This window comes from Hirundo rustica, chromosome 12, assembly GCF_015227805.2.
Source record: "Hirundo rustica isolate bHirRus1 chromosome 12, bHirRus1.pri.v3, whole genome shotgun sequence".
Lineage (NCBI taxonomy): Eukaryota > Metazoa > Chordata > Aves > Passeriformes > Hirundinidae > Hirundo > Hirundo rustica.
Window position 1 is genome coordinate 8849392 of NC_053461.1, and position 124731 is coordinate 8974122.

General features: G+C 51.9%; 6 protein-coding genes and 1 pseudogene across 9 annotated transcripts in view; 5 read left to right on the forward strand and 2 right to left on the reverse strand.

Moving 5' to 3' along the window:
* LOC120758189 (cytochrome b-c1 complex subunit 1, mitochondrial) overlaps positions 1–7343 on the forward strand; it is an 8917-nt gene extending 1574 nt beyond the window's left edge. Inside the window, exons 4-13 of the mRNA XM_040076158.2 lie at positions 656–785; positions 1541–1739; positions 2319–2398; positions 2545–2660; positions 3058–3201; positions 3911–4071; positions 5056–5141; positions 5591–5679; positions 6230–6305; positions 7124–7343. Of these exons, the coding sequence (XP_039932092.1) occupies positions 656–785; positions 1541–1739; positions 2319–2398; positions 2545–2660; positions 3058–3201; positions 3911–4071; positions 5056–5141; positions 5591–5679; positions 6230–6305; positions 7124–7188 (1146 nt within the window). The 3' untranslated portion in view covers positions 7189–7343. The remainder of the gene's footprint in view (positions 1–655; positions 786–1540; positions 1740–2318; positions 2399–2544; positions 2661–3057; positions 3202–3910; positions 4072–5055; positions 5142–5590; positions 5680–6229; positions 6306–7123) is intronic.
* Positions 7344–20180: 12837 nt separating this feature from the next.
* On the forward strand, positions 20181–49927 carry COL7A1 (collagen type VII alpha 1 chain). The gene is given in 106 exon segments (XM_058422259.1): positions 20181–20238; positions 20880–20970; positions 21079–21259; positions 21337–21496; positions 21590–21683; positions 21767–21925; positions 22126–22289; positions 22388–22517; positions 22616–22738; positions 23257–23408; positions 24126–24195; positions 24423–24464; positions 24636–24752; positions 24827–24976; positions 25181–25309; positions 25398–25544; positions 25903–26046; positions 26130–26255; positions 26331–26380; positions 26382–26478; positions 26560–26618; positions 26620–26689; positions 26772–26918; positions 27086–27205; positions 27290–27436; positions 27756–27851; positions 27943–28086; positions 28158–28315; positions 28420–28461; positions 28612–28630; positions 29035–29099; positions 30131–30199; positions 30711–30737; positions 31443–31478; positions 31615–31659; positions 33141–33214; positions 33349–33384; positions 33505–33514; positions 33614–33685; positions 33854–33898; positions 33991–34017; positions 34099–34140; positions 34751–34822; positions 34987–35022; positions 35123–35158; positions 35245–35262; positions 35264–35300; positions 35303–35325; positions 35505–35540; positions 35769–35840; positions 36052–36096; positions 36281–36316; positions 36474–36509; positions 36619–36723; positions 36876–36911; positions 37091–37126; positions 37292–37339; positions 37459–37494; positions 37669–37802; positions 37944–38190; positions 38268–38303; positions 38483–38527; positions 38695–38766; positions 38901–38945; positions 39097–39159; positions 39250–39294; positions 39586–39621; positions 39898–39933; positions 40118–40162; positions 40401–40433; positions 40592–40654; positions 40743–40778; positions 40886–40966; positions 41066–41134; positions 41227–41262; positions 41359–41400; positions 41558–41602; positions 41751–41795; positions 41919–41954; positions 42079–42138; positions 42278–42403; positions 42539–42610; positions 42830–42865; positions 43119–43178; positions 43346–43390; positions 43463–43498; positions 43615–43650; positions 43743–43799; positions 44030–44101; positions 44363–44434; positions 44522–44557; positions 44640–44720; positions 44805–44858; positions 45077–45130; positions 45207–45269; positions 45371–45433; positions 45720–45836; positions 46194–46271; positions 46351–46404; positions 46606–46654; positions 46733–46780; positions 47199–47288; positions 47635–47718; positions 47810–47929; positions 48605–48784; positions 48927–49927. Coding segments are annotated over 105 exon segments (7758 nt in total). The 5' UTR covers positions 20181–20238; positions 20880–20888; the 3' UTR covers positions 48977–49927.
* A 4511-nt stretch (positions 49928–54438) lies between these two features.
* Positions 54439–73958, forward strand: COPG1 (COPI coat complex subunit gamma 1). The gene is made up of 25 exons (XM_040076422.2): positions 54439–54628; positions 57485–57537; positions 58315–58395; positions 58493–58564; positions 59354–59433; positions 60294–60369; positions 60523–60615; positions 60948–61034; positions 61176–61333; positions 61930–62063; positions 62635–62702; positions 63437–63625; positions 64079–64174; positions 65547–65790; positions 66148–66223; positions 66521–66624; positions 66731–66856; positions 67274–67350; positions 67702–67842; positions 68703–68705; positions 69295–69466; positions 70415–70512; positions 71822–71960; positions 72905–73003; positions 73586–73958. Exons 1-25 carry the CDS (start codon positions 54592–54594, stop codon positions 73714–73716), a joined length of 2634 nt encoding a protein of 877 aa, XP_039932356.1. The 5' UTR covers positions 54439–54591; the 3' UTR covers positions 73717–73958.
* A 119-nt stretch (positions 73959–74077) lies between these two features.
* On the forward strand, positions 74078–84268 carry HMCES (5-hydroxymethylcytosine binding, ES cell specific). The gene is given in 8 exon segments (XM_040076421.2): positions 74078–74270; positions 76004–76075; positions 76078–76125; positions 76127–76159; positions 76496–76615; positions 77187–77347; positions 77807–77999; positions 79170–84268. Coding segments are annotated over 8 exon segments (1017 nt in total). The 5' UTR covers positions 74078–74087; the 3' UTR covers positions 79377–84268.
* Positions 81963–82439, forward strand: LOC120758322 (histone H2A type 2-B-like; annotated as a pseudogene).
* Positions 84269–87369: 3101 nt separating the features above from the next.
* Positions 87370–88927, reverse strand: LOC120758252 (histone H1.10). Its single transcript, XM_040076312.2, is given in 3 exon segments — positions 87370–88460; positions 88462–88553; positions 88556–88927. Coding segments are annotated over 3 exon segments (639 nt in total). The 5' UTR covers positions 88719–88927; the 3' UTR covers positions 87370–88076.
* Positions 88928–97049: 8122 nt separating this feature from the next.
* RAB7A (RAB7A, member RAS oncogene family) lies at positions 97050–119088 on the reverse strand. 4 transcript variants are annotated; one of them, XM_040075941.2, is made up of 6 exons: positions 118990–119088; positions 101405–101465; positions 100173–100299; positions 99170–99388; positions 98531–98659; positions 97050–98393 (listed from the first exon to the last, which is right to left on the reverse strand). In XM_040075941.2, the coding sequence occupies exons 2-6, from the start codon at positions 101455–101457 to the stop codon at positions 98298–98300; spliced, it is 624 nt and encodes a 207-aa protein (XP_039931875.1). In that variant the 5' UTR covers positions 101458–101465; positions 118990–119088; the 3' UTR covers positions 97050–98297. The 4 variants fall into 4 exon arrangements, with proteins under 4 accessions (XP_039931875.1, XP_039931874.1, XP_039931877.1 ...); XM_040075940.2 differs by lacking the exon at positions 118990–119088 and adding an exon at positions 117724–117842; XM_040075943.2 differs by lacking the exon at positions 118990–119088 and adding an exon at positions 106908–106929.
* Between the last annotated feature and the right edge of the window lie 5643 nt (positions 119089–124731).

Consider the following 124731-nt stretch of genomic DNA (forward strand, 5'->3'; position numbering starts at 1 on the left):
TGTAGCCATTTATTGTTCCTTGCTTTTTTTACTAGTCCAGCAAAGTCCAGAGGCTACAATTCTTGCTTTTCAAATTGTGTAGGTGTCTGCTGAACAGGGCAGAAGACATCTAAGCATGGGACTTGCTGACTCAAGTTCAGCCTGTGTCTTCATAGGCAACTGCAGCATCTGGCTAGCTCCTTAAGAGATGGGCCCTGTATTAGAAGTAGTCTGCTGCTTCTGTTTGTCTTCTTCTGTATATCACTGCTTGAATAGCTAGAAACCTGCTTATTTTTGCTTTGGGCTTGTTCTTGGTTTACTTCCAGGGATGTGCTGTACAAACAGTTGTCTCAGCATAGGTTGTTTCCTTCCCTGCTGAGTTTTTGTTGGTTAGTGGTGATGACAGCCTTTGTTTTTTCAGGTTTTTATTGTGTTTCAAAAAACACAAACTTTCTTGAAAGTTTGTGTTGGTCTTTCAAAATATGCCTCAGCCATCCCTTATCTAGAGGAAATAAGCCAAGTATTAAATCTCTAGCCGTGTGCACCTGCCTTTGGCTTTTATGAATCACATGACAGATTTTTCTCTTTAGGTCTTTATTGTAATTTTCATTGCTTTCATTCTGACCTAAAGGGACGTTTGTTCATTTCATAATTGAGTTTATCTGGTTTCCTCTAGGGCACAAAGAAGCGTCCTGGCTCAGCCTTTGAGAAGGAAGTGGAGAGTCTGGGTGCTCACCTCAATGGGTATACCTCCCGCGAGCAAACTGCCTTCTACATAAAAGCCTTGTCCAAGGACATGCCCAAAGGTAGGATGGCCAGGGGCAAAGTCTGGGAGGTTAAGTAAGTGTGTGTGCTTCTGTTTCTCACCGCCAAGCATCTTTTCTACCAACAGACCAGGAACTGAAGTTGAAGCTGAGCGGTAAATTCGAGGTTCTGGTTGATAGTTGAAGGGAGCAGTGCAGTGATGTGGTGTTTCAAGGCTGTATGTTCGTGTGTCCCTAAACCAAAAGTTCTGGTTATGTCAGGCTGCACTGCATTGCCAGGAGGGAAGATGGGAGAGATTCACTAGTTTGTGGTTGTTTTATGGAGCTTAGCAACTGAAGTTAATGACAGCTGCTGTGTGAGGAGCCCTCAGTGCAGCTCCTGCAAGTGCTCCTTGTGCTCTCTACTGCCACATGCTGCCTTCTCTAGGTCAGTTTTGGGCAGAGGCAATGATTTGAGCAGAGGCCTTACTGTAGACATGAGCTGTGCAATATGCATCACAAACTCTCTGTAAGGATTCAGTGTATATCTGGAAGGGTACCTGCTTCTGACATACTTCACCTTCTGCAGATGTTGCCTGCACTTTGCTGACAGAGGTGCTTGGCAAACTGATTTGGAGACTTCTTGCTAAACCAGTGTTATTTGTTCTTGTCAGTTGCTTTGGGAATGGGTAGCACTCCCCTCTGTTATGTCACATGCTCTCTCCCAGCAAGATTTATGCTCTCTCCTGTGTGTCTCCTTTCAGCAGCACTGGGTAGCAGTCAGGCAGTGGGATGCTAACATAGGAATTGTGTTGCAGTTGTAGAGCTTCTGAGTGACATTGTGCAGAACTGTGCGCTGGAGGATTCTCAGATCGAGAAGGAGCGTGGCATCATCCTTCAGGAGTTGAAGGAAATGGACAGCAACTTGACACATGTCACCTTTGATTACCTTCATGCCACTGCTTACCAGGGGACTGCACTGGCCCACACTGTTGAAGGAACCACAGAGAACATCAAGTGAGCAACAGGCTGGATGTGTTGCACAGCCTAGGGGTGCAGTCCGTTGGGTGCATGACTGCTGCTTCCTGGGCGTGATGACTGCACAGGAGTGTACATGGAGGTGATCTGAGCCCATAGACTTCTCCTTGTGCTCTTATTGTGTTTTCCCCATTGGCGCTGGTAGAAGTGTAATGCTGCACACATTCCTTAGAACCAACTCATGCAAGCCCTTCCTGAGGCTGGAAGGAACAGGTTGAACCTTCTTCCATACTTCTTAGTTTGTTAGAAAAATTAGAGAGCTAGGAGTGCTTATTAGTGCTTATTGTGTTAGCTCAGTGACTGGGTTCAGTACTCTCCAGTCTGTATTGAAGTCTATCTTTAACTCTCCATCTTGGCTGCTGGTTCCTGTTCTTTGTGTTCCAGAATTAGAGCACAGGGCAGACACAGTACACAGTGCAGTCTTGCTTCTAAAAAGCATTGTTACCCCACAACAAAGACAATCACTGCTGTCTCTGCACTGTGGAATTGCTTCTCCTAAGCTTCTCATTCCTCCAGAGCTGGAGATGCTGATGTTCCTGGTCTCTATGCTCTTTCCAGGAGGCTGACTCGAGCAGATCTGGCTTCATATATTGATACTCACTTCAAGGCACCACGTATGGTCCTGGCAGCTGCTGGAGGTAAGTTCTAGATCTTTGTAATCCTGGGAAGCCTTGGTATTTTCAAGTGTGTGATCAGACTTGTCTCACATCACTAATGTAAAATCAGATAATTTTGTAAATTAGTCTGTTTTAAAACTGGAAATCTCTCTCTTTATCATTGCCAGGTATTTCTCACAGAGAACTGGTAGATGCAGCTAAGCAGCACTTCACTGGGGCGCCTTTTACATACAAGGGGGATTCTGTGCCTGCCCTCGCACGCTGTCGTTTCACAGGGAGTGAGGTAAAGATGTTCTGGTCCCCATCAAAACAAGCAGCTGTTGCCCATCTGTGGAATGAATGTGAAACCAGTTAGAGCTGCTTCTTAGTGGAAAAGTTGTTTCTATGTTTCAGAGAAGCTGATGATGTACCATCTTGGTAGTGCTCCCATGTTTTGTTCTTGGGGCTTATTGCTATGTGTGCGGTTTTAGATGGGACCCAAATCCATTAGGAGTGTGAGGCTCTTGCTCCTATGATCTGCTACAAAACTCACATCAGAACAGCTAGTTTGTGCTCAGTTCTGCCTGGGATTCTTTCATTTCACTGGAATAACATCAGGTTTGTCAGCCTGGTGTTGCAGCAGGCTGCAGACAGATCACAGTGTTGATGCAGTTCTCCCCCACTCCTTGATGATTTTCCAGATCCGTGCCAGAGATGATGCTCTGCCCCTTGCCCATATTGCTCTTGCTGTGGAGGGGCCAGGATGGGCTGATCCAGACAACGTGGTCCTCAATGTGGCTAATGCTATCATAGGGCGCTATGACCGCACTTTTGGAGGTGGGAAGGTAAGAGTCTTGGGAGTGCAACAGGGAGAACCTGGAGCCTTTTCATGTGAAGTGTTATGGAGAGCCTAGGTGGATGTGCTTTAGGGGCGGCTGTTGTGGTTAACTTCCAACAGTGAAGGGGTTAGGAGCCCGGAAAGTAGAAGTGTAATCAAGGCTAATTCAAGACAGTTCTTGAGAGGTGATGCTGGCAAATGAACTGAACCTTCTATGGAAGAGGTGTAGCTGGTGAATTCTCAGCAGCTTATTCCCACCCTCACAACTAACCACTCAGTGGGGGTGGTGATGGAAGCAGGACAGAATACTCTCATGATAGAAGCTTATCTTACCACTGCGGAACAAATGGAACTCAGTATTGCATCCATTATCGTCTGAAATCTGTCTGGCCTATATATCTGTGCTAATCCCTGCTGCTGGGAGACTTTGTCTTTCCCATTTTTTCCCACTCCTATGGTGTTGTATATACCAGCTTTTCATCTGCAGCTGGAAAAGGAAATGGTTCTGCTGGATAGACTCCGAGGCCATTGTGTGTGGTTTTTCCAGCAGTGCTTCTTGTCTGTTGACCACATGAAGGCTCTAAAGTAAGCTCTCCTTCAGCAAAGTGTTCTGCTCTGTCTCATCTATGATCTTCATGAAAACAGCTCAGTGGGAAAGAATTTGAACTGTGAGGAAGCTGAAAGTGAAAAGGCTGACAGCATCTCCTTGTTTACAGAATCAGTCTAGCAGGCTGGCTGCGCTTGCTGTGGAGCATAATCTCTGCCACAGTTTCGAGCCATTCAACACCTCCTACTCTGACACTGGCCTCTTCGGTTTCCATTTTGTTTCTGACCCTCTGTCCATAGATGATATGATGTTTTGTGCTCAGAGGGAGTGGTAAGTACAACTTCGGCACAAGTTGCTGTTCAAGATCTGAGCCTCTTGTGGGAGATTGAGCTACTGGGGGAGCATGTTAAATATTCAGAGTAGTGTCTCTTTATGAACTTCTTGGTAACTTGGATTCTGGTTAAGTGATCCTGTAAGTGGTTTCTCTAAATCTCTAAGGGTGTGGCTTTTGAGGAACTGTTTTAATCTCTTAGAGATCCTCAGGTGTTTTGTTTATGCTTTCAAGTATTAGCACCGAGGTTTTGGGGGTTTTTATATACAAGTGAGATCATTCCTTAGACAAAGCTTTCCTCAGTGCCCAAGAGACTTACCTCCATTGTCTTGTTAAGCCTGAGCAAAGCTAGCAGAGTTCCTGCTGGTCAGGCTCTTTTGATTGATGCTGCTGCTGCAATCATGCCAGTGTTTGGGAGCCTTCTGGCTGTCCATCTTATTGTGTCCATGAACCAGTAATGGTTCAAGGCTACATCTGAGCTACAAGCCATTCTGTGTGGAGCAGGTTGAGCTTGAGCCTTGCCCCAGAGATGTGGCCATTGGCAGGAGTTGAAGGGGTGTGGCAGCTGGAGTCCAAACAGACTGTGGAGCTGTCTTGTTCTTTCAGTGTCAGTTTCCATAGCACCTTGCCATGCATGGGAATGGTTGACACGCCTTCCTTCTCCTATGATAGGGCAATGCACAGCGTGTGCTGCTGGGCCTGCTGGGCAAGCCAGAGCCAGCACCAGGGCTGCTGAACTTCTGAGTGTAACTCAGCGTGTATCCTGCTGGCTGAATCCCCTGTCTGTGTGCTGGAGCTCTTGCCTCCTGCTGCTCAGTGCTCCCCAGTTCTTAGCTGCTCTGTGGATGAATGTCAGCCTTCAAGACAAGTGGTGTTGATAACAGCTTATTTTTGAGGAAGCTGGGGAAAGGGAGGAATTCACTTTCTGTCTGAGCAGACAGACATCTTAAAGAGCTTTTGTGGTCTTTCCATGTCTTCTCCAGGATGCGTTTGTGCACTAGTACCACAGAGTCAGAGGTGACAAGAGCCAAGAACTATCTCCGAAATGCCATGGTGGCTCAGCTGGATGGTATGTTCTGGTTTATGGATTCATCACTCTGCAGCTTTTAGAGGGTTTCTGCTTGGGGTTCTCCTGGGGAACAGGACCTGTGTTAGAGATTGCAGTTCTGCTGGCAGGCACTGGGCAAAACTTCCTTTTCCTGCTCCACACTCTTCCTGCCATGTTGTGAAAGCAGCTGACCCCAGCCTGTTGTGCTCCCAGGAGTGACATACTGCCTGGTGACCTAATAATTGAGACCCTCAAATTGGTCTGCCTTGGCTGTAACACTTTGGAGATGAGTAAAGCTATCTGCATATTGTGTAGCTCCTGCTGGAGCTGCATAGAGAGAATTAGGGCTGCGTTTCATTAGTGGATGATAAATGCTTAGAGTTTCTACTTTGTGCTTTGGCTGATGATCAGGCTGTGCAATTTTGGAAGGCTCCTTGGTGCACTGACCATGCAATATTTTCAACATCCAGGTACCACACGAGTGTGTGAGAACATTGGAAGCCATCTCTTGCACTACGGACGCTGTATACCTCTGGAGGAGTTGGATGCCAGGATTTCTGTAGGTATCCATTTGTTTTGGCTGGGATACCTGAGTATGTTGGTGTCAGCATTGTCTGGCCTTAGTCTGCTGCAGTAACACATGGCTTACTTAACTGTTAATCAGACTGCCTGGAGTCCAGGTGGTTATCCTGCTGACACTGATGTCAGAATCTCTGGCTTAAACACAGCATATCCTGTGTCCCTGTGACTGGAGTCAGTCCATCCCAGAAAGAGGGCATACAGTTGCGTTAAGTGGCACAACCTGAAATTCCTGCAACAGTTTTCTGAGTGGTGTCCCACACCTAGTTTGTGTAGTTTCTGCAGCCACTCTATCCCTTAGAAAGCTTCCGATTTTGGCCTTGTCTTCTGTACCCATGGGAACATGCACTGTGTAGGGCCATTAGCCATCCATGCAGGCAGAGCTGGGCAGTTGGTGCAGATTGCCCCAAGGGTCTGATTGTATCTTTTAATGATCTTTGATATGTAATGGCAAACGGTCAGTAACTTGAAACTTTGAGAAGTGTAGATCTGCTGGCAGAGTCATTAATTGCATGTTTGATCTTTATTAGGCCGTTGATGCAAGAATGGTGAGAGATGTCTGCAGTAAATACATTTATGACAAATGCCCAGCAATTGCAGCAGTTGGTGAGTAGTAGGTGACAATCAGTACCTGCTTAAAAAAACAAGGCGGGGCAGAGAGCTGAGAGGAAATGAGTTGCAGACAGTCCTCATGTGTCTGTCCTGACTCCTTAAGCCACTCTGGTTCTTTAGTGGTATCATCCTGCCTCTGCATGAGGTGTGCCAAGGCACATTTGCCACAAGATCAGACTTGCAGGTGATGGAGATGTAGTGCTAGTGAGCTGCTGGCTGTCCTCCCACCTCTGCCTGCTGTGGAGCTATGACTAAGACTGGGAGTCCTGTAGCTGGGTGCGGGCCGAGCATGTCTGCCAGGTGTCCTTACCCTGGGGTCAGGTGGTTTATGTAAGGGAAGTGAAGGGACCTGATTGTCCTGTGCTGCTCTGGCATGTCTGTCTGGCCAAGGACAAATTCCTCTTGGAAAACCTGCCTAAGCAGCTCAGCTCTGCTGCCTCCTTCCTGTGTATTGAGAATTCCCCTCCTCCTTGCAGCTGTTTCCTCTGGCCTTCAAAGTGGAACAGCTTGGAAAAGGGAGACAGTGTTTGAGCAGGAAGTTGAAATGTTGAAATTACTTGGTGGTTCCCTGTATTTGGTGGGTAGCTGTACTGAGCATTGTGGAGCAGTGTGAGAAAACACCTTACTCTGTCAGGAGCTGGTATCTGCTAGTTTTCCTGATGCAGGTTTGAGCTGTAGTTGCCTGATTTTGTGCAGAGCTGCTATGGATTGCAAGCACAGGCTGATCTGCTACCATCTGTTTTAAAGACCATGAGAATTGGCACAGGGCTTTTCAGCTGTATCTCCAAGTGACTTTACTCCTGTTCACTCAGGTCCCATTGAACAGCTCTTGGATTACAACCGCATCCGCAGTGCCATGTACTGGATCCGTCTCTAGGGTATGTTGCCTGCAGGTTGGAAATAAAGAAGCTGTGGACTATGGCATGTTCCCTCTGGCACTGAATGTCTTGAGCACCACAGGCAAACTGAGTCCACTCAAAGTAGCTGTCTTCTCTGTGTTAAATGTATAAAAATAAATACATCCTATGTGAAGTTGGTTCTGCTGGTAGTCAACTGTGTGTTCCTGGGTGGTGTGTGTAGACAATGTTAATCTTGGCAAACTGGGAAGATACGGTGTGAGGAGCTGGAGCTGTTGATAGGCAAACATCTTTCCAGAGGGGCTATGTTATCATAACCCATATGTTTCTATATGGAGGTGTGGTACCTTTCATCTTAAGATTCCTGGTTATCTGTAATCCAACTCAATAATGACCAGAAGATTATTGTGTAGTGGTTGTTGGTCTACACATTCTTCTTTAACTCTCCTGCAGTCAGGCTCACCTGTGCAATAACTGAGAAGCTTCTGACGGGCCTATACCCATAAGATAATCTCTAGGTCTGAGTAATTGGAAGAGGTACCCAGCCCTTTCTGCCTTTTTGGTGTTAAACTGGTTGTTGCTCCCTTGTCTTGCCTCCGGACGTTGGAACATGGAACAGAAAGTTGAGCAAGGGGGATGGAGAAAAGTTTCCCACCAGGTGGTACTAGCCTGTCACAGCTACCCTTGGAAGTTGCAAGGTATTCCTGTTTGATTTTTCTCTTTGCAGTAAATGTCTCTGAAGTTCTCATTTAATTTCCAGGTTCTGCCCTGACAAGGGAGATTTAAAAATAGTGTAAAAGTTTCTTAGAGTTAGTCACTACACTTGAGACTAATCCAGTGTACTAAATCATTTGTGCTGAATCTGGATTCTTGATCAGAGAGTCAGTGTGTCTGAACCCATTGCATATACTAGGCAAGTTTGAAACTGTTAAATGCTCTTGATGCAATTTGGGTTTAACTATGGTCACAAGTTCTAGCTTGTTACATGTGCACTGAGGGCTGAAAAACTGTACAAACTCACTTATGTCTCCAGCCTTGTGGAACCAGTAAATGATTCTGTCTTGGTTTTTTGACTGCAATCAGACTGTAATCCACTTTTTCTTACACTGCTATATATTTTCCCCTCCTGTTTGATTTTCTAAAGTGTTATGCAGTTAGTGAGAAATACAAGGAAAGATATCCTTCCTTAGCATTTTCTTCTTTGGAGGTATCTCTTTGGGAATGTCTGTTTTCCTTGAGTAATTAATTCCTCAGGCTTTTCTCTGCTAGTTTATTCTAGGAACACATTCAAACCCCTCAGCAACAGATGCTTTCCAGGTTGCTCTGTTTTTCTGCAAAAGCAACTGGCTGTGCTGAGCCTTGCTCCCAGCACTTCAGCAAGGACCAGCTCCTGACCAAAGGTTGCAGCTCTGCTAGGCTGCCTGGCTTAGGCAGCCTGAAATGGATTTTGTAGATGCTTTTTCCATGTAGAACTCCGAGTATTTGGGCTGATCAAGACTAGGAGCCATGCCCTGGTGAGTGGCACTGGCTGCAGAGGACTGTTGGGTACCTGTTAGGAGTCAAGGCTGAGCTGTGTCCAGGGTGTTGGTACTTTCAGGCTGAAATTGTGGTGGCATTCTGTCTTGTAGTGCCTGTTGTGTTTGTGTGCTGTGGTGGTCCATGCTCCAGAAACATGAGCATGTCACCAGCTCCAAGGGTTGAGAGGTTTGGTGTAATGTTTTTTTCCTTGGTAAACAACAACTGGGGATGTAAAAAGTGGGGAGGGGAAGCCCATTCAGGAGTCAAGTGTTTCTGCTTGGCACAGACCCCCATGCTTTGAGCCTTATCAGGGGCTTGGGTAGTAAAACCTGGAATTGGCGCAGAGTCATTAATCATTTGGCAGCCAAATGCTTTGATAGTGGAGGAGCTGAAGCTCTAATCTCATTGGCTGGTCTCTTGCTGGTTGAGCTGTATGAGGGTGTTTCTGTTCCTCCACCAGAGTAGCCTCTGTCCAAGGGAATCCAGACTGGGAAATGTCTGGCATGACAAAGTGTCTTATCAGCTTTTCCTGAACCTTGAAAAAGAGATCTTTTGCTGGACTCCCCTCTCACCTCTCACCTCTCCCCCTCTCCCCTCCCTGCAGTTTCTACTGCCCAGTGAACTGCCCAATGAAGGACAGTGCCAGAGGAGGGAGTTGGAACAATCCCTAGAAGCATCACAAGTTCACTGTAACAGTAGATGGCCTGAGTGACCTAATAAATCTGTTTCCTGGCTCCATGGACAATGTGGGATTGTTCAGTAGGGCTCTTTGGCCAGTTTAGTTTTCAATGGCTTAAGTGTTTTATTTTGCTACTTGGAAGGTTACTTGGGATCCCATTAGTCTGTGCTGATAAATTTAGCCTGGTATATGGATCGGCCTTTGCTCCCTTCCCCTTCTGCATGGTCTTACCCTTCCCAGATTAAGTCCCCTCTTTCAAGCTATTGTGATTGCTTTTACTCCATGACACCTTCGCATTCATCTGTTGGCTGGTAAAGGAGAGGATTTTTACATTTACTGTGCATTGCTGTGTGCGCCCTGTGCAAGGCTCTGCAGTTTGCTGCACAGCACTTCAGTGGCTTGTCTGCACTACACAGAGCTATTCCAGGAATGTAAACTCGAGCAGTGAAAATGGGGAGCACTCAACTAGAGCCCTGTGCTGAATGCTCCATGTTGTCCTGGTCTCTGCAGGGAGAGCTGCTGGTACCCCCAGTACAGTGCTGCAGGGCCCGGCAGATGTACAGGGTGGATCTGCCTGTGGAGCAGGCAGCCCCTTTGATATGTGAGATGTTTGTGATTCGGGTGCTTGCCAAGAGAGGGGCTGAAGCAGCCAATTGTCGGAGTTGCCTCACCTGAACTAATTACCCACCCTGGAAAGTACAGTTGATACTCATGATGGGTGCTGAGCCAAGCCTGTACTGGGGGAGCAGGGAGCTGCAGGAAGGCTTTCACTGAAATGAGAGGCTTGGAGCTGTGCCACTCTTAGGTGCCAGAGAGCTTTTGGGAGGAGAGCCCACAGCCCTCTGGGCCAGCTTCTCTACCTGCTGTCCTGCCAAGGCTGGTGGAAAATGGCAGTGGGAACCATAGGTGAGGGGTGTTTCGAAGACAGGGCAGCAGTGCAGCTCAGTGGTGTGTTGTGTTGCTGGAGCCTTGCTCTGCTCAGACCCTGGTACAGGGATTGACTGAGGTGTTGGCATGGCTGTGACCAGGAACTTTCTGCCCACTCTAGCCCCCCTGTATCATGTGGTTTGCTCAGGAAAGGGACGGGTTCTCCCTGAAGGGATGAAGTGACACTGAGTGGAGCTACAGGATTGCCAGGCTGAGGGAGGTACCTGGTGCTTGGTAGTCCTGACCAGGACTCCTGCTCTTCACTTTGCCCTTCTGTGCACTGCTGAGTCTACACCAGGAGAGAGGAACTGTGAGCAGTGCTGTCTGGACGCATATCCAGCAATCCTGTTTCCTCTTTGGAAAAGGAAATGCCTAATGTAAAGCTTTAGTATATTCATTGCATGGAAAAGCAGTGAACAAAAGGCCCATCCAGGCCTGACTGCCAGCAACAGCCATCCTCGGCTGCTGTAAGGCACGAGGCACGGTGGCAGGACCTGTCTTTGTCTGCAGTGGTGTGCCTGGAAGGGGTGAGTTGGAGCCCTGAACACTCTCATTAAAAGCTGCTTTACCCCACACACCATCCAAAGAGGTTGGGAGTTCTCACTTTTCCATGCAAGTCTCTACTTTCCTGTCCTTTCCCTTTTCCTTCCTTGGGGCTGTGAAGTTTTTAGTGGGGCTGCCAGGCTGAGGTTTGGCTTTGTTGCCCATTCAGACCATCACTGGGGATGCCCAGAAAAGCCCTTTGAAGTGTGGGGTGTGGAGAAGGATCTGCCCAGGAATGGAAAATGGAGCTGCTGGGATGGCAACCTGAGGAGGTCCCAGCCCTGATCTGTGAGAGCAAGAGGGAGTTTTTTCTGTACAAAGAGGTGTCAATAGTACCTGTGCTGGATCACCTGCCAGGTGCCCTGGAGACACTGCTCCTGCTCAGTGTCCCACCATCCATTGCTGAGCTTCTGCCATGATCTGGGGTTTAAATTTAAGGCTTCGTATCCTGCTTTAGTGCAAGAGCTGCACGGCAGAGACAGCATGAGAACAGCGAAGGAAGCTGGATTAAATGCCTGAAGCAAGATTTGAGCGAGGCTTAAGATACTGAAACAGGAGCCTGAATATCTGAGTGCTGTTCGTGGTTCCACCAAGAGCCTGCAGTGTGACATCAAGCATTCAGCTTTCCAGGGCACTGTGTCAGGTTGGGTCCTGACACCAGGTGCAATGCACAGAAATAAAACTGCTCCTCGTGCACTGCCCTCAGCACACAGTGACTCAGGTCTGCAAAGCATTTAGGTAAAGCAGCCCCAGTACTCTGCATGCAATGCATGTGACTTTTATTCAGAGTAAGCGCTTGGATAATGCTATAAAGGGAATGTACTGCTTATCTTTGATTTATTATATTTAGGGAAGAATGAGTTGACTCTTCTGGAGGGGATTTTTTTCCTTCCTCATTTGAATGTTTAATCTAGGGAGCTATAGTGATGTTGCTTCAAGATTTAGCAGTGGATGTATTTCAGCTTCCGGAGGGTGCACTCTGAGTTTCTCGGAATGCACTGTAGAGCTTGGCATTGTACAGATTCCTGTGTACCAAACCCATGACCCCCAATTCAGGTCAAGTCACTCTTGTGCAAAGCTTGAAGTGATCGAGAAACAGGTTCAGTGCTACCCATGAAACATTGAGGTTGGGAATTACAGGTAGGAATAATGGCCCACGCTCTGGGGTTTCTCACAGCAGGCTTGGTGAGGAGTGGCTCTAGGAACTGGAGCAGCATGTGTCTGTTGCAAGTTCCTGCCTCTGCTCCCCTGGCACAAAGGTTGCCCTGGAGTATCAAGAGGCTGTCAGGAGGAGAAGATAGCAGGTGAGTGTGCTTGAGTCTTAGACATCCCAAGTCCATGTGGCAGTTCTGCTTTTTCCATCCCTTCCCCCAGTGGCGAGGTTGGAGGTCCCTGCTGTGCCGAGCTGCTGTCCACTCTGGTTCTGTGGCTTCCCCTGCTTTGTTTACTGCTGTTCCAGATGTGCAGCACTTGGCAGGAGCCCCTATGACGTGGGAACACAAGTATCTCCTGTTTCTGCCTCACGCGCAGCAGTGACTCACAGGTGACCTTGCCCCAGCTCTCCTGAGGGGGATGGAGGATGAGGTTCTCATGGTTCAAGGTGAATCCTGAAGGTGGTGAGGGGCCCGAGACAGGATGCTGTGCTCTTCCCTTCTTGGTGGCAACACAGAAGGGCGCAGAGGTGCTGGTGATGTGGTTTCTGCAAGGACCTGGAGCTCTTGAGAGCCCCTAATTGTCACTGATTGGGGGTGCACTATGTGGATGCAGATCATACCCCCATTCCCATTGGGCCCCCCACCTGTGCTGCGCAGCCTTCCCCCTGGGGCTCCACAGCATCCTGCCCCACAGCTGGGGGGTCTTTGTGTGGGATGTACACGTCCACCCGCCTCATGCCATGCTAGTGACGCACCCTCCTGCTTGACAGAGATGTGAAATCATCCTGGGGAGGTCTAGGGAGGGAGGAGTTCCCATGGTGACAGACAGCGATTCACCCGACGGGGCAGGGCAAGTACTTTGTCCTGTTTATTCCTTTCTTCTGGAGTCGGGCACCCAGCCAAAGAGCTGAAGGAGCAATGGCGTAGCCTCGCAGGGGAGAGACAAGTCTGGTCTCGTGAACTGCATTAATCCCTCTGGAGCAGTTTTCCCTGCAGCCTGGCTGATGCCCCACACGTAGGGGTGAGCCTGACCATTCCTGCAGCGTTGATTCCTTGGGTGCTGGTTCCCTGTAGTTTCCTCACCATCCTAACAGACCTTGATAACCAGACCTTAATCTTCCTTCCCATGGATCGTCGGCCATGTATGAAACATCCAGGGCAGTATCCTGCAGCTGCTGGGGATCCAACACTGTTAGCCAACACACCCCTGGTATGGGAAAAGGTGGGTAAAAGCTTTGTGCTATCCACATGCTTTTATCAATGCCCAAGGCCTGCAAAAGCTCCTTACCCAGAGGCTGCAGCATGGTCCAAACTCTATAGTGGTAAGAGCCGCTTCCTGAGCCGCTGTCTGTCCTGGGCAAGGCCCCTGCCATGCCTGGGTGTGAACTGTGCCATCCCCTCCCTGGCAGAGCACGTGCCTGCAGGTCGTTGCTGGGCTGCATGTCTCCCACCAGCTCTCTCCAGCAGTGGGTGATGCTCCGCACAGCTCTGCAGGGCTCCCCTTGCACAAGGAGCATCCAAATCCCAGGAAGAGTGGGATAGGGGCTCTTTCATGAGGCCTGCCAGAAATTTATATAGAGCTGCATGTAGTTTTTAGGTGGTTTGGTGCAGGTTATGAAACATGAATAGAGGCAGAGAGGAAGCATTGGGCAACCACCCTGTCCTCCCAGCCATCAGGCCTGCATCCCAGATGCAGAAGTAGGGAAGTGAGAGCAGGATCAGGCAAAAGACGAGTGAGAGAGAGAGGCAGTCTTTCCCTTTTACAGGGGCTGTGAGAAATCTGGATTTGGAGAGATGAAGTGGGCAGACTCCTTCTTGTGTGGCTCCAGAGCATGAGTCTTGTCACTTGTGAGCACAAGCTGGCATGCTGCTCTGCCAGGGCCGGTGGTACCATTGCCTGTGGGCTGTCAGCAGGAGGGACTGAGCACAAGGCAGTGACCCATGTCTTGGGAAGGCAGTGTCAGTCCACTGTGAGCTGTGGTGCAGCAGCAGGGTCCTAGGACAGTAGTCCAGCATGTACATCCTTGGGGGTTGGGATAGAGGCCCCTGAGGACTGGCTCCTTGGAGTAACGAGGAATAGCCAAAGTATTCTTCTTGGCAACGCTCCTCCCCTGAGAATACAGCTATCCTGAGCCCCTGCAGCCAGGGAGCCTCTGTTGTTGCCAGTTGAAAGGAGGAACATACATACTCAGCCCCCTCAAGCTGTGCAAAGTCCCTACAAGGAGCAGCCTCTTGCAGCACAGCTGGCAGCATCCCTGGAACAGCTCCAGCTTCCTAGGGCTGCATGCTGCCTCTCTTCCTTTCCTCCCCACTGCTTGGCAGTTGCTGTGAGCCCCTGTCACCATTCTACTTTTCTCCAACACCCCATACCATGCTGCTGCCTTCTCCTGCAGGTCCTCCAGGGTCCATGGGGGCTCCCATGTTTGAGTTAGCCTGCAACTGGCCTTTTGTCCTTGGATGCTGTGCTGGAAGCTGGGCAACTGCTGTTTCCCAGAAAAGCTCAACATCAGGTAGCAGAGCAGATTCCTTGTGCAGGGAAGGTGGTGCTGCCTTGCCCAACTACTCCTGTACCATCTTCTCCCAGCATGGGTTGGGAAGGATGGAAGGGGCAGCCATGGCTTCATGGTGCTTGTCCCACTCTTATGGGGAGTGGAAGTGCTGCAAGGGTTTGGGATCTGATGGGTAGCTTGTCCCCATAGGCACAGCTGTGTTGCTCCTGCAAGTGCCCTGGTCTGGGCTCTGTCCTGGCCTCCAGCAGACACCCCTGCTTAGCTGCTCCTGTGTGCCCCTCCACTCTCCTGAAGCCATGGTGCCCCTAGAAGCCAAATTTGGGGCAGAGCACCTTGCAAGGCCAGGAGCAGCCCCTGCTGTGATGGCCTCCCAGCACCTAGCAGGGCCTGAGCTGTCCCATCTGCCACACACCTTCTTGGAGGGATGCTGGTGAGGTCTTGAGGTGGCCAGAGGCGTGGTACCTTGGTGTTTACAGGTAAGATGATTTCTTTGCTTTCCCCGGCACTGCAGGGAAGCACCAGTGACCTGGCCTTGCCCCGAGCAGCTATCCCAGGGCCGGCCACAGGAACGCCACCCTTAGCCTCTGCATCTCTCTCCTGGCCCGAGGCGCTGGGCTGCCGACAATACTGGTCCCTGGGGAGCCTCACAGAGGTGCAGGGTTAGGCAGGCAGACTGGGCAGCACTGGTGGGTGCAGGATGGCATGGGCTGGCTCAGCTGCCCAGCGTGTTGAGTCATGCTCTGCGCACCTCGACCCAGCCCGCACACACCCTAAGTGTGTGCAACGTGGGCTGGCAGCTCTCCTTCGGCTTCCCTTCATCTCCTTCCTGCAGGCATCCAAGAAGAAACCACTCCCTCTGCTCTTCCAGTCCCTGCTCTTATGTTGCAATGGCTTTCTGGGTTCTCCCTTCATGCACCCCAAGCCCAGCTGTGCCCCAGGCACTGCCAGCGATTGCCTGCTGCTGCCTGCAAACCCTGCAGCCACAGCTGGGCTGGGAGCACTTCAATCCTTGTAACCCCAAGGCAGGGAATTTTTATCTGCCCCTACAAAGAAGCAGGAGTTTCCTTTCCATAGCTGCATGTGCTGGGCTCATTGGGGCATAAGCACCCCATGGGACTTTCAGCTTGAGGAAAAGCAGCACTGGCCCCATGCAGAGAGGCTGGGGGAGTTTTGGTGCACCTGGTCCCTGCATTTCTACCATCTCATACATGCCCATTCTCAAGGGCAAGGCAGGTTGATTTTACTGAGCCTGGACCCATCTGCAAGTGGGAACTGCAGGACCAGGAAGGAAGAGGAGCAGCTCGTCCCTCAGTCAGTTGAGAATCTGGATTCCTGCAGAAGAGCCAGGCTGTGTGTGTGGCCATCTGCAGCATGGGACACTTCAGCCCCAACTTGCATTCTGCTTACGCCTTCCCCCTGCCTCTCCCTGGGTTCCTGACACCCAGCCACTGTGCAGCCTCTCTGTGTATCCCCAGCATCACCCAAAGCCCAGCCACAGGATGCAGCAGAGGGCAGCTTTTTAACTAGGGACCCTAGAGCCCCATTCACTGCTGCTGGCTCCTTATCCTGCTTCCATCATCCCTGTTGTCACCTTCCCTTTCTGGCATGCTGGCTCCATGCCCTTGCAAAGCACTGCCAGCCCTTGGCAGAGCCCTGGTGGTGCCTGGCTCTCCTCTCACCTGCTGTCCCTAAGAAGCACCCTGGCCTCTGAAGTCATGCTGACTGGGGCTACCTTCTCCCGCATTACTTGGCCAAGGGGAGGGTCACATCCCCATGGTGTCACTGTTCCCTCCTGAGCCCATTTTGCATGGCCAGTGGGGCCTGGCCACAGTCCAGCACAGGCTCATGCAATACTGATGTGTGGCTGTGCTGGCACCAGCCTCCAAACACAATAGTTTACGCACAGGAAAATCTTTCCATCCCTCCACAGCAGTTGTGGGAGAGCTGGGGCATGCATCCACCCCATGGAGAGCCCTGGTGTGGGGGCACAGCAGGCTCAGCCTGACCCTAAGCTTGGCTGCAGTAGGACCACTTGCCTCCATCATCCTCCAGTCACCAGACTGCTGCTGCCTCCACCACAGCTAAGGTCCCCCACAACCAGGAACATCCCCTTCACTTCGGACAGCCTAAGAGGTGCTGGGCAGAGAGGGCAGCTTGTTGGTCATGACTTGATCCTGATGTCATACTTTGATTCCTTTTGCCACAGGGATGTGGCCTTGGCCAGCATCAGGATAGAGGGTGCTCTAAGCTGTCCCCTCTGGCACAGAGGATGTGGGGGGCTACTGTCTCTTTCCCTTGTGAAGTGCAGCCTGGAGGGCTGGCATGGCTTCTTCCCGCCCCAGACCCATCAGGGTAGGTCAGCAGGCAGTAAGGGCTGACCATTTCCCACCCTGGTCTATTTTGTGGTCTCTTGGGTTGCTGGGTTGTCTCATGGGGTGGCACAAGCATTCCCCAAGGCTGCACTTTGAGTGTCACCCTATCCCTCTGGGCTCTTCCTGAGCTGACTGGTGATAGTGGCCAGAGGTCATGCGGCTTCTTTCCTGCGGTGCTGGGCTGGGTGCCACATGGTGGAGCTGGTGCTGGAAGACATTCCTGCAGTGTGTCCCAGCTGGCCCCCGTGGCAGACAAGGTTTCCCCTCCAGGCTCTGGCCAGCTCCTCCACTCCTCACCCGCCTCGGCAGCAGCCCCCTTCTGCTCCCCTCCCCAGTGTAAAAGTGCTGGGAGAGGTGGCTTCTCCCTCTCAGCACCCCCAGAGCTGTCGCATGCATCCCCACTGGCTGGGGATACATATGTTGTGCTGAAGTGAGGAGTGCTGCAGGACTGCAGTAGGGCCGGAAAACTAAAATCCAGTAAGGGTTGTGCTGAATCCCAGCCCATGTCAGATCAACACCAGAGGCAGTGGGTGGAGAGGGTGGGCAGATGATGGAGGCAACATCCAAGCCCCACAGCACCATGAGTGCAGCAGCCTCTCTCTGTATCTCACCATGATGCATGACTCATCCCATCCCAGAGAGCTGAAACCTTACATGGGGCTGAAGATTTTCTTGTTTTCCACTAAGGCAGCAGTGAGACCTCATGCCCAGCAAACATGAGCACGGAGAAGCTCACGTCCTGTGCACACTCTCAAACCAGGGGTCTCCCTTCCACAGGGGTGGCATGACCCCTGTGAGGCTCAGAGTTAGTGCTTGCCTGGGCAGTGCCCTGCAGAGACCAGGGTTGTTGGGGCCCTGTGGAGGTGTCCTGGAATGTCTTATGATCTGGACAGCTGTTGAGCGTCATTTGGAAACGAGGTTGGCATGCACAGGCGAGGAGCTGGGGTCAGGGTAAGCCCTACAAATTTTGAACAGTGTCAGTGTAGAGGAATCAGCATGCTCTGGGGCTGAGCCAGGTGTGAGATGGGGAACCCCAAGTCTGGGCTGTGGGAATGACTAGTGGCTGGGCTGCCAGCCTTCCAGGCTTTGGGAAGGGTTTACAGCATTTCAGGATGTCTGCGGAGGGACTGGCGTGCAGCGGTGCAGGGCTGCCCATGAGTCACTCACACCTGGTGCTCTCCATCTGCAGAGGCAGGACCATCCCGCGCCGGGGGCCGCAGATTCCTTCTCTGGTCCTGGTATGCGGAGGGAAGCTGGGAAACACTGCAGAGGCGGAAACACTCTGGCTTTGGGGATCCAGCACCCCTGGCTGCCCCACTTCAGTGCACACGTAAGGGGAATACTGCTGGCAAGATGGTCAATATGCTGCTGGGCTCTCCGTGAACGATTTGGGGACCACCCCAAACCTGTGCCTGCCCGAGTCCTGGGGGCTGTGGTGGTGGGCAGAGCCCCTGGCATGGCTGTGAAATGTCCCTGCCCTGGTGCCGCTGCCTACGGTGCCCGCTGGGCGATGCTTGCCACAGCGCTGCCCCCATTCGCCGTTGTGACCCCGCCAGCCGCCCTGTGCCCTGTCGCCGGCACCGTGCCGTGGTGGCTGCTCCACCAGCCCCGGGCCCAGGGCCAGCCACAGAGCCCTTGGCAGGCCCCTCCGCTCCCTCTTCAACGAAGCCCCTTGTCTAATTGGGACAGGCCACCCTGTCTTCATTAAACGAGCTCTGGCGCGAGGAGGGTTTAGGGATGGTCCTGACCTGAGGATACTGGACACACAGCCAGACCCAGAGGGCTGGGGCAGGCCAGGGGGAAACCTGTGGCCACGGCAAACTTCAGAACCTGCTCACCAGGTTTGGAGGCCGGGGCTGGGGTCTGAGGAGAGGAAGGCTAATGAAGAGGAGGGGATGTACTGCTTACTGTGCCTTTAAGAAGAGCGAGGGCATCGACACTCCTCCCCTGCATGGGAGAGTTGCCTGAAGCCGACCCTGTACTATCCTTCCTCGGTGGCCGGTGGCCCTGCCGCAGGCCCCCAGCTGTGAGGCGGCCCTGGGCCCTAGAGATCCCCACTATTGCTCCCCTTGCTGCCCACAAGAAGATGCCTCTGGACCCGTCCATTGCCCTGCCAGGAGCTGGAGGCAGCTCCTGGGCCAGTGGCCAGGATGGCACAGGTACATGGGGTGCCAGGGACTGGGGAATGCAGGCTGACCAAGGGGACAGAGGATAGGTGGCATGGCATGCGTGGCAGGTTTCTTGAGCCAGGGTCAACCCCAGGTGAGCACAGGCACCAGTGGGGAGGATGATGTGCCCCAAGGAGCAGTGTGGTCCCACAGGTGCCCTGGGGATGAGGAGCACTCAGAGGGTCAAGGGTGCACTCTGGGCAGAGGAGAAGCCTCAGGGGACTGTTTGACCAATCACAGAATGGACAGGAAGTGAGACCAGGGCAACGCAAGTTCCCTGTCTGTCTTGCTGGGCATCTTCTCCCTTTCGCCTCCTCCCAGCAACTGCAGCCACATCACCAGCAGCCTTCCAGCAAGTTTCTCCAGCTCTGGGGTAGGTCTCAGCCACAAGTCTGCTGTAAGATGGTGTTTTGAGCCAGGCAGGATGATGTTCCCACAGCTGAATCCAGTGCTGTACTAGAACCATGGGTGCTAGGACCCCACATGATGGGTACCCCCGAGCCATGTGTGCAGGAAAGGCCTGCTGTCCTGCAACCTCATGGGAGCTGCACTGGCATGGGGAGCAGCCCTTCACCACCAGTGTTCTTCCCAGGGCTAGTGCTCAGAGCCATGCTTTAACCCAGATGGTGCCAGGGGCTCAAGTCCCTGTGGCAGCTCCATCCAGCTCTGCCTGGGGCCAGGGCCCAGATCTTGAGGAACACATTCCCCTGAGATGGATGCAAATGGGTGGAAGCGTGGCCAGCTCCTGGCTGGGAAGTGCCAGAGCTCCTCACCTTCCTGGAAGATGCAGGTGCTGGAGGGAAAACTGCCTTGAGCCTTACTGGAGCCCATTCAGACCCTCACGGAGTGGCAAACCCAGCAGCAATCCTTCCCGGGAGTCCAGCCCTCTCCTGCTTCATTCCCATTCCGGAGCCGCTGAGCGTCGTGCAGCCGCGGGGCAGCCCCGGGTGACGCTCGAGCGGGAAGAGCCTGAGGAGCTGCTTTCTTTCCTTCCTCCCCTCTCAGGGGAGCGGGTGGGAAAAGCCCTTTGGGAGGCCGGGCTGGGCGGGGGCCGCGCCGCTCCGCTCCCTCCGGGACCGTGCTCCGGGCCGCCCTCCATAAAGGGGCGGGAGCGGCGGGGGCCGGTGCGCGCCGGCACCGCCTGCTCTCGGCACGGAGCGGCTTGGAGCGGTGCGAGACGGAGCGGTCCCTCTGGGGCGGTGGGTGAGCGTGGAGCTGTGGCGGGGGTCCCACCGCGAATGGGAAGCGCTGCCGGGCAGGACCGAGCCTCCGCGCGGGCACCTGTGGGCACTCGCCCACCCTCCCGCGGCGGGGCTTGCACCGCCTGGGCCGGGCTATGCTTGGGCTGGGACCCAGCGTACCCATCGTGGGGGCATCGGGCCAGGTGCCCTTCGCCGCCGCGTGCGTGGAAGCGTCGGGGCGGGGGGGCTGGCAAGCAGGGCTGCCCGCTCTGGCTCCCCGCTGCCCCGGAGCACCTTTCGGGGGCGGGAGGAGCCCCTGGGACGGGGGGCCAGGTGCAGCAGCGGCCGGGGTGCGCCGCTGCCGATGCCGTGGCATGGGGCAGGCGTGGGGTGGCCGAGGCAGAACCCGGGCTGTCGCTCCCCGTATCCCCTGCACCGTGGACAGCCCCACCGGCTGTTCACGGGCCAGCTGCTGCCCGCCTGCCCCGGCCCGAAGCAGGACTCTCCCTGCACCGTGGGGTGCCTGGGAGGGTACTGGCACCTTGCCCTCTCAACGCTGCCAGGTGTTCTGGCACGGGTGGTGCTGGAAACTTCCCGAACTGCTGTCCCTAAGGCTTGGGACTGGTGTGAGACTGTAGTGGCAGCATCCTGTCCTGCAGGCTTCCACGATGAGGAGCCAACTCCTGCTTCTGTCTGTGCTCCCGGTGCTCCTGGGTCCACCAGCTGCCATGGCACAGAAGAGGATCCAAGGTGGGTGCTGAGCACTCGGTGCACATGGTGGGTGGGACAATAAGAGGGCTTCAGTACCAGTGTGCCACAGTACCAGTCTGTCCCCTGAGTGCTGTTACTGCTCCGCAGCAGTGTGTGAGGATGTGCTGGAGGCTGACATCGTGTTCCTGGTGGATGGCTCATCCAGCATCGGAAGGAACAACTTCCGTGCTGTCCGTACCTTCATGGACAAGCTGGTGGGGGCCTTTGTGCAGGCAATGGGTGAGAAGGCAGTGCGCTTTGCCATGGTGCAGTACAGTGATGACCCACGGTGAGCCCAAGGGAGGGGGCATGTGAGGTGCAGGGTGGCAGGGCTGGGAAGTGACAGTGTCCTCCTGCACTCCCCAGGGTAGAGTTCCCATTCTCCCGGCATACTGATGGCACAAGTGTCCGGAGGGCCATACAGCAGCTGAGTTACAAGGGTGGCAACACCCGTACCGGTGCTGGCTTCCGCTACATTGCTGACAACTTCTTTGGCCCCACACAGCGCCAACCTGGTGTCCCCCAGGTATGTGCAGAGCAGTGGCCCTGGCAACATGGGGTGAAGTGTCAGGTCCGTGGGCCCCATGCTGGATCTCACAGTTCTTTCTTGGCTTTGCAGATCTGCATTCTCATTACGGATGGCAAGTCCCAGGATGATGCCGAGGGGCCAGCAGCGAAGCTGAAGAACCAGGGCATCAAGGTCTTTGCTGTGGGTGAGTGAGGCTTCTGCACTACATGAAAGAGTCTTCTGCTTGGTTCAGGTTCCTCCCTCACCCATCATCTCCCTTTGTCCCAGGTATTAAGAATGCTGACCACAAGGAGCTGATCCGTGTGGCCTCAATGCCTACAGATGCCTTCTTCTTCTACATTGGTGATTTCAAGCTGCTGGACACGCTGGTGCCACTGATGACACACAGGGTGTGCACAAGTGCTGGGGGCACCCTGCGCCTGCTGGGTATGGGCCCCCATCCTCTCCCCTGAGGGGCACAGGTGCTGACATTGCTGGGTGCCAGACAGTGCACCCTTGGCATCCATCCCACCCCCAAAATAACCTCCTGGCTATCCCATCCCATTGGGCACACATCTGCTGCCCCAGCAAGATCTCTCCTCTGCTTCATGCACTGTGGTGCCAACAGCCGCTGTACTACCCCACAGATGGGCCAGGCCACACTGGCCCCTCCAACCTGGAGATCCCGGAGCAGAGCCTCAACCATCTACGGATCCGCTGGAGGGCAGCCAGTGGTCCCATCACTGGCTATCGGGTGCAGTACGTGCCACTGACAGGGCTAGGGCAGCCGATCATGGCAGAGAGGCAGGAGGTGAGTGCCCCCACCTGACTGCTCAGAGTTCCTGGGGGTTCCTGGTGCCTCCATGTGTGACCTGGGGAAGATGCGGGGGTGACATTGTTCCTGCCCAGGTGAGCGTGGGGCCACAGGAGACAAGCACTGTGCTATGGGGACTGCATGTTGGGACAGAGTACCTGGTCACTGTCACCGCCCAGTACACCAACAGCATCGGCGAGTCAGTGTCTGGCCGAGCAAGAACCCGTGAGTGTCCATGTCTATAAGGACAGGGGTGAGTGTTGGCATTGGGTGCCCACAGCACATGTGGCTGGGGACTCATCTCTGCCTCTGCATGCCTCCAGAAAGCCATGCTGGCTCAACAGTGGATTTTCACGTGGTGGAGACAGGACCAACCTTTCTGCGGTTGGCCTGGCGGCCTGGCCCTGAGCCCCCCCAGGGCTACAGCCTCAGCTATGCTGTGCAAGGTGAGGGGATGTCCCTGCGAGGGTTGGTGCTGCCTCAGTACCCTGCCTTTGTGCAGTCTCCTGGGCAGAGGGAGGTGTGGATGAGAGTTAATGTCCAGTGTGCTGTGGGTGTGTACGCACCCACCTTCTCCGGCATGTGTGCCCTGAGTGTGGGGGGTGTGTGTGTGCAGAGGCATAGACGCAGCCTGTGTATTCCTACACCCGGAGGCTTCATGCGCAAGGCTCAGTGTGTGTGCTTGGGTGTGCACAATGGCTGGGCGCCTGGCCTGTGCTCCCATGGCTGCTCCACATGGGGGCCAGGCAGCAGACCCCTCTCCCAGCCAGGGACCCGGCTGGAGCCACACACATGGCAGCCCCACCCTGGCCTCAGGCACTCCAGGGAGTGCCCCTGCCCTGGCCCAGGTCCCAGCCACCTGGCGCTGACTGGCATCCTTAGGGCAGGGTGCAGGCCCACAGACACCTCTTCCCTGCTGGGTCTAGTGTGTGCCATGTCCTTGTGCCCCTCCACATCCCTACAGGAGAACCTCAAAGGGAGAAGAGCCTGACGGGCCAGTGCACAGTCAGCCACACTCAGCAACCTGCAAGCCTGACACTGAGTATGTGGGTGATGCTCCGGCCCCGTTTATGCCACAGCAGCCCACTGTCCCTGCCACCCTCACCACTCGGACACGTAAGTACTGGGCCCAGCCTTGGGCCCAGCCAGGGTTAGGAGTGGGTTCCCAGCACAGGGATGCCCCCTCCAATCACTGTGCCCCATTGGGATGAGGCTGCCTGGCCCACTGCTGCCTGTGGGGGTGGAATGGGGATGCAGCCCCAGAAGTTGCTCCCAGGACAGGATGCAGCACTGTGTGCTCCCAATTTCCTTTGCAGCCTTCCGGGAGTGTTTTCACCAGAGCTTTCCTCCCATGACGTAAAAAATGTTGACTGAAAAAATGCAGGGTTTGAGTACAGTGCTCTGTGGGAGTAAAGTGTAGTTTCCACCAGGGCAGAGGCTGTTGGAAAGAATCTCTGGGTAGGAGAGGGGGTGAGGCCCCAGGGCAACATGTTTGCAAGCATCAGATTTTGGCAAACTAATTCCTTCAGCTGCCCAAGGCAGTCTTAACTCGCAGAAAGTATTTAAGACATTAAGAGGAGTACATTTGAGCTCCATTTTGCATGAGTTTGGTGCACTGAAGGAGCTGTCTGAGTGTGGGCTGCACTCCATGAGCTCAATGTGGTTAGCATCCATGAGCAGGGGCAAGGGCTTCCTGGAGACAGTGGTTTGCAGGTGAAGGTGCTTCCCACTGCCCCCTGCCCCATCCTCGTGTGGGAGATGGACAGTCACCTCACTTCCACAGGGCACCTGGTGGGCGTGCAGCACTTGACTGCCCACAACGTCTCATCACAGAGCATGCTGCTGGCCTGGCACTCTGTTGATGGTGCTACTGGCTACCGGCTCTCCTGGGCAACCCGCACAGGTAGGTGTCTCTCCCAGAGCTTGTGGCCTTTCTGCTTGTGGCCCCTGTGAGGAAGGACAGGAGGAAGCTGGTGGCACCTGCTACCTGAAACTCCCCAAAGGACTGCTGCACTGGCTCCACAGGGCAGGACAGGAACAGGGTGACCTGGATGCCAGGCAGATGTCACATGCATTGGTAGGGCTGCAGCCCAACACTGACTATGTGGTGACAGTGGCCCCACTCTTCAGGCAGCTGGAGGGCCCCCACAGCCACTGTGTGGCAGAGGACAGGTAGGTGTTGGGTAGAGGTGATGCCATCCTGCTGCCTGTGCATGGGAGGAGGCAGGGACCAGCTCTCAAAGCCCCTATCCTTGCCATGTGCAGGGACCGGACACATGGGCTGGGTGGGCTGGCAGCAGAGTGGCCACAAGGTACCCCTGGCCCATGGTGTCCCTCTTGCAGAGGCAGGTACAGACCAGACGCTGCAGACCAATATCCTGGGCCCCACATCCATCCGGGTGCTCTGGACCCGTGCCCGTGATGCTCATGGCTACCGTCTGGAGTGGAAGAGCGCCACAGGTGGGCTCAGGGTGCCTGTTGTCCCTGTGGGCCCTCCATGCCAGCAGCTGGCTGTGATCCTTCCTTTCCTGCAGGACCAGAGCCCTACAGAACGGTGTCTCTCCCCAGCAGCACCAATACTTACCAGCTAATGGGGCTGAAGCCAGGCACTAAGTACCGCATCACCCTCTACACACTCTATGATAGTGGGGAGGTGGCCACCCCTGTCACCACCTTTCAGACAAGTGAGTGCTGCTGTGGATCCCCTGAGTCATCCCCCACTGTTCCAAGCCTTGGCATGAATGGATTGTCCCACTGGGCATTGCTCAGCCTGAGGAATACCTTGGCCATGAGACCCCTTAGCTGTCTGGTCACAGCCCAGGATGAATATGGAGGCCATGCTGACCAGGCTGTGCCACTCCAGCTGTGCCTCACATGTCCCCTTACAGGCATGGAGGCACCTGTGGCTGCTGTGTCAGACCTGCGGCTTGTTGAGGAATCGGGCAGGCGGGTACAGCTGAGCTGGACTGGTATCCCTGGTGCAACAGAGTACAAAGTGATTGTCCGCAACAACCAGGGTGAGTCTGTGGGCCGGGGCACAGGTGGCACCTGGGGGGGATCCTGACCAGCTGACACTGAGTGACTGCACTGCCCTGCTCTTGGCAGATGGCACGGAGAGGACAAGGCACATCCCAGGCAGCCAGACGGGCCTGGAGCTTGGTGACCTCCAGGAGGGTATCACCTACCTGGTGCGTGTCTCGGCACTAGCAGGCAGTCAGGAGGGCAATGCTGCTATGCTCACCATCCGCCTCAGTAAGTCCACCTCAGGGTTTGGTGCCAGAAGTTCTGGTACTGTGTGTTCCCACTTTGGCATGCATCTGTCCTCTATCCCACTGCAACCCCTTGGGGTGGCAGCTTGGCTGTGGGGTCCCTTTGGACTCCCCAAGGTGATGCTGTGGTGCTGTGGGGTGGTGCAGAGTATCCAGAGGTGGGCAGCATTTCGGAGCTGCAGGTGATGGAGGCTGGTCCCAGCCAGCTGCGGGTCACCTGGCGAGGACTACCAGGTGCTGGGGCTACCTGCTGACATGGCAAGGCAGTGATGGTGAGTGTATGGACCATGGGATGCTGTGGCAGCAGTGCTGGAGCCCTTCCTATCCCAGACATCTCTTAGGGCTGAAGAAATCACGCCTCCTCCCTGCTGACCCCACCTCTTTCACCATCGAGGGCTGCACACCAACACTGTCTACACTGTTGGTGTCTCAGCCATTGTGGATGGCCGTGAGGGCAGCCCTGTCACTAGCCACGGGACGGATAGGTGAGGTAAACCCCTTCCTGACAGTGCTGTCTGGTGCTGTTTGCTGTGAACCTGGGTGACAGTGGCCCTCTTGGTTGTCACAGTGCCGGAGCAGGTGGGGAAGGTGACCCAGCTGGAGGTGCAGGCATCCAGGAGCAATGTTGCCCGTGTCACTTGGGTCGGTGTGCCGGAAGCTACTGCCTACAATGTGGTGTGGAGCCGCAGGGATGGTACTGTGGAACAGGGATGGGGGCAGGCCATGAGGGCAGAAGGGTGGGGGGTCTGATGCCACAGTCCCTTGGCAGGGAGTTCAGAGAATAGCCAGCAAGTTCCTGGCCACATCAACTCCTTTGAACATCCCCAATCTGGAGGGAGGCGTCTCCTACACTGTGAAGGTGACAGCACTAATTGGCAACCGGGAAGGCAATCCTGTCTCTGTTGTCGTCACAACCCGTGAGTGCTTGGGAAGGAGGCATCACCCCAGGGTGGCACTGAGCACTCCTGCCACTAACGCCTGCCCCCTCTGCTCCACAGCAGAGACAGTCCCCCTACACCCTGTCAGTGGCTTCCAGGTGACCGAGGCCTCAGAGCACCACCCTGCGCCTGACCTGGCTGCCAGTGGCTGGCAGCACCGGATACCGCCTGTTCTGGCGCCTGGCTGAAGGTAAGCACAGCTGGCTGGCACTCCTGCATCCCTGCCCATCCCCCACCTGCACCCCCTCACCCTCTCTGCCCCTGCCAGGGAGGGCCCCAGCATAGCCAGCAGCTCCCAGCCACCTTCAGCAGATCTTATGATCTGTCGGGACTGGAACCAGGCCGGCGCTACCATATCAGCATCACCAGCCTGTCTGGCAGCCGAGAGAGTGAGCCAGCCACCATCACTGCCATCACCAGTAAGGAACTGCCTGGGGCCAAGGCAGCATGAGCCCCCTGACACATGGCTTGAGCCCAGAGGGGGACCTAAGGACTGGACTGTCCCAGCATTGGGCTTGGGAGGGTGCGGGTTGGGGGCTGCCCACCCATCCAGGAAGCTGGGACACCCTTTCCTCCCCCTTGGTAGCTGCCCCAAGCCACATCACCAGCCTGCGGGTGACAGAGGTGCAGAGAGATTCGTTGACTCTTGCCTGGACCCCAGTCCATGGTGCCTCGGCTATGTCCTCTCCTGGAGCCCTCCCGGAGGGTGAGACGAGTGAGTGGCCCGAGGATAGCAGGCAGCATCCCTGCACAGGCTTGCTAATCCCTCTGACTGTCCCCTGTGTGGCAGCTGGTGGGGAGAAGGAGCGGACGTTGCCCAGCACTGTCAGCTCCCAGCAGGTCTCTGGGCTGCGCCTGGGCCAGCACTACACCTTCACCCTCCGCCCACTCCTGGGGAGTGCACCAGGTGCCGAGGTGTTTGTCAGTGAGCGCACAGGTACTGTGGGGTCACTGCAGGAATGGGCTGTGTTTGTTTCCACTCTGGTGGTGGCTTCATCCCTTCCTGGTCTGCAGTCTGCAGGGATGCCCTTGGGTGACGTGGTCTTTTCTAGTACATGGCACCCCGCAACAGCTCCTCTAGTGCCAGTGCTGTCCGCACCCTACTCTCCAACACTGTGTCTGCCCTGGGGCGCCTGGGCCCTGAGGGCACACAGGTAGGCTGCTGCCACAGCGCTGGGTGTGCGCAAGGGGGGATGGGTGGACCAATTTTCCCACTGCTCCCCTGCACCCTTGCAGGTGGCCCTGGCCACATACAGCTACCGCAGCCTACCCTGGCTTGCTCCTGAACCGCTCCAGTGACCTGCCAACTGTGCTGGAACAGATCCGTACCATGCGCTATGAGGAGCCCAGCGGCAATGCCATCGGGTGAGGGGCAGCACTAGGAGCTGGGGCAGTGGTTTCCACGATCCTGCTGACTGTCCCTTCTTCCTTCTCCCACTCTAGGGGCAGCCATCACCTTTGCCAGGACCTACCTGCTGAGTCCTGGTGCAGGGCGCCGTCCTGGGGTACCAGCAGTGCTGGTGGTTCTGGCTGACACCCCTTCTGGGGATGATGCCATCACTGTGGCCAGGGATGTCAAGGCTGGGGGTGAGGATGAATGGGGTCTCATCAGGGTGCGCAAGGACTTCTGTGGGATGCTGAGGGTGCTCTTGGCTCAGGGGTCCAGGTGCTGGCAGTGGGCATGGAGGGGGCAGACCGGGAGCAGCTCCGGCGCATGGTCACCACTGAGGACCAACGGTACATCTACCATGGCAGCAACCTGGCAGAGCTGGAGGGAGAGCTCATTGATGACCTCTGCACCATCATCTCCACCATGGTAAGGGCTTATAGTGCCTTGGGGGGTGTGGAGGGGGAGCAGCCCCATGTAAGCCAGGGGGTCTCCTTTCCCTGGGTTCACACAAGCTTGTCTTTTCTTGCCAGCCAGTGCTGAAGCCAAAGCCCTGCACTGTGCAGTGCCCCAAGGTGAGCTTCGAAGCTTTGCTATGCTGTGCTGTGCTGTGCCACAGGCACTCAGCATGGGTCAGGGACCCCTAGCTGCCGACAGCAGAAGCCCAGCTGGGGAGTTAAGTACAAGGGTGCCAGCCCCTAACCCTTCCATCTGTCCCCTTGCAGGGCGAGAAAGGAGACCGCGGTGAGGGCAGTGAGTGCTTTGGTGACATCCCGCCCACCAGCTGGTGGCTCTGGGGGGTTTGCATCTCCCAAACCATGCTAACATCAGCTCACAGGGGATGCTCACTACTGGCTTTGTCTCTGCAGGGGCTGCAAGGACGTATGGGACCACCAGGTCTCCCTGGTCAGCCGGTAATAACCTGATGGAGGGGGGCATAAGAGGGCCTTGGAGAGGGCAGTGTCATGGTCCCCATGTCCTCATGTTCCCTTGTCCCTTTGTCCTGCCAGTGGGTGGATGTGGGGCAAGGACATGTCCAGCCCTTGCTACAGGGGGTAGACAGGCAACACTTCTCGACCACCACCTGCCATCCAGGCTGTCCTTTCCACTTTGTCTCCAGGGTCACCATGGGCTTACTGGCCCTCCAGGACCACCAGGGCCACAGGGTCCATCAGGAGAGAGTGCCAAGAGTCTGGGCAAGAAGGGGGACAGGGTGAGTACCTCTGGCCCCTCACCTAGGCACGCCAGGATCCCTGGACACAGTGACCTGGTTCCATGGAGCCTCTCACTTGCCCCTGTCCCTTCGGTCTCTACACCTGTGCTGGAGGGGAAATCTCGCTGAAAAACCCCAGTCCATCTCCACACTGCATCCTCACCACCCCAGCTCAGCACACAGGGGAAAGGCACCCTGAAACCCAGCTCTGCCTTGGGGCTACCCTGAGCTCCCAGTGCTGGGACCAGCACTGCCTAGAGTGCTGAAGAGGTCTGGCAGTGCTGGGGTACACCAGATGCTGGCATGATACTCCTCTGTCCTACAGGGATTTCCTGGAGCCAATGGGATGCCAGGAAGCCCTGGGCGCCCTGGGAATCCTGGATCACCTGGGCAGCCAGTGAGTAAGGGTGTCTCTTGCTTGACTGCTACACAATGGGCTCTTCCCATCACCTTGCCTGCTCCCTGAGCCAGCCTCTGCTTCCCTGTTCCCTATGCTGGGGGAGTCTCACCTGCTGGCAGGGTCATTGCTGTCTCATGTGTGTGTATCTCAGGCAAAGTATACTGTCTACCCTTGCTTTGGCTGGCCATGCCATGCCATGTCATGCCACCTCATTCCATCTCATGCCATCCTCACTTCCCTAGCTGGTAGGGACATATTCACCTCCTGAGCTGTTGTTTTCTAGGGCATCCCTGGTCCTCGAGGGCATCCTGTGAGTATGGCCCCAGCCCTCACCAACCCTTCTCACATGCAGCATCCCCTCTCATTCTCATCTTTCCATCCCAGGGGACACGGGGACCCATGGGACTTACTGGCCCAAAGGGAGAGAAAGGTGAACCGGTAGGTGATGGACAGGGAGCTGACCCACAGGGGTCCCTGGGGAGCACTGGGGACCCTGGTGGGCACATCTTTCTGCCTGGCATCTCCTGGCCCCAGGGTCTCCCAATCTCCCTGTCAGACTCCTGGCCTTGTGGCACTGTGGCCACAACAGGACACGTGTAGTCACTGATTTTTCATCCTCCTCCTCATGCAGGGAGAGCCCAGGGTGATCACAGATAGAGAACAGGGACTACCAGGCCAGAAAGGGGAGCCAGGTGTACCGGTAGGTGTGGGAATACAAATGGGAAGGGGTCTCTGCCAGCACCCCAGCCCAAGCCACAGCCTCAGCTGATGGAGTACCTCTGTCCTCCAGGGCAATCCCGGCTTACCTGGGATCCCTGGCCCACGGGGACCCTTGGTGATCCAGGTTCGCCTGGTCCCCTTGGACCCATGGGGCTACCAGGACCTCCAGGAGAGTTTGTGAAGGTACATCCCTCCGATGCTGCATGGGAATGGCTGGGGGATGTGTGGGGGAGCAGCCAGCTCCTTGGAGCTGCTCCCCCATAGACTCTTCCTGTCCCTGCTAATGGGTTGTGTCCTCCACCAGCTGTGCCTGCACACATATGCACATGCCTGAGCTGTTGCTGGCACTGGGCAGTGTGGAGAGAGGCACATGGCATGCACATACCCTAATGCCACTGATGATGGGCTCTAACCAGCATGTTCCTCTTCTATTCAAAGAGGGCATGGGAACAGCCCAGAACTGCCCTTATTTGCTTTTTTTGCTCTTGCAGGGAGAAAAGGGTGACCAAGGGGAAAGGGTGAGTTGCTGTGCATTTCCCTGACTCCTCTGCCCTACTGGATGGAGGTCCCTTGAGTGTCCAAGGGCACTGCAGCCCCTCAAGGTGCTAGGGAGGATTGAGCCCTCAGGGCAACCACACAGGAGCTGACCCTTCTCTCTGCAGGGCCCTCCTGGATTCATTGATGGGACAGTACCTCGAGGGAATCCTGGACCCCCCAGTGAGTCGAGCCCCTGGGCCAAGAGGATTACCAGAGGGGGATCAGGGCTGCAATGGCTATGTGTGCCCAGGGCTGAGTTGCATCCCCAGGGGCTGAGATTTTCTCTCTTGCAGGGCCTACCTGGGGACCCTGGCCTCGGGGACCTGCTGGGCCCCCTGGCCTGAAGGGAGAGAAGGTAAGAAGGTGGCAAGAATGCTCCCCACTGGAGCTGGACCTCACACCATTCTCCAGTGGGAATTCCCGTCTCATGGGCATTCCCATGTCATGAACATGGCTATTGCCTTTCCAAATCCCTAGGGTGATGGCATAGAAGGTTTCCCAGGGTCACCTGGCCGCCCTGGGGACCCAGGAGACAGGGTGAGTTTCCTGAGAGAAGGTAAGGCAGGCAGGAGCTGGCCATGCCAAGAGCCAGTCCCCAAGGGAACACTTGAGGGCTCCTGCTTTGGACATCCTGGGCATTTGCCTTGTCACACCAAAGGTGACAACATCTTCATTCTCCTTTGCAGGGTCCTCAGGGACTGCCGGGGGAGCAGGGCAGGAAGGTGAGTGGTGCGTGGACTGAAGGGACACTCTTACCATGCCTTTGGCAGGGCGAAAAGGGTTCTGGGTTCTGTACCAGGACCCAGGATGTCCCCTAAAGGTACTGATGCCCCTGACCCTGTGTTTCTCTTATACAAGGGGGACCGTGGGGCACCAGGCGAGCTGGGAGAGACGGGCAAGAAGGTGAGATGGTATCAAAGCAGACCAGCATTGGCTGGTCCTGGTGTCCCTGATACTTGGTGGTGGCTGTGCTTGGGGATTGCTGTCACAACCCAGTGGTCTTGGATGGGATTCAGGACTGAATTGTGAATAGCTCTGGTGCAGTGTGTGGGGTGGGGGCAGTGTGATGAAGAGGGAGGAAGGCTCCCTGAAACCCTCCTCTGCTTTGCTCTGCAGGGAGAGCGTGGTGTGCCAGGCCCAGAGGGTGAGAAGGTAGGTGCGCTGGGGCAACTGGCACGGTGGAGTGATGCCTACTCTGCCCTGGAGCAGCCACCCTGTCAAGGGTGCAGGATACCCACACACCTTCCTCTTCCTCCTCTCCTGCAGGGTGAGATGGGAGCCCCAGGGCTCCCAGGGCCATCAGGCAGAGAGGTGAGTCAGGGTAGTAGGTGTGGTGGTGTGGAGCCAGGAGCTGCCGTGCCCTGGGTGCATGTTCCCAGGTACTGCCAATCCCCTGAGGTCTCTAATCTTGTCATAGGGAACTCCAGGACCGGCAGGCCCCCGGGGGGAGAAGGTGAGGGCAAAGTGGGGTCCCAGTGGGGTGGCAGGGGTCTGTTGGGGAAGGGGCTGGCAGTGACACCTGTCTCTCTCCAGGGCGATCCAGGACCACCTGGCAAGCCAGTGAGTGATGCTGCCCAGCAGGTCCACCTCTGCCTGCCCCAGCCCCAAGAACAGGGAGCCATGGGCAGTGCCCAGCATGGTCTCCTCTGCTTCCCCTCCAGGCTCCCAGTGTGGCTGGTGTTGGAGAGAAGGTAACCCTGGCCCAGCTGTGCCCTCCACCCTCTGGGCATGGCTGTGGGCTGGGGAAGGGGATTGCACAGTTGGGCTTATCCTGGTCCCAGGCCTGGTTGTCCACAGCTGTCGTGGGGAAAAAAATGGGTGGTTTGGGGTGCTGATATTTTCTGCTTCAGGGTGACAGAGGTTTCCCAGGACCAGAAGGACCTCCTGGCCCCAAGGGTGACACACGGAGATAAAGGTGCCCGTGTGAGAGTACTGCCTTGAGGATAGCAAGCACAAGGCACATAGCACAGCCCTCCCCCAGATTCATGGTGCCTGTGCTGTTGCTTCATGCTATGTCCTTTCATATCTAGGGTCCCCTCCCTGGCCTGAGCATCCCAGGGCCAGCTGGACCCAAAGGCGAGCAGGGAGATCGGGGTGAGTCAGGGTGCACCCTGATGGCACCAGCTCATGGGCCTGGTCCCTCCCTGTCAAGGGGTCACTGAGGTTCCCAGTGGACATGTGCTCTTCCTCTCTACACAACTAGGGTATTGTTGGCCTCACAGGCAGGAGTGGTCCAAAGGTAATGTCACTGCCCTTCCATTCATCTGTCCATCCATCTGCCTGTCTGTCCAGCTCTAGAGGGGGCTCTTTCTGCAGGCTGTGCCCCCTTCTCTCCCCAGCTGCCCAGATTCTGCCCTGACTGTTTGTCCCCTTTTCTTGTCTAGGGTGACCCAGGAGAGCCTGGGGAGAAGGGGGGAGCCAGGCCGAGCAGGCACTCCTGGGCAGATCGGAATGCGAGGCAAGGAGGTAGTGTGGGACAAGGGGCCATGAGGCACTGTGGCCCTCAGAGAGGGGGGGCTGGCAGGGAGCAGGGGGATGCTGGTTGACTTGCACTTTTCTCTCCTGGCCGGTGCTCACTGATTTGTGCTGCAGGGAGAGCGAGGAGAGAAAGGTGATGAAGGCACCCCGGTAAGTGAGGGTCCCCAAGACTACTGCCCTTCTTCCCACTGCCCCTGTTCCTACTACCCCCCACTCTTCCCCTCTTTCCCCACAGGGCGAAGCAGGTCCTGCCTGGCAAACCTGAGACAGGGGTCCCCGGGTTAAGTGCAGAGCTTCTGGGCACTTGGGGCACGAGAGAGGCCCATAGCCTCGGTGGTGCCTCCTGCTAATGTACATCTTCCCTGTTGCCTCCACCCAGGGCCTTCCTGGCTACCGTGGCCCCCCCGGAGAGAAGGGTGACTTGGGGGACCCAGGACCTGGAGGCAGGAATGTGAGCACCCCTTTGTATCTACCCATTGCTCCATGGACACCCACCAGCCCTCACACCTCATTGCCCCCACACCCACCCTTACCCCAGGGTACCCTCCATCCAACAGGACCCACATCCTACAGGTCCCCCCATTCCCTCCCCTTCTCACTCCATCCCTCTTTCCTGCAGGGCAGCCCTGGAGCACCAGGGAGCAAGGGTGATCGTGGGGACCCGGTGAGTGATGACAGGCCCCCACCATCAAGCCAGCAGTGCCCTCCCTGGGGCTGCACCAGCTCCCATAATCTGCTTCCTTCACCCTTTTTTCAGGGCCTCCTGGACCCCCAGGACGAACTGTAAGTTCTGCCTGCTTCTTTTTCCTGCCCATGGCTGGTCTCCAGCCCCATGTGCTCGAACAGCTCCTCTCTGCCCCACAGGTCGATGTTGGGCTCGGAGGAGTGGGAGGAAAGGGTGAGAAGGTAATGAATGAGTCCTTGGGTTGCTGGTGGTGGGATACCCTCTGCTGTCCTCTGGGCTCTGCCTGGCCACTGGGATCATTGCTCATCAAGCCCTCCCTGCCCAAAACAGCCTCTGCCATGTGCAGCTGATGTGCACCACTACTGAGAGGCACATGGTACTTGGGGGCATATGGGCTGACACTCATGCCCCGTGATGGGAGGAGGCCTTGTCAAAGGAACTGGTGTGCTCCTGGCTCCCCAGCCCCACACGGGTCCTGTGGCAGCACCCAGCACTCTGGGAGTTCTGCTTTTACAACCCAGCTTAGGCTCAGGACAGTTTTGGCCACAGGTTGTGCTCTGTGCTGGGTGGCATTGTGGTTCCCAACTGTGGCTGAGCTAGCTCCTGGCTCAGCAGTGCTGCTTGGTGCCTTTCTTCTGCAATCACACTCTGGCCCCCACTCCCCCAGTAAGAGCTGCATTGAGCCCAGCCACCTCTTTTTCAGCCTGTGCCTCCTATTTTGAGACCTTTCCTCTCATCCCACCCCTAAACCACACAGCACCAGCACTGTGTACTCTGGTGCAGGCTTGGTCCAGCACAGTACCCCCTGACCACTGTACCCTTCCCTGGCAGGGGGACCCAGGCAAGAATGGTGCGAAGGGTGCCCGGGGTGATGCCGGCTCACCTGGAGTGCCTGGAGAGAGGGTAGGTGCTGGGTCCCCTGGTGTGGAAAGGCACTGGGACAGCATGATGGGTGATGTTCTGCAGGAGAGCTGGGGGGTTCTGGTGTGCAGGGACTGCCTGCTGAGCACCCAGGATCCCCTCCTTTCCCCCCATGCCCTACTGCTGAGCATGTCTCTTTCTTGCAGGGTGTGGAGGGCCCCCGTGGCCCCCCTGGCACACAGGTAAGTGTCCCCTTTCCCATGGCGGTCTGAACGGGGGACCCATGCCCTGTGTATCTCCTGTTAATGGGAGACGGTGCTCACTTCTCTTCTGGCCCCATAGGGTGACCCTGGGGACCGAGGCCTGCCAGGAGAGAAGGTGAGGGGACTGGGGGCTGAGGGTTGTCCCCACAGCACTCCCATCCCACCCCAAAGCTCCAATTGTCTTGCCCTGCTCTCTTACAGGGGGACCGTGGCCCACCAGGGGTTGGATGGCCGCAATGGCCTGGAAGGCAAACCTGGGCCCCAGGGCCTGCTGGGCTGCGGGTTGAGTGTGGTCCAAGGTGGGGGGAATGTCTGTGCCTGGGTGCCAACCGGTAGGAGATGTGGGATAGAGGGATGATGGTGTGGGAGCAGCTGTCCCCCTGGATGCTCCAGGCTGTGGATGCTCTGGAGGGGGGGCCTTTAGTAGGATGGGAATGTCCTCACCTCCTCGTTGTCTGCAGGGGGATGCAGGAAAGCAAGGAGATCCTGGCCGGGATGTAAGTACCTCTGGAGAGGGCAGATTTAGGTTGTGTTCCTGCTGGTGCCATCAAACTTGCAAGGGACCAGTGTCCTGTCCCATGCTTCTTGATCCAGGGCAGTGCAGCAAGACCCTCCCCTGTCCCCAGAAGAGTGCTACTGCCAGTCACACTTCCTGCTCCCAGAGCTGGCTGTGGCAGATGGGTGCCCTGCTGCCTTGTGCTCACACCATCTCCCTTTCCCTACAGGGACTGCCTGGGCGGCATGGGGAGCAGGGACCACCTGGCCCGATGGGTCCCCTGGGACCACCCGGTGTGCCTGTAAGTGCCAGCTACCCTGCACCCTAGGGACACATCCTGTCCCATGCCCGCTGTGGATCCCAGCTGGATCTATCTGGCGGGGCTTGCCCTGTGCCCAGCTCCCCCTTCCATGCATCTTGATGCTCCAGTGCCGCCCAGGAACCCCTGGCTTTGGTGCCCCTGGCTGGTGGAGAGCCTGGGGGGCTCCCTCACTGCCTTTTTTTCCGCCCAGGGCAAACCCGGTGAGGATGGCAAACCTGGCCTGAACGGCAAGAATGTGAGTAGGGAGAAACAGGGCTTGACTTTGGGGCTCTCCCAGGATGCTGAGGGATAGTGAGCCCTGTAAAACATAAGGCAAGAGGAGGATGTGGCAAAGAATCCCCATGCTCTGGGCCGGCCTCTGGTTTGTACCCATGTTGAGATGGTTGAGTGGGGCACTGACAGGCAGCCTTTGTTCCCAGGGAGAAGATGGGACACCAGGAGAGGATGGGAGAAAGGTAAGGAGATGATCCACAGGTAGTTCCTGTGTGGTCCTTGCATGGCCCCCATGTGATCTCCACAAGCCCAGTATCTCCACCCTGCCTGGACCAGGAGAACCATTTTGGGGCATGTGGATGGGGCAGCATCCCTCCAACACCTTTCTCTCCTGATTAGGGAGACAAAGGTGATACAGGACTACCTGGGAGAGAGGTGAGTACTCCCCAAAGAGGAGTGTGTGATGTGGGGGTGCTGGGTACACGGCCCCATCAGGGGCAGACCTGGGTCCCAGATTCTGGGAGTAATGATGCTCTCTCGGCAGGGCCACAGTGGTGCCAAGGGTGAGCAGGGGGACAGAGGTGTGCCAGGCCCACTCGGCCCCCCTGGCCTCCCTGGTGTCCCAGGGCAGGTTGGCCCCCCAGGCCAGGTATGTAGTTCTCGACCCCATGGTGCCACTCAGCCCTAGACCCTGGAATCCAGACTGCTCTGAGGCAGGCAGGACCCCCATCCATGGCTCCCTCAGGGCACTGCCCTTTGTCCATGGGGGCTGGGTGCTATTGTCACTTCATTGTCTTCTAGGGCTCCCCAGGCCTCCGTGGGATGGCTGGACCAAAGGTAAGTGTGCACCTGCCTCCCAGTCCCCCAAGGCAAAGGTCGGGGGAAGGGACCACATGACAGAGGGAGTAAGTCCATGGCAGGAGTTCCCACCCCAAAGATGACAGGGCTGGACCCTAGTGCTGCAGTTGGTGCTGGGCAGCCTGACTGCTCCCCTTGATCCATTTGCTGTATTTCAGGGGGACCCAGGGGAGCCTGGACTGCGAGGGGAGCCGGTGAGTGCCCAGCACTGAGCCTGGCAAACTGCAAGCACCTCAATCACAGCCACAGCCACAGCCCACGCAGCACCAAAGTGTTAACTCTGAAACCTACTAAGGGTGAGCACTGCTCTTGCTGCACCTCTGTACATCTTCTGATTCCCTCTTTTACTGTAAACCTAGGGGCAACCTGGCAACCCTGGAGCACGTGGAGACCCTGGGACTACAGTGGTGAGTCCCTACCCTGACTTCCTGTGCTGGGACAGCAGCATCAGCCCTGGGGGACAGAGAACCGTCCACAGCCTCTATGATGGGAGCCTACTTTGTTTTTAATGTCTTTTTTATTGCAGAACATTGAACGTAGCCTGGAAGCGCTTGGCATCAAGGTATGTATTTCCTGACTTTCAGGCTGGGGCTTTTACTGCCACATGGCAGCAAGAAGAGAGCATGGGAGGTGGTGGGGAGATCTGAGCAATTTAGGATGGGTTAGCAGGACTGTGGGGTGCTGCTGCAGCTGGGTTCCACTTATGCCTGACTGGTGGCTCTCTCCTCCCTCCCAGGTTTCATCCCTGAAGGAGCTCACGGGTGCCTATGATGGGAGCTCAGACTCGTTTCTGCTGGTGTCTGAGCGGCTGCGGGGCCAGAAGGGCAGTCGGGGGGGATCCAGGAGAAAGGGGGCCCCCAGGCCGAGAGGGTGAGTGGAGCCAGGCTCGATGCCAAGCACCAACACTCTGCCCCACTCCTGCTTTCTGGGCTGGCTGCGGCTTCATGCAGCCGACTTGGCCCTGGGATGCTCAGGGAGGGTTCACAGCCCCCTCAGGGCTGGCTCTGGCAGTGCAGCTTATGTTTTGCAGGGCTCCTTAGGCTTCCCTGGCGAGCGAGGACCCAAAGGTGACAAGGGCGACCCAGGTACCCCTGGCCCCCAGGGCCCCATGGGCCGGGCCATGGGTGAGCGGGGTCCCGAGGGCCCGCCTGGGCAGCCAGGAGAGCCTGGCAAGCCAGGCATTCCAGGGGTGCCGGGCCGGGCTGGGGAGCTGGGGGAATCCGGGAGGTCCGGCGAGAAAGGTGAGTGTGTTGTGGAGGTGTGAGGTGAAGTCTGGGGGACCTAGTCTAGGGTCCTGGGGATAGCTCCATGACAGCCACCATGGTGTTTTCACAGGGTGACCGCGGTGAGAAGGGTGACCGAGGTGAGCAGGTGAGCTGGGATAGAGACATGGTGCCTTCCATCCCCTCTTGTGTTGTGCCCCTCTTGAGGGGATGCAGGACTCTCTGTGGGGCAGGCAGATGCCCTGTGGAGGCCAGGAGTTGCTGTATTGGGAAGGCTCTGCTTTCCCATGCCCTTTGACGCTCAGCCTATTTCTCTACCCTTCTCAGGGAAGGGATGGCTTGCCTGGACCCCCAGGGCCCCCAGGGCCCAAGGTAGGTGGTGGCTGTCGCTGGGGACCATCATCAAGGTGCCAGCCTGCCCCTTTGGGGGTGAATGGCCACATCCAGTCCCTTGGCAGAGGGGCCTGGGGAGGGCTTTGCCCCTAGGGGTCCTTCCTGAGGTCCTCTGGGTGCTGGCCGTGACTGTGCTATGCCCACAGGTGGACGTGGTGGAGGGCAGCCTGATGGGACTCCCAGGCGAACGTGGCCCCTTTGGACCCAAAGGATCGAAGGTGTGTGGCTGGTCTGAAAGGAGAAGGGCAGCTGAGACAACCAAGCTGGGGAAACATCAAGAGCTGGGGCTGAGGATGGTGGTGGGGCAGAGGGGTGGCAAGGGCTGATGGCATCTCTCTTCTCCTCAACACAGGGTGAGCCAGGAGCTGAGGGTGAGCGGGGACCCAAAGGAGATAAGGTCTGAGGTTATAAGTCTCCAATGTCAAAAGGGAGCAAAGCCCTGGGTGAGGGCACTGCTGGGCACACCCCTCTTTGGGTGTCAGCAGGCCCTGGGAGGTCATGGGAAGGTCCCTGCCTATTCTGTGACCCTGTGCCTGTCCCTACTGCAGGGTGAAGCTGGCTTGAGGGGTGACCGAGGGGAGCCTGGTGAGAAGGGCAGGGATGGTGCCCAGGTGAGTACCACACTGTTCTCCTGCCTGATGCTGACCCCAGACCCCTGCCTGCCAACTGACCCACATTCCTGTCTCCGTCCTTTGCTCCAGGGTCTCCCGGGTGAGAGAGGACTGGCAGGCCCTGAGGGGAAGCCGGTGAGTGACATGGTGGAGAGATGCAGGGTGGGATTGGGGGAGGTCCTGTGGTCTCACACCAGCCACCACCAGCACCAGCAGGAGCATTTATGCCTCATTCACCTCCTTCTACCCCATAATCCCATGGAGAGCCTGCAGAGCTTTAAGGGCCCTCTCCCTATTTCTACCCCTCCTAAGTGTCCTAGCTGGGTACCACACACTGGGAATGGGGAACATCCTTGGGGGGAGGCAGGGCTGTGTGGAGGTGGTGGGTTTCTGTTTGTCCACTGACTCTGATGTGGTTCTTTGTAGGGCTTGCCAGGCTTTCCTGGCGTGCTGGGACGCCCGGTAGGTGTCTGTGTGTCCCCCAGTGTCCCTCTGCCCCACCACATCAGCACACAGCTGGGGGCTCCTGGCTGTGAATACTTGGTGAAGCCATGGGTGTCACCCTGCTGGGGCTGGGTCCTTGTCCCCCTGCATCTTAGCAGGGCCTGTCCAGGCTTTTCTTACTTGGTGTTTAGAAGAGCCACTGGCACTGTCTGGATCTGCTTTCCCTGGGGACACCCCCTGCTCCCACTGGGGAAAACCCACTTCTGCAGTGATCCCATTTCTTCCTCCCTTCAGGGCAATCAGGGAGACCCAGGACCCCCAGGACCTCAGGTAAGGGGCCACCTTGCACCATGTACAGGGGAGTGTCATGCAAGAGCAATGTCAGCCAGGGTGGGCATTCCCCAAGGGAGCGAAGGTGGGGTGGCAGTGCTGGGACTGAGTGGTCCTGCTGCCCCCTCCCTGTCCTGTGCCACCAGCAAGCACCATCCCAATAATTTCCCCTTGTCCCCTGCAGGGCAGCACTGGCCCACCAGGGACCCAGGGCCCAGCTGGTGCCAAGGTAAGGCAGCAGCATTAGCATCTGCATCGGCATTGCCATGTCCAGCCTGGCAGAGGGAAAATGGTGCATTGCCAGATTTAAGGACTGGAGGGAGGACCACATTTCAGGAAGTTTTGGGCTGGAGGGAGGGACATTTGGGCTGGACTCCCTCCTGGATCCAGGTATGAAGATCTGCCTGTGACCAAAGTAGCTGGTTGGTTGGGGTGGTCAGGCTGATGCAGGCTGATGTTCTTCACAGGGTGATCCAGGGGAACCTGGCTCCAGCATCCGTGTGAGTACTCATACCCTCCCTGCCAGTACCCACCTGGCTGCCCCAAACCATCCAGCCTCCCCAAAATCAGCCAGTCCCACCCCAACACACCTTCTCACAGGGGCAGCCAAAGTTCTGGCTGTGCCATCCCCTCTCTGATGTGGCTGTTTCCATTGTAGGGCTTGCCTGGCCCCCAGGGCAACATGGGCCTGCCAGGACCCCTTGGCCCCCCTGGCCCAGGGGTAGGTATTTGCAACACCCTAAAATGGCCCTTTGGCTGCTCCTTGTGCCTGGGATGCTGCTTGATTTCTGCTCATGTCTCTGTTGCAGGGCCCACCGGGTGTCCCTGGGCTGCCGGGACAAGTGGTGAGTGTCTTGCCCCCCAGAACTAGCAGCCATCAGTGTGGGTGCTTGGGGCTGTCTGAGGGGACTGTAGGACCCCCACACCCCACCCCTACTCTTACTGCCTGCAGGGGGAGAGCGGGAAGCCGGGTGTGCCAGGCAGGGATGGTGTGCCAGGGAAGGACGGTCAGGCAGGAATGCCTGGGAAGATGGTACGTTGATGCTTACCCTGCCCCATCCCAGGGGGACCCCCACTCAGCACAGCCTGCGTTGTTTGCAGCTAAGGCTAAGGGCTGTACCACTTGTGCCAGGGCTTACCGGGACCTTTGGGGCCTGCTGGTCCCAAGGGAGAGCGAGGGGATGCTGGAGCTCCAGGGCAGGTGAGTGCAGAGCTGCCTTGTCCAGTGTTCCTGGCCAGGATGAGGGGGATGGTGCAGCCCTGCTCATCTGCCCACTCTGTCCTCTGCCCCAGGCCATTGCTGGCCCCCCTGGAGCCAAGGGAGAGAAGGTAAGGAGCCAGGGTGTGAGGGCTGGGGTGGGCAAGGGTCTTCTGGACACTGGCATCCACAGTGGACACATCTGAGCACCTGTGTGTCCCCTGCAGGGTGAGCCGGTGCTGCTGGAGGGTGTGCTGCTGGGAAAGCCTGTAAGTCATCCCGTAAACCTTGACATTCCCACTGCCCTCATCTCCCCTCATTAACCTTTCCCTACCATTAACCTCATCTTATCCCATCACCCTTGACTTCTGAGCGGCAAGCCAGCCCTGTGGTTGCCCTCTCCCCTAACACTGCGGGTCCTGACAGGGCTCCAAGGGTGACCGAGGCTTGCCAGGCCCCAAGGGTGAGAAGGTAAGTGTTGCCCTGGGGATAGGTTGGGTGGGGGTTTTGTGGTCCCTAGTTCCCTTGCTGTTTGGCCACAGTGTGGGGATTCAGCTGCAGCTGCTTCCCCAGTTCATAATCCCAACACATCTGCTTTTTCCTTATTTTTCCCTGCCAGGGGGAGCCAGGAAGGTTTGGAGAGCCAGGAGATCCTGGGGAAGATGTGAGTAGGAGGCATATGGGGGTGGTGAGTGGATACTGGGGACAGTGGATGCTGGTGGGGGCTGGGATCTATGCCCCTGCCCCCTACCGCCCAGGTCTTCGTGGGGGCTTGGTGTCTTCACAGGGAGCCAAGGGATCCTCTGGAGCCAAAGGGGAGAAGGTACGTGTCCCCTGCCCCTGGGGGGATCCCTCACCCTGGGGGATGCTCTGGATTGCATGGTGACCCTGGCACCCCTGTGCCCACCAGCCAGGTGATGTGCCCCATACTCTCTGCCACCTTGCAGGGATCACTGGGTGTCGGTGCACGGGGACCACCAGGACAGGATGGGCCTCCAGGTTTGAAGGTAACTCCTGTCCCTATGTCACCCTGGCTCTGATCATGTTCCTAATGTCCCAGTGATGCTCTAGCTTGGATGGCTGAGGGAAAAACACACTCCTGAGGAGATGTTTTTGTGGGCCTCATCTTTTACTTCCCTACTTCAGGGTGATACTGGCTTGCCAGGATTACCAGGACCCCCAGGCTTAGCAGGGATTGCTGGGATGCCAGGACAGCCAGGCCTGAGAGGGGACAATGGACCACCTGGCCCTCCAGGTCCCCCAGGAGAGAGGGTAAAGCCTACAACCAGAACGTGGCATCACTGGTCCTGGAAACCCTGGACCCTTGTGCAGTGTCATTGACATCCCTGCAAGCCTCATTGCTTCCCAGCCACAGCCCCTGGGCATTCCCTGCTTTTTCTCTGCCAGGGTTTGATCGGCTTTCCAGGCAGGGATGGCACTACTGGACCACCGGGACCTGTAGGGCCCCCAGGGCCAGCTGTGAGTATGGTGCCACAATATTCCTGGGGCTGTAGGCTCTGCCCTGCCTTCCCCGCTGTCTCAGACAGCCTGACAGGGACCCAGCCGGCACCTCCCTGGCCGCTGAGGCAGGGTGTTGCTGCAGTGTCCAGTACCGAAGTGGGACTCTCAGTGATGTTTTGCAGGGTGTCTGGCATTGCTTTCCTCCCGTGGCTTGCTCACCTTTCTGCTTTCTTTTAGGGTATACAAGGGGCCCCTGGCCTGAAGGGTGACAAGGTAGGACCAGGGGTAGCCCTATAACATGAGAGGTGGGAGGCTGCTTCTCTTGTGGAGTGTCCCTGCAGCCACGTCACCCCTGAGGGTGCTGAGCCTACTCTGGATGGTGGCACATGGGAGCCTCCAATGTGCCAGGCACCCAGAGAAGTGGTGGGAACTGTGGGGTGTCCCCTAGCAAGGGAGAGTATCTGGCAGGACTGGGAGGAGCTGTGAGCAGTGAGGATGGGGATGAGTTCTTGCCTTCCTCTGGCAGGGCGCTCTTGGGGCAGGGCTGCCAGGAGCTAGAGGTGAACGTGGTGACCCAGGACCACGGGTAGGTACTGCCACAGTGCCCACCATGTCCCCACAACTAGGGACAGGCAGGCTCATGGTGCCAGCCCTGACAGGTCTCTGAGCCAGAGCTGCAGCTGTCCCTGGGGTGGGGTGATGCTGAGGTGCCCCCAAACTAAACCCCCATCTCACATCCCTTCCTTCTTACAGGGTGAAGATGGGCGCCCAGGGCCAGAAGGAGATCGTGGGCCAGCAGTAAGTGCCCCCCTTCCTCAGCTGCACCTGATCCAGGCCTCTTCCTGACCATACCTCTCTTCTCCCACACAGGGCTTGCCTGGGAGCCGAGGGGAGCGTGGGGACAAGGTAAGGGACTCTGTGGGCTGAAGAACTAGGGGAAGAATGATACACCTCCAGGTATTGGGGTGCCCAGGGAGGTGCTCCCTGCTGTGCATCTTTGCAGCATCTCACCTTCCTCACAGGGAGACCTTGGGGCCCCAGGACCCAAAGGAGACAAGGTGAGCCCTTGGAGCAGGGGGCAATGGGAAGGCAGGCAGCAGCCCTGGCCCCCCTTCTCACCCTCACCTCTCTCTCTGCTTTGCACATACAGGGTGATACTGTGGTTGTGGAGGGGCCAGCTGGAGCACGGGGCAGCAAGGGCGAGCCGGTAAGAGCTGTCCCTATCCTCCCTCTCCCCATCCTTCCTGTCCCTCTGGGAAGGGCTGGAGGAGCTTTTCCCTGATGAGGGACCCTCCCTTGCAGAGCATATTATCCCCTCTCCTTCAGCCACCCTACAGCCCCCCACATTCCTGCCCCCTCGGGAGTCTGTCCTTCCCACCCTGATGTGCGTCTGAGCACCTCATTCCCTGACCCCTCCCTGTGTTTCCTCCTTTGCAGGGAGAGCGTGGCCTGAAGGGCACAGAAGGGGACAAAGGGAACAAGGGGGAGCAAGGCATGCTCGGAGAGAAGGTACAGGGCTGAAGGGAACTTGTGCAGGGGTGGGACCTGCTGGGTTGGGGATCATGGAGGGCTGTTGGCAGGGCAATGGGCAGAGGAAGCAGGGCATGATAGCATCCCTGTGCCCTGTGTGCTGGTGCTAGTAGGCACCAGGGACATGGTGCAAGAGGAGCTGCCATACTTGGCCTTGGAGGTGATCATGGCTGTGCTGTGGCCATGCAGTGGCTAGAGCTCTCCCTCCAGCCCTGTGCTGATCTGGGTTTCTGCTTGCAGGGCATAAGGGGTGAACAAGGAGAGAAGGGGTCCATGGGCTTCCCTGGGGCACGCGGCCCTAGCGGGCAGAAGGTATGAAACTGGGCAGCCCCTCTGCTGGCGAGTGCTGGTGGCATCATCCCCCTCACCTGCCCTGACTGATGCCTTTGCCTTCCCCAGGGAGAGGCTGGAGCACCAGGAGAGCCTGGTGAGCCAGTGAGTAGTTGTATCTTTGTGCCTCTGCAACCCCACTGCAGGGAAGGAGCAGAGCCTTGTCATGCTGTGTGGTCTCTCACAGGGTCAGCCTGGCCGTGATGGGATCCCTGGGGCCCGGGGAGAGAAGGGGGACATGGGACCCCTGGGCATGCGTGGCCTCAAGGTGGGTTGGCTTCTCTGGCTGCCAGTGTTCTCCTGGCCAGGACTAGTGCTGGCTTGGCATGTCTCTGACCTCCCATCCTTGCAGGGTGACCGGGGCATGAAAGGTGCCTGTGGCCTCAATGGGGGCAAGGGCGAGAAGGTAAGTGGGTGCCTGTAGGGTGCTGCAGGAGCCTGGATGTTGCCTGGAGGCTATAGCCCTTTGGATCCCCTCCATCAGCCAGAGAGAGTGGGGAAATGGCTGAGGCCAGACCTTGACCCCATGACAGGGTCATGGGGTCCCCTCCTCTGCCTGTGGCTCTGGGGTGAGCACTGAGGGGTGAAGGACTGACTGCCCTTTCTCTCTCCTGCCTGCTGTAGGGAGAGCCAGGGATCCCAGGGCGCTCAGGACTGTCAGGGAGGAAAGGCGAGCCGGTAAGCACCACACTGACACCAGGATGGGACAGGAACACATGGCTGGTGGCTGATGGACATCTGCTCTGTCCCCCAGGGAGATCTGGGTCTGTCAGGACCACCAGGCATTCCTGGAAAGGAAGGGCTTATGGGACCCAAGGTAGGTTAGAGCACTGCTCTAAAAGCTGTGCTGGCATTTCATCCTCTTGCTGCCTGCCCCGGACTGTCCGTCCCCTGCTGCCTATCCCTTCCTCTTTCCAGGGTGACCGAGGATTTGATGGGCAACAGGGAGCCAAAGGAGACCAGGGGGAGAAAGGAGACCGGGTGAGCAGGCTGGAAATGGATGGGGTGCATTGCACCACATTGCTTGTACCAGGATACAGCCTTGGTTGGAAGTGTACCAGAGCCTGATGCTCCCAGAAGAGTCATTCAGCACTGCTCTAAATTATGTCACTAAACAATGAATGACAACAATTCCCTGCTCTTCATTAGAAGGCACCAGTGCTGGTTCTTCAGGGATGCCCAGCTGTGGGGTCAAAGGATGTCCATGGCATCTGCTCTGATGCTGGGGACTCTGACACCCCTGGCCTCACCCTTTGCTCTCCTTCAGGGTGCCCCGGGTGTTATGGGTGGCCCTGGTCCCCGGGGCAGTGATGGTGCTCCTGGCCCACCTGGGCCCTCAGGGAGCATTGGCCCACGAGGTCCTGAGGGCATGCAGGGCCAGAAGGTAAGTCCTCACCACAGGTGACTGGTCCCCCTGTGGGGCTCTGAGGATGGGAGGACCCAGTCCCCTTAGTGGGTGAGGGGTGGGTGGCATCTGGAGTCATGTCCCAACTCTGTCCTTACCTGCCAGCTCACTGGCTTTGGGTTCCTCCCTTGTTTCCCCCTGCCCAGGGGATGGAGTCTGAGGGGAGGAGTCTGGAACCCTGCTTGTCCTTGACTTGAGCTGGACCCATTCCAAACCCACCTGCACTGGCATGCCTGGTGTGCAGGCATAGGGAAAGCAGCATATCCATGGTGCTGGGGAGAGCAGAGAGAGACTCCAGCACCCACCAGACAGATCCTGAACACATGTCCTTTGCAGGGGGAGAGAGGCCCCCCTGGACAGTCAATGCCAGGTGCACGTGGTGTGCCTGGCATCCCCGGTGAGAGAGGAGAGCAGGTAAGTGTGCAGGTGCCTGGCCCTACCTGGATGAGCTCCAGCCAGGGCTACCTTCTCACCTCCTTTCTGCTGTCCCCAGGGCAGTCCTGGCACCCATGGGCTCCGTGGGGAGAAGGGGGAGCCAGGCATGACGGTAAGGAGCCGTAAGGGAGCCAGCATAGGCTTGTGGTACTCTGGTCACTGGGCTGGGAAGGCATGCGGGATCTGTAACACTGCCACTGATACAGAGCCTGCTCTCATCTCTGGGCTCTGCTAGACCCTGGAAAAGGGTTTTTCATCCTCTTTAATTGCACTATCCCCTATTACTACCTTTGCCCCTTTGTGTGCTTGGCAGGAGGAGGAGATCCGTGGCTTTGTCAGGCAGGAGATGAGCCAACACTGTGGTGAGCATCCCCCACTGCTGTCCTGGGGCTGGGAGTCTGGACCTGCTGCCCCTGACCTCCACCCTGTCTCTCCCACAGCCTGTGGTGGTGACTTTCCACACTACCAGGATTCACGTGATCACTCAGGTTGCAGCTCTTCTTTCCTATCCCCCTGCCCCATATGTGTGGCACCAAAGGGGCCCTGGCACCCAGGTGTGCCACTGGTTTTGGGGAGCTGGAGGTGGTTGGCACCCTCCACAACCCCTTCAGTCAGGGTAGAACCCTGCACAGGGAGAAAGGATGGTGTGTGGCAGAAGTGATGGTACAACAAGGATCCTCAGGGGCAGCTGGCTCGGGGCGGTGCCAATGGGGTCTGGGTGCTGCAAGAGTCTATCTAGCTGAAGGGATCACAGGAACTGCACCCCATCTGTTCTTGGATGTCAGAACTGGGGCAGGGATCTTGCAGGGATTAGCAGTGCTGGAGGGAATGTTAGGCTGGAGGAGTGGGATTGGAGGGATGGAGGCAAGGGGTGAGCTGGGATGAGGTGGATACTTTCTCTCCAAGGAGGCTGGGGGGCTCAGGCCAGGAGCAGCTTCCACTCTGCCCAGGGAGTCGGAAGAATCGTCCGCCAAGAGAGAGAGCATGACCAAACAGGTGATGGAGAGTCTCGAAGACCTATGAGATCTGGTGACATGGGCATATGTGCCTCCCTGTGCCCTCCCCTGTCCCTGTCCTGCTGGGCTCCAAGTGGGTGCTGTCTCTCTGGGCTTCCCCAGCCCGTCCCTACTCTAGAAGTCCCCATGGCAGCCCTGGTCTGTGGTGCAGAGAGAGGAGCGGGTATCTCCAGGTCCACCATCCCTGTCCATGTACCCCATCAAGCTGTAACAGGGTTGGGACAGTGCTGGACTGGCCCAAAAAGGGGTGGCTTTCCCTTGGGAAATAAGGGGAAAGTACCCCAGACTCCTTTGTCTCTTCCCTGATGCCTGTGTCCCCTTGACAGGGTCCTTCTCCCCTCAGCCGTTCCCTCCTGGCAGCACTCACATAGTCCCTGTGCTCAAGCTGTCACACACTGAGGAGGATGAGGGTGTGTCATCCCTGTGCTTTTAGTACTTGCTTCCCTTTTTGTGTGCTCCATGTGTGTAGTGAGGACTGCTTATGCGTGATGCTTCTCCCAGGCCAGGACAGGCAGATCATGCTCGACAATGATGACCTGGAGTATGACAGCATGGATGGAGAGGAGGAGGATTATGATGCAGTCCCAGAGGTGGACAGCCTGGAGCAGCCCACAGTGGATGGTGAGCTTCCCTGCACTCACCTGGCACTGAGAACTAAGCTACTGGGGAAAACCATGGAGGTGCCCCAGTTTTTGCTGGGGTGATGTCTTCACATCCAGACAGGCAGTGGTCCCTGTGCCATCTGTCTGGGGGGATTTGGAATTTCCTGCCCCTCTCGCTGGTATTTGGGAGGGCTGCACCTTCTCTATCACTCTGCTGCCCACACCATGCAGCTTGTGCTCTATCCCCCTCACTGAATCCATCACCAGCAGTGATGGGTGGTGTGCTGGGCTGGTGGGACCTGCTGCCCTGGCAGGTTTCCTGGGCTCTGGTCATGAGCCACAGGATGGATCCCAAAGGCCCCAGGAGATCAGGGAAGCCCTGATGGCAGCAGCCTTTGGAGAGTTCCTCTATAACCCTTTCAAAGGGTGCTGTGGCCATCATGTCCCTACGCCACCTACCTCCCAACTCTTCGCTGGGAGCTGTCCTGGGAGACAGCTTGCCCAGAGTGGTGTCTCCTGCCCTCAACTCCAGCGCCTGGGCAGAACACAGAGATGTCTCCTCCAGCCAAACCCTTCTCATGCTCAGCCTTCCCCTTCTGGGGTTTCCCGTCCTCTGCCAAGTGGGTCTGGCAACCTCCATCACCAGTGTGTTGCCAGCCCCTGCCTGCCCTCACCAGCAGCATTTGCCCCACAGCTGAGCCCTGCAGGCTGCCGCTGGATGAGGGGGACTGCCAGCGCTACACCCTGCGGTGGTACTACAACCAAAGAGTCACCGAGTGCCGGCCCTTTGTCTATAGTGGTTGCCAGGGCAACCTCAACCGATTCGACAGCAAGGAGGAGTGTGAGCTGCACTGTAGGCGGCACCCAGGGGCAGGTAGGCAGAACTTGGCACAGCTACTGGCACTAGCAGGTCCAGCAGCATCTCCACCTTGTGCCATAGGCTCAGCAATGCGGAGCTGGGGGGACAGTGCTGGTCCCCTACCTCAGCTCTGACAGCTCCTTGCTTCTCTCCACAGATTCCCATGGCAGTGCCGGCAGCAAGGTGGGAGGGCAGCCAAAGATGTAGGTGCAGGCAGTGTATTGGCAGGCAGGGCTGCCTGGAAGTAGGGCCCAGCTGCCACCCTGGCCAGGGCTGGGTTGCCCATGGTGGCAGTGCCCATGTACCCACTAGCCCCAGCAGGAACCTGGTGCTATTTCTAACCTGTCTTTATGCTGCTCATGGGTTTTCATTTCATATCAATATATTGTCATTAAGGTGAAATTTATATCACATGGGAAACTGCCTCCCACCAAGGCTCTGAAACCCCCTTTCCCACTGGGCTGTTCTCAGTTTGATTTTTAAATTATTTGTTGCCAACAGAATGGTTCTTAGCCCTATTCCCTCTCTCTGGAAGCAGAGCTGGGACTTGGCACAGTTGGGCTCCCTACCATCCCATAATACCCTTGTACCCTTTCCTGCCCCACACAGACCCCCAAACACCTTCTCTTGCTCCCCACTCTCTGCTGGGAGAGCTGCCCACATCCTTGTGCCTCCCTGCACAACATCTGTCACCCCCACCCTGCAATAAGCTTCATCTGAATAAATTTCACCTTAACCTCAACTACGGCCCAGTTCCCCTTTTGTGGCTGCTGTGGTTTGGCAATGACCTGTGGGGAGACTGGAGGCTTTTGCCATGTGCTACCCTCCAGATCACATGCCTGCCAGCAGCACACATGTCTTTAATCCGGGGGATCTCACCTGCATCCCCAGCTTGTCAGGGAAACCCTGAGGATGGTGCTATGTTAGAAGAGGTTCCTGCTTGCCCATGCTTCTCTCAAAGGCTTTTTGAAAGTGAGGTTGGCTGCCAGGGTCACAGCCCCTGCTTGCCCCCATCCCCAAGGCTGAGTAGAGACATGCCCTTCACTGCCCCAGAGCCCCAGGTGCAGCTGGGTGAGCTTTGTGGCCCCCACACTTACTGCTGTTCTCTCTGTATATCTATATACACCAAAAGTATATGTGTACCAATGCAGTGTATTAAAGCTGTGCTCACATGGAGATGTCCTACTTCTTGGCACATTGCTGGAGATGTCTGTGAGTTTGGGGACAGCTCTTGACTCAGACATGCTCCCTGTCCACCCCAGCTGGGCTGCCCTTTCCAGCTGCCCACTGCTGGAAGTGCTGGCTGGGGTTCCTCACCCCTTCCACGGAGCCCAGTACCCCATCCCTGTGCCCAGCACGTGCCCAGCTGATGCAAGCCAGGCCATGACCCCCTGTCCAGGCCCTGACATGTCAACACATGAGTCTGTGGTGCTGCATGATGTACTGTGTGAATCAGTGCTGTCAGCTAATTTTGGCTACTGGGTGTGAGTTCCTGGCTGTCCCTGGGAGAAGGAACAGAGTTGGCATTATTTCCATTCCCTGCCATCCTGGGGAGGCAGGGACACAGTCCCCTGGTGACTCAGTCACCCACTGATCAGACTACAGAGGTGGGCAGACCCCCAGTGGTCTGGACCCTGGGCACCCCGACTCCTGGCCCTGGCCCTGGCCAGCCTGTGGGGCTGAGCACCTACAACTCACCTCATGCAGGTGCCCAAGAGCCTTGGGATGCTCCCACAGTCCCTAAGGGGGGAATTTTGGAGCAAAACCCTTACATACAAGGCTCCTTATATATGGGGCTCCCGCAGCAATGCCTATAGGCTACTACCCACCTTGGGCGGCTGGCAGAGGGGCCAGGCTGGACTGATACAGGTGCCTGCACACCAGTGGTGTCCCAGCTGGAATGCATTAAGGTGAACTGCAAGCCACTGGTGTCCTGCAAACCAGTGGCCAAAGCAGCGCTTGGGTTTGGCACAGCAGTGAGGTGACATGTCTCTAGATATGTCCTCCTTGTGGCCAGAGAGTCTGTCAGGATACAGTTCCAAACTGTTACCGAGAGCTGTCTGGGGGTCTTTTGAGGCACAATGCCCAGAGGGTTGCCCATAATCCCTGGCTGGCAGCAATATGCGTGCTCTCTCCCTTCCTTAAGTGATTACCAAGCCTGACAGGAGCAGGGAAGCCTAATTAGACAGAGAAAAAATATGCAAGTAAAACATGAAACAATTACAACTGAGCTGTCCCAGGTTCCCAGAATCCCCTCCAAATGCAGCTGGTGGAGCTGCAAGGGGCACACACCCACCACATCCCGGGATGACCTCATCTGCTGTTAGGCAAAATGTATTAAAAACATTTCCACACACCACACCCCCCCATCCCCTTCCCCCATCACCATCAGCCCCTCTGCAGGTCAGAGGTGGAGCTGGGACAGGATAAGAGCCAGGGCTTGGCAGGGAGCAGAGCAAATCCCCAGCTTGTGGTCCCTGCACCCTGGGAGCACTGCCAGAAAATCAAGGAGATGAGGAACTGCTGCAAATGGTGAGACTGTGCCCTCAGTGGTGCTTTTCAGGGGCTTTTAGCTGGGAAATAGTTTGCAGAGAGTTAGATGCTTTTCATTCCTCACTTTGCAGCAAGTTAACCACCTCTGGCTGCCTACTCTGGTATTTTCCAAAGGATTTCACCCTGCTGGGTGGCTGATTTTGGGGAGAGGATTTGTGCAGCAGTGTCCCTGCACCTGCTCTGTCCCCCACCCTACATCCCCACACACTGACCTCCATCCTGTAGCACAGCATCCTGCAATCCCTGGAGCCCTCCCTGTGACCAGGGTGAGGGATGGGTGGAGAAAGTTGCTAAGGCTTGACACAACTCAGGACATGTGGTCAATCTCCTACCCTTGTCACCCCCTGCAATCAATATGCTGTGTATTTTAGTCCAAGTGGCTTGTGTCCCTCCTTGGTGGATGGCTTTTGCCCCAAAGAGCCCAGCAACACAGTGGGGAATAGCATCTGACAGGGAAGGTGTGGGAGAAAGAAAGCCTCACAGCCCACCCAGCCCTGAAACCCAGGCATTTCCCTGGCCAAAGGGCAGGAATGGGTTGGGGAGCAGCCACAGTACCCTGGTAGCCACCCTCCTGAGCAGGATTGTCTCCTTCCCTGGGTGACAAAGGGCTGAAGGGTGTGAAATTGAGGGCACAGCTAGCATCTGACCAGAGGCTGTGTGAAAGGACAAGGACACCCAGGGGATTTGCTTTCCATGTCCCCTTCAGCCTCCCCAAAACTCCCCACCTTGTTCAAGAGGGTTAAAATCATGGTGGAATAATGAAGGGTTCCTGAAAGGAGGGTGAAGCCCCACCAGCTGGTGCAGGGAGTGGAGGTGACGCCCTGGTGCGGACGTGTCCTGCCTGAGGGGCTATGAGGCCATGACAGGGTGATGGGGGTGACGCTCAGCGCCAGCCACGTGCTCCCCACAGGCACTCCCGGCGATGCTGTGAGGCAGGATGCTGCTCACCTTCCTGTTGGTCCGCGGGGCACCAACAAGAGCCTGGAAGGGACCGAGCCATGAGTGGCTCCTGCCAGCTCCCCCAGCTGTGGATGGAGGGAAGCTGATGAGGCAGGAAACCACCAGCAATAACAAGATGCTGCCATGCCTCTCCAAAATGAGGAGGGCTGACAATGGCTCTGGGGCAGGGTCTCATCTGGACAAAGTCATCCTGCCATTGCTAGAGGGATCAGAAAGACAAGCACTGCTATGGCCGATGAGCCCAACCACCAAGAGAGCTGCTCCCAGGAAAAAGGGGAGGAATGTGTCCCTGTCTCTCAATACTCACTTACTGAAAATCCTACTCGACCTGGCCAGAGAGAAGGAACCGCAGGCCAAGTAAGCTGCCAATTCCAAGCTGATGTCCTGCATCGGGTGCAGGAGATAAACTGTCCTGGCTGGGATATAGCAGGGCTGGAGAGGGCAGCGGGACTGCTAGGGCACAGGAAGAGGAAAGCGTGGAGCAGCATCGGTGTGTCTGCAGGGAACTGTGGACATGGCACCTCATTTACCCTGTTCCCAGTGCTCATGGCACAAGCAGAAGCCATGGGAGGATTTGGTTTAATAACTATCACCTCAGCACCACTGGAGAAGATACAGTGTTTACCTCAGCCTGTGCTTGAGCGCAGCTGGTCCCAGCCCCAAGCACTACAGGGATTTCTATGCTCAGCTTTGCTCCCTGCTCATCCACCACCAAGATGTCTCCAAAGGGGCTGCAGCCAGCCAGGTAGCTTTTCCTGGGTGCTTCTTCTCTCTGAGTGACTGAAGCACACAAAATCCTCCACAAAGCTTGACCAAGCCTCAAAGCCAGAGTTTTCAGTGAGTGAGCACAATAAAACGTGGCATCAAATACAACTTGTGCTTTTTACCTGTTCTGTACCCCTTTACACTCCCATTTTGTGTTCCCTTTCCCCAGAGATGCTGTGAGGGCATGTGCTCAGCCAGGGCCAGCACGAGAGGTCATTAAATTCCAAATGAGGGATGTCAGACCTTGCTCCAACAGTGGAGCCAGCCCCTGGCCCAGAGAGCCCGCAGCAGCTCTGGGCCAACAGGGAAATCGTGTTGTGCCACTGGAGCTGCCGCTTTCAGCATAGCTGGGAGATAAGAGCAGTGCAGAGCAGAGTTTGGCCACCCCGTGCAAAGTACAGGGTGGTGCAAGTAAAGCAGAGGCCGGGGAGGCCTGCAGGAGGGCCGCTGCAGCTGGTGGGGGACATGGCCATGCTCTTTGAAGAGTACCTGCTGCAGGGTGAGTGAGCCCTTTCACTGTGGAACGGGCACTGGCCTTGGGAAAGGGGCAGAAGCAACTGGAGTGTCCATGCATTCCATGGGAGGGACAGATTTCAGGAAGGAATGTGCCAGCAGATGGTGGGTTGGGGTGAGGTGGGAAGGTGGGTAAAAGGTCCTTTTACATTCCTGCCTGACCTGAGGCTCAGGTGATGCCCAGGTAGTGCCTGGCCCCTTGAGATACCCCCCTGCACCTAGTGGGTGTGTGCTGTGGGGCTGAGCCTGGAGTTTGTGGTCCAGGGTAGAGACAGGGTGCCAGTAGTAGTGGGGGACAGGGGTCATAGGAAGACCTGCCAGTGCTGGTGCATCCGAGTGGGACACCCCAGGGCAGGCCGCCTGAGTGACAACTGTCAAGCCCTCCGAAGGAGGTTCTCCCCTGTCACCCCTAATTGTTCCTGGGATGCTGAGCGTGCCAGGATCTCCTCCTTTCCATGTCCTGCCCCAGTGTCTCATCTGTCCTCCCCGAGTCCCAGTGTGCCCCCATGCTTCAGCCCCCTCTGGCCCTAGTGTCCCCTTATCTCCCCAGGGCTCTTCCCCTGCACAACTCAGGGATCCCAGTGCCACCCCATATCACCAGTGTTTCCCCTGGTACCAGTGTCTCCTGCCCCAGGCCCTTTGCTCTCCCCAGCCCCAGTGTACCGAGTGTTCCAAAGTCCTCTCCAGACCCTGTGTCCCCACGGCTGCCCCTGCCCCAGAGTTTCTCCAGCGCAGACTCCAACCTCAGACCCCCGGCCAGTCCCGCCCCCGCCCCTCCACCAATCAGACCGCGCCATTGCCGATTTGCTCCGCCCCCTCCCTGTCAGTCACGGCTCCGCGCCGCGCCCCGGACACGTCCGGGGTTGGCTCCGCGCCTGCGCAGTGCGTCGGCCGCAGTGACAGGCTGGCAGGAAGGGGCGGGGTTGGTGCTGGGACCGGGACCGGGACTCAGACCCGGATTGGAACCGGGATCTAGGCTGGGTCTGCCACTGCCACGGGACGGCTGCAGCGACGGGCTGCTCGGTAACACCATGCTGAAGAAGTTCGACAAGAAGGACGAAGAGTCGGGTGAGGGGAGGCCGGGGGCGCTTCGAGGGTAGAGACCCTTAAGTGGATACCGAGGGGATTGGTGAGGGGGGGACCCCTTCGTGGCTACGGAGAGAGCTGAGAGGGAACATCCCCCCTCCTGTGGAAATGAGGAGGGTACCCCCAAGGGAGCTGGGTGGAGAGGCTCAGTGCTAGCTTGGCAGAGGGGGCTTGCTGGTGTGCACAGAAGGCAGTGGGAAGCACTGTGGGAGCACTATGGAAGCACTATAGAGGGACTGTGGGAGCACTAGAGCAGTCTGCTACCTCCTTCCCAAAGCTGCAGCCAGAGGCTAAACTGGTTGCATCGGCGCAGCACACCGAGGTTACCTGCCACATCACCAGGTGCAGAGCCTGAGGCTAAATATTGACTATATTAGCCCTGTTCACAGTTCCCCAGCTCTTGAATCAGGTGCTATAGCCAGGTAGAATCCAATTCATAGTTTCTGGCCCCACAATCCCTGCTACTTTCAAAGGATCAGAAAATCTGAGAGCGTCACAGAAACATGAAGTGATTGCCTGACTTTTCAAAACTTTAGGCCAGTTAGTAAGGAAGAGGTTGATATTTTATGTAGTTTGTAATTTAGGTGGAAGCGATGCATCATAAGACAGTATTTCCTTTTATGGTTTAGCTTTGTGGTATCTTTTTCATCTTCCTATGAAGCTTTCTACATAGCTTGGTCTGCATAACAAATCAATGTGTCCTGAAGCAAATTGATACAGCTTACATCTTGGTGATCATTCTGTGTGACTCTGCTTGCTTTTTATCTTAATGTGCATTAAACACTTTGCCCTTGTTTCTCTTTTCCAATGCCTCCAGTGATGTCTTGATAAGCAGAGAAGTTAGTGAGGCAGCTGTTAGAGGGGAATTGCTCTTGGCTTTCATTTTGGAGGCTGTTTTTCATTTGTACCTGCCACACCCATCAAGGTACTGACATTACCTATGGCTAGGGCTGGCAGGAGATGCAAGTATCCAGTTAACTGGCTTCTGTGTCTTTGCTTTCCATGAATGGTTTAGCTAGCCTTGGATGACCTTCTCCTGCTCCCTTTGACATGCTGTTTTAGCCACAAAATTATGTTTCTCTACAAATCAGAATAATTTGTTATTGGTTATGCAATATTAGGAACATTATGAACGCACAACCTCTGCTCTACCTGCATCTTTCTCCCTCTCTATGGAAGAAAACTGATGCAGGGTGCTGTGAGGACTGAGACCTCATGTACAATGTATTTCAAGATCCTTATCACTGTGAAAGATAAGGAGAAGATGCTGTGTTGTTCATGCCTTATTTAAGGATTGTAGACATGTTGGACTATGGAAATGGTGGGCTACTGGGTAGGTTTTTTGGAACACATTTGCATACTTATACTAGAACTGGTTCATACTCATACTAGAGACATTTTTGCTCTTTCCCCTTGTTTTGTTCTACCTCTTCGACCTCACATAAGTGTTCTTTTCAGCTACCTGCTACCTTTGCAAACTTCTCCTGAGCCAAGGAAGACATTTTATGAACCAGGAAGGAGACAGAATACAGATGTGTTTGCTTTTGTATGTAAGGCTTACTCTAGAAGGGGCTCTTGGGCACCAGCCTAGGATGCTTCAAGCTTGGGTGAGGTCAGATTTTGGCCCAGGAGGTGTTCTCCCTAGTGGACCAGGCTTTGGAAGAAACACTGGAACAACCCTGAAAAAGGCTGCATTTTGTCCCATGACTAGGCTGAACATAGGTTCTAATTAAAAACTGCTTATCTAGTATGTTTGGATGGATAGATATATAGATAGATAACTAGCAGCTTTTGAAAAGCTACATTTCACAAATGCTTGGGAGGCAATCTAATAGAGACCATGCAGAATGAGAATGCTTTTCCCTCTGATTATTTCATCTTTAATTGCTGGGGGTTTTAATTATTTAGTATAATTTACTTTGTTAAGTGGAACAATGAAAGTTACTTTGTATCCAGCCTATCTAGTCTTCTGTCTTGTTCCATTAATTAGTGTTAGAACCAAAAATACTTTACTAGTGGATTCTTGACTGGTTTATATGGGAGGGATAAAACACTCCTGACCCACCACTCTGGCAAGCAATACCTCTTTCTGTCTAAGCTTTTGTTTCTAGGCCTGTCCTGTTGATGCTCTAACTGCCAGCAAGCTCACAGCCCAGGCGTGGAGCACAGTTATTTTACAGCTGATTGGTCTACCTCAGCTCACAGTCAGTTACTTCTGGAGGGGACGGTGAATTGAAGAATGTCCTGTCTGCACTGTCTTCCCTGACTGCCATGAAGACATCCAATTAATATTATTTCAAAGAGGGTGCTCTGATTGCTTGGTGTTCATGAAAAAATCACCCCAGAATACTGTCACCCTGTTTTTTCTGAGTTTTCTTAAAGCCTTCTGATTGTTCATAAGATGGAGTCAGTCTCTTTAGCTTCTGTACAATATTAGGAGCAGTTTTCGCTTTTCTAACACATATGTAACATAAACAAACCCTTTGTTTTTCATTCCCTGTCCTTTGTTTGCATATTTCTAACCTGAAAACAATTGTAACTGACAGTTGGTCTGCCATTCAGCTGGGAGGTGATAACTCCAGAAGGCAATCTACAACCAGACCCACAAATGTATAAAAAGTAAGAAATAAACAGGCAGAGGGGCTCTCGGCCTTGGCTCGGCCTTGGGCTCTCTCTCTGAGGAACATCTCTGACCTGCAAATCTTTTGTCTCCATGTGATTCCTTTGCATGTTGCGATCACAAAATACTCAGACTGTTTTTATAGTATGGGCATGGTTAAAAAGTTGTTTTCCTATGGCACTATCCTTGGAGAGAATTTTACTCTCTTTGTTTTGCAGGTGGGAGTTCCAACCCGTTCCAACACCTGGAGAAGAGTGCAGTCTTGCAAGAGGTAAATCTTCAGACCATCTCCTCTACTCAATGTACCCCACTGGACAGAGTCTCTCCCTCTCTTGAGTAGGTCACTGGAGAACTTCAGCAAGGAAAGGAGAGTTTCTTAGTCCTGCTTGGAAAGAAATGGGCAACAGCTCTTATTTTATTATTGGACAGATGAAGGGAGAAAGTTGAAATGGTCTTTGTAACAAATTAAGGACTGTGAACTATAGATAATAATAAAGAATAAAATTACCTAGGAAAGCTCACCCCAAACCAGTGGGATTGGGAAATTGGCCTTGGATATCCCAAATCGCTTGTGGATGACAAAATTAATGAGAGGGGTGTGAGTGGTTATTAAATAATTTTATTAATTTTCTCGGAAGAAATTACATTATTTTCAAGAGCAGGTGAACATCTCAATCCCCAGTTCCTGTTGTTTCAGCGTTCTCTGTTTGCTTGTGAGGTTGGGAGTGGTATTGGCTGCTGTATCTTCAGCGTGCTCAAGTTTGTCTGTCAGAAAAGTGGTGTTTTAGCTAGCATAGAATGCAGACCTTTGTGGGTGAAAGTGTAATGAGAATTTAGCCTTTAAATCTTTATTGCTCTTGGATTTATAATCCCGGGCTACAAAACCAGCTGTTTAAAGGGGTCCATGTTTAACAGGAATTAAAGGGAAATCTGATCCAAAGTCATTAAGTATTTTGCCATACCTCTGTCACAATGTGTTGTTGGGACGGGCAGGACAATGTTTGCAAAGGGTTGTCAGTGTCAGTCCTTGTCTGTGCTTTGTTTCCAGGCTCGAGTGTTTAATGAGACTCCCATAAACCCACGAAAATGTGCTCATATCCTCACCAAGGTCCTGTATCTCATAAATCAGGTAAGAGAGAGAAAATATACATCTATACAGACATGTGCATCAGGCCCAAAGCGGGTTGTAATAACTGGGATTTCCTTTCTTCTTTCTGAATGACTAGGGGGAGCACCTGGGTGTCATGGAAGCTACTGAATCCTTCTTTGCTATGACCAAGCTGTTTCAGTCCAATGATGTAAGTCTGCCTTTTGTTTTTGCCTGGTGGGACAAGTTGTCCCTTGAGATACACATTTTTATACAATCAGCTTTTCTGCCCCATCTGAAGCTACCTGATCTGAATGCAAAGGGTAGGGTGAAAGTTTAGAAATGGTGATCAGCTTACTAGCCCTTCCCAGATCTTGTAGCGGCTTAACTGAAGTATGCACTTCTCTTGAGGCAGAGATTCCTCTCTCTAAATCTCCATTTAACTCATGAGATTGTGATAGGTAGGTGGATTTTACTGTGCTTTATGCCCAGCATTAAATTATCCTGCTGAGAGTCAACAGTTGTGTGTTTCGAGGAGCCTGGGAGTTAGTGCCTACCCACAGCAATAGCGCTGTCATTATTTGTCCCCCAAACTGCAAGGTATTAAAATCATGAGACCAGTGTAGAAATCCCCTGACTCAGGAATATAAATTGTTTGCTTTCTTGCTTTTGAAGCAACACAAGGCTTTCAACCAACAAACCAGGAAATCGTTTCAAGGCTTTCTCCTTGTTCATGTGAAGGACAAGTGGAAGATGAAACTGTAGATACAGCTAAATCTGGTATCTCTATGGCCTCACCCTAAGACTGAGGGATTTAGAAGAGGACAAGGTGTTTTGATAATCAGTATGGATTTTGTACATCTTTTTTCACTAAGGGAGTGAGGCACTCTAAAGGTATCATGTTTTTGTGATCTTCAAGATAAAATTATGTAAGTAAGGAAAACTGAGATCCCTTCCTATCTGGGATCATCTCAGCTGATGTTGCTTATTTCCTTGCCAGCCAACTCTTCGCAGGATGTGTTACCTCACTATCAAAGAGATGTCTTCTATTGCAGAAGATGTGATCATTGTTACTAGCAGGTTAGTTATTTCACTTTTCTTGCTGTAATATTGACATGCCCTTCAGTAGTGTCTGTCCAGCTTCTTGAAGATAATTATAGTCCCTAAGCAGGGTGATGACAGGGAATGCCCTTGGTGAGGAAAAAGTTTTCCTTTAGAAAAGACCATTAAAATACACACATTGAACTCATAGTGATGTATGCACAATGTGCTGTGTCCCCATATCCCATACCCATGGATGTTTGGAGTGTCTCTTGGTTACATGATATGTAGCACTGCTGTTTTTTTCCCCTTTTGCAAAGGCTTTTTCATTAAACTCATGTCTGAATACCTTGAAGTATTTTGAAGAATTCTGGCATAAATTTCAAGGCTTTCAACAGGTAGGATTTACTTCTCCAGTAGCAGCACAGAATACGACTTCACTAGGGAACAAAGTTCCCTCTCTGAGTCATTCCTGACCTGCTGATCATCCCAGTGAAATGGGGAGTCAGTAGCCTGACAGTACAGGGTGTGTAAAGGGCTGAGGTGGAAGCCAGTCTCAAGTCCTGCAATATGATGAACTCCCGGCCCTTCACAGATGGTCTCACACTGACCAGGAGCCTAGGAAAAGGGCAGGAACGAGTGTAGGAAGGACAGATGCCTCAGGTGTATATGTGCTGCAGCCTCACTTGGTGAACAGGAGCCCATGCAATTTGTTGATGGGCTTGGGACCTGAGTACTGATCTTTTCTTCCTGCCTTCCCACCCCACTGGGATTTGCCTGAGACCGGCAGCTGCCTGCTTGGTGTTCAGCCATGATGCTGGCTGCCTGCTGCTCTGTGTGCAGTGTGTGTGCACTTGAGAGCCGCTGGCTCAGGAGTTGAGAGCTTCCTGTTTTTCCAGCTTAACCAAAGACATGACTGGGAAGGATGACAATTACCGAGGCCCTGCTGTGAGAGCACTCTGTCAGATCACTGATGTAAGTGCTGCTTTTCCCATGGAGCAGCTCTATGCCCTTCACTCTTTCCTACTTTCCCCACCCCACTTTCTACTCTGCTTTTCATGCCTTTGCATCCCCTTTCACTCTCCAAACAGCTTTCCTATATCAGCTATTGTTTCCCTCTCCCTGCAGAGTACCATGTTGCAGGCCATTGAGCGCTATATGAAGCAAGCGATTGTTGACAAAGTGCCAAGTGTGTCCAGCTCTGCTCTTGTGTCTTCCTTGGTATGTACTCCCTGCAGCACAGGCCTGAGGGACAGTCAAGCAGGGAAGCAGACATCTGTGGTGGGACTGGACATCTTGGGAGTTTCAGGACTTTGTTGCTATTCCTGTCTTTGTGAACTGAGGGACTAGCGCTGACTCTGCTAGAGATCATCAACCGCCTGAGGCTGCAGCTGTCATAGCCAGGTCTCTGCATGATGATCCCTTGTTCTTCTATAAGTTGCTGCTGCCAGCACACTCATGGGGAAGGCTCGTTGCTTCTTAATATAAGCTGAAATTCCCAAAGCTTCCTCCATCCTTATCTCATGGCTTTTTGTGGTTTCATCTCCTTCCAGCACTTGCTGAAGACCAGTTATGATCTAGTAAAGCGCTGGGTGAATGAGGCTCAGGAGGCAGCTTCCAGTGACAATATCATGGTGCAGGTAGGACACCCACCTCCTCCAGGGGAATAGCCAGTAGCAGCTGGGGATGGAGCAAATTGCTGGAGCTCAGCCAGGCACCTCTGCGTGACAAAAGGGAAAAGAACCCACTGTGGGTTTGTGACAGTCTCTTTCTCTGCACAGTATCATGCTCTGGGCCTCCTGTACCATGTGCGGAAGAACGACCGACTGGCAGTCAACAAGATGCTCAGCAAATTCACACACCATGGCCTCAAGTCCCCATTTGCCCATTGCATGATGATCCGAATAGCCAGCAAGCTGCTGGAAGAGGAGGCTGGCAGGTGAGCGGGCTCCTTTGCCCTGCTGAAAGCATTTCCTGGTCCTGCTTCCATCTCCTCTTGCAGGCTGACTTGCTATCTCATTATTTCTGTCTTTGAAGAGCAGCATGCAGCTTCTACCCTCTTATTGTTGGATAAAAGCAGAGAAAATACAGGATGTCTTCATGGTTGTTTTGAGATGACATCTGTCATCTTGCTTGCACATCAACTACTATCTTTTTTCTCTGGACTGTTTTGCATAGTTGTTCTTTGTTCTACTTCATTTTCTATGTCTTCTGTAATTGTTTATCCAGCATGTATGCAGTGTGGCTTCCTGGTGGATAAGAGTTGTGTGTACAGTCATTTCTTACTGTGTCAGAGTTGAGAGAGATTCCCTTTAGCCTGTAAGGCAGAGGGTGTCATCTCAGAAGGGAGCGTGACTTTCAAGCATGATGGAAGTACAGTATAATTACCACTGCAAAATCTGGGGACAAAGTGGGTTTATGGCTGCTTTTACCTTTCCATGAGCAGTGGGACCTGGCCATTTCTGCTACTGAATTCTTAATTTCTATTAGTACCTTTGCTTTAATTCAATCTTGTGGGGGTTTTTTGTCTCTTAGCCGTGATAGCCCTCTGTTTGATTTCATTGAGAGCTGCCTAAGAAACAAGCATGAGATGGTGGTGTATGAAGCTGCATCTGCCATCGTTAACCTGTCCAACTGCACTGCCAAGGAGTTGGCTCCAGCTGTCTCAGGTAAGCGTGGTGCTCCATGGCCATGGTGAGGGAATGACGAGCCTCCAGTGATGACACCTGCCCCAAGAAACAAGGGCCTTGTGTAGTGTCAGGCTTGTTATGCTGCTCTATCATGTGTTGCTTTATGCCACTGCTGGGAGCCTGTGGTGTGTGTGAATAGTAGCTTTGTTCTTGTAAAGGTATTTCCTGGTGTGTTCAAGTGTGGGGTGCTTCATGGGTCAGTTCTGGGAAAGGAGCAGGGCTGGCATAAAATGGAGAACAGCAATTTAAATTAATTTAATAGGAAGGATGACAAGGTGATGAATTTGGCTTTCACAAGGAGCAGAGGATAGCAGCACTGTGGAAGAAGAGCGAGGTAGGTAAGAATTAGTTGTCAGCATGGATGTGACAAAGGCAAAGGGAACAAGAAGAAGGGAGGAAAATCTTAAAGGTACAGTTATTTCTTAAGCATTTTTCTAGCTACATCATGTTTGCAACTGTCTCTTCACTGAAGCTCTTGCTTTAGGTATGAAATGCTTCTCAATAATAGAGTGCCTAAACATCTGCCTTTGTTGTTTTTCCCACCTTGCAGTTCTGCAGCTGTTCTGCAGCTCCTCAAAAGCAGCACTAAGATACGCAGCTGTCCGTACCCTCAACAAGGTAGGAGTCAGTCTCTTGGGAGCTCCAATAGTGTCTCATGCAGGGAGGTGCAGACTTCAGAAGAAGGAGGCGGTCAAATTATGTGATGAGTTTGTGTGAATAACCTCTGTCTTGTGCTACAGGCTTACATTTCATTGCTTTCTGTCTGGAATAAAATCTCAAAGAGCACTCTACAGAAAGAAAAAAACTGATAATTTTCACTGGTCTCTTAGAATGTCACTGGTCTTAGTGTTACTGCTTTCCCTTCTGAACTTCCCATGGTGAGGGAGCTCCTTGTAAAACAGGGATCAAATCTTGATGATGCTTCTTGCCTGCTTCTGTGGTAGTCTTTGCTCCAGCTTTTCCCCTCTCCTTATATAAACTCTGTGAAAGAAAAAGAGAGAATGGCAGTGTCTGGTAACTGCTGTGCCCATGGAGCAGTTTTGCACAGCTAGTCTGAGTGAATTTTTGTTGGGAGTTCATAGCTTTATTTTCTCACTATATAGAGGAAAATCAGAGAGTTAAAAATAATAAAAGATTGTTTATTACTACTGCTTCTCTTCCAGCAAGGGGTGCAATTTCTGCAGGAAACAACAGCTTGTTACCTTAACTCCAGATTAGCTGTTTGTCTGTGATATCCCTCATATGCAGTCTATACCACTTATTTCTGTGGGAAGGAGTGAGTTTTGCTGGGTTTTGCCAGCTGGGACTTCTGCATCTGTTGAAGGATTTTCATTCTTCCTTCACTGCTGCAGGTGGCCATGAAGCACCCATCTGCTGTGACTGCCTGTAACCTGGACCTGGAGAACCTTGTGACAGACTCCAACCGCAGCATAGCCACCCTGGCCATCACCACACTGCTGAAAACTGGCAGTGAGAGCAGCATTGACCGGCTCATGAAGCAGATCTCCTCTTTCATGTCAGAAATTTCAGATGAGTTCAAAGTAAGGAAGTGAGAGGAGGAGGGACACCCAGATTCCTGAAGAAGCCTCATGGTCTTTGTGCACGTTTGTGTGTGTGCTCTAAATCTGCATGGAGCTGCTTCCAGAAGCAGCAGAATATTTGCAGGGAAGAGAAAGTATTTGAGGCTGACTGCCTCAGTCCTACATCTCCAAAGTCACATGCTCTTTTCTGGGGAGATGCCTTCTGAGAATCAAATCTCGTTCTTCTTTCCAGTGGCTGTGGGCTTTCTTTAGGGGCTGGCCAATGCATAAAGATGTATCTCCTCCAATTCTTGTACCTCCTGGATTGTACCTCTTGCAACTACATTTGTTGAATAAATAAAGACAAAACCATGATTTCCAGGCTAGGAAGGCCAGCACAGAATTGATACAATTGAGCTATTTTTTCTGCATGGTGAAACAGAACTGTTTTTTACTTGCCTGCTTTTCCTGTAGGTGGTAGTGGTGCAGGCCATCAACACTCTGTGTCAGAAGTACCCTCGCAAACATGCTGTCCTCATGAACTTCCTTTTTGCTATGCTTCGGGAGGAGGTAAGTTTGCAGGCAACTATGTCTGCCTTGCTTGTGTATACATGAACAGTATTCTCTCTCTGAGTGTCAAGCTTTTACTGATAAGGCTGTGCAGTGAAAGCCTCTAACAGGCTTGCAGTCTAACTGCAGAAATGCCCAGCTGTGACAAATTATAAGCATACTGCCAGGCATATTTTTAATGTGGTTTTCAGTCTGTGATTTCTTTTTCTGGGGGTGTATTAACTCTCAAAGCAAATGCAAGTAACAGCAGATCTGTTGGCAGTCTATGTGTGCTTCACATTTGATCCAGCTTTCTTTTATACTTTGACAGCAAATTCCAAGAAGTTTTGTCTTGTACACAAAGATTAAATAGCAACCTATTTATTCATGACACGGGACCATTTTTGTTCTGGTGTCTGTGCTGTGGCAGTGCAGGGATCTGGAGTACCTATAACCATTCTCTGCATTCAGTCAGACAAAAATTGCAGAAATACAGGTTTGCAGAGGTTTGCTGAGGCTGTTTCTAAATGAGCAAACAGGCCTGAAGCACAGCTGGCACCACTGCTTGCTCTGACATCACTTCTTGCCATTACAGCCTCTCAGTTGGGAGCAAACCAGAGCATCTCACTTTGCTCCTGTGAAAAATGGACCATTCTCCTTTTCCAGATTTTCTGTGGGTGGATGGTATAATTTTGAATGTGGATTTGTACTTCAAATTATTCTGTTTTAAAGCTTTTTTAATCCAAAGTAGCTCCAAATGAAAGATCCAAATGTCCGGTACTGTGTATGTAATTGGCAGAGGGCAGTGTGCAGGTTAATCTCCTGGTGTGTATTGAGGACATTAATAAATAGTGTCTGAAGATAACCAAGCATTACTTGGCATGTCAGGTTGTGGCTGTACCTGGGGAGGTATTGACTGGCTATCATCCTACACTAATGGAGCTATTTTCTGCATCCTGCTGTGGCAGATATTATCCTTCATACATTGCTCTTGTGATTCATCCTCAGATGTCTAGTGCTAAAGGGGAAAGGGTTGGGGTTTTTCTCCTCCCATATGGCTGTTTTGAAGCACTAATTCTAGCAGCAGAGGATTTTGATGGAGATAAAAACCCTTCAGCCAGATGAATGCTTTTACTCATGGCTTAGGACTTGGGTTTTTTTCTCCAGTGCAACCATTCTGAAGGGAGCTGGCAAGAGAGATTGAATATTAGCTGGCCTTCTGGGTGTAAAGAGGGTCAAAAGTGATGGCAGAATTACTGCCTTCTTTCTTTCAAACACACTAAAAAGTGCTGAGTGTGAGTGGCGTTTCAAAAGAATGTTTCTCCTGTCTGGCTTGCTCAGTCTCTAAAATACTTTGAGATTTCCAGCTGAGCAGTTCCCTTTTGCTCCCCAGGGCGGCTTTGAATACAAGAGAGCCATTGTGGACTGCATCATCAGCATTATTGAGGAGAACTCAGAGAGCAAAGAGACAGGCCTGTCTCACCTCTGTGAATTCATTGAGGACTGCGAGTTCACTGTGCTGGCCACTCGTATCCTCCACCTCTTGGGGCAGGAAGGGCCCAAAACCAACAACCCCTCCAAATATATTCGCTTCATCTACAACAGGGTTGTTCTGGAGCATGAAGAAGTCCGGGCAGGTAAATGACAGACCTGGAAAGCTCTCTGCCCTTGGACAGATCTTCAGGGAACCATAGTGTATGAATGCCTCTGCTTTTGAGAGCTGTGATTTGCTCTAGGCCTGAGCAAATAGTTTTGTACAGCAGTAGTATTGATGGAAGAGGTGGCCTGTGGCTGAGAAGTGGGAAGGAATATGCACTGGTTCTGAAACTAGACGAAGGTTTGCTGGCGCTTCACCTCTGCTTCTTTCTAGTCACAGTTTTACTAGTGTACACAGTTTTCTAGTGTAGCATGGCGTTTGATCAAGGCCAAGAAATGGAGGAAACTTCAGCTGATTCCTTTGTTTTCTAATTCTGTTTTCATGACTTTTGCTACAGGTGCTGTAAGTGCCCTAGCCAAGTTTGGAGCTCAGAATGAGGAGATGTTACCCAGTATCTTGGTGTTACTGAGAAGGTCAGTTGTGCCGCAGAATTTTTCAACATCCTGGGTGAAAAACCATTTGCTTGAGAGCTTGTGTAGTCTCTCCTACCTGTGGGTCTAGAAGGTGCAGGGGGTACCTGTGATCCTGTGATAGGATCACTACTGCATTCAGCACCACAAAGTGGACAGAAGCCATGTGTGGCAGATTACTGCTTTTCTAATACAATTACTAGGAAATTGCTGGATCTCCCCTATGGCATGTTTTATTCTGGCCCTGTGATGTGTCTTAGTCATGTGAATTTTGAAGAAAGTTTTCTACTTTCCTCTCAGGTGTGTGATGGATGATGACAATGAAGTGAGAGACAGAGCCACCTTCTACCTGAATGTTCTGGAGCAGAAGCAGAAGGCCCTCAATGCTGGCTACATCCTGAATGGTACTGCAGGAAGGCCTTAAAACAAGTCTCTTTCCTGGTTTAACAAGACTTAAACTAAACACCTGGCATTGTTGTGGTTTCAGTGACCTGTCCCTTCTGTCCCCAGGGTTAACGGTGTCCATCCCTGGCCTGGAGAGGGCTCTGCATCAGTACACCCTGGAGCCCTCTGAGAAACCCTTTGACTTGAAATCTGTTCCTTTGGCAACAGCTCCTATCATCGAGCAAAGAGCAGGTGAGGAATCAGGTCCCCTGAATGCTAGTGATTCCCTGCACTGGGCCTGCTGGGAATTGCTGAGCTCAATCCTATCTGAATTCTGTGGGATTGCATCTCCTGGAAAGACCAAGGCCTGCAAATCTGGTTGCTCCCACATTAGTGTTTCAGTTTAGTCCCAACTGCTAATAATAGTAGTAGTTGACAATCCTCACTGGAGCTGCTGCAGTTCTGAAGCTGCTTAGGAAGCCAAATTTAGATGTCTAGTCTATATCAAATGAGAAATGAGCTCCCTTGCTTTCCTTAATCAAATCTTTCTCCAGACAATGATCTGTTTTCTGATTTAGTCATTTCATCATTTCTTATCCTTTGCCTTCAAATCTTTTGGGTTGGTTTTTTTGTTGTTGTTGTTGTTGTTATTTTCTTTTTCATTTGCAGAAAATGCCTCTGTTGCTGTAGTGAAACAGCCAGAGAAAATGGCAGCAACACGGCAAGAAATATTCCAAGGTAAATTGGTGCAAAGCCTCTCCTCAGTCCATGTCTGAGAACTCTAGCCACCTCTTGCTGAGCCTGCCTTAGCCCCTCTAGCTTCTCACCTTGCAGGGAATGACATGGGCTCCCAATTTAAGGTCAGCTGTTTACTCCTGCAGGGTGGGGGTGCCTGCAGTCCTCCTTTTTTCTGTCTTGCAGTAGATGTAAGCAAAGAATGACTCTTTTCATTTTAAAAGTCTCTAGGGAATATTTATTAGTATTTGATGGATAGTTTCCTTGCTGTAGCAGCTTCTGCAGCCGAAAGGGGTTTGGTTGAAACTGCTAACACCTCCTTGTGTCTGAGGAGGGCAGTAAGTTTGTATTGTCTATTTCAGAGCAAACTGGGGGCCATCCCAGAGTTTCGGGAGCTGGGCCCACTCTTCAAGTCTTCCCCAGAGGCCTGTGGCCTTGACAGAGCTGGAGACAGAGTATGTGTTCGTTGCACCAAGCACACCTTTGTCAACCACATGGTGTTTGCAGGTGGGTAGCTGCGATGGTTGTGGTGCTGAAGACTCTTAGAGGATAAGCTCCAGACTGGCTAAAAGCTTCATTGTGAAGACATGTCTTAGGGATATCATAGTATCTTAGAATGGCCTGAGTTGGAAGTGACTTTAAAGATAATGTAGTTTCAACCCCCCTGCCATAGACAGGGACAGCTTTCACTAGACCAGGTTTCTCAGAACTCCATCCAACCTGGGCTTGAACACTTCCAGAGATGTAGCACACACAGTCTGTGTTCAAAACATGACACTGCAATGACTAGTCCTTAGTTTCTTATCCTTGGTAGCAGAACCCCAAAGAAAATTAATAAAGGTGGTGGAGTGTGTCTGAGCAATGCTTGCAGGTACAGTCAAATCCAACAAGTACTAGGTGGGACTGTTCTCACTGAGGAGTTGGTAAGGGCGTCTTTGTTCTTTCTTCGGAGTCCCCAAGCACATGGTTTGGGCATGAAAGAGTGAAGCTTACTGCATCTGAGAAGCTGAAAAGGGTACCCAAGAAAGGGATCCAGTAGAAAAGAGCTCTTCATCTGCTATGTTTTGTTTTAGCCTGTAGTACAGGTGCTTTCTTCTGTACATCCTAGATTTGGCTGTACCACCCTGCTGCTACATGTGAAATGCTAGGACTGATGTGCCAGTACCCCTTGCCCAGGCTTCAGGGAGTCCGAGGCACAGTGAGTCCTTTGCTAGCTAGTGAGGCAGCAGTGTTTTTTCCTTAGCCAGCTCCTTTCTCAAAGCTCAAAACTGCTTACACAGCCCTCACAGGGGGTTGAGCTTTGTCTGTTGTCAATCCACCTGATGCAATTGTATGAGCTGCAGCTGGAATGGAGTCTAATCAGCAAGTTTAGACTTGCTGAAAACATTAAGCTTGCTGAAACTTGCTCAAGCTGTACCTTGTTAGAGCCATGCAGAGGATCATTTTTCCATCTGCTGAGAAGGTACTGTGTCCCTGTAGCTTCAAGTGGGATGATGCAGGCAACACAGTACTTGCATTTCCATAGAGCAAAGAATTAACCCAAGAATGACCGGAAATTGGAGGAAAAAGTTCCATACTAACTGGTGAGACTGAAACAGACAAAATCTGACACATCCCTGCCCTCACTCAGTTTGTGATCCTGTCTGAATTGCAGAGGGCAGGCCTTGGATTGGTGTGTGCTGGTTCATTTTAAGTCTTGTTTCCTTAAAAAAAAAAGTTTGCTGGAGCACTGGACTCCCCAGCAGGGTTTTAGTTTCTCCCCTAAAGCATTTAAATGACCACTCTTCAGTCAAGTTGCTCTGTAATGAGCCAGCTGATAGTGAAGTGTACCATGGAAACACAGAGCTGGAGGTTCACAGGCTGACACCAGGCTCCCACTGTGCCTGAGCTAAGTCTGCTCTTCAACGAGTAGGGAGCAGCTTCAAGCTGTTGCTGCTTTCCCCTTTCATGTTTAGTTTGACTGCACGAACACCCTGAATGATCAGATCCTGGAGAATGTCACAGTGCAGATGGAGCCAACAGAGGGGTATGAGGTCATTGGCTATGTACCTGCCAAAACTCTGGTGTACAACCAGCCAGGTACCTGCTACACACTGGTGGCACTGTCAGAAGAGGATCCGACAGCAGGTAAATAGTCTGCACTCTTTTTTCCTGTATGGCTTTTCCCCACACATTCTACCTTACATCCCAGTGAGATATTTATAGCCTGTGTGTGGGTGCAGCCCTGAGTGATGCTGAGCATGACTTGTCTTTGCTGTTTTGAAGGCTGTTAAGCCTTTCTTCTCCTCTGCTGGTTCCCATGTGCTGTAATACTGCCAAGCCGGGCTGTGAGAGCTAGCAGATGAGTTGTCTTTTGTGCACCCTGGCATGTCCTTCAGCCTTTCTTTGTGTTAGACATGGAAACCCTTGTAAAGTTCTGAGAGTGCCCAGATGCTCTGAGTAGCAAAGAGGTATTTCAGACAAACTGCTAGAATTTATGGGATGTCTCTTGGAATTGAACATTTCCCTCCCTGTTTGCTGCTATCCAGAACATGCATCAAGCTTTACCCGTGCTTTGGTCTCCCTGGTTTGTGCACTGGAACTGCTCTCCTGTCGTGTTCCTGCTGTTCACTCAGCAGTACCCATCTTCTAGGGATGAGTCATCGTTTCCTCTCCCAGCTGAGTGGTATTAATGAGCTGCAGCATTGCAGTGCAAGGGGCTTTCATTTCAGAGGCACATGAACTGATCCCTGTATGTGGATCTCGCCTCTTCACAAGGTACTGGAGGGACACCTTTAGTTAGTATTCCCAACACAATGTGAGGTTCATTATTAATAGTACTTGATCTGAGGCTTATGGTCTTGTACAACCATCGAAAGCCTGTCTTTATCACTGTTTGCTTAATATTATAAATAAATAGCTTGTCCTTGAGGGACAGAAACTGTTGGAGAGCTCTCTCTAGGTCAGTGGCTAAGCCTCTGCTGCTGACCATGATGGGGAGAGCCTGGCTGCCCCAAACCTCCCAGCCCCGTTCTACCTCAGGGGAGTGTGGATATGGTGGTAATATGAGCTTTGCCTTTGCTTTCTTGTCTCCAGTGGCCTGCACATTCAGCTGCATGATGAAGTTCACTGTCAAGGACTGTGATCCCAACACGGGTGAGACGGATGACGAAGGTTATGAGGATGAGTATGTGGTAAGAAGCTGGGCATGTACCTTGATTATAGAAACTGCTGTCATTTTGTGGGGCTTTGCAATCTGAGCTCAGATCCCTGCAAGCAATGTTGTGACCACCAACACTGAGGTGGGCAGCATCCTGTAGAGGGAGCTCTTGCTGTCTGATGCAGATGGGAGTTTGCAGCGCTTGCTTCATCTCATTTGAAGTATTCTCCTGTTGCACTGTAGATAGACACCTGACTCTGCAGGATGTGTATGTTCTGGGAGGCCATGGTGCATCCCCCAGGTTTGGCTGAATGTGCCCTGTGGGCCCCAGCAATTGCACACTCAGGGTTGTGGAGCCAGAGGGCTATTGGACATCTTTTGTTCTCCACAAGTTGCTCCTGTGGTGACACGATTAATTGTCTAGAGGCTTGCCTGGCACAGGAAAATTGCCATCCTTCTTAATCTGGGGGAGGTGGAGCTCTTCCCTCCCCAGCACTGACACTGCTGAAAGAGGTGCTGCAGAAGCACCTCTTTTCTTTGGAGAGGAAGGGATGTTGTTCACAGCCTCAGCTTGGCTGGTTAGCTCTAGAGACTGTTTTCTGTGTGTTGCCTGTCACTGCTGTGAATCTGATTAGAGGCACTGCTGTGCAGTGAGTCACTGTCTTCCCAGGAGTGGGGAGAGTTTTTCACAGTGGAACATACAAGGTTAACACTTCTTTCAGCTTCCTACCAGTCACCAAGGGAATTGAGTGATACTTAAACAAACTCTTCCATGTGTTTCAACTAGAATCAGGAGGAGATTCTTTTCTGCAGCAATTGTTGGAATTAATGCAGGCTGGTGTCCTGCAGAGCCCTTCATTACACACTCTGGAGGGACAAGCCTGGTTCTGCCTTGCACAAGTGTAGTCAAAGCAGCTGCTCAGCTACTCTACTCTGGTGCCAGTGTTAGGTGATCGCACACATCTGAGAGTGTCTCACTTTACCAGCCTACAGAATGATAAGCCAGAAAGGCAAAACACAAACTTACATGCATTTCAGGGAAGCAAATGATGAAGCAGCTACTTCTAAGCTTTTGTTTTTCACTCTGTTTTGGCCATTTGTCCAGTACTTTGATCTCTGTCAGGCTAAGAGCTGTGCTCAGAGCAGGAACCTGGTTTGTAAATCCTGGAAATGGCATCACTGTGCCTTTCTCAGGCCTAGAAGTTGCTCAGTAGCAAACCAGAAGTGGAAGTGGAGGCAGTCTCCTGCATTCACCTGATCTCAGGGAATCCAGACTAAAGTTCACTCTGAGGATAACAGGGTTAAGAACAACCATGTTCCACTTGAACCTCTTCTGCCACCAGCTTGAAGACCTGGAGGTCACAGTGGCTGATCACATCCAGCGAGTTCTGAAGCCAAACTTTGGAGCAGCCTGGGATGAAGTGGGTGATGAGTTTGAAAAGGAAGAAACTTTTACTTTATCTGCTATTAAAACCCTTGAAGGTAAGAAAGGATGTGTGAGCACAACAGAACTCTTATTTTCCCTCTAGCAGGCAGAGTCCACAGGCCCAGTCTGTCTCACTTTAGATCTGTCACAGAAAGGCTAACGGGGCAAAACTCTTCACCAGCTTTACACTACAGATGTTGAATAGGGAGCTGCAGTTAATGTGATAATAAATTAGTTCAGATTTCAAAAAAATTTGTGAATGTTTTGTGACCAGTGGAGACGAGGCTGGGTTGTGGAGGCAAGAGAATATCTTGCTTTGCTCTTCTACTAGACCCTTCCAAGCAGACAGACCATAGTTTAGTTATGAACTCCCACCATTCTTCTTGAGACTAATAAGAAAAAATTAAAACAGCAGAAGACATGAGGTTGGTGAAGAGGCTGGTGGGGTAAACCCTCTTCTCTTCCATCCTGTATTAAAGAGGCCTTCTATTTTACTCACAAATAAAACTGTGAAAGTTCTTTTGATGCCTTACAGGGTGTCCTTGTCCTGTAGCCATTTCTGTGCTCCCTTGAACAGTCCCTTTGGGGTTTGAAATATCCCTGAGGCCTTTTCATATTTCTCCTGAAGACCTGTGTCTCCTGCAAGACATCTCCATCCTTTGCAAGTCCAGAGAAGCAAGCAGGCTGACAGGGCTGTGCAGTAAGTACAGCCAGCTGCATTCTCCTTCTGCCCCTGTCTGACTTATTCCCCCTCTTCTTTCTGTGGCACATTTGCTACATCAGATAACAGAATTCTCCCATGATGCTGGGGGGTTTTGTGTGTTGTCTTTGCAGTCCTTGTAGCTCCAAAACCACAGTTCTGACCAGTGGTGTGTGTCCCTCAGGACAAGGAACGTGAAGTTTAACATGTAGGGAGAGCTTGAGTCACTTTTAGGTGCTCTTTATATGCCCGTTACAGTATCTGTGACACAGAGCCCATTTTATATATTTTTTCTAACAGAAGCAGTGAACAATATTGTGAAGTTCCTGGGGATGCAGCCCTGTGAGCGGTCAGATAAAGTGCCAGATAACAAGAACTCTCACACACTGTACCTGGCAGGTGAGCTGTGGGATGAGATTCTGCTTGAGGAGCAGCTGTGAGAGGTTGCATAGAGCTGCCTGTTGAAAATCAGGGCAGGAGTTTCTGATGGAGCCCACTGCACTCTGGGTTGTATTTTGTGGTTTGCTCCTGCCATGATTTCTGTCTCTGCTGCACAGAGCAACTGATCTTGGGATCAGGAAGAGTGCTGTGATGGAGGGGATGCTGGGATCAGCCCCAGGCTCAGCTGGGTGGAATTTGCTGTCTTCATGATCTTTGGCATGCTGCTTTGGAGTGACCTGGTGTGGAAAAGACAGCAGCCTTACCCAGCAGAAGGATGAATACTGGGGCTCTTAGACATGCCTGGATCTCTTCTCACCTGGAGTTTATTTTATACTTTGGTTTCATGGGTTTTACAGTAGCAGGAGTCCTAGGTGTGTTATTATGAATGGGAACTGAGCTGCTTTAGGGTCTCTCCTGGCCCAGTACTAGGATTTGCCAGACTGCCAGTGAGAAACCTGCCTGTGCCAAACAGTAGTGCTCATCTTCAGACTTGCAGGGGAGAGCAGCCTGCAACATGCTCACCCTTCCTCTCCTCTCCAGGTGTGTTCCGGGGTGGCCATGACCTCCTGGTGCGGTCTCGTCTTGTTCTCACTGACACGGTGACTATGCAGGTCACGGCCCGCAGCGCAGAGGAGCTCCCTGTGGATGTGATTATGGCCTCTGTCGGATAAACCCCCCTTTCCAGGACTGTCCTGACTCTGAGCCCCCACTGGCCAGCAGAATAAGGATCACGGTCACTACAGCAGCTTTTGTGTTCTCTGCCGTACAGCTCTACTTGGGCCTTTGTCTATAAAATGACCATGTTTTTAATCTCTGCCTACGCCGCGCTCTGTCCCCTCACCGGAGCGTCGTAGCCGCCACTCCCTGTCCTCCTCCCGCTGTTGCAATTATGTTCCAATAAAACTGTTGTGTCTCTTCCTGGCTGCCTCGGGGCGGGATCGGCGTTTCCTCCGTGCGGACCGGCCCTGCCCCCGGCCGCAGCCCCTCCCCGCGGGTGGGCGGGAGCCGAGCGAGGCGCCCAGTGCCCCGCAGAGCCGGCGGGATGTGCGGGCGCACCGCCTGCTCCCTGGCCGCCGACAACCTCCGCAGGGCCTGCGCCTACCGCGATCGCCGGGGCCAGCACCGGCAGCCCGAGTGGGTGCGGCGGGAGCGGTACCAGCCCTCCTACAACAAGGGCCCGCAGTCCAGCGGCCCCGTGCTGCTCTCTCGCCGCCACCTCCACCAGGTACCTCCTTCCTCGCTTCGCGGACCGGCCACGCGGGTGGCAGGGCTCCATCCCGGCTCCCATTTGCGGCGGGGGGCGGGGTGCTGGTCATCTTGCGGCACAAATTGGAGCAGAGGGAAGGGGGCCGTGCCTCGCCGGGTGGTGAGGGATTCGCTCTGAACGACCGTGGTTTGTTTCGTTTCTCTTTGCTGTACGTGATAGGTATTGAATTTTTTAATTGCTAAAATGTCGCTTCTTGTTAATATTTACATGTTCAGAAGGAGGAGGGGAATCGTACCGTGCTTCCACCACAGTGTTTATGTTTTCTGCAAAAACATGTATAAGTGCTTTAAAGTGTTTAGCCTTGGTAGTTTTTTTTGTTTTGTTTTGTTTTTGTTTTTAAAATCATTTTATAACTCTGCAGCGTGTGTCCTGGTCACATTGGTAGTAGGAGAGAGAAGAGGAAAAAAAAAAAAAATCTCAGCTCTGGAGCGTTGCAGTAGCTGTACACCTGTGGTGACTGTTGTCCCGCATAATTTAAGCTTCACGCGACCTCCCCTGGATAACCTGGGCAGCCTCTATGGCTGTTGGTGCTGCTCGTTTGGTTTCACATAGAAAGGGTGCCCGGCCAGCTTGCTGCTCTTTGGCGTTCAGCAGGGTGAAACGGGGTTGTGCTCAATCGGAACACCCCAATTTGGACCTGTTCTGCTCTCCCTCCCCCAAGCTGGTGGGGCAGCTGCACTTCACAGCCGTTACTGGCACATTTGATCAGGTGGGACTTTTGGTGATGAGACCACTTAGGAGTGCCGTGGGGCAATGCCATCAGGTATCCGTCATGCCCTCCTTTCCTGTTTTAGGGGTCCCACATCCCCCTGAGAGTAGGCAATCGACCTGATGGAGCAGAGGAATATGGTGCAGGAAGTGTGGTACAGGTCACAGGCAGACGCTTGCTTGCCCATCACTGTTCAAGTTGTTGGGATGCTGGTGGGATGTAGGATGTCCCTTTTTGTCACTCCCCGCCCTGAGGCAATGCTCTGAAGGACTTCACAAAACTTGCACGCGTACACATCCCTGCATACCCATACCTATAGTAGGTGTATATGTGTGTCTATCTACTGCAGTCCTTTGGGACCAGCAAGTGCTGCCAGGGCTGGCAGCTGTGGGCAGAAGTGAGAGCAAGCTGGGGGAGAATTGAAAGCCACAAACTGTTTCCATTGTCCAAAGGCAGGGTAATAGCAAAGCACAAGCAGTGAAAGTGCACCAGGTCAGTAGAAATCACACTATTAAAACGAAAGCGAGGCTTTTGCCCGTTTGGGATGTTCAGTTTCACCAGGGGAGGTTTTGAGGACTTTGACACCAGCCTGACGTGGCTGTTTACTTGAGAGCCCACAAGTTCATGTCTCCAGCCAATTTCCACTAAAAAGAAGCTGTGTTAATTGTTCCATTGGGTGAGCCTCACAGCAGACAGTTCTTTATTCATGCAAAATAGTCATGTACTTTCTGCTGAAGGTTAATTTTATATGAAGGCTGTTAAGAATATGCAAGGGTTATAATTAGTGACTATTTCTATGGGCTTATAAGGGGAACGGCAGTGAGCTCCAGCTGTCTCTGGCAGAGACGCTGGACAGATCCCCTCTTTTAGGGGAAAAGCCACCTCCACAGGACTTCCCAAAACACTTCTCTCAAAGCTGTGAGGATGCTTGTGGTCTCTGTGACATTGCTCTGACCTGAGGTGTTCTCTGTTCATTCAAAAGGATGCTGACTCCTCTGAGCGGGTCCTCATGGACATGCGCTGGGGCCTGGTGCCCTCCTGGTTCAAAACAACTGGTTTGGAATTAACTCCTCCAAACTGCAGTTCAACACCTCCAATTGTCGCTAGTTATACCATGCTGAGCAAGTCCTCTTACAAGGTGAGCTGCTGCCACCTTTGTGTCCTGCTTGAAGAAAATCTTGTAGTCAGCAAAACCAGGGCTGAAACATCTGCTGTGCAAGTACTGGTCATCACTTGCCATTGCACAGGGGAGCAAGTCCCTGTACTGCAAAGCTGGGGGTTTCACTAAAATGGAAGAACTGAAAAAGCAGTTACTGGTAAAGCTCAACATAGCACTAGGCATTTGTGCATCCCAGGGGCAATTTAGGAAAGTCCTGGGAGGGAGCAAGAGGGCTGGGTGATTGCAGGAGCCCTTCCGCCATTGCAGGGTGCCTGAGACTGCTGTTCACTGCTCACTTGTGCTGTCTCTCCCCAGGATGCTCTCCTGAAGGGCAAGCGCTGCGTGGTTCTGGCAGATGGCTTCTATGAGTGGCAGCAGCAGAGTGGGGGGAAGCAACCGTATTTCATCTACTTCCCCCAGACCAAGGATGCCATGGTACAGAGTTCCTTGCTGTGTCTGAACACTTGCACCCACCTCCTGGCCCCTGCTCCCATTAGCTACCTGGGGAAAAGCTCACTTCCCTCCTACTCTGCCCCTTCCTTGGAGTCTGTTTACCAGTAGGGCTGTGTTCTGTGGTGGGCTTGGCACTCTGTCATCCCTCTGTGGCTGGCAGTTCCCATTGCAGTGGTCTCCAGGCTGTAAAAGGAGATGCAGCGTCCCTGCCATCATGGTCACTGCTCCCCACATGCTGGATATTTGCATGGGTGGGCAGTGTGGCTCACAGGAGACTGGGCTGGGAGTTTCACTACCTCTTTGATTTGGCTGAACCAGTGGCTAGGATATTCAGAAGGAGAGGAGATCACTGGCTTGCCTGTGGGAAGATGAGAGTCCTGATACCTCTCCTAGAGTTCCCTCAAATCAGTAGAAAGACTCCTGGAGAGCTTCAGACTAGTTCTGTTCATGACTCAGATCTGAGTCACTGACCTGTCTCAGGACTGGCAAATCTGTCCTGCTTTGGCTGTCCATGGGCTAGCACTGACCAGGACAAGGGGGCTCTATCCTGCAGGACAAGGAGATGGAGGGAGACAAAGAATGGAAAGGATGGAGACTGCTCACTATGGCTGGGATTTTTGACTGCTGGAAGCCACCAGGGGAAGGAGAAATGCTGTACACTTACACCATCATCACTGTGGATGCCTCCAAGGACGTGAGCTTCATCCATCACAGGCAAGTGAGACCAGGCCAGGGGGTTGTAGGGTGGAGGGGGATGAAGTAGGAGAACTGCACCTTTAGACACCAGTCTGGCAGCATGCAGGCACAGAGTGCAGCCTCCTCCTCCTGCTCTCAGAGAGTACTACAACATTACTGACTCATTTTGGGTCACCAGCTCATGCCCTTTCCATAAATCACCACCTTTGTGCTCTGTGGATGGCAGTTGGAATTGGATCACTTTCTGGAATTGGTCTCCCTGCCTGACCAGGGCCTGGCATTCAATCCCTCTGCCTCTTACAGCAAATCACCTACCTGTGTGAAGTGAATGTGTACTCTGCCTTGCAGAGGAGCATCCTGCTGCTTCAGTTTTCCCTGTTTCCCCCAAGATACCAGCTCCTTGCTAGCTTACAAGTCTGGCTTTTGCCACCATACTGACATACTGCTGCTGAGCTTTGGCTCTGTCTTCTCCCTTAGGATGCCAGCCATCCTGGATGGGGACGAAGCCATCAGTAAATGGCTGGACTTTGCTGAAGTGCCAACCCAAGAAGCTGTTAAACTCATCCAGCCCACGGAGAACATTGTTTTCCACCCAGTGTCCACCTTTGTCAACAACATTCGCAACAACACACCTGAGTGTGTTGCACCCATTGAGCTGGGAGCCAAGAAGGTGGGTGTTGGTAGGGGCTTAGCAGCAGGGAGCTCAGCCATGATGATATCTCTGAGCGAGGTCAAAGCTGCCGGGCTGCAGGGAGTGGCAGTAAGGCAGTGTCTGCAGAGCATGCCCATGCTTGATGCTGTAGTGCTGAGCCCTGGACAGATTTCTGTCCTTCTGCTTCCAGAAATAAAACTGTCAGCACGTGCCAGGTTTTTGCTGCCAAATGAGGCAAATTTCATGTGAAATGGGTCTTGGAACAAGCCTGTTCATGGCAGTCTGAGGAACCTCCCACAGATGTGCCTGATTGCAGGCAGGGCCATTCCTCCAGCCTTCTGTCTTCGTTTGAAAGACAGGTATCTGCTAGGGAGAGGCGGGGCCTCTCTAGGATTGGGGAATTCCAATCCCTTCCTCCAAATTATTATAATTTAGAAGATTTAAGAGGCTTTTCAGTCAGAGCTATGGGGAAACAAATAACAGTCCTTTACTAGTAAATATAACAGGACAAACAAACAACAACAACTACAGCAATAATAATAAACAGAACCAAGAACCCCGAGGGGCTTTGTCTCACAAGTCCCAGGCAGTCTGATCCCTTGGGACTCTGAGAGCACCAAGCCAAAACAGTGGAAACTCCGGGGCTGATGACTGGAAACGGTGGGTCGTCCCCAGCAGGCAGGGGGTGTCCTGGCAGGCAAAGTGAGCAGTGCTGCAGAGGCCGCGATGGCTGAATGGGGCTGACCCAGCTCCAGCAGGGCAGGTGAAGGAGCTCCAAAATTCCTGGGCGCTCCAGCAGATGATAGAATTCCCAGGACCGGACCCTCCGTTAACAGTGGACTCTTCACGCAGCTAGCAGTCGCCCGACCATCCTCTCCGATGCTGAGTGCAGGAGGAGGGCACACTCAGCTCCTGGAGCACTCAGCCTTTCCCTCCCCCAAACTTAAGTGATCTCCCACACTTCTTTTGTGTGGGTCAAGCACCCTCTAAGCAACAGTATTTAGTCTCTTAGCAACTTAGGGGGGGAAAAATTCTGTAGGGAAAGAAGAAAAAAAAACCAAAAAAACCCCCACCAAACCTAACCCCCAACATCTTCACATACCGCTCTGGACCAGCTCTTGCAACTGGGTGGCTGCCCTGCTCTCTCTGTGCTTCTAACTTCTCTCACACTGTCTTTTGTCTATCCAGGAGGTCAAAGCCACTCCAGGCAACAAAGTGATGCTGGGCTGGTTAAAAAGCTCCCAAGAGGGCTCTCCCCAGAAGAAAGAAAACAATTTGCCCAAGTGGACAAGTCAGTTTATCCACGCCCCTTCGCACAAGAAAACCAGCACAGATGTCCTGCAGCAGTGGCTGGGGAAGCAGGGACAGCCAGCTGCAAAAAAGCGCAAGGCTTAGGCACCAGCTGAGATGGCTGGCCCTTCCTTTTACCCCAATTTTCCTAAGCGGAGTGTGAAATGGTATTTTTGGAAGGCTTTGCAGACTGGTGTTGAAATTGTCCAAGCCTCTCAGGTGTTGATCTGCTGCTCTAGGTTGTTTTCTGTCTTCTTTGTGTTTTGTTAATGTTGATGTCTGTAAAGATTTTGGCTTTGTCTTGTGCTGATGGGAGTGAATATAACCTGTTAGTCTCCCTCCCTGCCAGTCATGCCAAGCAAAGATAAAGCCCTGAGAAGCAACTCAGCCTGCTACAGAGGAATAGCTCCCGCCTCCTGACAATGTTCATAGTTCATGTCTCCTTCTGTTTGGTTTTCTCTTCCCTTTTTTTGCTGTTAAAGTGACATCTCTTTTCCACTTAATTCCACACTAAATTCTGTACAAATTCCTTTCCAGTACTCTTGCCCTCAAAAGATGGCTGCAGTACTGAGGAACAAGCAGTAAATATTATGAGGAAACCCCAGGCTGGGAAGATCCACCCTGTTCTGCACCAGCATTGCTACATGCAGTCATGGCTCCTAAATGGGGAAGTTCAAGTGGCGCCTGGGAGGAACCAGACTTTGCTTAGTTTTCCCTGCTGGCATCAGTGTGGAACAGTGTGTCTGTCACATTATTTGTCCAATCATTTTGTTTATGGGATTTGAAGACTTAGAGAGGATTTCCTTGATCTGGGGAGGGATGCAGTCTGCCTTATTCAAAAAGGTCAGTCATTAAAGCCCAGATAATGTAAGTGCCATTACAGAACAGCATAAGGCCATTGTTTTTGAGGTCAGGGATTTTGTAAGCAGAGCCAGATGTTAGAGACCAAAAGCCTTACACGGTGAAATCCTTGCTAGAAATCAATACTTCCTTTATGTTGGAAACAATAAAATGGGCTTTGCTGGCTGGCTGTGCCCTTGTCCATGTGCGTGTCTGCCCTCTTGCCCACTGCAGCCCCAGTGCTCCTGTTTTGCAGGCAGAGCCTGTACCTTGTCTCCATCTGCTGAGGAGCAAACCACCTACCCACTGCTGAGCTCTCAGGGTCTGAGCTCTGCAAGAGCATGTTGGTGGAGCACTTCCATTTGCCAGTGGTAAATATTCCCTGGGGATTGATTCTGGGGCTCCTCTAGAGTCATCTGTCCCTGGGAAGCTGCAAGGGTGGCTGTAGTGAGGTGAGGCTTATCCCTGGGGAAGGATAGCAGAGCCAGGGCAGGAGCCACAGGATGGGCACCTGGGGAGACCCAAGTATTCTTGGAATGAAATCTGCCTCTGAATCCCTTGCATGCTACAGAGGCAGCCGAGCACAGGGTTTCATGATTATGGCAAGCTGGAGTGTGATTAGGATTTTTATCCAGAAAGCCTGTTGCTAGCTGCCTCCTTATTGCTGTCACCATCACTATTAGCAGCTCCTGGCAGAAGAGATTTTTGGCTGCTGGCACTATCACCTTGATGCCTGTTCTTGCAGGAGCCACAATGGGAGGTTTCTCCCTGCGTGTTCGTCACTGTTCCAGAATGAGCTGCTCAGCTGCCCCAGCCTAGTCAGTGCTAACTGCAGATTAAGCTTTTCTAAAGGTCACCAGCTCATCTCGAATTCATTTCAGGTCTCCAGCTGCTGTGGAGGGAGTGAAGGTGCTGAGCACGAGTGGGGGGAATGCTCAACTTTCCCAGCTCTGGAGAACTTAATCCTTTCCCTGGAGACACAGGGGGCGATGCAAAGGCACAGGCAAAGTTTATGTCCTTCCAGATTGTGAGCACCAGCAGAGCATGGCCAAAAAACAAAACAAAAAACAAAACAAAAAAGAAACAAACAAACAAAAAAACAACACACCACCCTACACTGAGTGTTTAATGAGGAGGTGTTAATTGCTGAGCTACATCACCCTTAAACTGGAGTGGCTGCTTGCCCAAGGCTATTTGAGGCAGTTCCTCTAACCTAGTGCGGAGAGGACCACAATCAACCTGGCCTGTCCACAGAAAGTGATTTGGGAGAAACTTTCCCCTTTTAGGAGACAAGGGAGGGTAGTACTCACTGCGGGTTGCCCTCCTTATCGGGGGTTCTTTTCCCCGTAGCATCGCCCTCGCCCATAGACTGGTATCCTGCCGGAAGAGACATCCCACTGGCCGAGGAAGGGGACATGGGTTTGGGCAAAGCAAACGGGCACAGCGCTGCCGGGATACCCACGGGCGCTCTGGCCAACCCCCTTCACAGCCTCGGCCCCGACACAGTCACGAAGCAGCTACCGCGGTGCAGGGAGCCTCGGCGGGATCCGGGACTGGCCGGAGCACAGGCAGAGCCGCATCGCTACCCGCCCCGCGCACCGGCCCGTGGCACAGCTCGAGCGCTGGGAGCCCTATGCAAATCAGGGATTGGCACGATGACCAATCAGCAGGGTGGGGGCAGGGACGGTAGCCAATGGGACGAGGCGTGAGGCGGGCGTGCAGTGATATCCGCGGCGCGCCGGTAGCAGCGCGGGCAGTGCGGCGGCGGGCGGCGCGCAAGGCAGAGCGGAGCGTAGCTCTTGCGGGTAAGGGCAGGGCGGCGCAGCGCGGGCGGGGACGGGCGCGGGCCCCCGCGCGGTGTAACGGTGTTTGTCTCCCCGCAGGCGCCGGAAACCCTCTGTGCGCGGCGCTGCTTGAGAGGCGGGGGCGAGGGGCCACTGCCTGCCGGCCATGTCGGGCCGGGGGGAAGTCCGAGGAAAGGCGCGGCCAAGGCCAAGTCGCGCTCGTCGCGGGCCGGGCTGCAGTTCCCCGTGGGGCGGGTGCACCGACTGCTGCGGAAGGGTAACTACGCGGAGCGGGTGGGCGCTGAGGCCCGGTGTACCTGGCGGCCGTGCTGGAGTACCTGTCGGCTGAGATCCTGGAGCTGGCGGGCAACGCGGCTCGCGACAACAAGAAGACGCGCATCATCCCGCGGCACCTGCAGCTCGCCATCCGCAACGACGAGGAGCTCAACAAGCTGCTGGGTGGCGTGACTATTGCCCAGGGGCGGCGTCCTGCCCAACATCCAGGGTGCTGCTGCCCAAGAAGACGCAGAGCTCCAAGAAATGAGAGCTGCCCCCCATCCCCCTGCCCCCAGCTCCTTTCTCACCACTGCCTCACCTCTTCCGTGGGGCTGGGGGTTCTCCGTCTGCCCCTCAGCCCGGGCTGGGGTGGTGAGCCCTGGCAGCACCCCACCAGCCCTTCACTAGCCCCCCCTGGCTTGGGCTGTGGCAGGGTGCTGGGGCGAGCATGATTGAGGGTCAGGCGCTGCTTGTGCCCCCACTCTGCCTCTCCTCCCTCTGGAAGAAGTGGTTTTGGAGGAGGCAGCTGGATCACAGCTCTTGGCAGTGGGTGACATCTGGAGCCATATTGGTTAGGTCATGGTGCAGAGCTGCTGGTAGCTGCTGAGGATTGTAGTAGCTGGCAAAGGGATGGACATAGGTACCCCTGGCTGCCTCTTCCCTCCACCAGCTCTGGGATTGTGCAGGGCCCCCCCCCAGCTGGCCCTGCTCATCCCTGATGTGTACTCGTTGCTGTTGTTCCCCTGCCTCCATCTTCAGCAATGCCATCCTAGCCACACTGCAGCTGTGAGGGCAGGGGGGTAGAAAACAAGAGGAGGAGAAAAAGTTTCTCCAATTGGCAAGAAGTGGCTGTTAGTTTTGTTCATGGTTAAAACTAGTACATTGCCTACTATAAAGAAGCTTTGCTCCTATTTATTTTAAGGTCTCTATTTTTGGGTATACCCCAGTAAAGTCACCTCCTTGCAGCTCCCTGCCTCTGTGGCTGCTGGGGTACTCTCTGTTCCCACATACTGTGGGTCCTGGTAGTGGGGTGGGGTGGAGGCTGCGGTGACAATCCCTTCGGCAAGCGTCGCAAGGTCAGGTGCCCGCCAGGAGTGGGGAGCTGCCATCTTCTGCCATAGCTCCCCTCCTCCCCCAGCGCAGGCGGCCTTCATCTCGCTGAGAGCTACCCTGTACCCTGGTTGCACTTATGGAAATGACATACTCTCTTTTTTCGTTGTTTGTTTGTTCAGCACTATTTCTGGCTCTGAGAAATAAAGTGGTGATGATATCTGTTAACTATAACCCTTTATGGATGAATATTTCTTTTGAAAACCACTAGAGTTTGTATTAAAGCACACTCCTGGCTAGTGCCATATTTATTTCCTGGCTGTGTGGCTAATGTTGAGCATGGGGGGCAGGATAGCTGTCCTGTGACCCCTGGAATAGATGATGCAGAGACAGCTTTCCTGCTGCCCAGCACAGCTGCTTCTGTGAAGCTGATAGTTGTGTGCATGTAGCAGTGTTGAGGCCAATCAGACCTAGATCTTCATCACCACGTTTTTTAAGTAAAAAAGAGTATCTTCTGTTTATGTGCTGTAAGTAGCATGTATTCAGCTTATTGAATCAGCTGTTAATCTTGTGGATGAAGTAACTTACCCTGGATCTGAGTTTAATATTATCTAGAGCAGATGAACTCGATGATTGTCAATTGGCTTTGTGCAGGGGTCTTTTCATTCTGGTATGTGGGAGCCGTGTATTTATTGGTGTTGTGTTGATGGGGGTGTGGAGGTGTCCTGTGATTCCACTGGGGTATCCTGATCTTGGTAAGTGGGGACAGCAGGGCACAGCCCCTACTGCAGTAGTATAGAACCCCTGGGATCTCTCTGCCTCCTCCTTACCATCAGCGGGGTAGGGATGAGCAGTTTCCTTTCTGCTGCCCAGTGTAGTGTCAGTGTGTCTGTATCCTAGTGTCTGTTCTCTCCCTCTTGTTTTTTCCAGGACCAAGCATTCTGTAAACCTGAGAGTGCTTTGTATTTCTTAGAAAAATGCAGAATTTGTGATTCTGAAAAAATTGGTGCAAACCTGCTACCTGATATAAACTGGTTCCCTGTTGAATGCTCTTAAATGTGCTATGTCTTGTCACCAAACTCACAGGCAGGCTCTCTGGTGTCTGGCTCTGTGTTCTCCGAGGGGAAGGACTGATAAACACCACACAGCACCACTGCTAGACTGTTTGCCTTTTACTCAGATAGAGTCTTTCCTACCCTGGGAGCAGATAATACTGTTGTCTGGGTCTTTTCCCTGTTATAGGAATGCCACAATGGCCTGCTTGCTCTGTCATAAGTGCCAGGAAGCTTCAGCCTGCTCCTGGTTGGGTGCAGTGGAGGAGGAGTGAGGCTGGACCAAGGACCAGTGCTGAAGGTGCCCCATGGGCTGCTCCAGGAGCTTTTGGGTGACCTTGCAGGCAAGTAGGCAGAGATGAGAACTGCTGATCCTGAGGGGAGGGAAAGAACTTGAGATGTAAGGCTGTTTGTTACTCTTACACCCTCTCCTTTGTTGGACATTCCCAGATGGCTGTCCTGAAGGCTGCTCTCCCTAAACAGTATTGAACTCTGTTTGGGTTTTAGGGAGGAAGGGTTGTGGAAAGCATGGATGACTCCCAGTGGTGTTGGGGTTGGGTGCTGGTTGGTCTGTGCAGGGGCTGTAGGGTGTGTGGGTCCAGGCTGGGGGTGCTGGGCTGGTCCCTGTAGGGCAGTGTCCCCTGCTGCCCTGCCGCTGCACTGCCACACTGCCAGCACAGGGCAGCAGCCAGCATTGGCGGGGGAGGGAGGGGGCAGGCTGCTGCCCAGGAGCATGCAGCCACCTGGATGTCACATGGCCTCTGCTGAGGCTGGGTGGAGTGGTGAGGGGAGCAATGACTGGGTGCTGGTGGCATACGTAGTGCCCTTAACACTGAGCTCCAGCTGGTTCTGAACTTCCTCTGCTGGCATGTGACACACCAGCTGGGAAAGCTGGGACATTGCAAGCCAGACTAGGAAATCCTATCTGTCACAGCAAGCATTGCTGAAGTGCTTGGCCTTCAATGCCTCAAACTTCATAGCTGAACATTGTTGTGACCAGGAGATTTGGAAGTCTTGATCTTTATTATAAAGCTAGAGTAAATGCGGTCATTGTCAAGTCTGCAGCTGCAGGGACAGGTCTTGTGCTTTCTGGAGGGCTGTTACTGGTCCTGGTTCTTCTGAATGCTTCATAACACCAGAGCAGCTGAGCTAATAAGATGGGAAGGACTTGGCTGTGTAGAGCCTTCCCAGAGGTCAGGTGAGCCTGGAAGTGTGTCTCTTGGTCTGTGCTTCCCTTAATGAGAGGGCAAAGAGGCTGGAGGATTATTCCCTTGCCTCTTGGGTACCTGAAGATGAGATGAGCACAGACCAGGAGCTGAAAGCTGCCTGCTGTGGGAGGCTGCTGTGCATCTCACCACATGCAGCAGAGTCTCTGCCAGCTGTGTCCCTCAGCTCTGGAAGTTTGATGAGTCACTGGCTCTTGAAAGTCCTCAGGGCTTGGGTTTCTTCTCTCCAGAGCCTGATTCTCATGATGGCAGCACCCAAGGGAGCTCACTCAGGGATGCCCCAGCGTCATGGCTCTTGCCAGGCTCAGCCTGTAAGGTAAGACAGCTCCAGCTGGATTCGCAGAGTGTGTCACCCTGCTGTCTTCCCTGTGCTGGGCAGCTGAAGGATTACTGCCTTCCTGTGCTTTTATCTGTCCGCAGGAATGTGCCTGCTGGCTTACCTGGAGAGGTGGTACAGTTTGCCATACAGATAACTGCCGAGGAGAGCACTGAGATGGGGTTGATTTAACCTCTCCTCCTGCCCCCTGTGTCCCAGCCCTTGGTGAGAACATTGTTGCTGATCCTGCCAAACCTGCAGTGTCAGCTGTTGACTAAGGACACAACTGCAGGTCAGTGCCAGCATGCAGCAGATCTCTCCCAGGCTTGATATGGAGCAGCAGGATCATGACTGCTTCTAAATACAGACCTGGAAGGAGGCTGTAGCCTCCTGTAGCAGACCACTGCTGGTCTCTTCCAGGAGCATGGCTGGCTTCTCTTGCTGGATGTAGCAAAAGGATGTTTCTTCAGGGAGTAAAACTTGCTTATCTTCTCCCTGCTTTTTCTCCAGGAGGACAAAGGGATAAAGCAGCTAGCCCAAGCCTGACTGGGGCCCTGGAGGAAGAGGCTGTCTCTTTCGCAGGAGTGCTGAAAGGCCCTGCCACCACACGGCGTGACAGTCCTAGGCCCCACTGGCTGCTGTCCTTGTCAGCGCCTCCTCGGGGATGTTGGGTATGGGGCCTGATACGTTTCCTAGTCCCAAGGATCATGTTTGATACTCCAGCACAGCAGCTCTCGGGCAATCCTGAAACTCTCCCTGGCTGGTGGGAGGCAGTGGGGCAGGGGCCCTAGTGTGGGTCTGAGTTGGGGTGATGGCAGCGCTGCCAGGGGCTTACCCCCAGGCGGCCTGGGAGGTACCACACACCACCTCCTGTCCTCCGCACTCTGCTTCCCATCCCTGCTGCAAGGAGCTAAGCTACCAACCAGTTCTTGTCCCCTCTTCTCTCCTGCAGCCCCCGTACACGCTGCGGGTCCCCCGGGGCACGGAGGGCAATGGCCGGAGGGCATCCCTTCCCCCCTGCTTTCCTCCCGCAGCGGTCAGAACAAGATGGCTCAGATCCCTGGCGGGATTTACGCAACCTCGCCGGGGTGCGCTATAATAGCGCCGGGGGCGCGGGGTCGGGGAGCGGGTGGGGTGGTTCCGGCTCTTCCCCGCTGCGCGTTTCCTGCCTACGGGGACTCGGCTTGGGGGACGGGGGACGCTCCCGGCCAGAGAGGGCAGCTAGGGGTGTGCTCTGGGAGCTGCCCCTGTCCGACCCAGGTGCTGCAGAAAATCGACGGCGACTGGGGCGGAGGTCTGTGTTGCGGGTGTCTGCCGGGGGTACCGCCGACCCACTGCTCAAAGAGCTCAGCTGAGCGCAGCTGCACAAGGGTCGTGCTCCTCCCCGCCTCCATGGCGAGGGACCGTTCTTCTGCTCCTGTTGTCCACTCGGAGGAGGATGTGGACCCTGGGCATCAGCACGCAGACGGATCCCGACCAGAGGGAGGGAAGCCCCGCTACGACCAGCCCCTTCCTCCCCGGTCCCCGACGCCTCCAGGGATCACCACGCACACATTGTACCAATTTATTTGAAACGACGATAAATGAGAAGGAAAAAAAAATGAAACAAAAAAAAAAGACCCCACTAACCGAAACCCTCCCCAACCCACCCACCCCGAGACCCATAAAAAAAGCATTAAAGGCCATTGCAGATACGGTCGGCGGCCGCCAGGGACGGTCACTCCCGCGCGCCAGGCCGTTGCCGCGGCGGCGGGGCCGCGGGCCGCCAGGGACCGCCGTGGGCCTTCGGTGCCGCCGCGAGCAGGCAGGGCCCGCGGCGGGCGGGGCGGAGCCGTGCAGGGCGCGCGCGTGCGGTGGGACCGGGACCGGCCCACGTGGCGCGGGCGGGGCCCATGCAACATGGCTGCTATGGAAACCGAGCGGGAAATATCCCTCTGAAGAACCAGGGGCACTTGGGAGGGGGTGGGGGCCGGGAACCGTCTATCAGCGGGGAGGGGCACGGCCGAAAACAAAAGGGCGCGATCGGGGAAAAGCCGCAGAGTAGGATGGGGGGGGAAAAAAGGGGTGAAAAAAATAAGGAGGCAGAGAAGGGGAGGGAGGGCTGGGGAAGTCGCAGCCCCGCTCACCGCGCACAGCGCTGGCTGCGGAGACGAGTCAGCAACACAAAGACAAAGCTGGTCCCCTAGGGTCTGTACTCAAAGCAGTCAGTGCCGCGGGGCTCTCAATCCAAGGACCGGCGGCAGTCTCCCGGCGCCTCAATCTCATGCTTTCCGGCTCTTGAGCGCCTTGGGCTTTGCCGACTTCTTCACCTTCTTGCCCCCGGGGGACGTAGTTCCCTTCTTTGGCTTTGCCCTTGTCCTCTTCGCCGCCGCGCCGCCGGCTCCCTTCTTGTGCGATTTCTTCTCGGGCTTCTTGCTCTTGGCCGCCGGCTTCTCGGCCCGCCTGGTGGAGGAAACCGTCGCCTTCCTGAGGGACTTGTGGGCGCTGTTGCCCGCGCCCCCCTCACTGCTGCCTTCCAGCTTCTTCCTGTTGAGCTTGAAGGAAACCGTTTTGGCGCCGGTGCCCTTGACCTGGAGCAGTGTGTCGTTCTGTACCAGTGCCTTGATTGAGTACTTCAGGTAAGTCCTGCCGTTCTGCTGGTCGAAACCACGCCACTTTCTTGGCCTCATTATAGATCTTCGCCAGCGAGGAGCCATTGCGCTCGCCCAGCTTGCGAATCGTCTCCACCACTAGCTGCTGTATTTGCCCGGCTGATTCTTCTTCTTGTTCTTCCTTTTCTTCGATGGCGACGAGGCGCCGCCGCCTCCTTTCGCTTTCTTAGCAGTCGCTTTCTTCTCCGGGGAGAGCGGCGCCTCCTCTGCCTCGGTCAGGGGCAGATCGTTTCTTCTAGCTCTACCCGACATGGTGCAGGGAGTCGCGGGGCGGCGGGGACAGCGAGACCCGGCGAACGCACCGTATCTACTGCACTCAGTGTACGTTCTGCCAGGGCGGGCGCCAGCGCCCGCCCGTTTATATGGGTACGGGGCGGACCACGTTGAGAACAACAACAGCCTGGTCCGCCGCCAGCCCAAGTTGTGCTTCTTGGGGCTTTTTCGCGGGGCTCCCACGCCGCCGCCGGCCCCCCCCCCCCCCCCCCCCCCGCTGCGCCCGCCCCGCACCCCTCCGGCCCGGGCCTGTCCACCGCCCCCGCGATCCCCGCCGCGCGCCGCCCCACGACCCCCCTCCCCCCCGCCCCCAGATTTTGGAGGAGGCGCCCAGCGCAGCGCCAGCGCAGCGGCGACTGAGTTCGCAGCCCCCCGCCCATAGCCGTCGCCGTCGCCCAACCGCCCAAGAGGGTCCGCCGCGGGCGGGGGCCGGGGGCGGCGGCGCTGGCTAGCCCTGGGTCCTCCGGAGGGGACTAACACAGGCGACGCCCTCCCGCGGCCGCCGGCAGCAGCGCGGAGATGCCCCGCGGAGGCCGGGGGTCCCCGCCTCGGCGACTGGAGCTTCTCCCCCTACCGACCCTCACTCTCGTGGTCAACGGGGGAGGCCCCTGGGGGAGCCCTGCGTGTCCGGTGCGACCTCCCCCTCCCGGCGGCAATCGCCCCGCAGCGGAGGATGCGAAAAGCGCGGTGCGGCCGGGGTAGGGCTGGGGAGGGGCCAGGAAACTTCCGACCAGGCTCAGTGCCGTGGGTATGGGGGGGGGGGGGGGGGGAGGGGGGGCCGCCCTGTGAATCGTGGCGGCTTCGGGGGGAGGGGTCAAGAGAGTGAACGACGGCGGCCGAGTCCCGGGGGTGGGCCAGGAGGGTCCCGTCTGCCTCCGCTCCTGGGAGTGGGATACGTGTGCCCCCGCCGCGGGCGGGCCGGGGGTGTGAATGCGCGGGGCCAGCCCCGCAGCTGGCACACACGTGTGCTGGGACGCGGGGCACAGGCACGGGGGTGCGCCTGGCTGTGTACGCACTCCCACACATGTACACACACACACACGAATGCACACAGACGTTCGTACACACGCACATACATGCACACACACACACACGTTCATATCCGCACACACTGTCGCACCCCCGCCCCCTGCTACAGCCCTGCCTCTTTCTCCTTCTCCTCCCCATCTCCTCATTCCCCGACTCCGCCATTTCCTTCCCCCAGTCCCCGCCGCCGGAGGGGACGAGCCCCGACTGCCCGCGGTGTTGGGGGTCCGTGGGCTAGCAGGATCCTGCCCAGCCGCGTGTGTGACCCCATTCCGAACCGAAGCGGGGTGCTCTGTCCTGCCCCCTGCTCCCCGACCCCGAGGAATGAGCCCCCCAGAGCAGCGGGGTTCTGCCGTGCCCCGGCACCCCTGTGATGAGTTCTTCCGGCCTCTGGGGTCTGCGAGGCGCTCGGGCACGAAGACGGGGCGCAGCCCCAGCAGCGCGGGGATGGCCCCGGGATCTGGAGCCCTTTGGAGCATCGAGCACCCACCCCTGGGACACGGCACCCACCGCCTGCACAGCTGTCACCGGGCAGGGCGTGTATGTTGTGTACGTGTGTGTAACACCTGTACACTCGTAAATGTAACACTGTAGCCTGACAGAGCTGGCTTACCTTACAGCTAAGGCACTATATAGTGTGGTTGGTATGTATGGTGTGTCTATTATAGATGAGTAATATCTAATAGTTGATATTTAATGTAATAGCTACATGTAAATTTAAAATAAATCTAAGTGCATGCACACACATAAAGAACTAGTTATATATTTTAAAATACTGACATAAACATATGAAAAATTAAGAACAATACATGTGTATAGTTGGGACGGTGTGCAAGCAGGGCTGGGCAGTGAGTGCGCTGATCTCACTCTGGCTGTGTGGCTGAGAGCAGCACAAGGATCCAGCACCAATCCCTAGCCACAGAAGGCCAGGGCTGGCTGTCAGGGCTCCTCTCCCTCCCCTCCAAAGACAGGGTAAATGGAACACACATGGACATATATGCAGGTATATTTATGTGAACAGAATGTGTGGGGGAGCTGCTTGTGTGTGTGAGAGAGTTATACAGAGAATGTGAGAAAATAGCCTCAACACACATGCACACAAACACACATTCTGTTCCCATATGAACCTATACACTTTTACGAAACAGTGAGTCTAGTTCACACACACATCTGATATACATACATACACATACATACATATCTACAGAGAGAGTGTGAGAGGTTCACAGGCAGTTCTCTCTTGCTGTATATACACACATTGGCATATTCAGAAACACAGGATGAGAGAGTGAGCGCGCTGTTGCAAATGCAGACATATATGCATAATGTATGCAATATATATTGAGGTGGGGATAAGTTCTCACACTCTTTTCTCCTGACCTCTCTGTATGCACACAAATACATGCACACTGTTCTCTCTCACTATATACATACATACATGCATAGAGACACTGAGAGAGTTCACACACATTATTCTCTTGATGTTTATACATCCATGTGCATCTATACTTGAGCAAGATCTATTGTCTCACAAACACATTTTCTATTGCTCTCTCTCATTGTCCTATATAATTGTATAATCTCTAATTCTTTCTCTGAATGTGATACATTATCGAGAGTGAGTTTTTCTCACACAGCACTAACTCTGTATAGATGCATGTTTGTACATGTGTACAGAGAGTGTTCAGTCATAATTATCTATATAAGGATTTATACAAATGTAGAGAGAGCATTGCTTATACATAGTGTTCTCTGTTCATATATATGCATATATACCTATATACTGAGCTGTTTTCACATGACAGTCCTTTCTGTTCCAGTATAGATACATATATGTGCATATATACATATGCACTTATATACACAGTTGTTCACACATAATTCTAACAGAACATATAGAGTTAGGGGAGAGCTGTTCACACACACAGTTCTCTTGCTATATACACATATATACATGTGTATACAGAGCGGGGAGAGAGCTGTTCACACGTAATTTTCTCACTACATGGGTATACATACGTTTATTTAGGGAGAAAGCTGTGATATATATATACACACTTCCGTATGTAGAGAGACCCTGTTCTCTCATATAACTCTCTACATATTTATATATATGTGTATAATTAGGGAGACAGCTATTTGCACACACACAATTATCTCTTGTTATATATACATAATGCACACATACACACACAAAGATCTTCACACAGCAATGGTCTGTGTGAATAGTTCACACTAACCATAGTCTCTGTTCACATATATCCTCTCTCTTGCTGTATATATTTAGACACATATAAATAACAAAATGTGTGAGATCAATTCATACACACAAATAGTTTTCATGACTCTCTCTTTTTGACCACCCCCCCCCCCCCCCCCCGGATGCATAAATATATGCATATCTATGTATATATGTTGATATATTTTCTCTCTCCATATGTACACACATGAGTAGAGATAGTAAGAGCCATTCTCACACACAGTACTCTCTCTTGCCTTGTATATGAATATACAGGTGCATGTATACATATATATACAGATTTTTCATGCACAGTTCTCACCCTCTATATTCATATGTAATTAAAGCACATACTGTTTACACAGAAACACTATTTTCTCTGCATTGTACACATGCATATGTATAGTTAATGAGCTGTTTTCACACATAATACTCCTCTCTCCTTCTATACAAATATATATATAAACACACATATACATGCTGTACATCTAGACAGCCAACTTGCCTCTCACACATAGTTCTCTCCCCAGAGATACAGGGGAGATCCCCAGGATGTACTTAAAAGAGCTGTTAATGCTCACAATTATCTTCCTATACATGCACACAGACATACATTTTTATATACATGCATCTATACACAGAGATGGTTATTCTTTCATACAGTTACACAACTCTTTCTTGCTACACACATGTGCACACACTCCACGTGTGCATACACATATATACATATATAGATACTAGGGAGGTGAAGTAGTAGGTATGGTGTATATAATATATGCATATAAAGTATATTTATATATTATGTAGACTATATCTTTATAGATGTGCATATATACGCACACTGAGCTGTTGCTGTTCAGAGAACTGTTTTCACATAAAACACTTTCTCTCTGTATGTGTATGTATGTTCTCACCCACAAAACACTTTATTTTGGTAATAGATAAACCTATATACATACATATATTCATATACATAAACTTCACACAGAGAATTCTCTTATATATATGCATATATACATATATAACTGGAGAAAGCACTGTTTGCACACTCACGTGCATATATAGAGAGCAAGAGCATGTGAGCTGTTCACAAATGTGCATAATTCTCCCACTACATGTATATACATAGAGCTATGCTTAGAAAGGGATGAGAGCTCTTTGCATACAAATTCACCTGAAACATATATATTTTTATATATACACATACATAGGTATATATGCATCTACAGGGAGAGAGTTGTTCTCACACACACATACATGCATATATACTATATATGGAGGGCAGAGAGAGTGACTTGTTCATTCACCTCTTCCTGCATGTATATGTATGTGTATGTGCCAAGTGTTCACACTAACTCACAATATCTTTGTGGATATATATCCACGTACAAATACACAATTCTGTATACTATTACATATATAATTAAGAGTATTCACACACACACTGTATCCTTAAAAACACACAATGCCCTTTATCTCCCTGCATGCACATATACATATATGTATAGTGAGATTGTGAGCTGCTCAGTCTTTCTCTTTCTACACACACACATATGCAAATGTGAAGCACATATGCACTATTCACACACAGACAGAACATTCCCCCTATCTCCAGCCACACACACTTTATTTAAATGTTTACTTATATATGTAATTAATTGTGTGTGTGTCTGTTTTCTACCATTCTTCCCATCTTTTCCCCCCAAGAGGGAGAGAAGGACCTACATGTAGAGCATGGTAAAAAATGCTCCCATCATATCCCTCCCCCAGTAAAAATGTATGTGGGGAATCTGTGTGTGTATGTGAGGCTGTGGTCTCTCCCATCCTCTCTTCTACCCCCACATATAAAATCTGGAATGCATATACAGTGTATGTGTGTGTGCATGTATTGATCTGGACATATATTCTCTGTCTGCATGTATGTGAATATGGAGAGCAAGCATGCATATATGGGACCCAGTCATTCCCCCTCCCAACTCGTACCCAAATGTTCCCATATCCACCTCTACATACAATTTATTTAGATATTTATTTATGTGTCTGTATTTTCTTTCATTTTTTTTCTCTGTCTCCCTCCCCTTCCTCTCTTTCTCAAAGAAATATAAAAATAGCTAAACTACACACACAGAGCTGCATGTAAATGACCCTTTTATATAAAAAAGTCAGAAATAAACAATATGCAACTGTATAAAATATTTAAAGATATATAAAATAGACACAGAGATGTGTATAAATATTAACAAAAACCTCTGTGTGTAGACAAAGAGAAAAAACCCATACCCATAAAAATACAAGTATGCGTGTAAACAAGTAATTTAAAATATGTCTGAATGTCCGTGATCCTCTCTGTCTCTCCATGTATGGGGGCAGTAATATATATAGACATACACACCTTTGAATATGTGTTTATTCATGTACTTAATATTTAATTTTCCTATATAAATAAAGTATATATGGGTGTAGCCACATTTATGTGTGAAGTATTTTTTTCTCCTTCTCTGAGTGTATATATATATATATGAAGAAAGAAAATACTTTATGCTACCTATGTGTACATGGGTAAGGCTGCAACCACATATGTCTCATAAATAGAAACCTGTAACTGACTTGGGCTCTGTCTCTAAGCCTTGGCAGATTTGCCTGTATAACACAGCAATTCACACACACACACACACACACAACTTCATGCCTGTGCTTCTTTGTGCTCTTGTGCTTCCCCTGCTGATTTGATCTCCAAAAGATGTGTCCTGGTAAATAAATCCATACACACATTCCTGCTGGTGTAAATGTGTTTGAGTATGTAAACAGCAAAACACACCCATGTTTGCCTAAAAGTATTTAGTATACCTAATAGAAACCTGAGCATGTTTTTGTGTTTGTATCACATATTTCGCCCCGGGCTCCTAGGCTGTGTGCTGAGTAGGGGTCCCTGCACATCTGGAGCTGGGGGCACTGGGGCTGGTGGCAGTGGCAGCCATTTGGGGCTCCAGGTGTGCAGGGATGGGGCTGGCACGAAGTCCACTGTAGTGGCTGCAGCTGCTGGGCTGGCAGGAGGACTCCTGCTGGGGATCAGGCCAGGCTGCAGCGCAGGACAGGTCCAGCCTCAAAGCCCAGCCAGGTACCACTGCCAAGGCATGCAGGAGCATTCTCACCCCAGGCTTTGCAGCTTGGCTTCTCAGCGCCGCCTTCCACGTGCCAGCGCTGGTGGTCAGCCTGGAACTCCTTTGACACTACTACCCACACAGAGTCCCTGCAGCACAGATGTACTTCTGTGATTCCCCAGCTTTCATACTTGTACATCACACAACACAGCTGCCTTCCTGAGCAGTTCCAGGCCTGGTGGGAGCAGCCGCCACCACCAGGCCCCACCTGTGCCTGCCCTGCCACAACCTCACTTAACTTCACCCACTTCACCAATCCTGAGCTGGTTGTAGCTTTCCCTGTTACACTTCAGAACACTGGACTCAGGAATGACTCCCTCCCCTCATCCCACCAGGCTCCTTCTTTGGGCCTTTTCCTGCTGCCATACCAGGATCTGGGCAAAAAGCAAAACCATGCCTGGGCTGAACTGACTCCATGAAGCAGCTGAATGCCTCAGCCTCTTAGAAGGCCAGGTTTCCTCTGGGAATCACCAAGCAACAAAGTCACCCTTGCACCCGTTGTCACTGCACCAGCAACAGAGGTGATCACAAAAGTAAAATCCATGAGACTCCAATGGTGCAGGGACTGGTTTTAAGTGTGTGTGTTCCCTGCAGCAAGTCAGTCCCAGGATTCTCCAGACCACAGTGATGACAGTGATTCTTGCAGAACACCCATCTGTGACATCACCACCCCTCTGAGTGTAAGAGCAGGGCACCAATTCCCATGCTGTTTGCCTCCTGCACTGGTTTTTGTACACTTGTCTGTATTCCCACCTGTAACAACATTGGTATGTCAGTAGCAAATGGAATCCTCCCCTTTAGCATCCATAACATCCTGTGGCAAGGAGCCCCACAGCTGTTCCTACCCCATCTGGAGTACTCTTCCTCTACCTTGGATTAGTGCCAGTTTATCTGACTGGAAAGACATTAAACACAGGGTCAACTTGAGGGCTCAGCCACAGCCCTTGCAGCCTCAGCTCCATCACCCAAGACCAAAGCAGGCAGAGTGCTACGAAGTTCAACCACCCCCTTTCCCCCAAAACTTCAGGGTTATTGTTCCCCCCTCCTCCAGCTTGGCTTTCTCCCCACATTCCAGCTATGTCCACAGAAAACAAGTGCAAAGAAGCACTTTAAATGGAGATGAGCAGAAGGTCCAAGTCTTTCAAAAAGGATGCAGACAGAAAAGCAGTCCCACCAGGACACATTGCTAGTGCAGTTATTTCAGACTCATGTGGACAGCAAAAGCCCAGTCAAGTGAAAAAAGTGTGACAGGACAGCACCATAAAATAGGATATAGAGAATAAAAACTGTTAGAAAGCTCTTGAAATAACTGTCCTCATTTTACTAAATTCTGTTTTCCATCTTCCTCTGGGTACAGTTGTCAACTCAGCCTTGGTGAGTGCAAGCAGAGGGTCATACCCAGCTTATAGAAATTAAAGACTTAACTGACTGGTCTGGACCACAGAAAGACCCTCAACTCACTCCAAGAAACTCCAGACCAGCCTTACTGGTGAACAGTGTGAGCCTGCTCTGCTCACACAACCCCTCCAGGGGAAGGGTAGCAAGAGCTTTAACAGCCTGTCCCAAAACACAAAGGCTGTCCAGGACATAAGCCCAGAAGAGGGCTGAAGGACTGTGCTCACTGAGGGATCTGATCCAGCATCATTCCTGCCCCTGCAAGCAGCTTCCAGAGAAGCAGAGGGGTAATTCTCTAGCAGTGCCCCAGGCAAGCAAGCAGGGCTGGCTCACCCCACTCTCAAAAACCAAGCTGGAAGACACAAACTTCACAAAAAGAAGCACAAATATCCTTGTTAGCAGGCATTGGCTTGGTGACTAGACAGAGGAAAGAAAGCATGTTAGTGGAGGGAAAAAAAAAAAATTCAGAATCAGGAGTAAACAAGAAGGTTTGTTCTTGTTAAGTTTATTGGCATCATGTTTGTTTCTTTACATAAGAGCTCAGCCTACGTACTAGAATGTAGACCTCCGGAAAACAGGTAGAAGGGCTCCATTTAAGCAAGCTACAAACGCAAGAACAAATACCAGGAAGAAAGGAAGAGAGGAAAGGGACTAGATTGCCAAGTTTTTCCATACCAAACATCCAGATTAGCAGTCAGTAAGAAGAAAGGGAAGATTCATAGTCCAGGTCAGCCATCCAGAAACAGCTACCACACCCCAGGTGGGGAGAGGAGCTGCTTCCACAGCATAATGAGCCACAGGGACACCTCAGCTCTGGCTCCTCTTGCTTGCTCCAGGATGTCAGGAGTTAAGCAGTAGGTGAGGTGAACAAATGAGATCATTTCATAGCTGTATTTAATTTTAAATCAAATAATCCAGTGTGCATATCAATGTTGTTATGCAAATCTGAGAATTCAGATACAAGGAAGCCAGACAGATTTTTCCAGAAGATTAAGCCTTTTTGGCCTCAAAACAAGAAGGCTTACATAGTTCATCTCTACTGTACAGAATACTGCCTCTATCTGGACTCTGTGTTGCTAGCATGCCGCAGGTCACAAGTGTCCTCCTCACTTTCTACACAACCTGTGTTTCAGTATTTGAACATTTAATTCAGGAATTTTACACTAATTTATATATTTTTAATTGGTTGCATATATTAACATGTACTATAAGATTTTTCCTAAAGAAGCATTACATAATACATGGATACTGTAAAAAGATCTGATTAGTTAAAAGTAACAAGCATTAACAGAGATACATACAAAACTCAACCTAGTGGGACTGAGTGCTGAGTTTGCAATGAATTATGGGTAATCAGCCTTTCCAGTTGCAGCCTTCACAGGGGAATACACTAGACAGTTAAAAACGTATGTAACTTGTTACACAGATTACCTGTAAACAGTTTCTCTCCATTGGACACCTGGAATTAGATTCAGTTCCAAACATACATAAAAGTTTCCATTTTAAACTAAGAGAAAGGTCTGTTACCAAGAAGTGGGATGTGGATGGTGAGGGGATGTGAGCTCTGAAGTGCAGGACTCAGATGCTCATGAGAGAAGGGTGGATTTTGGCAGCTGGAGATGCAAATTTTTTTTTTTTTTGTAATTTCATTTTAAACACAGAAGAGGGGCTGTGTGTTTGAAGGCCTAAGTGTGATATTTGTTTGTGAAGGACTGTGCTCAACCCCTCCCTCTTCCCTCAGCAGCTGCAGCTCTCTGCAGAAGCTTTCGCTCGGTCAGTCTTGTCTAGCTTGATGGGTTCAGGGAATTCATTGTAAAGTTCCACTTCGGTTTCCTAGTGGAAAAGAAGAAGGAGTTAATGCCACGGCTCTGCAGATAGCTCCCAGCATGCAAGGAGCTGGGGAAGGCTGGGAGTGAGCCCCAGGCTGCCCACAGCACTGGCACAGGGTTGCACACTGGCCCCCTCCCTACCTGTTTAAGTGCATTTCGTGCAATTGTTTGGAAAGCTTGTTCCACATTAATGGCCTCCTTGGCACTGGTTTCAAAGTAGGGGATGTTGTTTTTACTGTAGCACCAGGCTTGTGCCCGTTTTGTGGTGACCTGGGTGGACAGAAAGCAGCATCACTACCTTCTGCTATGCAAGGAGGGGTTTTATTTCAAGGCAAGGTCAGAGATCCCTCATATCCAACCTGAGCAGCTCTGACCTCATCAAAGCCACAGCCTTGAAACAGAACACAGGAGACCACTTCCCATCACCAGACAAACCCAGCCCAAGGGCAAAGAGGACCATGTCCAAGGGCGATGAGACCACAGAGCACTGGCTTGCTCCCATAGAACTGCTCAGCACATCTGCGGAAGGAGAAGCAGCTCCTCTACTTTCACCTCCCCAGGAAGCTGCTGCAATCCTTCCACCACTGGGCAGGAGCACGCTGTGCACAGGGCTCTGACCTCTCCAGGCAGAAGAAACCCTTCTCAGATGGCAGACATCTGAGTCACTCTGAAGGCACCTCCCCCTCCCACTCCCACTTCTCCGGCAACCCTCCTGTGTTTCTACAAGGTCTCCCACTCCAGCAACTTCTTAAGAGAAGGCTAGTAAGTCCCAGTACTCACTTGTCTGTTTTCTAGGTCAATCTTGTTTCCCAGCACAACAAAAGGAAAATTCTCAGGATCCCTTGGACTGGCCTGAATGAGGAATTCATCCCTCCAACTGTCTAGGGTTTTGAACGTATTGGGAGCCGTGACATCAAATACCAGCACACAGCAATCTGCTCCCCTGTAGAAGGCAACTCCCAGAGACTGAAATCGTTCTTGGCCTGCTGTATCCCATATCTGGAGCAAAAGACAGGGCAGATAAGGCAGCTCTGACACAGTCAGTCTGCAATTAGGGCATTATTCCAAACTCCCCACCAGGCATATATAGTCCCCAGCTAGGCAGATAGCAGCACCTGAAGGCTTGGGGATTTCTGTAGGCACTAAGCATCAAGAGCCAGAAACACCTTCTAAAGATAGTTGACCCTTTTAGTGTTCAGCCTCCACATATCCTTGTCCTGCACAAGCAGGACTTGGGTATTAGGGTCAGCAGATGACCTGCCTGCAGTGCTTGGATGCACATGGATACCAACAGAGTGCAGACACTCCTCTGATGGCCAGCTTTTGCTGCCTTGCAGTCAGTTTCACCATGGAGAGATGAAATCTTCAGATACCAGAGACATAAGCAGGCTGGCAGGTTAACACTACACCCACAGGACTTGGGGTGACACGAATGGTTGACCTAGAGAGTCCTTTCCCAGTCCTTTCCAGTTCTTGAACACTAGGAAAGTAAATCTTTCTAACAAGATCTAGTATACTGACAGTACCAAATCCATTTTTTTAAACAGGGCCTAGCAACACTGCTGTTAGCTGAACCCAGAGTAATCTTTGCATTCCCTTGTTCAGCCCATGGGAAAATTTGTAGAGAAGCCCAGAAGCACTTATGTCTAACAGAAGTTCAGTGCAAACAAGATTCACACTCAGTTCACTGACCCCTACACCAGTCTGAGCTACATCAGAGCAGATGCTTCCACAAAGTGGGGTGATGGCCCCCCTTGCAGCAGGGAGCAGAGTCCCTCCTTACCTGCATTGTCACTAGCCTGTCATCCACCATCACCTCTTTTGTCAGGAAGTCTGCACCTATCGTAGCCTTGTACTGGTTACTGAATTTCTTATTCACATACTGGTTCATGAGTGATGTCTTTCCCACCCTGCACAGAAACACAAAAAAGATAGACAGACGTGGTAGGCTGTTTCTACAACAATGTTTGAGTTAATCACCCTGAAGAGAACATTCCAGTGCCCTTCACCACCCATAACCTCCTGGCTTTTCAACCAGGGTAAAAGCACCCACCTCTGCAAGAAGGAGCTTGCACACCAAGAGATGCTGAGGCACTAGCTGAGTAAGAGCATTAGCTACTCAAGGATACAAAGGATTACATCCTGGGAAACCTCACTTCCCAATCACTAATCTGATCCTTGGTAAGGAACAGATATCACATTATGACCATGAAGGAAATTTTGGAAGATGAAATGCTTCAGAGAAACCCATCACAAAGAGTAATCTTCAGCCTCTGCAGAAGGAGGAGGTGGAAAAACAGAATCTCAGATGGCAACAGCTCACAAACACATCTGCTAGGCACCCAGAGGTGAAGATCCTCCCCAGAGAGCAAGCTTAGAGGCTCACATGCCTTCTGTGTGGCTGAGAAACACTCCCTGAACAACAGCTTGCTGGGGACAGTGGTATAAATAAACCTTATGTCATGGGAATCAGGTTACAGCCTGCACAGCAAATAACCTCTGACAGCAGAGCAGATTCCTTGCTGAGAGCAGAGAGCAAAGCCTTTCACTCCAGGGGGCATGTTCCAGCTAGCCCAGAGAGGCAAAGCAGATGGCTCGATACAGACTATGTCTGTGACAGAGACAGAATTTTAGGAAGTGACCTAAGAACGCTTACTAGTGATTTTGGGTGGGTGTTTTTTGGGTTTTGGGGTTTTTTTTAAGAGAAACCCTCATTCCAACAATATATGTCCTCCTTGCAGAAGGCTATTCCTCTCTGCTACTCCATGGTCTGCCCACCACATTTTCCCCATTTAATATTGTGGCAGGACCTCAAGATACTAAACTGCAGGGACACATTCAAGACAGAGGGTGGTAAAGAGTTCTTAGACCTGTGAAGTAACACAGCTATCACAGGCTGTAAAATCTCTCCTCCCAGCACTGCTGATTTCTTATACTGCATCCAGGCTCTCCCACTAGCCAAGAGCACTGCTCTAGCCAGATATAGATTAGCAGCTTAAAGGCACTTCCACTTACCCAGAGTCTCCAAGGATGATGACTTTCAGTAACACTTTCTTCCTAGAAGTCATCTTTCACACTAGAAAGGAAAAACAATCCCATCACAAACCATCAGTATGTCATTCCTCCAAGAAAGCAAGCAGCAAATTTGGAGTCTGAGAAACCTGACTCCAGCAAGGAGTGAGCAACAGGCATGGCACAGCACTCCTTAAACCAGACTCCAATTCAAGGCTACACTCAGCACTGACCAACCGTCTGCCCACTACACAGGCTGGGCCATGTCAGACCAGTAGAGGCAATTTAATACCAAGAGGTAGATGAGCCGAGCACTTGTCATTGACTGTACCAAGACCCTTCTGAAGCCTATTTCCAGGCCATTTGGTAGATATACTAGCCCAAACCATCTCCCTTGACTTGAGGCAGTGCAGTAAATCATACTAGATCCCAACACAGGCTGATAATTCTTACACATGCCACGAAGAGAGGGGTAAGCAGGCACATCTCTAATACCACATTCAAGCTTTTTTTTGTGCTGTTCAGTAGTTTCCCAGCAAAAAAATAAGAAAAAAAAAAAAAAAACAAAACCAAAACCCAAGCACTTCCTGCACCATGAGCTTGGAGAAGTGGTAGCTTTCTCTAGCAGCTGTGCTTTGTGAAAGAACTAAATCCAATAACGTGCAGGGGTTGAAGCAGCTGCAACAGTCACACAGGGCGGCTGAATTAGAAAGCAGACTGCTACCAGACTCTGTGGCTTCTCTGAAGGCACAGGAAGCTGACTGCTGCCAGCTCAGCTTTGGTGTAATAAGGTTACAGTGATAAACCTCAACATTCAGCCTACTGATGGTCCTCTACTCAATTAGATGATGACTTGTTTGTTCAGTTGCATCCTGCAAAAAAACTTCACAGGCAGGAGGCTCTAAACTGGTGACTAATGATACACCCTATTCGCAAGAGAGCTGAACTTCAGAGTTCCACGCTTATTTGCTCCCAGGTCTCCTTCAGACCAGTGAGGCAGCTGCAAGTTCATAAGCTACAGCAGGCCTGAATACACTTCTAGACATACTTTAGTATGGTGAGAGCAAGTACAAGGTCTTGACAGGGACTGAGCACACCCTCCCTGCCATGAGGTCCTTCTCCACACCTCTGGGGAGGGGCAGGGCCAGCCACTCTTATGTGCTGGATCAGATCACAGACCCTGTTTTGGTACTGACCTGTTCCACAACACAAGGACTTCTTGGCTTTCCTGAAGGAGCCCTGCAGGTTCAGTACAGCAAGAGGAGCCACAAGGTGGCTATTACTGTGCTACTTGACTTCAAAGATCCTTGACAACAGGCCTTGGTATTTAGGCCCTTGTATATATGGACTTGATTACCCTAAAATTTCCATCCTGCTATACCACATTCATTACAGCACACAACTCCTACTCTTCAGGAGCTATTCCTGATTTTCACAGCTAAGGAGGCCTTCACTTTTACAACAGTGATATTTGTCTTCCACGCAGCTTGATCCTGTGTACTTCCTGGGATATACAGTCTAATGTGCTAGATAACTACACCCATTTCACCCAAATACTACAGGAGGCTTCAAGTTGTAAAAGCCTCTCACTAGATGCAGTCCAGTTGCAAAAGAACTTAATAATCTCAAGCTCTGAGGGTTAGAAGACATGAAGTGCTGTAGCCTTTGCTGTCAATGAATGCTGCAGAAGCTGAAGGAGCACCACTGCAGCTACTGTAGTGATGCACCTACAGCTACACCTTTTTGGACTGCACCCACCCCAGTCACAGGGTTGTTTAGGTTGGGAAAGGCCTCCAGGATCATCCAATGGGTCCAACCATTAGCCTGGCACTGCCAAGCCATCACTAACCAACGTCCCTCAGTGCCACAACTACACGGCTTTTAAACACCTCCAGTGATAGTGATTCCATCATTTTGTCAAAGGTTGGTCAAGCAGATTCTGTCTTTACTAAACCCATGCTCACTGGGCCTGATCCCCAGTTGTTCTGTACATGTTGCACGTTGACATTCAAGATATCTGCTTCATAACCTTCTCTGGCACCAAGGTCAGACTAACAGGCCTTCTGCAGATCCTCCTTTGTGACCCTCCTTGTAGATGGACATTTCATTTGCTAACTTCCAGTCCACTGGGACCTCCCCAGGGAGTCACAACTGCTAGATTTAAAGGGGCTCAGGAAGCACTTCCACCAGTTCCCTCAGTGCCCACCCACACAGCCACAGAGTCTTGAGTGTGCATCTAAGTCATGTAGCAGGCCTTTTCCTCATCCTTTGTCATTGCTTCCCTTCACATCCAATAATGGATGAGGATTCCCCTTAACTCTCTTTTCATTGCTAATGTATAAAAACACTTCTTATTGTCTTTTACAGCAGTAGCCAGATTAAATTCTAGTTGGGCTTCGGCCCTTCTAGGTTTTTTCCCTGCATAACTTCATGACATCCTTGAGATACATCCAAACAGGACTCAGTGCTGGGGAGGTAACAGCCAGGGGCTATGGAATGAGCAACAGTGACAGGTCACCCACAGGGCTCATGACATGCTTAGATGGGTGTTAGTAGATGCCAGAGAGCATGTGGAGGACAGCTTCTCCAAGTGTCAACACCTCTCTTTTCTAGTGGACTGCACTGTTCCCTGATCAAACTGACAGCCCACCTATGCTCGCCAAGATAAAGCCAACTGAAAGTTGCAAACAACTTTAACATTTTGCTCTGCTCCTGCTCTTGCCAATATCCATACACTGTATCTTGTCTCCCCTGTATCCATGGGGAGAACAGACCACAGGAGCTCCTTCAAGCCTGCATCTCCTGTGTTCGCAGAGCAAGTGACACTTTTGCCAGCCAAGCCAGAGACTTGTGCAGCACAAGCAGCCCAGATGGAGCAAGAAGCAAGTAAACAGAGCTTTAAAACAGCTTAAAGACAGCTGTGTACACTGAACTGTCATGGAAAACATCTACATAGGTTCAGGTCCAGTGCAAGTCACCTGACTTCCTCAGGACAGAAGAAGAAAACTCACCCAGAAGTGGCTGTGCCAGAACCCAGCATGCTTCTGGGAACTGCTTCTATTTTCCTCAGAGTGTTTCCAATATCACTTGCTGCTGCAGCTCACTGGTATTTGAAGCCTCCTGGTATTTGAAGCAGCTTTGGACAAGCTGGCATTATTTCTCATGCTTAGGGAGGGATTTGCAGAGCCCTAAATTGCAACACCAAACCACACTGGATGCTTATCACCCAAGTTCAACATAGCCTGAAGTCCAGCTATGAGGGGAGGGAAAACTGCTGTCAAGATTCATTACGTTAGAAATAACTCAGCTGAGCAGTCATCTACAGACATAGGAAGTCAGGCTGAGTCAGAGCTGACACTGCCTTCTTGTCATAGCTGACAGGCTACCCAGCAGTGTGAAAGCTGTCACTGCCTCCATCAACACCAGGCAGGTGAGACACTCAGCTTCCATCTCAGGTGATGCAACAGATGTGAGCCATAGCACAGAAGCTGCCACAGCTTCATAGTTCATGTGGGCTATGAGAATGTGAGGAACTCCAGCCCTGCCAGGGACTAGCAGTGGACACTGCCCTGTCTCACACCCTTGTTCTACTAGGTTTGACTGATGTTGCCTTGAAGCCCAGTTAGTCAATTGGCCAAGCCCACTTTAATATAACTGCAGGTGTAAATGGACCAACACTTCAGAGTAATTCCTTGCCCAGTACAACAAAGAAACACATCTTCAGGTCCTGCAGAAAATGGCTGAATTGACATAGGCTGGAGTCCCACTGACTCAGCACTAAGATTATTTTGCACTATATAATGCAGCTTGTCTTGCCTTATGGTATTTGACACAATTACTCCAGAACAGCACTCTGTTGAGGCACATGCCCTTCAGATGGCAGTGTGAGAGCTCACATGTCCAGTCCTGGGAGTACTTCTGAACAAACACTTCTTTTTTTCAGAGGTATCACAAAGAAAAACTTGTTAGTTAAGATCTAAGCCAAAACTCAGCTCTGTTTCACACTGCATGAAATCTTTTTGAACGAGTTCATCTGCATGAGTGCTCAGAACAGTCTACAGCAGCACACCCAGCCAGCCCTGCTCAGGAGCCACCAGACACTCCACATTAGCCAAGAGACCAGTCATCATCATTCCTCCTCCTGGCTTAACTGGTGCCAAAGAAATGACACAGCTGTCTCAAATACAGGAGGGGAGATCTTTTACTCCATTTTTAATGCCTAATGCATATTTAATGCCTATTTGCCTATTGCAAACAAGCAATTAATGATATGCTGACCCTCAGGAAATTAAGCTAGTACAGCACACTCTCTCCCACAATACTGTTACTGCCTTTAACACTCAGCTGCAGGAGTAGCAAGGGGAAATCCCTAACAGATAACCTGCAAGTGTCATTGGCTTAGCTGAACTGAAAGGAAGAGTCAAAATCCATTCTATGAAGCTTCATAGCACTACAGCTCAGATGCAAGAGCAAATAAAGCCTATGCCAAGTCTAATTAGGTTTCCTTTGTTGCTTCAGAGTACATTACAACCTCCTTTCCCTTGCTATATTAAAGACAGCTGCTTTAACTCAAAGCAGAAATGGAGGATTACAAATTCCTTAGAGATGTTCACATGTCAAGTCACAGTGCAGGCATTTTAATATTAACAGGGTTAGTACAAGCAAGGAACAGTAATAGCTTGCATTGATGGCTCACCAGACCTCAGATTAGCTATGCTTAATATTCCTTGCAAAAGGAATATTCTAAGTTGCTCATGGACAGTTTTAGCATGAAAGCATCCAGCCCTAGGGGAATCCCACCTCCATGGAAGACAAGACTCCCTAAACAGCAGCATAGCCATATCAGTTTGGAAGCTGCTGAGCAGTCTTTACTGTTTCAGCTTTGCTATTGAACAGTTGGAGCCACAATCCTAACGAGACTATAGAGGCTGGAGTGTTTGTATAGAGGCTGGAGTGTTTGACCAGGAGTTCCCTGTTGCTACAGCTATCAGCCTACCACCTGCACTTTCTGCTAGAAACCAACTTGGCACTGAAGTGAAGATTTTGGACAGCACATCTTGCCTTGTGTCCTCTGCCAGGAATATTTAACACCACACCAACTAGGCATGAAGGGGTAGGGCAGCAGGCATTGAGCAGAGCTAAACTCAGAGTTATGGATGTCTAGTTTTGCTCCCTATCCCAGAATGCAGCACAAGAGTAAGCAGTTATCCCACAAAAAGGTGTATTTGACCCTGAAGCACTGCAGCTCTCTTCTAGGTGCTGTGGCTGATAAGCAGAGCTTCCACTTTCTCACAGGACCTTTAGCAAAAACACCCACCATGAACAAGCTGATGTGGACAGATCAGGTCTCCATTAGGGACTACCACACACAGCAGCATGCTCACCACAGTGACCAGACAAAAGCTACCCTAGTGTTCTGGAAGTATCTTCAGTCCTGAAATGCAGAAAAAGTGTCCCAAAATGCAGATAACTGCACTTTTGACACAGAAACAGCACCTCTACTTACTGTTCTCTTGCATGAATGTCTCTGTACTATAGAAAGCTATTTTTATTCCCTCCCTCCTCCCTTACCGGGTTTGGCATTTCTTAAAGGAAACCAGAGCTAGAAATATGATTCAGGACCAGCCTAGTCATACTGAACCAATTCCCTCACAAAAGTAGCAAGTTCCCTAGCATGTTTTGCATCTCAAGGGCTTATGTCTGCTTAGATCTTCAGCCACTGAAATGAGATGGTCATTCAATGTTTATCCTGTTTTTAGAGGACCAAGCCTGGCAGATACCACCTGCCCCATGGTCACACTGTACCTTACCATACTTTAGCTAAACCTTCGATTAGATACATTACTTTGCTCCAATTCTTCAGCTACTCTGAAAAAGCAAGGCCTCATCCTGAGGAAAGGCATAGCCTGTTATTACCATTACCTAACCAGAGTCAGTTTGTGGTTGCAGAGTGTCCGAGCAGTCCAGACACCTTCTGTATTGAAGCCTCAAACTCCAACTGCAGCAGAGCCCCAGATGCAGCTGAATAGGTTTTACCAGTTACAATTTAACAACAGCTTGGTTCCCACCAGCTCGTCAGACATTGCTAACAAGGTGTCAACCAATACAAAGCTACAAGTGACTGCTGGAACAGTTCAACACAAATCTGAGACCAACAGATACCAATATTTAATATGCTACTTGCATTCTCCCAAGAGTTACACATAGACCCAAGGAGGACAGAAGTCCTGTCTTTTCAGCTGGGCAAAAGCACAGGAGTAGCCAGAAGACAATCAGCAGGGGTTATTAATTTCATATCAACGTGGCTTAAGAGATGCTAAGATGTCTTTGAGGAAGAAACTAGAAATACGTCTGTATTTGATGTTTTTGATTGCTACAGAGCCTGCATATTTTTCTTACCAAACCTGGGTGCTCTACATATAGAACATGTATCCACCATCCTCATACTGAGGACTACTACAGAAACATGGGAAGTTATAATAGCAGGTTGAGTCTTGCACTGACAGAGGCTTAACAAGCAGGACTGTACTCTTCCACTCCCATGACAGGACTATCAGGAGCTCAGCTTCCCTAGTTCACAGGAAAATACCATTGGGAAAAGCCTCACATTTAGTGGGACACATGCTGTGTCTAAAAAGGAAATTGGGAACATCTTGTCATTTGGGCTGACAACTTGCCAAGAACTGCTCCCTGTAAATAGGTTGTTTTTGACAGTAATGGGCTCCTACAGTCCATACAGAGGTGCCTTCACACCTCACAGATGCACCACAGAGCAGCAGTTAGTTCAAGTAGAGCCCACACCAAAAGCAGCTGGCAAGATATTCCTGTGACAGCTTTGCTGGAAGGGTACACTATCTGTTGTTCTATCAAGCAGCATCCCAAAACTGATTTCCACCTCCTTCTTCCCAACACATTTAAGTCACTGTTCTAACCAATATATTCCCTCCTGCTGATATTTAGCCAAAAGCTCAAGCACAGTGTCTTGGTTTGAAAGACAGGTGTCTGCTAGGGAGAGGCAGGGCCTCCCTTGGAATGGATAATTCAAATCCCCTCCAAATTATAATTTAGGACATTAAAGGGGCTTTCAGGCAGAGGTATGGGGATAGGAATAACAATTCTTTACTAGCATGTATAACAAGGCAAGCAAACAACAATTACAGCAGCATTAATAATAAACATGAACCTCGAGGGGCTTTGTGAAGCAAAGCCTGGGGCAGTCTGATCTTGGTGCCCCTGTGGGACTCAGAGCACCAAGCCAGAACAGTAGAAAATCCTGGACTGGTGGATGAGATATATCAGAAGCTCCGCAGTAGTAACTGGAACAGTAGGGATGTCCCATCCGAGAAGGGGAAATGTGGGGCCACAGAGTAGCAAAAAAGCCTCAAAGCAGGGCTGAAGAAAGCAGCGGTGGCGGGACAGGGCCAGCCCAGCAGGGCAAGAGTAAGCGAGCTCAGAATTCCGGGGCACACAAGCAGATGATGGTAGATTTCCCAGGACCGAGCTTGATGGTGAGAGTGAACTCCCGCAGCAAGCAGCAGCCTGGCCATCCTCTCTCCGATACCGAGGGCAAGACATCGAAGCTGCCCCCAGCCCTGTCCTTTACCTGCCCCAAAACTTGCGTTATCTCTCCCCTTGGAGAGAAACTCCCAGAGACAAAAGAAGTGTAGGCCAGGTGCTACAACTCCTCTCCTTTGGCCCCTTTGTTCTGCTTAAGTACCTATATGTAGCCAGTAGTTAGTTTCCTAGCAACTTATGAGAAAAAATCTACAAGTAAAAAAGAAACAAATCTAACCTCCAACACAAAGCTCCTCATTCCCTCCTCAAGAAGAGCAGCTCAGATGCCTGCTGCTTACTGCTCCACCAAGAGCAGGTTTCTGTCCAGTTGGTACCTTTCCCAGACAGCCCTGTGAAACAGAAATTATCTCTGTTCATGGAGCTGGAAGCCTCAGCTACAACTTAATTTTTTATACCTTGTGTAAAACATTATATTGCAAGCTGTCAGGTGCATATCCAGTATATCCCACCTCCATCTGACAGTCCTATGCCAAAAGTTTCACCCTGAAGAAGAGCCTAGAGCTTTAGATGCCTGCTAGCACACTGATATGGCTCAGATCAAAATCAAATCTTAGAACATGGTTCAGCATCCCAGAGGAATTAGCTTCTTAGACTACAGCTGTCTGCAGTAAGTTTACACCTCCTTTTGAGGATGGAGTTGCAGCTTCCAGTGCTGGAGCAACTGTTCTAGAATTGAGTGAAGCTTAGGAACCAGCAGCAGGAGTTCAGCCACATGGCTTCAAGTTCTGTTCATTGTCTGCTTCAACATGGGCACCAAATCGGTGTGACACAGTGCTAAAAGGCAACTGACATGGTCTGAAGTAGCTCCCTGAGAGAGCTGACACCAGACTTACACAAATACTCTACTGCATCCTGTTTATGGGTAACATGCTCTTAAGATAGTGTAGTGCTAAGTGAAGAGAATGATGGGGTGTTGCCATATTCTTTTAGCCTTCTGACTGTTCATATTTTTGTAGTGGAATCTTCTCACAGACTGCAACATAAAGTGATTATTTTCTCATTCCTTCTTGAAGGAGGGACAATTGATGGACTTCTAGTGTGACCAGTGGGGTGGAGAGGTGTCAACCTTATTCTGCAATCCCTGGGCATTGTCCAGAATCTATATAAGCGAGGTCAAGGATATAAACTTCCCTTCTTTTTGCCCTGACTCGACTGTGTGACTATCATTCTTTTTGTGTCCTCAAGTGACAATGGGGCAACATGCAGCTTGGAGAAACAGGCAGAAAACCCAGCTGGGAAACAGAAGCCTTGGAACAGTTTTGAGCATAAGAGATTCTTGGTGTGATCAAGGAAGCTCCAGAGACTGTGCTGGGCAACACTCCTATCAGTGGTAGTAAGGTTTTAGGTTGCCTCAGACATCCCCTCAATCCCCACCTGAAGGCTCTATCACACATCCATGATGTGTGCAAGGACTCAGAGCTCACTGAAAGGAGAAATGCCCAGAGTCCAGACAACACGGGGAAGGCTGAAGCAATGCCACTGGTAGGAGCCATGTCTGCAATGAAATCACAGGACTTGCACATGAGAAGGTGTCTGCCTAGCCTGAGGTCTCAGCTCAGCTGTGGCTCCCTTGGGGCTGAGATTTGGAGAGCGCTGCATTCCTGAGAGGCAGTGTTGCATATGATCAGTTAGGCCCAAAGCCCAAGTTCTCAAAGCAAAGCTCTTCAGTACAAGCCTCACTGATTCACAGGCCTGTTACACCTCTTGGCAGATGAGAGTTCTATGCTGCACAAAGTTTAAATACTAGCTGTGGAACTGAACAAGTTTTTGACTGTAAAGCTGTCATAATGAATTGTGATTCTACTGTAGAAAGTTCTAACTATGTAGGACTAGACACCACCCCTAATGCCAAAAACTGACCTGATTTCTACTGGTTTAGATATCAAAACAACCACCTTCTCGTGAGGAGGCATCATGTTGATCTGACTACATGATTTCCAAGTGGGAGCAAAACAAGCAGGAAAATGCATTTGCCTACAGTACCACAGCAAATGTTTCTCTAAGCTCAATCAGACCAACAGTATGCCTAGGGGCAGTGGGAAAGGTCTGGAGGACATTTCTTGCTGTCTACAGGAACAGTACTTTCCCCAGACTGCTGCTAAGCCTAACATCACAGGAGCACATGTAGGATCTCACAGGTGATAATCACACTGAGCCAAAGTGATGGAAGGAAGGGAGTGAAGAAAAGGTCCCCAGGGATGCAGCCAGCTATGCTGGCCAGCCACCTTGGGTGGATCACTTCGCTCAACAACCTGAGGATGATTCCTATCATCTCTACAGTGGGTGGCAAGTATGAGAGATTGCAGATGTGGCAGGAGACGAGTCCAGGACGATCCTTTTGAAGCTAATGCTAGACGCTAACAAGACCAGGATTCCCAGAAAGAAAGCCAAAGCTGCTAAGTAGAAGTCCTCAGGTTATAGGAAGACATCTTTACAAGAAAACCAAACCCAGAAGTTTCACTGAAAGCTGAATGCTTCCAGTCACGAAGTTTTAGTCCACTGATTCCTCTAGCAGCTAAATGGCCCTTACACCACAAAATATCCTCTCAGGATTGGGCAGACATATCCTGACAGACTCACAGCAAGTGTATTAAGATCTTCTGCTACTGTTCTCTTGGAGGCTCAAATCATGTCAAGAATGTCATGTCGTTCAAGAATCAGTATTGCTGTGCTCCTACCTTCCAGGAAGAAGCAGTTCCCCTGTTAAATCCTACAAGATTTCAGGTAGTTCCCAGCAGATTTCCACTAAGGATGAAGCTGTTACAAGAACAGGCATGCTTGCTTTAACACCCCTCCCCCTTTATCAAAGCAAGCTTAACTTCCCCTATTTTGCCCTGGGGGAGACAATCTCAGGATGTGGGAGGAGAGCTGAGCACATAACTGGCTGCTGGGAGACACTAGGCAACAAGCCATGAGTCTTGATTAAGGGCCTTGCCTACGAAAAGCACTGCAGCTACATCAGCACCGTTTCCATGATGCCTCTACCACAACGGCCTCCTTGGTGGACAGCTTTCCAGCAAGTAAAATAAATCTTGAACTAACTGGAACACAGCTATAGTGCTCAAACAGCCTAGTTTATACAGTGGTGTCTGCTGGTGTTTTGGCACACAGCCACTCAGCCAGTGGAACCACCCAACAGTTCTACTAACCCTGACACGAATATCAAGAGCTCAGCACAGTCCTCACATCAGGCCATACCCTGAGTGACAATTCCCTTATTGCTCTCTATAAAATAAACACAGTGCCAGAGGCAGCTGGGTTTTAATCTATGTGTCTAGAAGATAAGGCTCCCCAATTCAAAACATTAGCCATGCCACTGACACACAGTTGTTAGATATTTACCATATCTGACAATATTTTTTAAGTGCTCAGATTAATTTCTAGTTTTGACTACAGTTTAAGTTTTCACACATTCCTGTAAAGCTTTCAGTTTCAGAAACACAAATAGATAAGTTTTGCAGTGGTAAGCAAAACAGATCTTAGACCTTGTCAGTGGTAAATAAGCCTTGTTTATCCACTCCTGGCTGCCAGAGTTCCTAGAGACTGGGCAGGAAACAAAAGACTAAAAGGAGACTTTGACCAAGTCAAATGACAGCCCTCAGGAGGTCTGCCAGAGGCTATAACTTATATCTGATATTCAGATTGGAGAGTGAATATTGTGTCTCCTGCAGCATAAGAAGCTTGATAGAAGTGAAAGGACAGGTAATGATTGGAAATCCTACTAGCAGGCATACAGAAGCACCAGATCAACACTAATGGCAAAAGCATTACTCCTCCTTCCAGGAGGTGCTGTTGTCAGTAATGAGTCTTCCAGAGAGGAAGCTTTCTCTAGAGACATGTTGTAATCTAAGAACTACACCTTGATCTGCAAGCAGAACTCTTGATCCTACATACACTCAATACCTCTTCCTATGCTAATGTGGTTTGCAGAGCAGGAAGGACAAGTATTTCAGTACCAGGATGGCAGTGCAACAGGTAGCTTGCCATGACAGCTGAGTCAGTGACTAACAAGGAATTTGTACTGTGGATACTCAGAGATACACTCATACCTCTCGCATAGATTCGGCATCAATACTTTAACCACTTCACCTGTTCTCTCGATGAAGATCCCCAAAGGTCCAATAAACTCCTTACTTGCATGGTGAGGTTAAAAGAACTCTGTGGGCAATTGGCATCATGTTAGGCAGAGGGAAACATTCAGGTTTAGGCATGTCTCAGCTAAAACCTTCTCACTGCTCATGCTCGAGACAATGTCACTACTGTGCCAGTCTGGACTCCATTATCCATGCCTGGAAGCGAAGTGACTCAGCCCACCTGAGGGAGACAAGCACCAGACAGGTTACTTTGAAGAGGATTCTGCTTCCAGATGGAAGGAATTCAAGGGCTCAGTACAGACTTGTTAGATAAACTGGTAGCCCCAGTAACCAAGGTCCAGGTACTCCAGGCAGGTTGGCTCTGAAGGCAGCTCCAGTTGCTGGCCTCCACTTTTGTCCACCACTTCACTAGTCCACCTTATTTCTCAAGTGACCGAAATTACAGTATATAGGACAGACTCAAGAAAAATACTAGTTTTTTTAATTGACATTAAGAGGATCTACTAAACTTAACTTTAAAGTTTCATTTAACAATTTCTGCTTGAAACTCATGCAAGTACAGTTAGACACAATTAGTCAACTTCAACTGTCATTTTAAGTGGTTATGCAGAAGAGCAAATCACTCACTATATCAAGTGACTTTAAATCATACAGATAGAAATCAGTGCCACAGGTTTACACTTCAATTCCATCTCAAAGGCAGGCCACCCCATCCTGAAACTTCACTGCCCTATGAAGACAGCCATGGCCTCAATAACAGGTTTCCTGGCAAGAGAAGTCAAGGCTATTTGAGATAAGTTGCAAATCAACACATTTCAGTGGCCTTGATGAGCTTTCTTCCGTTCTCAGGGTCATTGACCATGAGGTAGCAACAGTAGTCTTGACAAAGCTTCCCCCACAGAGAGAGCTGGTTGCTGGCACTGGAGAGGAAGAGCAGCCTCGAAGGAGCAGCACTCACAGCAGTGATGACATCACCAAGGCAGATCTCTGCCAGCACAAAATGCAGCAGCACACTGGGCTCGAGAGCTGCATTCCCTACCAACAGAGAGCAAAAGCAACAAGCACACCAGGAGTCAGGGGGAACCAAGTGACACAGTGGTATCCCTTCATCACCTGCTATTTCTGAGCAGCATACATGCAGCTCCTGACCTTGGACGCTCATTTGCAAGCTTTATTCAAGGTGCATTTAAAGAGAAATGGGACCTTCAGTCAAGCCCCTCACTGCAGAAATAAGCACGGTATATTAACTACTGTCATTCAATTAATTATCCATACCTAATTCAGTTTTGAGATGCACAGCTCATGTTTAGATTGATGCTGCAGAGAGTGACACTTTTAGCCTCACAATCTCCAGTCACAGCTATATCTGAAGGCAGACTGTTACAAAGCAACTACAAAAGATCATTTTAGGAAGCTGCAGAGAAAAGCCAACTCAACTCTAACTCATCAGGCAATTAAACTGCAATTATCAAGACAATGCTGTGCAAGAATGAAGCATCTGAAAGGATGCAAGACTGCTATCAGACAAGCAGCACATGCTAGTGCCCAAACAAATTTAGCATTTAAGTAAGGTCTTAGCTGGACTTCCTTCTATGGAGGCAACAATCTTTAAATTACACTACAGCTCTGCAAGCGAATCATAGGTCCATCAGGACCTAGTAACGGGGACTTCAGAGCAGGTGAGGTCACAGCCAAGGAGAAGCCCAGAAGACATAAGGAAACACTGGATACATGCAAGGTGAGGGTTCTGTACTGGTTTCACAAAGGCTCAATTTACTTCAGTTACTAACAAAATCGCTGTATTCTAAAGGTAGGGGCATGCAACAATAAGTACTTCTGAGCCCACATCATCCAGCAGTTGCAGAGAATGCAAACATCCAAGTGCCCCATTTCAAAGCCCATATTCTTGAGCCAGGTACCTGCAAACCCTCTCTCACAATGCAGCATTTAAAAACACACCCTAACCCCTAACCAAGCACAGGCAATTTTGTTTACAGCCAAATGTTAAGTTCTGCATAAAGCAGTCTCATTTTAACACAGAAGTCAGACCAAAATCCCATACATGTTAGAAACAGAGCTATTTATAGTTTTGCACAGATGGTTTGATGGTAATTGTCATGTTTCCTCAAGGACAAGCTTTGCCAGAGATTTGCTCCAACAGGTAATTCTCACAATCTTCCAATACAAGTATCTTAAAACACAAGCTTTAAGAAGGTGCTGCAGAAAATAAATCTGCTAACCCTCCTGCTCACAAGCCTTCATTTTGATTAGCAAACTAAGCAAAGTCGTATCTTCCTCAGTTCACTTCAGAGCAGAACTTGTACATTTTACACTTTCACTTAAGGATTTATCAATATTGTAATGTCTGTACCCCTCAAAGAGTTTGATTCCCTGGCTTCAGCAGGAGGGCCAGGACGCCTGTAGTGCAGACTCTGCAACACAGTTATTTAAATTCTTAACTTGTTGCCCTGAAGGTACAACTCAGGGTGTCCAGTTCCCCACCTCTTCACTCTAGTGACAGCATCACTAGAACAGCATGACACTTTGTCAAAGTGGGTTTAGGCTGGACATAGCAAAAAAGTTCTTCACCTAAAGGGTGACTGGACACTGGAACAGGTTCCCTAGGGAAGTGGCCATGGCCCCAAGCCTGGCCAAGCTCAAGAGCACTTGAATACTCTCAAGCACAAGTGGCGGTGCCCTGTACAGGGCCAGGAATTGAACTTCTATAATCCTTGCATGTCCCTTCCAACTCAGAATATTCTGTGATTCCATGCTGAGCTATTATAAGGGTATTTGAGTTTGAGGACAGGGACCACTGTGTGACACCACAGGGAAGAAGAACATTTAACACAGCTACTCCCCTCCATCTTATCAGTACCTCACACTACAGGCTGGGAGAGCAAGAAACTGCTATCAGATTTTAGAAGTCTTCCTTATTAATGGGTCAGATTAGCCCCATCTAACAGCTTTTCTACACCAGATATAGGGTATTAACATAAGAGCACAGAGTAAAAAACAAAAACAAAACAAAACCAAAAACCAAAACCACCCCACCAGGCAGTGCTTGAAAGTTAACAGTATTAGAACTGCTTTAATTCTGAGGACTAAGGCCAAGCAGGTATGGTGGGTCCGCTCATTAGTGCATGGAGGGCAAGACGTGTTCAGTCAGCTGTTGGGAGTCACAAGGGAGAGGGAGAAAGACAAGCATACTTGCTCTTCCTGAGTAAGTACACCAACGAAGCCTTGATTATTCAACAAGGAATATTCAAATCACTCCACCCCCTTTAACCTCAAATTCAGCTCCTGAGAGACCAGTGTACACTGACTCCAGCAGCCTGATTCTACTGGAATCACAGCTAGGCTGCAGCTACTATTCACACACCACTGGTACCACCATAGCCTTCACATCACAGCCAGTCGAACACTGACATACCTACTTACATACCATATCCCTAAAAAGAGACTTCTCCACTTCCCCAGAACAAATTCCCACATGGATACACAAACTGTCAGGCCAGATCCGGCCAGCCAGTGACAAGTACTGAAAGCTTTAAAGGTTCCATGCTGGCAAGTGTCAAACAAAGAACAGTTTGCTTACAGTTGGGGCTGTCTTCATTCTGTCATGTGTTCTCAGTTTACATATAAAAGACCTTATACACACAGACCATAACAGCTCTGCTTATCAGCAAATATTTGTACTTTTCCAAGAGATAATGTTCAATTTTCCATCTTTGAGAACAAAAGACCTACGGTTACTAAGTGAGACGTACTCATTTTGATGCTGAGGTTACCTACCCTACTTCAGATTAAGACAGCCTTTTTACTACTAAAATAATTCCTCTATTTACAGGGAGTGCAATTGTCTTAACTACAACCATCAGGCATTTCCATATTTATTAGTCTCTCTCTCCCCCTCTGGAAACTAATAATGGATCTATCACTTAATTTACCTTATTATACACTCGCAGACAAAAACACTTCTAACATCCACTCTAATAGTTCTTAGAATCGACCCAGGCTTTACACACACCGACAGCTACTTTCGCAATAACTGCCAGTCTACTCGGCCGCCTCTTTGGTCAGATTAATTGCTCCCGGGGCTACCGGTTCATGTAAAAAGCGACCCCCACCGACCTCCAGCGCCGCCGCCCCCCGTCCGCCCCCCAGAGCCCCGGCCCTTCTTCGGCCACCAGCTACCCCGAAGGCCTCTTCAGGCTTCACGAGGAGCTACAGCAGCTCCACACGCCACAGACAATGCACTCCTTCCCCGGGAGGCATTGCTCGGGCCTCTATGAGCCTCTCAGCAGGGGAAGCTCCACAAAGGCCTGGCGAAACGCTCACCCCGGGAAAGGCCCTCAGGGAGGAGCCCCTTCCTGGGGAGACCGCCCTATATTGTCCCGAGGGCAGCGCCGGGCCCGGCTCCAGGGAGCTCGGCGCCGACAGCGCGGCCGCCTGGGCCCACCTCGGGGCGGACAAACGAGTCGGGCCCCGGTGCAAAGCCGGCCGGGAGCACCGAGACAGCGCCGCCTCCACCACCTTCCCGCCGCGGATCCCCCGGTGCCCGGGAGGGGCCGCGAACGGCTCCCCGCCCGGGACGAGGCCTCCGCCACCCCCCAGTCCCCGTCAGCAGCACGCGGGGCCCGCCGGGCTCACCTGGTACTGCCGCTGCAGCCCAACCCCAATCACTACACCCCCCGCCCGCCTCGTCGGCTTTAATGGACCCCGCCGCCTCCCGCGCTCGCTTCCGCCTCCGCGACAACTTCCTCTCACGGGGCCCTGATGTCACCGCGCGCCGGCTCCACGTGATCGCGGGAGCCCGCCCGCCATGTTAGGTGGCTGAGGCCGTGCCGTGTGCCAGACGCCAGTGCAGGGCGGGCCCCATTTCCGTGTTTGTCGGAAAATAAATGTATGGTACCACTGGAGCCCGCACAGAGGGGAGGGGTGGTCAGGGACCTGCCATAAAAATAGATGAGTTTGAAACCAAATGCCAGTCGTTCCCAATCACTAACACTGCTCTGAAGAAATCCATTCTCTGTCTTTGGTGGGCATTCAGAGAGCTGAGCGGATCTCTGAAATTACAGTAATATCGTAAATAAGCAGAGCAAGAAATAAATCAGCTCCTTAAATGCTTTTATTGAAAAAGGGAAGCCTCGAAAAATCACCTATGCTACCTTTACCTCTTCCAGATACCCCTGAAAAAAGAAGCGCGAATCGATCCAGCCACTCACATTGCTGACTCCAGACGACGCACCTCACAGAGCTTCCCTCAAAATGCAAATCACTCGTTTTGGTCCAGGGTAGTCTCCCTGTCTGGATACTTTATGTGATAAACACCAATCACTTGTTTTAAAATTTTTAAAAGTTTAATAGTAAATAAGATGGTTATAAAAATAGAATTAGAGTAAAAAAATTGAACAGTTTTAGAGTTAGGACAATACAAGACAATAAAAACAAAGTTACAGACGTCTGGGTGCCTCTCCCGAGCTACAAGCTCTGAAGAAGGACCCCTGTTAACAAAAAATTATCTCTTAAAAGCAATAGCCTGTTAAATATTCATACAATTTATACATAATGCATAAATTCCATTCTAACTAAGAATTGTCTCTGGTTAGTATCACTTTTTTCCTTTAATCTCTATGGCGTCCACTAGGCTGAGAAAAGCAGGAGGAGCTGGTCTCTTCTGATAAGAAAGTAGTAAATTCTTTCTTCTTTGAAAGATTGATATTTTCCTGTGGTTGGTACATAAAAACTACATTTTAACTACAAAACTACATTTACCATACTATCAAAATATTAATACCACATTAACAATTAGCACAACATAACACATATAGTAAATATCTTGCGTAGAGCCATATAATATGCACTTTTCACACTTTATAAGTTATGGTGAGAAATCAGGAAGCTTTCCGCCATTACCTGAGGGTTTCTGAGTGCTTTGCCGATTTAATTCTGTCTTCCATATATCTGTATCCTGTATCACTTCGTTTTAATTAGGGATTTTTGATGTTAACCTTACTTCCGGCTATAATGAGGCCTTATGGGAGTTTCGGCAATTTCCATAAGGGTGGAGGCAGCAGCTTGACGGGCAGGTGTGACATCAGCCGGAAGTGGAAAGAGGAGCAAGCAGAGAGCAGGCGGGGGAGGAGCAGAGGTTTAACCCGAGGGAAGGTAAGGGATTTTAGGGTTTTTAGGGAAGAAAACAGGTAACGTACAACTCAGAAGGTGAAGAACTGGGGTTTGGGGTACAAATGGGTTACAAACCGTTTAGGACATTAACACCTTTAACATTTTTAACACAACTAATAGGGCACAACCATGGGTCCCTGTAGCATTCAATAAGTAACCATGAGTTTTTGAATTTTATTCACCTCAGTAACACGTTTTTAGACATTTACTGGTGCAGAAACCTCAACCTATTTCATGCACTCATTCATGTAAACCTGGAAGTGAGAATGTCTCCTGCTTTGATTTTCTTCCTTTTATGTCACCTAATCTCTATTTACTAATCTTCCTGATCTAATTAGAGACAGTAAAACATTATATGTCTTACACAACCTCTTTGCTCTTGTCCTTGGACCAAAAGAGCCTCTCCCTTTTCCTTCTTGTCCATGAGATGACCGAGTGAACAGTGGTACAAAAACACCTGCAGAGAGGCCCAGGGAGGACATCACCTCAGTTGTGATACCTGCAGATCCCTGACATGAGCTGAGAGCATCTGAGATTCCCCACAGTGCTTAATGAATTCACCGTCTTCTGTGGACACACAGCTACCCCACCCCTGGCCATCTGTGACATTAAAAGCTTGGGGAGAGTCCCCTTATTCCCCTGCTATTTGTTCAGCATATTTCAGCTCTTCAGAGTCCTGCAGTCCCTCTTCCTCATCACTGGGAACAGCCCTGGGACCCTTCTTTGCCTCTGTGCACAGAAAGATGTAGCACCAGCCTACGGTGGCTGTGCCTCAGTGAAAACTGACAGTCCAGAGCTTCCTATGTGTAGCTGTCCTCTCTCAGCCAGCTGTGCAATGCTTTCCCTTGTCACCTTTGGCCTTCCAGACCAGCTTCCTCAAATTCTCATTACAGTGATCTAACATTCAAAAATTTCAAAAGGGAACTAAAATGCAGTAAACACACAAAATGCTACTTTGGTATGCCAAGTTTTGTCATGCTTTGATTTGTCTTGTATAAAGCAGATTCCCCCTGCTTCTGCTGGCATTTTGTAAATTAGAAATCTGCTATTCCATGACCACCTATGCATTTCCACTGGCAAGAGCACACCCCCAGTCTTTTGCCTGCCCTGTCCCCTAATCTGTGCCAGTAGTACAAATACTCCTCTGGTAGAGGAAGAGCTGAGGCCTTGAGTCTATAGACTAGTTAATGGACAGACCCTGAGAGCTGTGTGGAGCTGCCTTTAAAAAGCTATAGAGAAAAGGTATGAAAGACTTCTGAATAACAAGGTGCTGCTTGGAGCCCCCTGAAGTTTTTAAAGAAGCACTCTGAGTGCAGTGTCTGTCTCAACTTCCATAGGGGCCAACCTGCAGTGACGCAAAACCCAATTGTGCCAAGTCCCCTCACACCAGACACAAGAGACACATAAAAGAAATGGCTTTGAACTCTTTTGACAGCTTCCCCCTGTTCAATAGCAGTAGCCACAAGACCACTGCAGAGCTGTCATCTCTTTGATACTGGGTGGTGGCAATGCTGGCACCTTTCCTTAGATGCCAGCTCACTCCCTGAGATAAGAAGGTCCAAACACCTGCTCTGCCTTTGAGTCAGCCTCCTGCAGGGGCTGTGGACAGCATGCTGAACACAGGGGACATCCTTATATACAAGTATCTATGTTGGCCCTGGCAAGATTGGCAGGGAGAAACAATCCCATGCTCCTGGTCATGATGTAAGGTGGGCACCACACAGCTTTGTGCTTACTGTCATTATCTGGACCTAGACTGGTGGAAACCAAAGCCCATGCAAAAGTCAAGTGTCACAGGGGAAGGGTATTTCCATGGCCCAGACTTTGTGCTTGGGGCCAGAGAGGCATCCGCATCCTATTTATAACCATAAACCCATGAGGCTGTCACACAAATAGTGACAATCACCTGAGCTTCCTGCAGGTCTCCCAGTTGCCCTGCCTCACCAGCTACAGTGTTTCTCCAACACTACCACCACCTTCCCACTTTTACAGCTAGTCCTAAATAACAGATAATTGTTTTTTTACAGCTGCGTTGGGAGGTATGCCAGGTAATTTCATATGATTGTTCTCCTTCTCAATTGGAGAAGATGATGCAGAGAGTGAAATAACTTCCCTGAGGTCAGAGTGGGTCAATTACTTTGTCAGATCCGTGTCCCTCTAAATACAGATATTTCTGAAAGGCTTTTTAAACCATAGGAATGTAATAAAAATAGGTACAGAGAGAGGTAAACAGCCAGCATAGAACTGCAAAGGCCTTTGCAGAACTGGCCTTCCTTCAGGGATCAAGGTTTTGTATGAGGAATATGTTACCAAAGCAGCAGATTCTATGAGCTGTTACCAAGGACTGAAGCCTTTACAGTGAAGATCTGGTGAGCCTGAGAGCTCTCAGCTCAAGCCATGAGGGCAGGCAGGACAGGCCAATTGCTGGCAGAGTCTGGAACACTTTGCAGGACCCACAGTTGGTGCCACTGCTCTTCTCTGCATGGGGTGTTGTGTGATGGGGTGGACCAGCCATGTGAGTTCTGCATCCAGGCATTTTGTGGCAAAGGTGGCCATATCATGCTGTTGTTGCACCCAGAATGTGTCATGGGGACAGAAGCCTGGTGCCACATGACCTCTGTGAGTGGGGCACTTTGTGGGACAGGTGACTTGCATGTTGATTCTTCCTTAACAATGAGTCAGTGCCAAAAGATGTCCCAAAGACAGCTCTCTGTGGGTAGGAACTAAACTGGCTGCAATGCAGCACACCCTTTGGGGTCTGCAGGTCCATCCTGGATCCTAAGAGACAGGGGTTGTCTGCAGAGGCCTAAGAAGTTCCTCTGGGACCCTCCATAGGAAGGACACAGACATGTCCCACAGCAGGATTCCCACCTCAAACACCAAGCATCTCTCTTACAAACACAGGGTGCTACATATTCTGCTGATCTATCTGCTTCAACTGTTTTCAAATGACAGATTTTCACAATGCCCTCTTGTCTGCTCTAAAAGGAGAAGCAAATCCTGTATCAATGGTAACCCCAAGAAGCTGGTATAATTTTGAGTGCATGTTTTCAAAGACTGTGACAAAGATACTCAGCCTTGAAGGACAAGGGTGTGTGGGCAGTGAGGTTTGCTTTGCTTTTATCTTGGACAACACTTCTCAATGCCTGGTATTTCAGCAGCTGCATTTCTCCCCAGGGAGCTATGACTCACTGTTTGCAAATCTCTGAACCACCAAATTGAAGGTATGCCTTGAAAAGCAGGATCCTAAACGGAAATGCTTATAAGTGGGTGTCACAGCTCCAGTCATTCTGTTCAAGCACTCAGGGCTAGCTCCTTATTTCTGCCTAAATTTCTGGCAAATAGAAATTAGCACCTTTTACTTTGTTTAGGTAAACAGGATCTCTCTGGGTTTGTCTTCCTCAGTGAAGTTCTCAACCAACCTGTGAGCAATGAGTCTATGGAAGATACATTATCCCATCTACCCCAGCACAACACCAGGCTGAGGAACATCTGCCCAGTTGCTTCAGACACCAACATCAGAGCTGGGGCTGGCCTTCTGGGGGCTAAGGCTGTCTTTTAGTTGCTTTCTGGGTGACCTGTGTGGGGTTAAGTGAGAACGGCACTGGCTGACATCCTTTCTGTTGGAGTGGATCAGTTTGCTGACTCAGGGAAAAACAACACAAGTATCTTATCAAATATTTCTTAGCAGGCAGGCAGGCTATGAGGATCCCAAGGCCTTCACGGAAATGAATAAGAACAAAGGATAAAAAAATCCTCATATTTATTTTTTCCTTGATCATTGATGTTTTTCTTTTTAGGAAAGTGACTGCATACACTGCTGCAGACCAATGCTGTTCACAAGTGGTTAATGCTCCCTCTCTTTGGGAGACCTGTGATGGGAAGAAATCACCCCCACCCATCTGGCAGGGCATGATGAGGTTGTCTCTTGGTAAGGGGCCATTGCTGACTACCACATCTGCACATGCCAAGGTCCATGAACAGCTGGGCTTGGGTAAGAGGATTTAATTCAGCCAGGCAAGGGGCTCAGGGGTGCCTTTGCTGGCCCTTCACAGAGCACGACCCAGGAAGGTCCCTGCCAGTGGAATAAAAAATTTAGTAACCTGGTGAGAAATCTGCATTATCTCACTGCTTGAACTCAGGGATCTTGGAGGGAGCAAAAGAGCTGCCAATCTGTAAATGACCCCCTTGTTTGCTGTCAGCGGGATCCTCAACTTCCTGCTGTGTGTGGCAGATCCTGCAAAATTGAAGCTTTGAAATCCAGGTTTAAAGTCTACGAACAACAGGCTCCTAAGTAGGCACATTAGCACGTGCTTCCCTTTCCAAAAACAAGTTTCGAAAAAGGAGTTGCTCTATGTGAAGATGGCAACTCCCTTATTGTGCGGAGTGGGCAGTAACAATTCCTTGCCAGACTTCATTGCCACTGAGGACAGTATCATGGAGCACAGAACTGCACTGTTCTCAGCTGGGTTCTGGCACCACCTGGATTTGCCAGATCTTAAAAGAGTCAGAAGGAAAAATGCAGCACTTATCAGCGAGATGGGCACTCAGTCCCACGGCGGTCCCGTGGCACCAAGCACTGCATCACTGCACAGCCCTTCCCTCATCTTCCGTCCTTCACCCTGGGAACAAGCCAACTTCTAAAGTGATCCCAACAGAGGCACTGCACGCCCAGAGCGTGGCAGGCAGTGGGAAGGCACAATGAAACCTGCAGATCCCTGAAGCGCGAGGTGCCTGCTGCACCCGCACGTCCGGGCGGCTCTTGCCCATCGCGAACAGCCTCACCGGGGGCTGCTGCCGGAATCCTGCCGGGAGGGAACTCGGCCCTGCATGGCATTGTTGTCGTTGTCAAGGTGAGGCTGCAGCGATCGGAGCCGTGCAGTCACCGTCGGGCGGGGCCGGCGGGGCTGGAGGCGGGGCTAAGGAGCGGCTCCACCGTGCCGCACCTCCGCTGGCGCCGGCCCTCCGGGCCTCAGGCGCGCCACGGCCGCCCCCTGGGGGCGACATGCGGACAGGCCGAGAGGGCTTGGCCGGGGGGCTGGTGAGGCTTTTTGTCACCCCTCACTGGTGGGAACCGGCTCCATCGCCCAGTCTGGACGGGGCAGAAATGTCACCGCTGTCTGCAGCTGCCGGCCAGGACCCCAGCACGCCAAGCCAAGGTCAGGGATCTCAGCGCCAGCCTCTCAGGTGCTCCTACCTTGACTCCGCTGCGGGCTCTTTCAATGTATTTATCTCTGTGATTTCAGCCAAACGTGCCTTCATCACTGGCCCTGGGAGGTTGCAGTCCTGGGGCAAACAGGCAGATGGAAAGGTGTCAGGCCGTGCAAGGATTTACTCATCTGCTGCACAAGGTGAGATTAAGCTGCTGCCCCAGGAGCCAGCAGGTCTCCCCTCTGCCCATAGCTAGGACTCCCAGCCTCCTCCTCTGGAGCCTGGAAGGACAGCAGGTTCCCTGCCTCCTTTGTTCCCAGT

What these genes read in the sequence shown, in the direction of transcription:
- COPG1 (XM_040076422.2), top strand. Translation starts at nt 54,592, where the DNA reads ATGCTGAAGAAGTTCGACAAGAAGGACGAAGAGTCGG. An exon ending in GTTGGCTCCAGCTGTCTCAG is followed by an intron (nt 62,064 to 62,634) that starts GTAAGCGTGGTG and finishes CCCACCTTGCAG; the next exon opens with TTCTGCAGCTGTTCTGCAGC. An exon ending in TGCTGGCTACATCCTGAATG is followed by an intron (nt 66,625 to 66,730) that starts GTACTGCAGGAA and finishes TTCTGTCCCCAG; the next exon opens with GGTTAACGGTGTCCATCCCT.
- RAB7A (XM_040075941.2), bottom strand. Translation starts at nt 101,457, where the DNA reads ATGACTTCTAGGAAGAAAGTGTTACTGAAAGTCATCATCCTTGGAGAC. An exon ending in ATCATCCTTGGAGACTCTGG is followed by an intron (nt 100,300 to 101,404) that starts GTAAGTGGAAGT and finishes GTTTCTGTGCAG; the next exon opens with GGTGGGAAAGACATCACTCA. An exon ending in TTGACCTAGAAAACAGACAA is followed by an intron (nt 98,660 to 99,169) that starts GTGAGTACTGGG and finishes CTGTCCACCCAG; the next exon opens with GTCACCACAAAACGGGCACA.